Here is a 144,179-nt window from a genome sequence, read left to right on the forward strand (position 1 = left end):
TCGGCAGAAGAGCTATGCGGCTCAAAGAAGGAGAAATCTAGATTTTGCCGTTGGCGACCATGTTTTTGTGAAGGTAGCACCTATGAAAGGTGTCATGCGGTTCGGAAAGAAAGGAAAGCTCGGTCCGAGTTTCATCGGACCATTCAAAATCCTCGACAGCGTTGGAACGTTAGCTTATCGTGTTGCTCTTTCGCCGAATCTGGCCGGAGTACACAATGTGTTCCACGTCCATATGCTGAGGAAGTATATGGCAAATCCTTTGCATGTCTTGAAATTTGAGGTGTTGCAGCTTACCCCGAACCTGTCTTATGAAGAGAGACCAGTGCAGATCTTAGACAGACAGGAGAAGAAGATTCGGAACAAGCTGGTTAAGCGAGTGAAAGTCAAATGGCTTAATCATTCAGAGGAGGAAGCTGCGTTCGTTTCAAACAAATCCCAAGGCATGTCTATATTTTCTTTGCTCTTCAATCAAGCCATATAGGTATTTTAAACATCACATATACATGATTTTTACTAGAAAAAACCGAAACCATCACAACATTATTTTCGAAACATGTACAGATTTTTGTTTCGGTTTCCTCTATGCCTCACGGGTTGCTTGTTTTTGTGAGTTCAGGTGGTTGGCTCGATCCTAGGCTCCCAAGGCTGCACCTAGGCACGTACTAGGGTGTATGAGGATCATGTTGGTCCATCGGTTGCGGCCCATGCTGTTAGAGTAGGTGCCCGTTGAGCCAAGTGTTGGCCGAGTGTTCACAATGAAACTCTATGTATGAACAATCTTTATTTTAATAATATTTGAAATTATTATTTTGGCACATCTTTATCTGTATACCCATGCTAGTTGCATAGATAAAGCCCTTGAATATACAAATAGTAGAAAGAATATGAGATGCTCATATAATGAGTATCATGAAACTCATATTTGGAATACTGTATATTCTAAACAGTTCCTAGTCGATTCAGCCGCCACTAAGAAGGATATAGGCCACTCGAGTTCGAGACTAGTATCTGCGATGTGAGTACAATGTTTCATTGGTAGGGGACATTGTGATGTCCGAGCATGCAGATAGGTGCTCCTAGTAGAGTGCACTGAACAACCCTCCATAAAGGACTTTCCAAGTGGTTCTCACTTATCGAGTGGAAAAGTCCTAGTTTATGGTTGTACACCATTAGTCCTTATGACCCGGGACAACATTGAGACTCCACGTGCTAGAATTACACTTTGACTTGTTTACCGACTTTCATGGGGTCATCAGGTGGCAAGGTTGGGTGTTCTGTCGAAACATATAGGAGTCGATGCATTGTAGTTGGGGATTCACCGCTTACCTTCGGGTATGGATATCCTATGTGTTCTCATGTATGTGTAGTATGAAATCTCTGATCAGATTATGGTGGTAGTTATGAAAGGGGTTTCATAGATTACACAATCGATGCAACTACGACATGACACATAGTATCGATTCATTGACAACTCTCGATATACCAATGATTGTCGAATCGGTCGGGATATATGAGTTGAAGGGACCGTACTGTACGCTAACCATAATTGAATGGTTCTTGCAGGCACTATCATTTGATACCTAGGGAATCATGTAAGTGATGCTGCTAAGCGTTTAACATGATTGGTTGGGTACTATCAGACTTGAGTTCTGACGTTCTTATTATCAAGGAGTTGATAAGTAAGAATGGAGCAATTGGGGTATGCTCGTATAAGGACATGTTTAGTCCGAATCACTGTGGAGATGTGAACCCACGGCTAGTTGTATCAATGAACCATTGAGGGTCACACAAGTGCTAATTTTTTAGATCCCGTTGAGAAGTAAAATAGTTCAATGTGTTGAACGGCTTATAAAGGAGTTTATAAGCGTAAATAAAAATAGAAGTATGACTTCTATAAGGAGAATATAACTTTTAATTTGAGGAAGTATTCCTAAATTAAAAGTTGGCCAAACGAGTAATGTATTTGAAAATTGTGATTTTCATATACATTATTATGGACTAAATTAAATTAATTCAAGTGTTGAATTAATTAAACACTAGTGGACCTAGTAGAGTCCAAATAATTAAATTAATTCGAAGTGTTGGATTAATTAAACAACATTGAGCCTTGTAGAGCTCAATTAGAAATAATTATTAAACTAGTGGGCTTGAGTAAAATCAAGTAAGGTTTAATTGGTCTCAAATTTGTTTGAGACAATTAAATTAGTGTCCATGGGCCTTGTAATTGTTACAAGCCCAAATAGAATGTGCATGGGGAGGTGAAGAGTTGGGAGACAACTTTTTCCATGTCCAAGGCATGGCATGCTTTTGGGACAACACAACAACTTTTTCCACAACCAAGAAAACTCTCCCTTCTCTCCCTTAGACCATATGGCCGAAATTTTCATGCTAATTCTCCCAATTTTTGCTTCTTCAATTGTTGAAGACTGCACACACTTCTCAAAGAAAAATGCTCTAATTTTTCTAGTGCAAAATTAGAGTGGATCTATCTTGTTAGTGGTGGACCTAATTTTAAGAAAGGAGTCCAAAAGAAAGGTGAAGCTTGTAGATTGTCTTGTCATTCAAGAGCTAAGGTGTTTACACCTTAGTTGGAGCCAACAATCAATCTTTGAGATTGATAGGTACATTTCTAAAACACCCTATGTATGACATTTGTGTTTTTGTATTTGCTACACACTATAGTTGAGGTGTTCGGTTTTCTTGCTAAAAATTAAATTTTGAAACTTCCGTTGCGCAACCGGCACCTTAATCGATCCCCTTTCAAGTGGTATCAGAGCTATGGATACTATTTTGTGTAGCATTTACATGATATTATATTGAGGTCGATTTCTAACGGCATGAGATGATTTGTTGCAACGATTCAGGGCCGGATTTGGGGCGGCTTTTGGGCAGCAAGTTGCTGCCCATTTCGGGCAGCTTGGGCTGCCCGAGGGGCTGCCCGAAATGGGCAGCAAGGGCAGCCCCTTGGGCTGCTTGAACAGCCCCCCTATTTTAATGAAAAAAAAAATTTTGTGCAAAGTTGGCCGGAATCCGGCGACGGAGCTCCAGGCGACGGCGATGACGACTAGGGTATCCAAAAATGTTTTGGAATATCAAAGTGTCATGGGCCTTGAAGTTGTTGGGCCATAAGATGGCTAACATATTTGTGAAATTTAAATGGGCCAAAATGTTTTTGGTGAAAAATGATTTTTTGGGCTCTTAAGTTTAAATTTACAAAAGTTGCACATATTTTATCATAAAATAAATTATTGAAGTTGAACTTTAATTATTTATAGAAAATGGTGATTTACAAGAAATTCGGTTATAAATAAATTAATTAGAAAGTATACAAAGGTGTTTGTATACTTTGTTAATTTAGTTTATAATCGTGGCGGTTAGTGATTGAATCAAGATATATAATATTGGATCAATTGATTATTGTGATAATTAATTGATGGTGTATGATATGTGATATTATGCATGAAGGATGATCAAAATCCCAAGCCCAATTTGCTAGGTGTATGCTAGGATATTTTGTGTTGAATGATTGTAATAATTATCAATTTATAAAGTGGGCTTGGTTTATGGCCCGTTCCCATCCCATGAGATGTATCCCTATTTTCCATGGATATTTATTTGTAAATATTAGTATAGTGGATGATCAAGATTGGAAAATGGTGGCCTTGATGATTATGAAGATCGAAGACATGTAAATATTGGAAGCTTATGTAAATGTTGCATTTGCATCCCATGCATTTCCCTAGGATTGGACCTAGGCCCGTGTTTAGCTCACACGGGCCATTAGTGTTGGGGCGATTGATCATCCTTGTTTTGTTTACTGTTTATAATATATGCATGATATGTTATAAATAATGAGTATGGGCGTTATTATTATGATAATAACAAAGTTGCATGAATCCGAAAAACATACGATCAAACATGGCGAGCTTTTAAATAAAATTAATGATGAGACCTTTCAAAAATTAAAAACCCTCATTTTGAATAAGATTCAAAATTAATATCAAGCCCGAAAAGAGTAATTATAAATTTGTTTATAATTTCCATGTCTTCCATCGACAATGGGTGCATGATGAACGCTACCCGTGCTCGGGGCTCGGCTCATATTATTGGGGGAGCCCTGGGTGCCGGAAAGCTGTGACATCCATTGACATGGTGATGTGAACTACGTGGAACTCCCATGATTTCGGCTCATATTATTGAGGGAACTCATGGCGACCGTCCATTAAGGTTCAACATCGATGGGTAAGGCTTGACACGTAAAGATGAACGACGTCATATTATTGGGTCCTAATCAAACGTGAGACAAAAATTTACGTAGAGGGTTGCATGAGATGCAATTGGAAACTACCTTTTAGGAATTGTGATTGGCTAATATTATTCGGGATCATAATTCGCTAATTGGACCTTGCGTACCTACTGAGGAAAGGAGTTTCCCGTTTTCACTAGAGGGTAGTGAAAATGTCAAAACAGTGGGAGCGAAAATTTATAAAGTAAAAGTCCATACTTTATATCTTACTAAATATTTTAAAATAGTCATTAACATTTATCTGTTTTACTTTTCAATACTTTTTGACAATGTCTTCGATTCGCAATCCGCTATCTGTAATACTCGACAAACACGTATTAACCGGACCTAATTACCTCAATTGGCTAAAAAATTTGAAAAACGTCTTGAATTCGGAAAGGATAGCATATACACTTACTGAGTCGTCCCCTGTTGAGGCTCCGACTGACTGCACTCTTGATGAATTGCAGACTTACAAGGAATGGTGTGACCATGACTTGAAAGCCGAGTGTTATATGCAGGCTTCCATGAATGATGAGAAGTCGGTTCTTTATGTGGATTCTTCATCTGGTACGAAGATTGGTCCACATGGGAAGAGAAAGAAGCGTTCTTTCCAACGTCCCAAGAAGAACGTGCCCTTGCAGAGGCAATCTCCGAGTCCCGCTGTGGCAGCCATACCAGTGAAGGCTGACAAGACTGTTGACATATGTCATTACTGCAAGAAGCTTGGACATTGGAGGCATAACTGCAGAGAATATCTTGCCCAGAAAGGTTCTGGAAATCGTATGTTCTACATTTAAGTAAACATTTCGATTAACTCTATTTCTTGGGTATTAGATACCGGTGGTGGCTCACATCTCTGTAATGAGTTACAGGTGATGGGAAGAAGTAGAAGGATTAGTGAAGGTGAGAACTTCTTGAGAATGGGCGATGGAGCAAGAGTTGCTGCCAAGGCCATAGGAGATGTTTACTTGCTTTTGGACAATAATTTTAAGTTAATTTTAAGAGATGTTTTGTTTGTACCTGATTTGGTGAAAAATATTGTTTCCATTTCTATGCTAGATAAAGATGGATATTCTTGTTTATTTAGCCAAGGTGTTTGCAACATTTACAAGAATGAATATTTAATTGGTACTGGAGAACTTGAAAACGATCTCTATAACTTAAAATTGAAAGATATTCCACTAAACAATGTCCAAGCTATAACAACAACAAACAAGCGAAAACAAGATACTCTAAATTCGGCACAATTGTGGCATGCTCGATTAGGACAAATATTCCCTAAGAAGGATGAACAAGCTAGTGGGAGTAGGCATGTTTGATATGTCTGATATTAATGCTCTCACGACTTGTGAATCCTGTCTAAAAGAAAAGATGAATAAAATTCCCTTTAAGGGCCACGTGGAGCGAGCCAAAGGGTTATTGGATTTGATCCATACCGATGTGTGCGGTCCGCTTAGCATCACCACTAAGCATGGACATGCCTACTTCATCACCTTTACCGATGACTTTTCGAGGTACGGGTATGTGTATTTGATGAAATACAAGTCTGAAGCCTTTGAAAGGTTCAAAGAATTCAGAAGTGAAGTAGAGAAACAGTTGGGACGAAGCATCAAGACACTTCGATCGGACCGAGGTGGTGAGTACTTGAGTGCCGAGTTCCAAGAGTATCTTAGGGAGAATGGGATTCTCTCGCAATGGACTCCACCCGCTACACCACAGTTGAATGGTGTTTCGGAGCGTCGTAACCAGACTTTGATGGACATGGTTCGGTCTATGATGGGGTTCAAGGAGTTGCCGCCATATTTTTGGGGATATGCGCTTGAGACAGTGGCACTGTTGTTGAACAATGTCCATTCAAAGGCAGTTGACAAGACACCATATGAGATATGGATGGGTAAGCCACCCAAATATTCTTATCTTAGAATATGGGGGTGCCCTGCTTATGTGAAGCAGGTAGTGGGAGATAAATTGGATAGTCGATCCATTTTATATTACTTCGTGGGATATCAAAGAATTCGGTTGGATACTACTCCTATCATCCCAAAGAAACAAAGGTGTTTGTTTCTAGGAATGCAACTTTTTTGGAAAAGGAATTTCTATTGGATAGAAAAGGGGAGATGATAAAACTCGAAGAAGGTTCGAGAGACACTCACAATTATAGAACCCACACCCGAAGAGCCAAGAGAGGAGATACAAGCTCCTAGAAGATCCGAGAGAGTCTTGAGACCACCTATGAGGTATGGTCTTCTTCTTGAAGAGGGCCATGATGAGCCTATCCATGGATGTGATCCAAGGACCTTCAAGGAAGCGTTATCTGATGCCGATTCATCCAAGTGGCTTGAAGCGATGGAATCTGAGATTAATTCCATGCATTCGAACCAAGTGTGGAATCTCGTGGATCCACCTGAGGGAATTGTTCCCATAGGGTGTAAATGGATTTACAAGAGGAAACTTGGGGCGGATGAGAAGGTATTGACCTTCAAGGCGCGATTGGTGGCAAAAGGATATACTCAAAGACAAGGAGTTGAATTTGTGAAAACCTTTTCTCCAGTTGCAATGTTCAAGTCAATAAGGATATTGCTAGCCATAGCTGCATGGTATGACTAATAGATATGGCAGATGGATGTCAAGACAGCCTTTCTTAATGGGGATATTAAGGAAGAGATTTACATGTCTCAACCTGAAGGGTTTACATCTTTCGGAAGTGAGCATATGGTATGCAAACTTCAAAGATCTATTTATGGTCTAAAGGAGGCATCTAGGAGTTGGAACCTTAGATTCGACAGTACAATCAAAGAGTTTGGTTTTACTAAGAATCCTGAAGAACCCTGTGTGTATAAGAAGATCAGTGGGAGTGCTGTGACATTCCTGGTGCTTTATGTTGATGACATTCTACTCATTGGGAATGATGTAGGAATGTTGCAACCAACTAAAATATTGTTAGCGAGTAAGTTCTCGATGCAGGACTTGGGTGAAGCATCTTTTGTATTGTGAATACAGATCTATAGAGATAGATCAAAAAGATTGCTTGGTCTCACCCAGTCCACATACGTTGATACCATCGTGAAGCGGTTCTCGATGGATGAGTCCAAGAGAGGACATCTATCAATGTGTCATGGCGTGTCCCTATCCAAGTCTATGTCTCCCAAGACTGATGCAGAGATAGCGGTGATGACAAGCATTCCTTATGCATCTGCGATTGGTAGCATCATGTATGGGATGATATCTACACGTCCTGACGTGACTTTTGCACTAAGTGTAGTGAGTAGATATCAATCCAACCCTGGTCTTCCACACTGAAAAGTTGTGAAAGACATCCTCAAGTATTTGAGAAGGACCAAAAAGTTGTTCTTGGTCTATGGGGGTGGAGAACTGAAATTGGAAGGCTATACCGACTCTAGCTTCCAAAACGATATCGATGACTCAAAGTCAACGTCTGGGTTCATATTCATGCTGAATGGTGCTGCTGTCTCTTGGAAGAGTTCCAAGCAAGACAGTACTGCGGATTCCACCACTGAGGCAGAATATATTGTTGCATCAGCTGCAGCAAAGGAGGCTGTTTGGATAAGGAATTTCGTCCAAGAGTTGGGCGTCATTCCTAATGGAGTTGCTCCTATCCCAGTGTTTTGTGACAACACGGGAGCCATTGCTCAAGCAAAGGAGCCGAGGTCTCATCAGAAGTCCAAATACGTATTGAGAAAGTACCACATCCTCAGAGAGATCGTGGAAAGTGGAGATGTCACGATTGACAAAGTCGGCTCCGCAGATAATGTTGCTGATCCACTAACTAAGCCTTTACCTGGACCATTATTCGAGAAGCATCGCGAATCGATGGGTTTGAAGCATATGGGTAGTTGGCTCTAGTGCAAGTGGGAGATTGTTAGAGTAGGTGCCCGTCGAGCCAATTGTTGGCCGAGTGTTCACAATGAAACTCTATGTATGAACAGTCTTTATTTTAATAATATTTGAAATTATTATTTTGGCACATCTTTATCTGTATACCCATGCTAGTTGCATAGATAAAGTCCTTGAATGTACAAATAGTAGAAATAATATGAGATGCTCATATGATGAGTATCATGAAACTCATATTTGGAATACTGTATATTCTAAACAGTTCCTAGTCGATTCAGCCGCCACTAAGAAGGATATAGGCCGCTCGAGTTCGAGACTAGTATCTGCGATGTGAGTACCATGTTTCATTGGTAGGGGACATTGTGATGTTCGAGCATGCAGATAGGTGCTCCTAGTAGAGTGCACTGAACAACCATCCATAAAGGACTTTCCAAGTGGTTCTCACTTATCGAGTGGAAAAGTCCTAGTTTATGGTTGTACACCATTAGTCCTTATGACCCGGGACAACATTGAGACTCCAAGTGCTAGAATTACACTTTGACTTGTTTACCGACTCTCATGGGGTCATCAGGTGGCAAGGTTGGGTGTTCTGTCGAAACATATAGGAGTCGATGCATTGTAGTTGGGGATTCACCGCTTACCTTCGGGTATGGATATCCTATGTGTTCTCATGTATGTGTAGTATGAAATCTCTGATCAGATTATGGTGGTAGTTATGAAAGGGGTTTCATAGATTACACCATCGATGCAACTACGACATGACACATAGTATCGATTCATTGACAACTCTCGATATACCAATGGTTGTCGAATCGGTCGGGATATATAAGTTGAAGGGACCGTACTGTACGCTAACCATAATTGAATGGTTCTTGCAGGCACTATCATTTGATACCTAGGGAATCATGCAAGCGATGCTGCTAGGCGTTTAACATGATTGGTTGGGTACTATCAGACTTGAGTTCTGACATTCTTGTTATCAAGGAGTTGATAAGTAAGAATGGAGCAGCTGGGGTATGCTCGTATAAGAACATGTTTAGTCCGAATCACATGGAGATGTGAACCCACGGCTAGTTGTATCAATGAACCATTGAGGGCCACACAAGTACTAGCTTTCTAGATCAAGTTGAGAAGTAAAATAGTTCAATGTATTGAACGGCTTATAAATGAGTTTATAAGCGTAAAGAAAAATAGAAGTATGACTTCTATGAGGAAAATGTAATTTTTAATTTATGAATGTGTTTTTAAATTAAAAGTAGGCCAAGTAAATAATGTATTTGAAGATTGTGATTTTCGTAAACATTATTATGGACTAAATTAAATTAATTCAAGTGTTGAATTAATTAAACACTAGTGGACCTAGTAGAGTCCAAATAATTAAATTAATTCGAGTGTTGGATTAATTAAACAACATTGGGCCTTGTAGAGCCCAATTAGAAATAATTATTAAACTAGTGGGCTTGAGTAAAATCAAGTAAGGTTTAATTGGTCTAAAATTTGTTTGAGACAATTAAATTAGAGTCCATGGGCTTTGTAATTGTTACAAGCCCAAATAGAATGTGCATGGGGAGGTGAAAAGAGTTGGGAGACAACTTTTTCCATGTCCAAGGCACCCTTCTCTCCCTTAGACCATATGGCCGAAATTTTCATGCTAATTCTCCCAATTTTTGCTTCTTCAATTGTTGAAGACTGCACACACTTCTCAAAGAAAAATGCTCTAATTTTTCTAGTGCAAAATTAGAGTGGATCTATCTTGTTAGTGGTGGACCTAATTTGAAGAAAGGAGTCCAAAAGAAAGGTGAAGCTTGTAGATTGTCTTGCCATTCAAGAGCCACCTTAGTTGGAGCCAAAAATCAATCTTTGAGATTGATAGGTACATTTCTAAAACACCATATGTATGACATTTCGTGTTTTGTATTTGCTACACACTATAGTTGAGGTGTTCGGTTTTCTTGCTAAAAATTAAATTTTGAAACTTCCATTGCGCAACCGGCACCTTAATCGATCCCCTTTCACATGCACCCCACGAAACCATTTTTGACAGCAACACTCCATGCTGCGATTTTTATGTCTCGTTTTTCTTGTTTGGGTTGTCTAAGGGAGAGTTCTGATCTTGGCTGCCCTAGGGGCTGTAGCCATGGTTAGAACCTCTTCTTGGAATGTCTAGGACGTGACCAAGATGCCCTTTCATGGCTTGGTTCAAGGTCCCCTCGGTTTTAAAACAAAACAATGCAAGTGTCCCATCATGCCATGGTCAATCAAATGGTCACTGGAATGATACATTACGACAAGAACAAGCAAGATGCCCCACGCGTGCAGTTCGGTTCTCGGTTGGAAGCGTGGTGATGTTTCTAGTGTTGCTGGGATTGTGGCTGGCCTAGGGCCCTTAGCCATGGTTCAGGCCACACCTTAGGATATTTGTAAGAGGCTCTGGTCGGTGGTTCAAGCCCCAATGGCCATTAGTGCGCAAGCGCTGCTGCTGTAATTTTGGACAGCAACTTGGTGCTTCGGTTCAGAGGCTCGTTTGAGTTCTTGGTTAGCTTTTAGCCTATGGCCTTAGACTGGACAGTACCTCATCAAGTTAGGAAGGTCATGTTTTTGGCCGTTCATTATTCGATTAAGTTTAGAGGTCGTACGAGAATTTATGGTGCAATGTGCCAAAATGACTCTCGAAAGAGCGTTTTATGTTTTGGCCTCCATTTGCCAAATTTCGACTTGTACAATTTTTAGGAGCATTATTTCATCATTTTATGTGTATTTTAATCATGACTAAATGATGGTTTGATGTTGGTTCGGGTTGGTACGGAGTCATAGTTAGAATTTAAGTTTTTGGTCTAGTTGGCCCCGTTTTTGGGTTCAATTACGAAGTCATTCTCAAGTAAGATTATTTGCATTTTTCTCATGTTAGAATTAGGTCGCAGCGAGCCTGGAAACGATCCAACCCATTCGGTAAAATAATACAGGACATTTAATTATATTACGTGCATAAAAATATAAAATGTTCATTTTTGAGATATATGCGATATTGCTTGTGGCCACTTCACACTCATTGGATTGCAGCTTATCATTGGATTATTACTTCATCCGGTGGTCACTGACTGGTTCAGTTCATGTATTGGTACGGATATCCAGTCCAAGGGCTGTGATGATCTCTACCGCCCAGTATACTGTGGTTTAGTCTGATCAGACGATTCAGTTCATGTCATGGGCCACTTGCGTATAACATATTCTCAACAGAAAATTATTATATGCTATTTCATGACAGGGCTCTATCGAGTAAACATTTCACTTACGATTTTCAGTTCAGTTATGCACGTATTTATAATTACTCATGACAAGATATTTTCACGTTATGCTTTACGACATGATATTTTTATCCGGCATGAAATTTTATGATATATTTTACTCGTTATTCACGATATATGCATGCTGAGTCTTTAGAGTCACTAGACTTGATTGTTGTAGGTACTGATGAGGTCGAGAACGAGGGCGGGGACCAGTGAGACATCTTGGGTCGGCAGTAGTAGGAACTCGAGGACCTCATTTATCAGTTTATTTATTATTTTATGCAAACTCATTTTATCGCGATGAATTATTTTAAGTTGTTGTTTGAAACAGATATTTACTTCCGCTGCTATTTCGACATTTAAAACTTTTATTCCGCTGTTACATTAAACCTTAAAACTTTTATTCAGTTTATTTTATGAATGAGGCAAGTTATTTACCTTTGAAAAGAAAATTTCAAATTTTTCCGCAAATTTTCAAATGCGAATTTCGGGCCTCTACAACCAGGCTGCTGAACTGTTCATCAAACTCATTCAGAGTTTCTCCAGCTTTCATCTTAAGATTCTCAAATTTCTGCATTGCTACAGACAATTTATTCTCCTTCGTCTGCTCATTTCCTTCACAGATTTGGACAAGTTTTCCCAAATCTCTTTCGCAGTAGAACACATTTTTATTTTGCTGAAGGTATTTTTGTCGAGGGTCTTGTAAAGAATATCCTTCGCAACATTATCAAGATTGGCTTTCTTTTTATCTTCGCCAGTCCATTCACTTCTGTGTTTCTCCACCATCTGAGGTGCTCCCTCAGTGCAGTGTTAGATTTTAAGATCTTCAAAGGACCATCTGTGATGACAAACCACATGTCATAGTCTTGAGCTGCAAGATGAGCTTGCATCCGGATCTTCCAGACATCAAAGTCTTCTTTTGAAAACATAGGAACCTTGCTGAAGTGTGCCATATCTGTTGTAAATATAGAACAAGAAAAATTTGCTCTGATACCACTTGTTGGGGATCGATATAGAGTTTAAAAGGGGGTGAATAAACTCTTTCCTTTGACGGTCGTTTTTGCAAAGGGTGCTAGAATCCTGTTATAGATTATAGCTATTCTTGTTCAAGAGTAAGTCCAGCAGATCACAATAAATAGTGCGGAAACGATCCGATGGAGTACGGTGAAACACAATAAAATAGTAGGCAATAGACAATGGTTGTTTATGGAAGTTCGAAGATAAAATCTTCTACTTCTCCCCTTCTTCTATTTCCAAAAGGTATTGCTAAAAGACTTTGGTTTTTACAGTACAACGCTTGTACACACTCACTTCAGCAGGACTTACCCTTCTCCTACTGAAACTCTTAGTTTCTCAACACAATAACACGAATACAGCAAAGTTCTGGAAAAGACTCTTTTCCAGATTACAAACTCTTCTCAAATATATAGTAGCTGAATATGATTGTAGAGAGAGTAAGAAACAGTCAGCACAATATGATCTCAAAAGATCAGATAACTAATGTGAAGCGTGTGCTGCTTTTCTGTATATTGAGCTTGAAGATGATAAGTAGTTCTGAGTGCTCAAATCGACGTTCGTATATGAAAGAATGTAATCGTTGTTTCGGTATCGATAACATATAAACATCGTTGATCTTGTGTATTTATAGAAGTCTTGAATCCAACGTTTATAAACAAAACGGCTTCTTTGACTTCTGATAAAATCAGCTTTATTACCTAAAAAGGTTCCTGTAAAAAGCTTCAGAACAATCAGTCTTGTTTCATACCACATTTGGTAAAACGTATTAAATGACTTTGTTCAGCATTAATGATGCATTTAATACTCGTACTTGGTAAAGTAACGGTAACATATAATATAAGATCGTTAGGTTCTGATTCAATAAAAGTCAAGTTCTGCTTCTGTTTATCTAAGTTTCGAGTACTGCTTTGTTAAGGTGATACGAGAACTTCTGCTTTTATACTATCTTCTGGTTTTACTAACGCGATCTAATGGTTTTGACTATTATCACCACAATTAAATTAAGTCTATCACAAAGAATCTAGAACTTGATCTACGTTTTGTTCGTGAGAAGATGTTGTCAGAGTCACTTTGTGTTCGCCGTGTTCCATCTTTTGATCAAGTGGTGGACATCCTTACGAAACCATTGTTTGCAGTTTCTTTTCTCAAATTACGGTCCAAGCTAAAAGTAGTTTCTAACCCACTACTGAGCTTGAGAGATGTAGTCAAGAGATCAAGTAACGAGGCCCAATCGACAAAGTCCAAAGACTAATATTATTGAACATCATGATTGCATATTGATTATTTTGGCCCATAGAGAACAATGGAATAAATAGCACATACATACAGAGGATTATGTTCATCATGATTTAGAAATATTACAGATTAAGTGTTTGCTATATTGTTATAGTTGCTACAACAACAAAGACACATGTAATTTATTTATTAGTTGTATTTACTATAAATATTGAGATCTACAGTGTAAATTTAGCCACAATTACGATTTTTTTTTTTACTGGGATGACAAGTCATACAATAAATATTACAAATATGATTGAACATGGAAGTGTATTCAATTTTTTTTTTTTTTTTGCATATTCTTAATTGTCTATATGCAAAGCCTCTCACTCGATTATTTTATGAAACACGTCTTTCTTTGGTGTGAGTGATTTTCTTCAATCGATTTTTTTCTATGTTCTTGAACATGGAAGTGTATTCTACGAACTTGTTTGAGGGAAGAATTTTTCTCTCAAAGCTAATCTTTTTTATTTTTCATCACATCATACCTTTTTGGATTGATTTTTTTTTTTAGCTAGGCTTATGATCTATTTTTCTCATGTGTTCAACCCACTTCCAAATTTTTTTTTGTTTTCAAATGTTGTATTTATGGCTTCCAATAATGATAAAAACGTAAGATACTATAATATAATTGAAAGGTTTGTATGATATGACATACAAAATATCATATTCATGTTGTTGACCATTTTCTGGGCCTATGAAGATTTTACTCTACTGGTCGACCTTTCTAGTTCGACCTTGATTTTCGGTCAACTTAGCCGGTTTACCTTGTTGTATCGGTAGTTTATCTTTCTATTCAAACTCAGCTGTCAAGTTTTCTTGGTTATAGTTCTTGATTCATTGATTTCTGAGCAATGTAATGGACATGAAATTTGTGGCAATTTATCTTCAATTTCCATAGAATTAATAATCACTCAATTTTAACTTCTTATACGAGAGATATGCTCGAAATACGAGACTGTATATGAGCTGGAACTTTTGTTTCATTAAGTGCAGAACCCTCAACTTCGATGCGATCTATCATCATTTTAAGTTCTGAATAAGATTTATCTGCGAATATAATTTGTAGTTCATTGTCTTAGCTTCTTAACGAATATTGAATCATTCTTTTTCGATAATCGACTTGAGAGATATGACAATAATATCTTAACCTCTTTGTCATAGTAACTTGTTGTTTCAATTCGACTCATATTAATCTTGAGACTAATATTTTGCCTAGATAAAATCCAAATCAGCACGATGTTGGTAGAAGAATGATTTTTTAAAATATTGAGTTGATTGTTCAACGGATTTAGAAGTATGGCATTTGGATAACCAAGCGATGAGATATGAGTGAAACAATCATCTTTGCTAGAAACATTGCTAAGCTGGATTTTTGTTTCAACTACATTACACTTTCAAATTGACATATACCAACTAAAGACTTCAAGAAATATATTAACAATAAAATGACAAGTTTTTTTTTATCATCGGAACCAAGATTGCTTGCTTTTTCGAAACCCAACATAAGCTAGCATGTGAAATCAAAATGTAATTAGTTGTTCACTTAACATATAAACCAGGGATTTTTGGGAATAAAAATAATATATTATGAGATTTTTTTTATTAAAAATAGTGTGACTGAATTTTTAAAATAAATTATAAATTGATAGGATTTTTTGGATGCATAGGTTTTCTATAATAAATTAATTTATTATTTCTAGGCAAAATAGTAAATTTCAAATAAATCTCCAAACCCTAGTTTCATTTAAATTTTGCTCCCTTCACAATCGAAAGTTAGCTTAAGCTCCCAACATTATTTAAAATTTTTCAAAATCATCTTTGAGTCTCTTTTTCGATACGTGGCATTTTTAGACTTATTGAGCCTGCTCAAACGTATAGGGCTTCGCAAGGTTTACAGCCTAGCCCATCATACTTCCATATAATAAATTAAACATTTTCTCTCTTCGATTGGAATGCTTTCGGGTTGTATACACTGGATTTTACAAACTGCTTATCATAGTCTAACCACACAATCACAACAGATGGTTTCTGACGTAGATCCATTCAACAACATTTAGTACAATCATGTATCATTTCCTACCTCAGGTGTATCATAAAGAATTTTAATTTTGAAATAATACATGAGAAGGGCAGTAAGCCTTGGTTCTTTTATTCAAATATAGAACATATTATTACATATTAACTTGTTGTAGCGGAGCAAAAACTGGTTAGTTATTAATCGTAGTTGGAATTACATTCACATAAGCTAAAAATATTACAAATTTTATTTTGAAAGAAAATGAAGAAGTTGGATGATGTCTTCATCTTCCTTATGTCTTGATATATAAAAAGCCTTAATGGATTTGAAATCCGGACTTCGATCTTGAATTATTTCTTTGCTTGTGACCGACAACATCTTCTGGTAGGTGGTCTCATCAAAACACTAGTTAGTGGTTCGTCCTTTTGTGGTGATTCAGTGGTCCATTCTTCTTTAGTGAGTTAGTTGGATCACATGCTTTCTTTATTTTCGTTGGAGAATCTTTTGCTTTTGTATGGTCCCTGGGAAAACGTGACTTTATGGTCCTTCACCATTTGGGCTTGTTTCTGTATTATGTTTTCGATCAGATCTTGGTCAAAAATCTTTTCCGAATTCTTGATCTTTCTGGTTCAAACATTTTGGGCAGATTCCTTCTGAACATCTTCCCACATGAGTCATGTTGTAAAATTTTCGACACTTTTCTTTACTCATTAGCATATTGTTGTTCCACAGAAGAATTCTTTTCTTTTCAAATATATTTTCCGCAAAACTTATAGTTTTTCATGTCATATTATTTTTTTAAAAAAGATTTGTTTAAAGAATTTTGATAGAATTTAAATGAAAACTTGACTTTGTCCATCTCTGTGAGACAGCCACGTAATCCGCATGCACTACGAGTAGAGATGTCACTTTAGTAAATGATAAAAACATGAAGAGGAGTTTCATTCTTTGGAGGGTCCTTGATGAACTTCTGGATGTTCATGTCTGGTCTCCTAAGCTTGATGAAATGAAAGGCTCTGTGTGAATAGTTGACTTGAAAGCTCGAGATAAAGATCTAGAGCTTCACTTTTTTGCTTTTGTCAACTCGTCTAAAGATCATCTAGACTTGGCACTTTTACTAGAGGTACTTAAATCCCCGTGCTACAGGTATTGATTCATGTACTCGAAAACTCTCCATTTGGGAAACCAATGGCTTCTCAATAGCCCGGAGAAACGGATTTTGAAATACTGACCATAGCTGAGTATAAGCCTGTGAATTACATGTTATTCGATCATAGACAATACTCTTATCAGCTTGTTGTAGCCTACCTGAAACTTTTGCATTTAGGACAAACTTATTGAGCTCGGTTTGAAGCATTTCAGGATATTCCCTAAAATGTCTCTGGATTTTCATGGTGGCATCAGAATTAATATTGTGTATTTCTTGTTAAGAAATCTGCTAGAATATTTTTATGAGATTTATTAATAACAATATCAAAAATATAAAGTTGAACAAAGCAAGTCATCTCAATAATCCAGTCTTCTCAGGTTTAGATTCAATTATAATTTTGAAGAAAGCTTTTACCTATGTAGTATCAATGTTTAAGGTAAATTTCTTTGCAAATAAAAATAATGATTATTTTTCAAAAGCTTTTTGTACTGCGTAAAATTCATTTTCTTTTATATGTCATTTTACGACTTATGTGTTTAAGAATAATCCACTATAATACATATATTGTTGTTTTTCATTTAGTGTGAGCTTTGTAAGAACTGCAGCCTACCAATGATCATTGATATCTAAAGGTAATATCATATCATCTTTATCTTGAGTTATTTATAACTATTTTCAGGAGATTTTTTAATTGGCTTAATTTTTATATATTCTTCTATCTATAGAAATATTGCATTCTTCTTTAGTAATGTACTGAACACTTTCCTTTATTTTGCTAGATTTTTAATAAACATTCCAGAAAATTTAACAACTCCTAAAAGATTTTGAAGTTGTTTCTTGTCTTTGAGTTTTTATGTAAAATATGCACCTTTTCCACAATGTATTTTTTCATAATTATTCTTAACTCATCGATTTCTATTACAAGGAATTCAATTTTCTTTGTTCCAATGATTGTATTCTTTTCCGATAATAATAGTACTTCTTTTTTAAACACCTTAGAAAAAATCTTTAAATGTTTAATATGTTCATCCATATTTCTAGATGCTATTAAAATATCATTAATATAACAAACGTAAATTTAAAATTTTTAAATAGATTATTCATCTTTCTTTTAAATATTTGGGGTGAAATAGTCGATCTCATTGGTAATACTTCTCAAATATAGTAACCTTGTGGTGTGGAGAAAGCTGTGAATTTCTTGTTTTCTTCCTCCATCCGAATTTAATAGAATCCGGACTTACAATCGAATTTAGATAATATATTGGTGTTGTATATACAACTGATTAAATGTTCTCTGATGAGTATGAAATACCCTATCAAACTCCATAATCTTATTAATTTCTTGATAATTAATTACTAATCTGGGTATTTTTTTATCTCACCATGGTTTTTTACCAAAAAATCTGGATCGCAGAATGCTGATATTACTACTCTAATTAAACCGTGGTTTAAATGTTCCTTGATAATAATCTGCATATTCTTTTGTTCTACTATATTCATTGGGATATGCTTAAATTTGACGAAATCATATTCTTTACCTTCCTTAATTTGAAGGCTAGCTTGGAGTTGGTTCATGTCCTAGCATGTCAAGGGATCTTCATTATAGTTTTATTTGATCATTTTCTTGATATCTTCTACGGATACTTTTGATTCATACTCTACATCCTTCTGTATAGAGCTATTTTAAAGATTTTATTTCTTATGGTTGGAGGTTTTGTTTGGTTCTTAGTTGAACAACTATTTCTCCAAACTATCTAGAACTTTCAGTTTTGGGTTCAGAAGTTTTTCATTATCACCATGCTTGCTGTTAAATTGGATTAACACTTTTTCTATAAAATATATCTCTTAGTTTTTGGATCTATGATTTTGTGACAATTTATGTCGTGAACAATCTCCGGTCTTGTTTTCTTGTGTATATGATTTAAAATTTGCAATAAATTATTTCTTTGCAAAATGCGTAAGGCCCTGTAATTAATTATCCGGTAATTGGCATAATTAGAATAATTATTGAATTGTAAATTAAAATAATTATTTATGCCAAATAAATTCAAGAAGTGAAAAATATGTATTTTAGAATATCGGAGAATTTAACGATATAAAATACATATAGAGTTTAAATAACTACACAAGAACAAAATAATTACAGACCGGGATAAATGGGCTTGGGTTACTATTTTTGGTGATCAATTATAATTATTAAATACATACAATACACACATACCTCATTCAAAAGAGAAAAAAAATGAGAGAAGAAGGAAGAGAAAAGAAAGAAGGAAACCTCAATTCCCGTCACTTGAGGAGCAGCTGCGGTAAAGTCGCGATATCTCCTCCGTCCCAACTCGAAACTAAGAAATTCTTGAAGAGTTGTCATCCTAACATCCTAAGCTTCGATTCAAGCCATAAATCGCGAATTTTGAGCAAGGATACGAGTAGATTGAAGCTGCTGCTCCGGTGCTCTGTTTCTACGCGAATTCTTCTGGTTTTTGGGTGAGAGTTTTTGTATTGCTGCGATTTTTGTAGTTTGCCTTTGTAGAAATGACCTGAAAAAACTTTGTAGTGCTTTATGTTTGTTGTTTATAGCCACTAGAGTAATGGGTTTTTTATTAGAAACATATTTGTTATGATTTTTATACCAAAATGTGCCAAAATCGAATTCTGAAATTGTGTTGTGTAAAACACCTACTGTATTTCGTGATTAAGGCATATATGCAATCGGATTCGAAACTTATGATTCAAATAAAAGTTGTAGAGATATGTCTTGTCTTCGAAATGATATAAGAAACGTTAAATTCTAGTAAGAATTGTGCAAATTATGATGGTTTTTTAGAAACTGCTCAGTAGGAGATTTCTGTCCGAAAATTTGTTGAGTGGCAGGATGTTCTTGATAATTCTGAGATTAATCTATTGAGATTTGGAAGATGGTTTCTTCTAGAAAAGTTAGATATTTGAGTATCTTTCATTTCCAATTGGCGGATATTGATTTGAGTTAATATTGAACGAGATACGAATTTTATGCTCTTTTGTGCCAAATCGGACATCGGTATGAAATGTAGTTATCATGATCGGCTTATTGTTGTTTTGTTTAGGCTGAGAGTCTTGAAGTGAAGTTGTTATTGGATTGCCAAGTTGGCATAGATATGTTACAGCTCGGTAACATACGACGGTAAAACATAAATTATGTTTAATTGTCATTTTGTGTTGCACTGATCGTATCTATGACTGTTGTAATTTGTTAAATGCCTTCTTTGTGATATATATTTATTATTGTGACATATTATTGGCATTTAGCATAGGGCATACTGTTATGACATTCATGTTGAGCCCTATCATTCTTGTTAGCCCGTTATTGATATCCATTGTTATCTGGTATTGTTGTTTATCTCGGGATCATAGTGTGGTTGATTGACCTATACACATGAAATCGTAGATGTGTCATCTAGTTCAATCTGTTGTACCATCTTGTTATATCGTATCAGCTGTATGGAGGCCGAGTCAGAGGTATTTTTCAGCACAGCTTGGCATACCTCGCATACTTGGCAGGGCGGTTTAGCTGCATGACGATGTTGCTCTCCTGTGTTATTGCTCGAGCATTATTCCAGTTGTTATCGTACCGTTTGTTGGCTCTTGTTATCCTTATTATTCGTTGAGCCTTTCATGCATTGCACATTTCATTTTATTATATGATTATGCATGATTTATAATTATTGTTGTTATTGTTGAACTGTTTCATACCAGAATCCTAACCTCATTTGTTTTCCAGGAAGCTGCTGTGGTTGCTATTGGGCACCATGGTAGATCTTCCGAGTCGTTTTGCAGCATCAGGCCGAGGTTCCCCCAGTAGAGCTCGGGATTGAGGTTGGATTGCTTGGTTCTGTTCAGTGGAGTCTCCCAGTTAGTCTATATGTATGTATTGAGTTTGTTTCAGTCTTGTATTGCAGTTTATTTGCCGGGGAGATGCCCCGTGTATCTGTAGTGGTATTTGGTTGTTTTTGTGATTGAAATGGATCGATTTTAGGTGTTTTAATGCGCAACGGAAGTTTCAAAATTTAATTTTAGGGTAAAAACCGAACACCACATGTACTAGTATGTAGCAAATACAAAACACATTTGTCATACATAGGGTGTTAAGAAATTATACCTATCGACCTCTTGAGGTTGATGATGGCTCCAACTAAGGTGTAAACACCTTAGCTCTTGTATGGAAAGACAATCTTCAAGCTCTCCTTGCTCCAAAATTAGGCCCACCACCAACTAGGTAGAACCCCTCTTATTTTGCACTAGAAAGATAATAGGATTTTTCAAAGAGAATTGTAGGATTTCCTCAACAATTGAAGAACAAAAATTGGGAGAATTTTAGATGCAAAATTTCGGCCAAAAAGGATGGAATGTGGGGAGTGAATGACTTGTCTTGGTTGTGGGAAAAGCTAATGGAAGCATGTGCATGCCATGCCAATATTTTAATCAAAAGTAATCCCGAACTCTTCACCTCTCAAGCATGCAATGTGACTTGGGCTTGTAACTATTACAAGGCCCGTGGACTTTATTTAAATGTCTCAAACACATTTGAACCCAATTAAACTTTACTTGATTTTACTCAAGCCCACTAGTTAAATAATTATTTCCAATTTGGCTCTACAAGGCCCAATGTTATTTAATTAATTCAACACTTGAATTAATTTAATTATTTGGACTCTACCAGGCCCACTAGTGTTTAATTAATTCAACACTTGAATTAATTTAATTTAGTCCATAATAATGTTTACGAAAATCACAATCTTCAAATACATTATTTACTTGGCCTACTTTTAATTTAAAAACACATTCATAAATTAAAAATTACATTTCCCTCATAGAAGTCATACTTCTATTTTTCTTTACGCTTATAAACTCATTTATAAGCCGTTCAATACATTGAACTATTTTACTTCTCAACGTGATCTAGAAAGCTAGTACTTGTGTGGCCCTCAATGGTTCATTGATACAACTAGCCGTGGGTTCACATCTCCATGTGATTCGGACTAAACATGTTCTTATACGAGCATACCCCAACTGCTCCATTCTTACTTATCAACTCCTTGATAACAAGAATGTCAGAACTCAAGTCTGATAGTACCCAACCAATCATGTTAAACGCCTAGCAGCATCGTTTGCATGATTCCCTAGGTATCAAATGATAGTGCCTGCAAGAACCATTCAATTATGGTTAGCGTACAGTACGGTCCCTTCAACTCATATATCCCGACCGATTCGACAACCATTGGTTTATCGAGAGTTGTCAATGAATCGATACTATGTGTCATGTCGTAGTTGCATCGATGGTGTAATCTATGAAACCCCTTTCATAATTACCACCATACTCTGATCAGAGATTTCAACCTACATACACATGAGAACATATAAGATATCCATACCCGAAGGTAAGCGGTGAATCCCCGACTACAATGCATAGACTCCTATATGTTTCGACAGAACACCCAACCTTGCCACCTGATGATCCCATGAGAGTCGGTAAACAAGTCAAAGTGTAATTGTAGCACGTAGAGTCTCAATGTTGTCCCGGGTCATAAGGACTAATGGTGTACAACCATAAACTAGGACGTTTCCACTCGATAAGTGAGAACCACTTGGAAAGTCCTTTATGGAGGGTTGTTCAGTGCACTCTACTAGGAGCACCTATCTACATGCTCGGATATCACAATGTCCCCTACCAATGAAACATGGTACTCACATCGCAGATACTAGTCTCGAACTCGAGTGGCCTATATCCTTCTTAGCGGCGGCTGAATCGACTAGGAACTGTTTACAATATACAGTATTCCAAATATGAGTTTCATGATACTCATCATATGAGCATCTCATATTATTTCTACTATTTGTACATTCAAGGACTTTATCTATGCAACTAGCATTGGTATACAGATAAAGAAGTGCCAAAATGATAAATTTAAATATTATTAAAATAAAGACTGTTTATACATAGAGTTTCATTGTGAACACTCGGCCAACACTTGGCTCGACGTGCACCTACTCTAACAATCTCCCACTTGTACTAGAGCCAACTATCCATATGCTTCAAACCCATCGATTCGCGATGCTTTTCGAATAATGGTCCAGGTAAAGGCTTAGTTAGCGGATCAGCAACATTATCTGCGGAACCGACTTTGTCAATCGTGACATCTCCTCTTTCCACGATCTCTCTGAGGATGTGGTACTTTCTCAATACGTGTTTGGACTTCTGATGAGACCTCGGCTCCTTTGCTTGAGCAATGGCTCCCGTGTTGTCAAAAAACACCGGGACTGGAGCAACTCCATTAGAAATGACGCCCAACTCTTGTACGAAATTTCTTATCCAAACAGCCTCCTTTGCTGCAGCTGATGCAGCAATATATTCTGCCTCAGTGGTGGAATCCGCAGTACTGTCTTGCTTGGAACTCTTCCAAGAGACAGCAGCACCATTGAGCATGAATATGAACCCAGAGGTTGACTTCGAGTCATCGATATCGCTTTGGAAGCTAGAGTCGGTATAGCCTTCCAATTTCAGTTCTCCACCCCCATAGACCAAGAACAACTTATTGGTCCTTCTCAAATACTTGAGGATGTCTTTCACAGCTTTCCAGTGTGGAAGACCAAGGTTGGATTGATATCTACTCACTACACTTAGTGCAAAAGCCACGTCAGGACGTGTAGATATCATCTCATACATGATGCTACCAATCGCAGATGCATAAGGAATGCTTGTCATCGTCGCTATCTCTGCATCAGTTTTGGGAGACATAGACTTGGATAGGGACACGCCATGACACATTGGTAGATGTCCTCTCTTGGACTCATCCATCGAGAACCGCTTCACGATGGTATCAATGTATGTGGACTGGGAGAGACCAAGCAATCCTTTTGATCTATCTCTATAGATCTGTATTCTCAATACAAAAGATGCTTCACCCAAGTCCTGCATCGAGAACTTACTCGCTAACCATATCTTAGTTTATTGCAACATCCCTACATCATTCCCAATGAATAGAATGTCATCAACATAAAGCACAAGGAATGTCATAGCACTCCCACTGACCTTCTTATACACACAGAGTTCTTCATGATTCTTAGCAAAACCAAACTCTTTGATTGTACTATCGATTCTGAGGTTCCAACTCCTAGATTCCTGCTTTAGACCATAAATAGATCTTTGAAGTTTGCATACCATATACTCACTTCCGACAGATGTAAACCCTTCAGGTTGAGACATGTAAATCTCTTCCATAATATCCCCATTAAGAAAGGCTGTCTTGACATCCATCTGCCATATCCCATAGTCATACCATGCAGCTATGGCTAGCAATATCCTTATGGACTTGAACATTGCAACTGGAGAAAAGGTTTCCTCAAAGTCAACTCCTTGTCTTTGAGTATATCCTTTTGCCACCAATCGCGCCTTGAAGGTTAATAATTTCCCATCCGCCCCAAGTTTCCTCTTGTAAATCCATTTACACCCTATGGGAATAATTCCCTCATGTGGATCCACGAGATTCCACACCTGGTTCGAATGCATGAAATTCATCTCAGATTCCATTGATTCAAGCCACTTGGATGAATCGGCATCAGATAACGCTTCCTTGAAAGTCCTTGGATCACATCCATGGTTAGGCTCATCATGGCCCTCTTCAAGAAGCAGACCATACCTCATAGGTGGTCTCGAGACTCTCTCGGATCTTCTAGGAGCTTGTATCTCCTCTCTTGGCTCTTCGGGTGTGGGTTCTATAATGGTGGGTGTCTCTCGAACCTCTTCGAGTTCTATCATCTCCCCTTTTCTATCCAATAGAAATTCCTTTTACAAAAAGGTTGCATTCCTAGAAACAAACACCTTTGTTTCTTGGGGATGATAGAAGTAATATCCAACAGAATTCTTTGGATATCCCACAAAATAACATAAAATGGATCGACTATCCAATTTATCTCCCACTACCTGCTTCACATAAGCAGGGCACCCCAATATTCTAAGATAAGAATATTTGGGTGGCTTACCCATCCATATCTCATATGGTGTCTTGTCAACTGCCTTTGATTGGACATTGTTCAAGAACAGTGCCGCTGTCTCAAGCGCATATCCCCAAAAGGATGGCGGAAACTCCGTGAACCCCATCATAGACCGAACCATGTCCATTAAAGTCCGATTACGACGCTCCGAAACACCATTCAACTGCGGTGTAGCGGGCGGAGTCCACTGCGAGAGAATCCCATTCTCCCTATGATACTCTTGGAACTCGGCACTCAAGTACTCACCACCTCGATCCGATCGAAGTGTCTTGATGCTTCGTCCCAACTACTTCTCTACTTCACTTCTGAATTCTTTGAACCTTTCAAAGGCTTCAGACTTGTATTTCATCAAATACACATACCCATACCTCAAAAAGTCATCGGTAAAGGTGATGAAGTAGGCATGTCCATGGTTAGTGGTGATGCTAAGCGGACCGCACACATCGGTATGGATCAAATCCAATAACCCTTTGGCTCGCTCCACATGGCCCTTAAAGGGAATCTTGGTCATCTTTCCTTTTAGACAGGATTCACAAGTCGTGAGAGCATTAATATCAGACATATCAAACATGCCCACTCCCACTAACTTGTTCATCCTTCTTAGGGAAATATGTCCTAATCGAGCATGCTACAATTGTGCCGAATTTAGAGTATCTTGTTTGCGCTTGTTTGTTGTTTTTATAGCTTGGACATTGTTTAGTTGAATATCTTTCAATTTTAAGGTGTAGAGATCGTTTTCAAGTTCTCCAGTACCAATTAAACATTCATTCTTGTAAATGTTGCAAACACCTTTGCTAAATAAACAAGAAAATCCATCTTTATCAAGCATAGAAATGGAAATAATGTTTTTCACCAAGTCTGATACAAACAAAACATCTCTTAAAAAAAAATTAAAATCATTGTTCAAATGTAAGTAAGCATCTCCCACAGCCTTGGCAGCAACCCTTGCTCCATTGCCCATCCTCAAAAAGGTCTCACCTTCCCTGAGCCTTCTACTTCTTCCCATCGCCTGCAAATCATTACAGAGATGTGAGCCACATCCGGTATTCAATACCCAAGAAGTAGAGTTAATTGAAATGTTTACTTCAATATAGAACATACCGTTTCCAGAACTCTTCTGGGCCAGATATTCCCTGCAATTACGCCTCCAATGTCCTAGCTTCTTGCAGTGATGACAGATGTCAACAGTCTTGTCAGCCTTCACTGGTGTGGCTGCCACAACGGGACCCGGAGTCTGCCTCTTCAAGGGCACGTTCTTCTTGGGACGTTGGAAAGAACGCTTCTTTCCCTTCCAGGTGGACCGGTCTTCATACCAGATGAAGAGCCCACAAAAAGAACCGGCTTCTCTTCCTTGATGGTGGACTCAAAGGTCACAAGCATGTTCACCAACTCCTCAAGGGTCGGCTCCATCTTGTTCATGTTGAAGTTCACCACAAAAGGATCAAATGAGCTAGGCAGCGATAACAGCAACACGTCGGTGGTCAACTCCGAAGGCAATATCAAATCCATGCCAACGAGCTTGTCCACGAGCCCAATCATCTTTAGGCCATGCTCATGGACCGAGGCCCCATCTCGCATGCGCAAAGTGATCAGCTCCTTGACGGTAGCATGCCTAAGAGGACGTGTTTGTTCTCCAAAGAGCTCCTTGAGGTGCAAATGAATGTCAGCAGCACTCTTTGCATCCTCAAAACGCCTCTGCAGCTCATCATTCATAGAAGCCTGCATATAACACTTGGCCTTCAAATCATGGTCACACCAATCCTTGTCGGTCTGCAATTCCTCAGGAGTGCAGTCAGTCGGAGCCTTATCAGGGGGCGATTCAGTCAGTGTATATGCAATCTTTTCCGAGTTCAAGGTGATTTTCAGATTTCTTAGCCAAGTGATGTAATTAGGTCCGATTAATACGTGTTTTTCGTGTATGGCAGAAAGCGGATTGCGAATTGAAGACATTGTCAATTTTTGTACTGAAAAGTAAAACAGATAAATGTTAATAACTATTTTAAAATATTTAGTAAGATATAAAGTATGGACTTTTACTTTATAAATTTTTGTTCCCACTGTTTTGACATTTTCACTACCCTCTAGTGAAAACGGGAAACTCCTTTCCTCAGTAGGTACGTAAGGTCCAATTAGCGAATTATGATCCCGAATAATATCAGCCAATCATAATCCCTAAAAGGTAGTTTCCAATTGCATCACAATGCAACCCTCTACGTAAAATTTTGTCTCACGTTTGATTAGGACCCAATAATATGACGTCTTTCATCTTCACGTGTCAAGCCTTACCCATCGATGTTGAACCTTAATGGACGGTCGCCATGAGTTCCCCCAATAATATGAGCCGAAATCATGGGAGTTCCACGTAGTTCACATCACCATGTCAATGGATGTCACAGCTTTCCGGCACCCAGGGCCCCCCCAATAATATGAGCCGAGCCCCGAGCACAGGTAGCGTTCATCATGCACCCATTGTCGATGGAAGACATGAAAATTATAAACAAATTTATAATTCCCCTTTTCGGGCTTGATATTAATTTTGAATCTTATTCAAAATGAGGGTTTTTTAATTTTGAAAGGTCTCATCATTAATCTTATTTAAAAGCTCGCCATGTTTGATCGTATGTTTGCCGGATTCATGCAACTTTGTTATTATCATAATAATAACGCACATACTCATTATTTATAACATATCATGCATATATTATAAACAGTAAATAAACAAGGATGATCAATCGCCCCAATACTAATGGCCCGTGTGAGCTAAACACGGGCCTAGGTCCAATCTTAGGGTAATGCAAGGGATGCAAATGCAACTATTACTAATATTCGATCTTCATAATCATCATGACCACCATCTTCCAATCTTGATCATCCACTATACTAATATTTACAAATAAATATCCATGAAAATAGGAATACATCTCATGGGGTGGGAACGGGCCATAAACCAAGCCCACTTTATAAATTGATAATTATTACAATCATTCAACACAAAATATCCTAGCATACACCTAGCAAATTGGGCTTGGGCTTTTAATCATCCTTCATGCATAATATCATATATCATACACCATCAATTAATTATCACAATAATTATTTGATCCAATATTATATATCTTGATCCAATCACTAACCGCCACGATTATAAACTAAATTAACAAAGTATACAAACACCTTTGTCTACTTTCTAATTAATTTATTTATAACCGAATTTCTTGTAAATCACAATTTACTATAAATAATTAAAGTCCAACTTCAATTATTTATTTCATTAGAAAATATTTGCAACTTTTGTAAATTTAAACTTAAGGGCCCAAAAAATTCATTTTTCACCAAAAACATTTTGGCCCATTTAAATTTACAAATATGTTAGTCATCTAATGGCCCAACAACTCAAGGCCCATGACACTTTGATATTTTAAAACACCTTTTGAAAACCCTAGCCGTCATCGCCGTCGCCAGAGCTCCGTCGCCGGATTCCGGCCAACATGCAAAAAATTTTTTTTTTATTTAAAAGATAGGGGCTGTTCGGGCAGCCCCTCGGGCGGCCCAAGCTGCCTGAAATGGACAGCAACTTGCTGCCCAAAACCCGCCCCAATTCGGCCTTGAATTCGTTGCAACAAATCATCTCATGTGGTTAGAAATCGATCTCAATATAATATCATGTATATGCTACAAAAACTATTACCCTTAGCTCATGATACCACTTGAAAGGGATCGATTTTAGGTGTTCTAATGCGCAACGGAAGTTTCAAAATTTAATTTTAGGGCAAAAACCGAACACCACATGTACTAGTGTGTAGCAAATACAAAACACATTTGTCATACAAAGGGTGTTAAGAAATTATACCTATCGACCTCTTGAGGTTGATGATGGCTCCAACTAAGGTGTAAACACCTTAGCTCTTGTATGGCAAGACAATCTTCAAGCTCTCCTTGCTCCAAAATTAGGCCCACCACCAACTAGCTAGAACCCCTCTTATTTTGCACTAGAAAAATAATAGGATTTTTCAAAGAGAATTGTAGGATTTCCTCAACAATTGAAGAACAAAAATTGGGAGAATTTTAGATGCAAAATTTCGGCCAAAAAGGATGGAATGTGGGGAGTGAATGACTTGTCTTGGTTGTGGGAAAAGCTAATGGAAGCATGTGCATGCCATGCCAATATTTTAATCAAAAGTAATCCCGAACTCTTCACCTCTCAAGCATGCAATGTGACTTGGGCTTGTAACTATTACAAGGCCCATGGACTTTATTTAAATGTCTCAAACACATTTGAGCCCAATTAAACTTTACTTGATTTTACTCAAGCCCACTAGTTAAATAATTATTTCCAATTTGGCTCTACAAGGCCCAATGTTATTTAATTAATTCAACACTTGAATTAATTTAATTATTTGGACTCTACCAGGCTCACTAGTGTTTAATTAATTCAACACTTGAATTAATTTAATTTATTCCATAATAATGTTTATGAAAATCACAATTTTCAAATACATTATTTACTTGAACTACTTTTAATTTAAAAACACATTCATAAATTAAAAATTACATTTCCCTCATAGAAGTCATACTTCTATTTTTCTTTACGCTTATAAACTCATTTATAAGCCGTTCAATACATTGAACTATTTTACTTCTCAACGTGATCTAGAAAGCTAGTACTTGTGTGACCCTCAATGGTTCATTGATACAACTAGCCGTGGGTTCACATCTCCATGTGATTCGGACTAAACATGTTCTTATACGAGCATACCCCAACTGCTCCATTCTTACTTATCAACTCCTTGATAACAAGAATGTCTGAACTCAAGTCTGATAGTACCCAACCAATCATGTTAAACGCCTAGCAGCATCACTTGCATGATTCCCTAGGTATCAAATAATAGTGCCTGCAAGAACCATTCAATTATGGTTAGCGTACAGTACGGTCCCTTCAACTCATATATCCCGACCGATTCGACAACCATTGGTTTATCGAGAGTTGTCAATGAATCGATACTATGTGTCATGTCGTAGTTGCATCGATGGTGTAATCTATGAAACCCCTTTCATAATTACCAACATACTCTGATCAGAGATTTCAACCTACATACACATGAGAACACATAGGATATCCATACCTGAAGGTAAGCGGTGAATCCCAGACTACAATGCATAGACTCCTATATGTTTCGACAGAACACCCAACCTTGCCACCTGATGATCCCATGAGAGTCGGTAAACAAGTCAAAGTGTAATTCTAGCACGTAGAGTCTCAATGTTGTCCCGGGTCATAAGGAATAATGGTGTACAACCATAAACTAGGACGTTTCCACTCGATAAGTAAACACCACTTGGAAGTCCTTTATGGAGGATTGTTCAGTGCACTCTACCAGGAGCACCTATCTGCATGCTCGGACATCACAATGTCCCCTACCAATGAAACATGGTACTCACATCGCAGATACTAGTCTCGAACTCGAGCGGCCTATATCCTTCTTAGCGGCGGCTGAATCGACTAGGAACTGTTTAGAATATACAGTATTCCAAATATGAGTTTCATGATACTCATCATATGAGCATCTCATATTCTTTTTACTATTTGTACATTCAAGGACTTTATCTATGCCACTAGCATGGGTATACAGATAAAGAAGTGCCAAAATGATAAATTCAAATATTATTAAAATAAAGACTGTTTATACATAGAGTTTCATTGTGAACACTCGGCCAACAATTGGCTCGACGTGCACCTACTCTAACAGTGATGTCCTGAGTCGACTCTGTTATATTTATGATCTGGAGTATATTTGGTAAGTTTTAATTTCTGCTTAGTCCTGGTCAGTTCGGCTATAGGTGTTTAACTTCGGTTTTTGTTTTAATGACTCTAGTTGGAGTATATTTTGTTATAAACTGCTGCTTGAGTTTTTGGGATGTCCTACTTACGGGGAGGTCATGCCGAAATTTTTCTAGGCCCTTAGGTACGTTTTAAAGCATTTTAAACCTTTTTCCGCTGCAGCTTTAAATCAAACCATTATTGTTTGATCATTAATTGTCATTAGAGTAAATGGGCCTCACATCTTGGTATCAGAGCGTAAAATGGGATACGCTCGAACTAAAGTCTAGGACATTTGAGTCTTGGCACTAAAATTGTTGTTGCGCATGTATATGTGATAGGATCGGTTATGGGGATTACCGTTGAGTTACAATAGCTCGGTTCTTGAAATATTGAACACCGATTAATTAAATCGAGTTTGGTGTTCAAACCAAGTGGAAAATACTCGAAATAATCCTTCGTAGAAACCGATTGAATATTTTGTAAAGCATTTAAAATATATGCAAGTTGAATGAGTAAAAATATTTTAGTTCAAGCATTTTATCAAACACTTGGTATCCAATATTTTGATATTTAAAGAACACATAAAATGCTTCAACAATGTATCCTTAAAACAATGGAACTGATAAGTAAATGCAATAAACAAATAGACACAAATTTGTTTTTGGATGTTCGGAGACTTCAAATGCTCCTACGTCACCCCTTCTTCCCCTTGGGAAGGATTCACTAGAAGACTTTGATTTATACAATACCTTGTACAAACCCATTCAGCTAGGACTTACACCACTGCCTAAACTGAATTCCTAGCACTCAAGATTGTAGGCAGCACCTCACAATCAACAAATTGTTTAATATCTCATATGCAAAGACAACATACACAAGTTTATTGTCTTTGTGCAAGACTCACTCAACTAAACTTTTCAGCTCAAACTCTCTGTATATGTGTGAGTGATTGTGTGTGAGGAATTTATCATTTACAGTGTATATCTCAAATGTAATCTCACACAAGGGCTTGTGCTCTCAACTAGCTAATTTCTTTATGCCAAGTGCCCATGCTTTGAATCCACTTCAAAAGCTCTTGTTTGATCTTCAAGATGTTGTATTTATAAGCCCCAACAATGACATATACGTTAGACACAAGAATATGACTGTTTGGAAATTTTCTGTACTGTTTCTGGAATTGCAACAGTCAAATTCGTCTTGCTTGGCATTTTCCCAACTGGTCAACTCTGGTCAACTCAACTGGTCGTTTAGTTCAACTGGTCAGTAGCTGGTTCAGTACAGTTCAGTTCAGTTCAGTTGGTCAGCTGCTGGTTCGGTTCAGTTCAGCTGGTTCAGTTGGTCTGGTTCAGTTCAACTGGTTTGGTTCAGTTCAACTGGTCTGGTTCAGCTGGTCTGGTTCAGTTCAGTTGGTTCAGTTCAACTGATCTGGTTCAACTGGTCTTCAGTTGGTCTAATTTAGTTCAACTTGTTCGGTTCAGTTCAGTTTCAGCTGGTGTGCTGAAATCAGCCTAGCTGATTTCAGTTTGTGCAGAACCAGTAACTTCATCGTCATTTATAAGCATATTAAGCTTCGATTCAGACTTTGAATTCTGAAAATAATTTGTATATCTTTGTCTTATCTTTCCAACGCATATAAAATCACTTCATTTCGATAATCGAACTGAGAGATATGACCAAAATACCACAGCTGCTCAAACCCAACTGGTTGCTGTCTTCGTGCGATCAGTTACGATCAGTTACGATCAGTTTGACCTAGATACATTCCGATTTTACCCAACTGACGTGAAATACGACTTATTCCAAATTGAGTTTTCTAATCAATCCAGTTGAAGGATTGTCATTTGGATCATCCAGTTTAGAGATATCTTCAAAATACCAAAGCTTGCCAGAAATTCAGTTTGTGCAGATTTCAGTTTCGGCTTGCTTCTTGTTTTAATAACTTCACACTTGAGTAAATATGTTAGAAACACAATAACAAGTTTTGTTAACATCAAAATCAAGATTGCGAACTTGAAAAGTTCCAACAATTTCCACCTTTTTGATGATCACAAAACTTGGATAAACAATCAACTCAACTAACATATTTTCCCCCCTTTTTGTGTGAATCAAAAAGTCATATTTTCAAAACATTTTAAACAAAATTTTCTCCCCCTCAATATTTAAAAATAATCAACTCATTAAAATCATAATGATTTCTCCCCCTATATTTTTGAAATTTTGAAAATTATAAAAGAAGAGGGATAACTAACCAATTTTCTCCATGGCTCATTTTCCGCCGTAGAACATATGCTTTGCCTTCAATGAATAAACTGTATTACCTCGAGCATAATTAGGCTTCAAATTTTATACCACTGTAAACCTCTATGAGTCTAGTTTGCAATGCACAAAGTGGTTCGTCATTTGGACACTCGAGCAAGGAGATATGCCATTTTTCCTACGGTCGCTGCAAGCTGTGCGAAAATTCAGTTTTGCTTATATATGTGTAAAAATCTGAAATTTTCGAATTTTAAACATCAAAATCAGTTTAAATGTTCTTTCAAGAACACCCGCTCTGATACCAATGGATAGGATCGGTTAGTGGGATTACCGTTGAGCTACAATAGCTCGGTTCTTGAAATATTGAACACCGATGAATTAAATCAAGTTTGGTTTTCAAACCAAGCGGAAAATACTCGAAATAATCCTTCATAGAAACCGATTGAATATTTTGTAAAGCATTTAAAATATATGCAAGTTGAATGAGTAAAAATATTTTAGTTGAAGCATTTTATCAAACACTTGGTATCAAATATTTTGATATTTGAAGAACACATAAAATGCTTCAACAATGCATCCTTAAAAACAATGGAAATGATAAGTAAATTCAATAAATAAATAGACACAAATTTGTTTATGGATGTTCGGAGACTTCAAATGCTCCTACGTCACCCCTTCTTCCCCTTGGGAAGGATTCACTAGAAGACTTTGATTTATACAACACCTTGTACAAACCCATTCAGCTAGGACTTACACCACTACCTAAACTGAACTCCTAGCACTCAAGATTGTAGGCAGCACCTCACAATAAGCATATTGTTTAATGTCTCATATGCAAAGACAACATACACAAGTTTATTGCCTTTGTTCAAGACTCACTCAACTAAACTTTTCAGCTCAAACTCTCTGTATATGTGTGAGTGATTGTGTGTGAGGAATTTATCATTTACAGTGTACATCTCAAATGTATCCTCACACAAGGGCTTGTGCTCTCAACTAGCTGATTTCTTTATGCCAAGTGCCCATGCTTTGAATCCACTTCAAAAGCTCTTGTTTGATCTTCGAGATGTTGTATTTATAAGCCCCAACAATGATATATACGTTAGACACAAGAATATGACCATTTGGAAATTTTCTGTACTGTTTCTGGAATTGCAACGGTCAAATTCGTCTTGCTGGGTATTTTCCCGACTGGTCAACTTTGGTCAACTGGTCAACTTTGGTCAACTCAACTGGTCGTTCAGTTCAACTAGTCAGCAGCTGGTTCAGTTCAGTTCAGTTGGTCAGCTGTTGGTTCGGTTTAGTTCAGCTGGTTCAGTTGGTCTGGTTCAGTTCAACTGGTTTGGTTCAGTTCAACTGGTCTGGTTCAGCTGGTCTGGTTCAGTTTAGTTGGTTCAGTTCAACTGATCTGGTTCAACTGGTCTTCAGCTGGTATGGTTCAGTTCAACTAGTTCGGTTCAGTTCAGTTTCAGCTGGTGTGCTAAAATCAGCCTAGCTGATTTCAGTTTGTGCAGAACCAGTAACTTCATCGTCATTTATCAGCATATTAAGCTTCGATTCAGACTTTGACTTCTGAAAATTATTTGTAGATCTTCGTCTCATTTTTCCAACGCATATGGAATCGCTTCATTTCGATAAACGAGCTGAGAGATATGACCAAAATACCGCAGCTGCTCAAACCAACTGATTGCTGTCTTCGTGCGATCAGTTGCGATCAGTTTTACCTAGATACATTCCGATTTTGCCCAACTGACGTGCAATACGACTTATTCCAAAGTGAGTTTTCTAATCAATCCAGTTGGCGGATTGTCATTTGAATCATCCAGTTGAGAGATATCTTCACAATACCGAAGCTTGCCAGAAATTCAGTTTGTGCATAATTCAGTTTCGGCTTGCTTCTTGTTTTAATAACTCCACACTTGAGTAAATATGTTAGAAACACAATAACAAGTTTTGTTAACATCAAAATCAAGATTGCGAACTTGAAAAGTTCCAACAATATGCTACTTGACAACATGCTTATGTGATTATATGATTTGTTTACTTCAATTCTAATTGTTTTGGTGTTTTATCGTATAGAATGGATGGAGGTGGAGAAATTCCTGTTGATGAGATTATTTAGCTCGAGGTCGAGGTCGTGGATGTGGTAGACCCCGTGTTCATGTTGTTGATGATACTTTTGTTGAGCAAGCTGCTGATCATCTACGACCAACTTAGGATGGATGAGTTAGTTGCTCGTTTCCACTCTATGCATCCACCTCGATTCAGTGGTTCTGAAGGAGCTGAGAAAGCTGAATTATGGATTTCTGAAATTTTGGAATTGTTTGATTTGATCGAGTATCCTTCACAGGGTCGATTGAGATTAGTTGTGCATCAGTTGAAAGATCAGTGCCAAAATGTGGTGGTCTACAACATTGATGACCTTAGATGCTGAGAGGATTGTTCCATCGTGGGATATATTCAAACTGAAGTTCAAGGAGAGTTACTGTCCTCCATCATTTTACAGTTCTAAGGTTTCGGAGTTTCATAACTTAAAGTAGGGCAATATAGTCAGTTGCGGAGTATGCTGATACTTTTTATGCTATGCTGAGATATGCTTCTCATGTGGCTGCAAGCCAGGTTGCTGTTGTCGAAAGTTTCATTAAAGGATTGAACGATCATCTGCATCCTTTTGTTTCTATCGATAAGCCACTGAATTATCTTGAAGCAGTGGAAATAGAAAAAAGGGCCTCACAAAATGTCTGCTCTTCTATGATGAAAATAAATATGTGGTGTTTTCACATTTATACCAAGGTGTTTGTCCAGTACTTACAATTAATATTGTTATCTTAATTCGTTTACATAAGATTAAGATTCGCTTGGAAAAATCTCGTTCAACAATTTGAGGTAATTATTCTTCCAATTCTTTTGAAAAAACTCATCTTTTTGCTGTAAAGATTCCAGCTTCTGAAATTATATAAGCAACAAAATATTATGCCTTGTATTTTTCATATAACATCCCTACTAGGATGTATATCGAGAGTAAGCTCGTAGTCATTGGATTTTCCACATTCTATCATCTACCATTAATTTCATTCCATTATCTAGATGTTTCCAAGGTTCTCGAAAAACTCTAACCTAACAACCTAACAACCAATTGGTCTTGTTTTTTTTCTGGGACTTCTTTGATATGAACTTGCAATTCATCGATTTTCTTAATAAGTTCATATCATATGCAGTGCTAAATAGTATATCGTATTACAAGAAAATTGATTTCATTGTCTTGTAATATCATTTACTATTTTGATTTCTCTCCACTCTTCTGAACATCTAAACTTTTCTATTATCGAAAAGCTTATTATTACATGTTGGGATTTATGGACAAGTATTTTACCCACTTGTGACTAGTTATTCTATCTCTTTAAAAAATAGTCTTCTTGATTCTAGTCTATGACTTTGATTCTTTTGTAGAATCGGTATGTCTTGGATCTGAGTTGTAAGGTCCAAAATTAAGACGACGTAATCCAACTGCATGCAAATCTAGAGAAAATAGAAAATAGCTAATTAATTTATTTAAATTGCTAAATTGATTATTTTGATATGTTTATATGATTTTAAAGTAGTTTTCTACTTAAATGCAATCTGTATTTTTAAAAGTAATTCGAGTTGCGATCGAGGAACAGAGAGCGAGGGCTGAAAAATGAAAAATAATTTTATTAAATAATTGCTTTTAATTATTAAAATAATGTTGATGTTATTTATTATTTTTGCAAATAAGGAGTTTTTGAAGTGATTTTATACACCGAGACGTAAAGTTTATCGTTATTTTATTTTCATCAAAAATACGAACGTTTTGATAGCTCGGCTAATAATCTCCCGAACTTTCCTAAACAAAATAATTTCTAAAAGCACTATTGGGCTTATCGGTCCTATTATTTCATACTAATGGGTCCAAAGCTTGCACACTAATTATTTTACTAAATATTAAAGCCCAAACCTAAACCTTTTTTTTATATATTACACGCCCCCACCCCATTTCATTCACAAGACTCCTAGCAGCATACAACTCACGGCACACACAAAAACTAGCGAGTAAAAGCTTCGAATTTTCAAGGGAATTCAGCCTAGGTTTTCTCATCGCCATTCTTCGCATCGTCAATGGATTTTTGGGCGTTAAATACACAAAGGCATGTCATATTTCTTCCTTTACTCATCTTTCACATCATAATATGTATGTAAATATGATTTTTATGAAAAACAAGTTACCTCTTTATTTATTTTGTTTTTCTGCAAAAACATGGGTTTTAATATGTCTACATGAATGGGCTGTCATGATTAGGGATCTAAAGGGAAACATTTTACACGATTTAAGGAAGCTTAGGATACACATAATAAGCTGCACCCGAATTTGAATATGCTGGAACTTTAATTTGCACTTGTTTGATCAAGGCTCGGTTTTGAAGGGTTAACCATGCATGGCTTGGCTTTGGCTCGACCAGGGCTGGTCTCGGGACATGGTTGGGTCAGGAGATGAGTCATAGCCATGCTAGGACTTGAACTAGATGGCTAGGGAAGAGTCCTAGCGAGCAAGGACTCTTCCCCAAGCCACCCGAGAGGAGAAGCAGCGCGGGAAGTCTCGCGGCTGGGTCCAGGGGTCCATGCTAGTTAGGGTCCATAGAGGGTTCACGAGGAGCTGGGCTTGGGTTTGGCTTGAGGGCAAGGGTCCTAGGCGAGTTGCAAGAGTCCTAGTGCATGAGGGAGTCTCGGCCGCTGCACTTGCTGCTGGTGTAGGGGCTTCAGGCGAGTTAGGGTCGAGTCCTAAGGGTTATAAGGGTCCAGTAGGGTCCATAAAGGGTCTGGTCAGGAGTTGGATCGGGGTGGCTCGAGCATGGTTCGAAGGAATTGCATGATGGCTCGAGGGTTTGTTGTTAAGGGTTCGAACTTAGGATTAATTGCCTAAGAGTTTGAAACATGGGTCAATAGGGGTCGAATCATGGTTCACGAGGGTTAAATAAATATAAAGGGAAACATTTTACACGATTTAAGGAAGCTTAGGATACACGTAATAAGCTGCACCCGAATTTGAATATGCTGGAACTTTAATTTGCACTTGTTTGATCAAGGCTCGGTTTTGAAGGGTTAACCATGCATGGCTTGGCTTTGGCTCGACCAGGGCTGGTCTCGGGACATGGTTGGGTCAGGAGATGAGTCATAGTCATGCTAGGACTTGAACTAGATGGCTAGGGAAGAGTCCTAGCGAGCAAGGACTCTTCCCCAAGCCACCCGAGAGGAGAAGCAGCGCGGGAAGGCTCGCGGCTGGGTCCAGGGGTCCATGCTAGTTAGGGTCCATAGAGGGTTCACGAGGGGCTGGGCTTGGGTTTGGCTCGAGGGCAAGGGTCCTAGGCGAGTTGCAAGAGTCCTAGTGCATGAGGGAGTCTCGGCCGCTGCACTTGCTGCTGGTGTAGGGGCTTCGGGCGAGTTAGGGTCGAGTCCTAAGGGTTATAAGGGTCCAGTAGGGTCCATAAAGGGTCTGGTCAGGAGTTGGATCGGGGTGGCTCGAGCATGGTTCGAAGGAATTGCATGATGGCTCGAGGGTTTGTTGTTAAGGGTTCGAACTTAGGGTTAATTGCCTAAGAGTTTGAAACATGGGTCAATAGGGGTCGAATCAAGGTTGACGAGGGTTAAATAAATATAAAAAATCTATGTTTTAAATTTGAAAATGTTATATTAAAGTTCGAATTTAATTCGGGATTAATACACATTATGAATTTATAATTAAAGAATAAATAAAAAAAGCCATCGATTTAAGCCAAATAAAAATATGAGAAATTTAATGTAAGCTTAAATAATTAATTGGGATACTCTAGAGTCAACAGAAATAAGAAAAAGTCAAAATCGAGAAATTTTACGTTTAGGGGTAAACGTTAATTTTATGCCTGAAAAATAGTAAACGTCATTGCAGTGCCTTGAATGCTATAAAATATGTTAATATGATTGTTTTATATGTTTATTGAATTTTATGATGAAAGTTAACGCTAAAAGATATGTTGCATGCTTGGTTTAAAAGAAAAACGATATATGCATGTTAAATTTTATAAAGTGATGAGAATACGAAATGTTGAAGGAAGTGAAGTAATTGTGACTAATACGATGATACAATGATACGTAAGGCCAAGGCTCAGTTGACGGGTGAGAGTGTCGCTGATATCCCCGCCGCCCAGTACTGTGGTTACATGTAGATGGATCCATCGAACCCCTAATAAAAAAGTCACAATTAACGATTTGAATTCATCGAAAAATGAATACGTATATGTATATGATAAATATGAATATGTTTTTGATGATATGAAAAATGTTTATGTTTATGCATGATTTTGAAAGGTTATTTTATGTAAAATTATTTTCATTGTTGCATGTGATCTGTATACATATTATTTGTTATCAAGAATATGGTTTGCTGAGTCTTTAAACTCACTAAGTGTGATTGATGCATGTGAATATGATAATAATGATAATGGAGGTCTTGGTGGTTGATCTTGTTGGGCTGAAGGTGCACATAACCCGAGGACCAGCGCTTGTTCTTCCGCACTTATGACTTATGATTATGGGATTTAAAGTTTATGTTAAAGATATTTTTATGATTTTCATTATGCTTTTGAGTGGGTTTTTTTAGAGGTTGTTAGATTTAGCAATATTGCTAAGTTAGGAGTTGCAAACGTTTGACGATTTGATGTTTTGAACTATTTCCTTTGGATTTTTAAATATGGTTGGATGCTTTATTTTCAAAATGGTGCAAAATATTTTAAGTGTATATATTCCAATTCTGCCGATGTCATTGAGAGACTTATTAAAAAAAATAAAAAAATTCTAGTACTTTTTAAGAAAACGAGTAGTGGACGTTTCAGTTGGTATCAAAGTAATGTTTCTGCTAAGGGTTGTGCCACCATCAGTGCCGAGAAGCTCAGTCTTCAAGCCTCAAATTTGTAAGTTTATATGCTTTATATGATTTATATGGTGATACTTGAATGATTATATGAATTATGTGTTTACGTCGTCACATGTTTAATAGCTTTATGAGAATATATGTTTTATATGCTTAAAATTGCTAAAATGGGTTAGTATATGTTGCATGATTAGAAAAATTATATTTAAATGCATGTTGGTTACGTTTAGAATTAGGAAACCTTCAGATATAATGTCTCCTAGACGCGCATCTAGTAGTGATAGGCAGAAGAAGAATGTTGAGGATCGTCATGTTAATGCACCCCCACCTCCTAATGGGGATGCTGCTACGCGTGCAATAGAGGGTATGGCTTGTTTATTTGAGCAGCAGTTTCAGCAGGCTCCTAGGCCACAACACAATATCTATTATCAGTTCCCAAGGCTAGGGCCGAAGGAATTTTCTGGCACCACCGACCCATTTGCTGCTGGACTTGGATTCGAGCACTTGAGGTGCACTTTCACTACTTGAATATGGGAGATGTTGACCGCGTGAGGTGTGCTACATATATGTTTAGGATGATGCTTCTTTATGGTGGTAAAGAGCTGAGCAAGGTATTAATCTCGCTACTCTTACATAAGCTCGATTCAAGGAGATTTTCTATGAGAAATACTTCACTGCCGACGTCCGAGGACGATTGAAGAGGGAATTTATGACTCTCCGTCATGGAAATACTTTTGTGCCTGAGTTTGTGAGGTAGTTCAATAGGGGCTGTCACTTTGTGCCCCTCATTGCTAGGGATGCTGAGGAGAAATTTAGACACTTTTGGATGGTCTACGACCTACTATACGTCGTGATGTGATGATGATGTGTCCCTTGGATTATGCTGCTGCTACTACCTATGCATTTCAAGGCGAGCAATCTTTGAAAGACATTGACTTTCGAGATGCAACGCAAAAGACAGCAACACCAGCAGAATTTTCAGCCAAGTAAAAAGCCATACACGGGACCTCCTAGACCTCAAGGGCCACAAAAGCCCCAAGGTCAAGTAAAGAAGCCAGGACCACCAAATCCACCACAACTTGGAGCACCGAAACCTGCAGAGGGACCACTGTGCAAGAAGTGCAATCGCTTACATTATGGGCAATGCATGTGGGGAACTTTTAAGTGCTTTATATGCAAGGAGGAAGGGCATAAGGCTGTTGATGCCCAAAGAAGAAAGCACCTACTGTGGGAAGAGCTTATGTTATGCGTGTCGAGGAGGCTGAAGAGGAGGCAGACACGACCCTTATCACTGGTAACCTAGTCATTTAACATTTATAAATTGCCTTTATTGCATGAAATGATAAATTGGTTATTAGAATTGATTTGGGATTATAGATAACCTAGAGAAAATTAGGTTGTATGCTCTACCTTAGTTGGAATTAAAGGATGAAATTGGAAATTGTAGAAATTGGATTTGATTTTGTGCCTTAATTTATGAAAAGGATGCAATAATTCCAAATTAAAATTTTATGGCCAAAAAATTGAGAAAAATCATAACCAAGGCATGATTAGGAAGTTTCGAAACTTTTTAGGGACTATTGTGCAATTACCACAAATTTTGGGTCAAATATGAATTCTAGAAAATTCAGGGACAAAATGCAAATTTTCGAAAATATAAGGACCGAAATTCAATTAACCGAAATCTAGGGGCTTAATTGTGATTTTCGAAATTTTAAGGACCAAAATGAAATTTCAAAAAAATTCAGGGACCTAAATGTAATTTTCGATAATATAAGGACCAAAAGTGTAATTTTCGAAATTTAAGGGACCAAAATTATAAATTCCAAAAATTTTAAGGGTCAATTTGCAATTTTAGGAAAAAATGGGAAATTAATGATACAAATTCCTTAAGTTTCAACACGAATAATCTAAAAACGTTTTCGCCGCAGGGAGGATATTCATTCTAGGTGTAGCTACCTATGCACTGCTAGATTCGGGAACTACACACTCTTTCATATCCGAGACTTTCATTAAGCAACTGAATATTACACTTGAGGATATGGGATTGGATTTCAAGGTTTTTATTCCTTCCGGTGACCAAATGATCACGTATACTATTATGAAGAATCTGGAACTTCGTTTATGCAAAGATGTGGTTCGGACAGATCTTATCGTACTCGCTATGCCTGAATTTGACATCATACTTGGGATGAACTGGTTACTCAGCGAATGGAGCTTCGATAGATTTTCGTGAGAGATCAGTGTCTATTCGACTTCCTAATGGGAAATCTTTTGTCTTTGAGGCGGCGAGGAACAAGCAAATGTCGCACATTATCTCTTGTCTATGTGCGAGGAAACTTATAAGACGAGGATTCCAAGATTTTCTAGCATGTGTCACTACAGCACATGCTCCTATCAGTCAGAAGTTAGAGGATGTTGATATTGTCAGAGACTTTCCTAATGTCTTTCCTGATGACGTTTCTGGCATTCCACCTGACCGTGAGGTGGAATTTTCTATTGAATTGATGCCGAGCACTGTACCTATTTCTAAAGCACCTTATCGTCTAGCACCCGCTGAAATGAAAGAATTAAAATATCAAATCCAAGTATTGCTAGACAAGGGTTTTATTCGCCCTAGTTACTCTTCATGGGGCGCACAAGTATTATTTGTGAAGAAGAAGGATGGTAGTATGCGACTCTTTATTGATTATCGAGAGCTGATAGAGTCACTATCAAGAACAAGTATCCTCTGCCGAGAATTGAAGATTTATTTGATCAGTTGCAAGGAGTCTGATGTTCATAAGACAGCGTTTAGGACTAGATATGGGCACTATGATTTTATGGTCATGCAATTTGGGTTGACCAATGCGCTAGCGATCTTCATGGATCTCATGAATCGCGTATTTCAGTCGTATCTAGATCAGTTTGTTTTAGTCTTCATCGATGACATTTTGATCTATTCGAAGATTAAAAAGGAGCATAGTCGGCATTTAAGGACAGCACTGCAAGTACTGCAACATAGGAAGTTGTTTGCAAAATTCAGCAAGTGTGAGTTTTGGCTTGATAGAGTGTCGTTCTTAGGCCATATCATTTCTAGAGATGGAGTCGAGGTTGATCCAATTAAAGTGGAGGCAGTGAAAGAATGGCCAGTACCGAAGAGTGTAACCGAGATCCGAACTTTCTTGAGATTAGCTGGATATTATCGAAAGTTCATTCAGGGATTCTCATCTATTGCGGTACCCATGACCGCCTTGACAAAGAAAAATGCAAAGTTTGTTTGGGGATCCGAGTTCCAAGACAGTTTTGAAAAGTTGAGGCAAGCCTTGATTTCATCGCCAGTGTTATCTATGCCATCGAGGCAAGGAGCGTATGTTATTTATACCGACACTTCTAAAATTGGTTTGGGAACAGTTCTGATGCAAAATGACCGAGTTATAGCCTATGCGTCGAGACAGTAGAAAGTTCACGAGAAAAACAACCCCACTCATGATCTTGAGCTTGCAGTGATAGTATTTGTATTAAAGATTTGGAGACATTACTTATTTGGGGAAAGTACAAGATTTTCACCGATCATAAAAGTTTGAAATATTTCTTCACCCAAAAAGAATTGAATGTGAGACAGCGACGATGGCTTGAATTGGTGAAAGACTACAATTTTGAGATTAGCTATCATCCGGCAAAAGCTAATGTAGTGGCAGACGCATTGAGTCGAAAGGCAGCAGTTATTACTCAATTATCACTTCAGAGATCTTTGCAGCCCGAGATTCAGCAGTTTGAGCTTACAGTATATGCTAGGGGCGAGGCCCCTAATCTTGACACACTGACATTACAGTCGACTTTGAGAGATGAATCCGTGAGGGACAGTCTACTGATGAGCAATTACAAAAGTGGAGATTGAGAGATGAAGCTATGGGCCGAAAGTGGTATCTGAGGTGGATGGTATAGTTCGTTATCGAGATCGTTTATGGGTTCCTAGTGACGACTCTTTGAGAGAGCTCATTATGAAGGAAACTCATGACACACCATATTCTATTCATCCTGGAAGCACGAAGATATACAAAGATATGCAGCTGTTATATTGGTGGCCAGGCATGAAGAGAGATATCCCGCAATTTGTATCCGAGTGTTTGACATGTCAGCAAGTAAAAGCAGAGCATCAGAGGCCAGCGGGAAAGCTTAAGCCACTTCCTATTCCCGAGTTGAAATGGGAAAATATCACTATGAACTTTGTTGTGGGATTGCCGAGGACTATTAAAGGGTTTAATGTAAGATGGGTGATAGTTGATCGTCTTACGAAATCAGCGCATTTTCTACCTATCAAGAGGACATTCACCATGACACAGTATGCTGAGAGATAGTTCGTCTACATGGGATTCCTGTATCTATTGTTTCTGAAAGAGATCCGAGATTTACGTCATCTTTCTGGAAGATTATGCATGCATCAATGGGGACCAAATTGTTATTCAGTACAATGTTCCATCTTCAAACCGATGGTCAGTCAGAGAGATTCAAATTTTGGAAGACCTACTTCGAGCTTGTGTTATTGATTTTCAAGGAAGTTGAGAACCAAAATTACCTGTAATGGAGTTCACCTACAATAATAGCTAACAATTATCTATAGGGATGACTTCTTATGAGGCACTATATGGGAGGAAATGTAGATCACTTGTTCATTGGGACGAGGTTGGTGAAAGAGGAGAGTTTAGGTCCGGACTTGATCAAGCAAACAGCAGAGCTAGTAGTCAAAATTCGAGATAGAATGAAGACTGCACAAAACTGACAGAAAAGTTATGCCGACAAGAGAGGAAGAGACCTAGCGTTTGCAGTGTGAGACCACGTATTTGTGAAATAGCACCTATGAAGGGTGTTATGCGATTTGGCAAGAAAGACAAACTTAGTCCATGATTTATAGGCCTGTTTGAGATTTTGGAGAGGATTGGAACACTAGCATATAGGGTGGCACTGCCACCGATGCTATTTGGAGTACACAATGTGTTTCATATCTCGAAACTGCGAAAGTACATGTCAAACCATTCACAAGTTCTAAATCATGAACCTCTGCAATTGACTCCAAATATGACTTATGAAGAAAGGCCTATACAAATCTTGGGTAGGCAAGAAAGAAGACTCCGAAATAAAGTCATTCCAATAGTCAAGGTCAAGTGGCTGAATCAATCGGAGGGAGAAGCTACTTGGGAAACCGAGAGGGACTTGAGAAGTCGCTATCCGGAGCTATTTGATAAGTTCTAATTTCGAGGAAGAAATTTTATATAAGGGAGGAAGGAATTGTAAGGTCCAAAATAAAGACCACGTACTCCAACTGCATGCAAATATAGGAAAAATGAAAAATATCTAATTAAATGATTTTAATAGCTAAATTGATTATGTTTATATTTTTAGATTATTTTAAAGTAGTTTTCTACTTAAATGCATAAAACTGTATTTTTAAAGGTTATTCGAGTTGCGATCGAATAACGGAGATCGAGAGCTGCAAAATGGAAAATAATTTTATTAAATAATCGTTATTAATTATTTAAAATAAGGTTGATGCTTTTTATTATTTTTGCAAATAAGGACTTTTGAGGTGATTTTATACGCCGAAACGTAAAGTTTATCGGCATTCGATTTTCAACAAAAATACGAACGTTGTGACAATTCGGCTAATAATATCAAGAACTTTCCTAAACAAAATAATTTCTAAAAGCACTATTGGTCTTACTGGGCCTATTATGTCATACTAATGGGCCCAATCTTGTACACTAATTATTTTACCAAATATTAAAGCCAAAACCCAACCCTTTTCTTTATATATTACACGCCCCCACCCATATATCATTCACAAGACTCCTAGCAGCATACAACTCACGGCACACACAAAAACTAGCAAGCAAAAGCTTCGAGTTTTTAAGGGAATTCAGCCAAGGTTTTCTCGTCGCCGTTCATCGCATCGTCAATGGATTTTCGTGCGTTAAATATGCAAAGGCATGCCATATTTCTTCCTTTACTCATCTTTCACATCATAATATGTATGTAAATATGATATTTATGAAAAACAAGTTACCTCTTTTATTTATTTTGTTTTTCTGCAAAAACATGGGTTTTAAAGCATGATATTTGATCCAAAAACATGGTTTATGTCTACATGAAGGGGCTACCATGATTAGGGATCTAAATGGAAACGTTTTACATGATTTAAGGAGGCCTAGGATACACGTAATAAGCTGCACCCAAATTTGAATAAGCTGGAACCGAAATTTTCACGTGTTTGATCAAGGCTCAGTTTTGAAGGTGTAACCATGCATGGCTTGGCTTTGGCTCGACCAGGGCTGGGTTGGGACATGGTTGGGTCAGGAGAGGAGTCCGAGCCACGCTAGAGCTCGAACTAGATGGCTAGGGAAGGCTCCTAGCGAGCAAAGACTCTTCCCCAAGCCACCCGAGAGGAGCAGCAGGACGAGAGAGCTCGCGGCTGGGGCCAGGGGTCCAGGCTAGGTTGGTTAGGGTCTTGAGAGGGTTCACGAGGGGCTGGGCTTGGGGTTGGCTCGAGGGCAAGGGTCCTAAGCGAGTTGCAAGAGTCCTAGTGCAGGAGGGAGTCTCGGCCGCTGCACTTGCTGATGGTGTAGGGGCTTCGGGCGATTTAGGGTCAAGTCCTAATGGTTCTAAGGGTCCAGTAGTGTCCATAAAGGTTCTAGTCAGGAGTTGTCTTGGGGTGGCTCGAGCATGGCTCGAAGAAATTGCATGATGGCTCGAGGGTTTGTTGTTAAGGGTTCGAACTTAGGGTTAATTGTCTAAGGGTTTGAAACGTGGGTTAACGGGGGTCAAATCTTAGTTCACGAGGGTTAAATAAATATAAAAAGACCATGTTTTAAATTTGAAAATTTTATATTAAAGTTTGAATTTAATTCGGGATTAAAACACATTAAAAATTTATAATTAAAGAATAAATAAAAATCCATCTATTTAAGCTAAATAAAAATATGAAAAATTTAATTTAAGCTTAAATAATTAAATGAGATGGTCTAGAGTCAACGGAAATAAGAAAAAGTCAAAATCGTGAAATTTTACGTCTAGGGATAAAACGGTAATTTTACACCTGAAAAATAGTAAACGTCATGGCAGTGTCCTGAATGCTACAAAATATGTTAATATGATTATTTTAAATGTTTATGAAATTTTATGATGAAACGTCAACGCTAAAAGATATGTTGCATGCTTGGTTTAAAAGAAAACCGATATATGCATGTTAAATTTTATAAAGCGATGAGAATACGAAATGTTGAAGGAAGTGAAGTAATTGTGACTAATACGATGATACGTAAGGTCAATGCTCAGTTGACGGGTGAGAGTGTGTAGGACTGAGCGCTTGTCGCTTTACCAAAAGCTATAGCTAGTAGTAATGGTGTAACTCAAATCTTTTAAACTGCACAACAGCTCAAGCACCACGGTTCGATCGCTCTACCAAGCACGGACAATTATTGCACCCAACAATCTCCCTCCCAATAATTGAACTCCTTGCAATCAATGGAAATCGAACCCGTGACCTTGGCTCTGATACCAATTGGAGGACCGAGTGCTTACCACTTTACTAAAAGCTATAGCTAGTGATAATGGTGCAACTAAAATCTTTTAAACCGCACAGCAGCTCAAGCACCACGGTTCGATCGGTCTATCAAGCAAGGACAATTATTGCATCCAATAGAGTGTCGCTGATGTCTCCGCCGCCGAGTACTATGGTTACATGTAGATGGATCCATCGAGCCCCTAATAAGAAAGTCGCAATTAACGATCTGAATTCAACGAAAAATGAATACGTATATGTATATGATAAATATGAATATGTTTTTGATGATATGAAAAGTGTTTATGTTTATGCATGATTATGAAAATGTTATTTTATGTAAAAGTATTTTCATTGTTGCATGTGATCTGTATACGTATTATTTGTTATTAAGAATATGGTTTGCTGAGTCTTTAGACTCACTAGATGTGATTGATGCAGCTGAATATGATAATAATGATAATGAAGGTCTTGATGGTTGATCTTGGTGGGCTGAAGGTGCACATAACCCGAGGACCAGCGCTTGTTCTTCCGCACTTATGACTTGTGATTATGATTTAGGATTAAAAGTTTATGTTAAAGATATTTTTATGACTTTTATTATGCTTTTGAGTGGTTTTTGAGAGGTTGTTAGATTTAGCAATATTGCTAAGTTATGAGTTGCAAATGTTTGACGATTTGATGTTTTGAATTATTTCCTTTGGATTTTTAATTATGGTTGGATGCTTTATTTTTAAAATGGTGCAAAATATTTTAAGTTTATTTATTCCAATTCGGCCAAGGTCATTGAGAGATTTATAAAAAAAAATTCTAGTACTTTTTAAGAAAATGAGTAGTGGACGTTTCATGAGTATTTGTTTCATGTATTAAAAGAAACTCGATTCTTTCTGGATAAATTGCTTGAGCAACTTCTCCAAATATTAGGCTATTTCAATAAACTCATTTCTAATAAACACTTCTGAGTGACGTGTATTAGGTAGAGCATATGAAACTTAATAGCTAATAGAATATGGTCTATTACCATATTTCATCATCCTTTTTCTTTGAAATTTTGATGCAATGTGAAAGCTCGACTGAAATCTCAATCTACCAGATTGTAGACAATTTTTGGGTAATTACTCCTACAATTTTACATGTATATAGATTTCCTAAGATTGTTCCTAGTATTTTGAATCTTTAAGATTATTCATTCATTTATCGCATTTAGCAATATCAATGGGTGAATCTATTCCTTATTTAAAAAATAGGTTTTATCATAAGCTAGATCATTTTGATATTAATCTAGTACATGGTTCGTGCTATTTCTATCTTGAGTTTTTCAATTCATCCTTAATTTCTTCACAATGAGTTCATTGTATTTTCATCTCGTTTCCTTAAGCTCCATTGTGCCATTTCCCTTCTAGAGACCTTATAGATTAGATTATGCTTTTTGTTTCTTAGACCAAGATTTCTTCCCTCATAATATTTTGGACCATATTATGAGATATTGTTGTCTGACTAAAGAAACCAGACAAATCTTCATGTAAAAAATCTCTTTGTAACCGGTCTCATCAGCCCAGGCGAGCTCATCTTTTTATTGCTTGAGCAAGGCGGCAGCAAGGGCCCCCAAGTTTTATGAAATACCAGATGCTCTTCGTTTCAAAACACCTCATCTGCAATCAGATTCTAATTCTGATCCATCAGATTCTTCATGATTCAAGATTTTTTCTTCTTTATATATATTCTAATTTGAAGGAATCTCTTAAAAATGGTATTCTTGAACTAGATCTTGGTAGTAATCACTTCTTCAATATCTGAAGTTGGTTTGAAGCATTTTACTCCTTTTCTATCATTTTCTAGACAGTTGATCGAAATATGACATCTTGCTTCGCATGTCCAGTAATTACAATCTTTAAAATTTTCACTAGCTCGGGTTTGAGCTCTTCTGAAAGTTTTCTTTGTTGGTATTCGTCTCGTGCTTAGAGATGAATTCGATTGTTGGGATGACATCCTAATTCTTGATGATCTACTTCTTTGCCCAGAATTTTAAGATCCGGTTTTTTTCTAGACCATATTGGTCTTAATTTCCATGAACTACTTCTACTTTTGGCATAAGAATGATAGGTGAAGCTCTTCATTTTCTTCCTTTGTGGCTTAGTTCCAATGATTGTTGGAAGATTATTTTTTTTATAACATAAAGGATTATATTTATTAATATCCCTTAGTCGTTTGTAATTCTTTTGTAATGTTTTCATATGACACAATTTTGTCAATTTTACTTAAACAAAAGAGCCCTCCAGTGCCAAAATATATGGATTGTCAGGGATGTATTCCCTATTTACCATTTCTCTCATGGGACTTTCATTTTGGCGAAAAAGAGTGGCATTGTTATATTTTCTTAAACCCCTTAATTTTATCTATATTTAGTGAATAACATAATATATCCATACACTAAGCAGATGTCATATAATTCAAGACTATACAAAGCTTGAATATATTTCTTTTTCTTCTCTCCATCTTTACTGTTAAAATATCTACTCCTATAAATTGTGTTTTAAATAGGGTAGTCATTCTTATCTCACTAAGAGATTCTGCGGCTAGGACTGATTCTTTGATCTCTGTCGAATTCATGTTCCATGCGATTTTAACTGATCCCATCATATTCATTTCTAAAAGTTCAATGAATCTTTTTTGTGGTGATCAAGTGTTTATGCTGCAATTCTCATAGCAGATGTCCAGTTATCTATGAGACTTTCTCTGTTATTTATGTATAGAACATCAAGGTTAAGCATAAGAATAACACCATAAGGATGTATTGGTTATAAAATAGTATTCTCATAGGGTGTTTGGTGTAACAGAATTTGATTTCCCTTTGACCTTGTTACCGCTGAGTGTGCTTCTCTACCTACTTGAAAATTTGTTTGGAGTCCTCTCATATTGTATTAAGGGATCCCACACTTCTCATGGTGGTTCATGGGAAGATGACCAAGTTATTGAGAAATGTTCTTCTCTATTATGTTCATCTTCAGATATACGACCTTAAGATTTGAAAAAGACTATGTAAGGTCTTGAAGATCTTCTAGACTAATCATCTCTATATTTATCAAATTAATTTTTTTTTTAAGACATTTTTAGTTAGATAGATCATTTTTCTTCATCGATTAAAGATTTTGGTATTACCTTGGTCGTCTCTCTTTGGTGTAGTAAGGATTCAATACTAAATGATAGTGGTAACCTTCTTCCGATATCTTTTTACTAAAACTTGGTTGATATTCTAGAGTTTGGATTCTTGTTTGAATATCATTTAATATTCAAAGAAATTTCTTCTTGTTTTTCAAGGATTTCTTCAATTTTACGTGGTAGATAGTATAGTTAATTGTAATAATTTTGTACCATCTTTTGGATCTCTCTAAGATTTTCGGAAAGTTTTGAGGAATCCAAGACTATTTCTAAGAACATATTACTTTGAATCATAAGTTTACCTTATGATTCTGATATTTTCTTTTTGATCCTGATGTATAACATTGTTTACATCTTGTAAATATTCAAATGTATTGGAATAAGTCATTAAAATAATTAATCTAGAACATATGTTTGGATCAGTAATTTTTTTAGAAAAATCTACTTCTCGAGCATTTAATTACATAATTTTATATGTTTGAAATAATTTTATGTCATCTCTGAAACCATCTATGGACTAGTTATAAAATCAATGATAATTTTTATCTGTAAGGCCCGAGAATTTAATTACCGTAATCTGAAATGATTTGGGTATATTTACCGTAATTTGAGATTAATCTGGGATGATTTCTTGATTAATTGAGATGATTATAAACAGAACGGATTAGACCGGAAAAATAAGGGAGAAAAGATGTAAATACATGTGCAAGGAGGTGTGCTTGCGCACATGCACGATAAGATGCGCGAGTCATGCGCGAAGTGGGCAGAAGACCCCGCGCATATGCACGGCGTGAGGACGCGCATATGCGCGAGGTGTCCAGTAGCCTAGTGGAGTGCTCGGCGCATATGCGCGACATGAACGGCGCATATGCGCGAGAAGGGCAGAAAGGTTCGCACACATGCGCGGCAGAAGGCGCGCATATGCGCGAGTAAGGGGAGGAACGAGACAATAGGTCTCGCGCATATGCGCGACTTATGTGCGCGCATATGCGCGAGTAGTCCAGTAGCTGGATAAGGCTTCCGGCGCATATGCACGGACTTTGAGCGCGCATATGCGCGAGTCATGCAGAACGGAAAGATGCCACTTGCCCTGATGCATGCGCGAGATATATATATATATGTATATACATTCAAATGTGAATTATCAGAATTGAAAAAGGAAAACCGAGGGAAGCTTCGGGTGAAATTTAAGTTGCGAGCAATCCGTCCGTCTGAATTGTAATACGACTTCAGTACTGTGTTCCTATCAACGCAGGCTACAACTGGACGTAAGTTTTGTTACGTTGTGACATATTCTGAAATTATGACGTTGTCAGAATTGAATGAAATTCATATATGATGTTCTTGACATGTTAGACATCATAGAATCGAAGTCAGATTAAGAAACGGACTGATTATGGAATTATTATGATTTCCGGAGTCGATTTGATTAAGATTCGATATCAGATTGGTGTTGTTAGTGAAATTATGAATTGCACCGATATTGATTATGAGTTCTGGTATTATATCTGTAGTGTTGGAATGGACGGGGTTATTGAGACTGTATTTTTATGCCGTCAAAACATCAGTAAATTGATATTGATCAGATTCGGTATTGATTGAGATGGTATTGTGATACCATATGTCGATTGGCATTGATCAGATTATGTTTTGATTTGAGTATTGATCAGAACAGGTGTTGAATTGAGTTATATACTGATATTGTGTCTGTTCGGTATTGTTATTACCAGATTGAGAATGGACAGAATTGAATGCAGGACTTCGTCTTCGTCAGAGCGAGAAGAGAAAGGTAAAAATTAATGTTGAGTTGGGATTGCACAACTCGAGTGAGGTTTGGCTCGAGTTTCCCTAAATCACATACTTTACCTTATTGTATTGATTTGATTGATGTACTTGTTCTCTTGATTTATAGACAGCAGGTATTAGACGAGTAATCTTGTGACAGAAGTGCCCGATAGTGGTGGGATCGCCACGGGCACATTGCACGATGTCACAAGATAGTGTATTGGCGATAGTGCCAAAGTCTGTCACCGGATGTTTGGCTATCGATGTGGATAGAATTATAACTTCTTCTATTACTGATGATCGATATTATATCGATGTGGATAGAATTGGACCTTCTTCTTCTATTACTGGTGATCGGTACCGTATCGATGTGGATAGAATCATAACTTCTTCTATTACTGGTGATCGATATTATATCGATGTGGATAGAATCGGAGTTCTTTCTATTACTGGTGATCGATACTATACCGATGTGGATAGAATACGAGCTTCTTCTATTACTGGTGATCGATACCATATCGATGTGGATAGAATTGGTATTTCTTCTATTACTGGTGATCGATACCCTATCGACGTGGATAGAACTGGAGTCTTTTCTATTACTGTTGGTCGATATGGGAATGCTAACTTCTGGAAACAGGGATCCCTAGACTGGGATTGAGTCTAGTCTTAAATGTGACGTCATGAGTCTAATTGATAGTGTATATTGAGTTATGTTGATTATGTTCCTGAATATGGTACATGATGAGTATGTTCCTAATGATGGTACATGTTTAGAATAGGATTTATTCTTGATATGGATTTATATTCTGAGTTGAATACACGTTAGACATATCTGTTATATGCTTTTATATAGTTTTTATGATTGCATGTATACATGATTTATACTGAGAATGTAATTCTCACCGGAGTTATCCGGCTGTTGTCTTGTTTGTATGTGTGCATGGCAACAGGTGAGATAGGATCAGGGTCAAGAAGAGAAAGAGGCTGGAGTAGATAGCGTGGAGATCCGGGCTTCGAAGCAACTTAGGATTCAGCACTGAGATATAGTTGAACCTAGTTGAATTCTTGTAGATAATACAAGATTGGTATATTTATGTTTAATATGTAATTTGAATTGAATTACATTATGTTTCCGCTTTGTATTTTAAAAAAAAATTAGACCCTGTTTATTATAATTGTTTGAATTATTCCTAAAGACGATTAAGGAATGAATTAGCGTCCGGGTCCCCACATTATCACGTTGTCAAAATTGGAGAATTCAAATTAAATTTTTATATTATACAGAATAAATCTTAAATTGAAATTTCAATGGGTGATTTTATCTGATTTTGAGGCCGATAAAGTATTCCTTTTTCCCAACAAAACATAAGCCCTAGCCTTATGAGCCCCAAAATCGAGCGGCCCTCCTTCCTATACCATACCAAGCCTATTTCCTCTCACCTAGGGCCACAAGACCACCCTTCTAGGACTCCTGGACGTGTCCCCAACAGCAACTGGTGGCCGCGCCCTCCTAGGAAGCCAAACACAAACCCTAGGACTTTAGAATCCCAAATTTTCGTTCATCCTCTTGTCCTCTCCTTTCCAGCCTTTAAACATGCTCCTAAGGACCCTTAAACATGTTGAAAAACATCCCTCCAAGTACCCCTACCATGGCAGCCCCTTTGTGCATCATTAGGAAGAGTTTTAGAAAATGAAAACACTAGTTTTGTGCACGTATAGCTATAAAAACGAAAATAAAAGAAGTGTATCATGATTTTCATGCAATCTTGTATCAAAACATATAATATGGTGTAAAAAATGAGGGAAGGGAGATTAAGACAGGCCTTTGCATTTATTACGCACAAAAAACGACTTGTCCTGATAGGAACGTTGGCGGAGGGACGAGGGAAGAAGCTTACTGAGTTTTCTTCAAAACTTGCATGGCTTACCTCTCCAAATTTCTTGTGGAGTGTGGTGGTGTTGCTGAAGAAGAGTCCTTGCACTATAGGGTGGGGGGCATGGGTTTATGGTGGGTTGTGGGGAGGGTTTTTGGCTTAATATTTTAATTAAAACTCATGGTGCAGCTTGAGCCCATTAACCTAATATGATAGGCACAATAAGCCCACTAGATAATATTTAAAATATTTTTTCTAGGAAAAGTTGTGAAAATATTAGTCGAGTTCTCGAAAAATTCATATTTTCGTCAAAAATTGAATATCGTTTAAAAATACGACTCGGCATATAAAAATTCCTCGAAAAACCCCATTTTCGAAAATACCATTTAAAATACACCCACATTAAAAAATTAAAAATAATCATTTAATAAAAATATTTTTCCTTATATGGTCTCGGGTCTTCGTTCCTCGATCGCGTCTCGAATAATCTGAAAAACACAGTTTTATGCATTCTAACGAAAAAACCCTATTTTAAACATGTAGCCATGCACCTCATATTAAATTTATGCAATTAAAACTATTTAATTAGTCGTTTTCCATTTTCCCTAAATTTCCATACAGTTGGATTACGTTATCATATTTTATACCTTACAATTCCTTCCTCCCTTGAATGAAATTTCGTCCTCGAAATTAGAACTTATCGAATAACTCTGGGTACCGACTCCTCATGTCCGTCTTGGTTTTCGAAGTAGCTTCTTCCTCCGAGTGGTTAGGCCACTTGACTTTGACCATTTGGATAACTTTGTTTCGGAGTCTCAATTCTTGTCTACTTAGTATTTGTATAGGTCTTTCCTCGTATGCCATATTTGGAGTCAATTGCAGAGGCTCATAATTTAGTACAACTGAAGGGTTCGATATGTACTTTTGCTGCATCGAGATATAGAATACATTGTGTTGGGTGCAATAATTGTTCATGCTTGGTAGAGCGATCGAACCATGATTCTTGAGCTGCTATGCGGTTTAAAAGATTTGAGTTGCACCATTATCACTAGCTATAGCTTTTGGTAAAGCGGTAAGCACTCGGTCCTACAATTGATATCAGAGCAGGTTATTCTAAGAAGAACACTTGAAGAAAACAGTGTTTTAAAATTTGTTACTTTAAAATAATGTTCAAAGCTATTTAAAAGTATTTCATACAATTTTCAAAACTATTGAAAATATTTATATATCGCTCTTTAGCAAAGAGTTAAGAGGATTGATTCTGCCACTAACGTTGTAGCCACTTCTCTAGATTCTTAGCTTCATGGTTTTAATCATCATGCAGCGGACTGAGAATAATCTGCAAAGATGCACAGCTAAATTGCTCGCTGAACAAGATTTCTGTTGGAACACTTCATGTTCGCAGTCTTTATTTTGATGTTAACAAAACTTGTTTATTTATTTCTAATGAGTTTATCTAAGTGCACAGAAACTGTAACTGACCAGGCATCGAACTGATCAGTTACCAAGCTTAAACTGAAGCTATCGAGACGCAAATTGAAAGTGCCAACTGATCGATCGAACTGAACCAGGACAACTGAAGTATCAAGAGCAGTTCAACTGACTATCCAGTTGATAGGTGGTTCAGCATAAGACCTTTCAGAAGCATGGCCAGCTGATGAACTGTTCAACTGATGAAGAGCCCAACTGATAAGTTCAACTGAATCAGTGAAATCAGTTCAGCTGACGCGTCAATTGATTTCACCTCACCATTTCAAAACCAGTTAAACTGACCAGTTCAGAAAATCAGTTAGAAGCGAACCAGTTTGCAGATACGACAAGCTTAATCCAGCTGTGCACAAAGGTACAAAAGCTATTGTATGATCAAGGTACAATAAGAGACGTTGCAGCAGCGCTTAAAGCCAAATGTTCCAGATATCTATTTGGGGGAACAAATTCAAACTGCAACGGATTCATTCAATGAGTCTCACTGTACGTTCAACCAAACTCCTATAAATAGAAGCCGAAGCTCAGTGAAGACGACGATGAGAGTTGACGAGTGAAAAGATAAAATACAGAGAGGGCACGCATATCGCGTATCAGCTTACAAAGAAGCAACCGTCCAGTTGAGGGAACACTCCAAAGTTACATCAACTTAGTTTAGAAGCTTATTTCCCTCAGTGTGTGAGAACACTTCGTATTATTCTCAAAGATCAGTTCTCACACACGCACGCACCACCACTCAAATACAGTCTTGCACAAAGACGTTAAACTTGTGTATGTAGTCTTTCTCACATAGACGTTAAAGAAGTGTTGGCTGGAAGGTGTTGCCTTTAATCTAGTCTAGGAGTTCAGTTAAGCAGTAGTGTAAGTCCTAAGCTAAGTGGGTTTGTACAAAAAGTTGTATAAATCAAATTCTTCTAGTGAATCCTACCCGAGGGGGTAGAAGGGTGACGTAGAAGCAGTTGAAGTCTTCGAACATCCATAAACATATCTTGCATACTTTAACTGTTTACCCTTTTCTTTAAACTGACTTGATCAGTTCGAGTAGCTATCAGTTCAGTTCTCACCATAACTGAACTGATACATGCTAGAACTTATCTCCCCTATATTCAGTTAATCAGTTACACGAGATTAAAAACTCTAACTGATCAGCTTTCTTAACGAAGGATTACTTCGAGTGTTTTCTGCTTGGTTTCAGATCAAACTCGATCTAATTCATCGATGTCGTCATCCTTAGAACACGAGCTATTGCAGCTCATTGATTTATTGTGTTGAAAGCACCTCAAAGGTGTCGAGCACACGATCCATCAATTGGTATCAGAGTGAGCTGTTCTAAGAAGGACATTTGAAAACTGATATTTCTTTAAAATATGTTTTAAAATGCATTTCAAAACCCTCTTATAATGTTATATGTGTTTTTCGTGATGTTGTTGTTGTTTAAGCTGTGTGCAGGATTTTTGAGTTCAACTGACAGCAAGATAGCTAAACAGTACAACTGCCAGCAGAAACTGATGAGTTAAGTGGAGCTTAATCATCATAAGTTCCGCCGCTTCATTTCCATATCAGATCCTAGTAGTTGATCAATGCGGTTCAGCATCAATTGAGTCCAGTTTGCATCAGTTAGACCAGTTAACCAGCACAGATATAAAGTCCAAGGCAATTAGCTGTTCTTATGGAAAAAGAAACTCAAAATCGATGCTGCATTCCAAGCATTCTAGGCAATCAATTGTTGGTACACTCAGTTCTATTTTATATAAACTGACTGATACCTGATGTTATTTGATATTTGCTAGGTGTAGTAGCAATTCCCTTGAATAAGATGGTGTGCTTTATATTAATACAAGGGACGCGTAATGGATTAAGATAACATCATGTGTATCCAGTTATTTTGCATGTAACTAAACTGATTTTTCCAGTTTATATGTTGCCTTAACTGCTTGAGTGTTTATTGCTAAACTTTTTTTTAAAATCGCGCAACGATTATATTTTTGAGGGGGAGTTTTTGATCCAGTTCTTGAGTGGGATCTATTCTTTAAAACTGATTTTAAATTTGCTATCCCTCGAACTGACAAATTGTTTTCAAATCGTTCTATTCAGTTGTTGAGGGGGAGCTTTTCTTTCTGATATCCCTCAAACTGAAAGTTCTTTTATTCGCTTTAATGTTTTTAAGCGTTTTTTATCTCACAAAAGGGGAGAATTATTTACTGTTTAAATTTATTTTAAATCGCTTTAACTGTTCAAGTTTTGTGATCATCAAAAAGGGGGAGATTGTTGTAACATTTCATGTTCGCAATCTTTATTTTGATGTTAACAAAACTTGTTTATTTATTTCTAATGAGTTTACCTAAGTGCGCAGAAACTGAAACTGACCAAGCATCGAACTGATCAGTTACCAAGCTTAAACTGAAGCTATCGAGACGCAAACTGAAAGTGTCATCCGATCGATCGAACTGAACCAGGAAAACTGAAGTATCAAGAGCAATTCAACTGACTATCCAGTTGATAGGTGGTTCAGCAGAAGACCTTCAAAAGCCCGGCCAGCTGATGAACTGTTCAACAGATGAAGAGCTCAACTGATAAGTTCAATTGAATCAGTAAAAATCAGTTCAGATGACGAGTCAACTGATTTCACCTCACCATTTCAAGACCAGTTCAACTGACTAGTTTAGAACATTAGTTAGGAGCGAACCAGTTTGCAGATACGACAAGCTTAATCCAGCTGTGCACAAAGGTACAAAAGCTATTGTACGATCAAGGTACAATAAGAGACGTTGCAGCAGCGCTTAAAGCCAAATGTTCCAGATATCTATTTGGGAACAAATTCAAACTGCAACGGATTCATTCACTGAGTCTCACTGTACGTTCAGCAAAACTCCTATAAATAGAAGCCGAAGCTCAGTGAAGACGACGATGAGAGTTGATGAGTGAGAAGACAAAATACAGAGAGGGCACGCATATCGCGTATCAGCTTACAAGAAGCAACCGCCCAGTTGAGGGAACACTCCAAAGTTAGATCAGCTTAGTTTAGAAACTTATTTCCCTCAGTGTGTGAGAACACTTCGTATTATTCTCAGAGATCAGTTCTCACACACGCACGCACCACCACTCAAATAAAGTCTTGCACAAAGACGTTGAACTTGTGTATGTAGTATTTCTCACATAGACGTTAAAGAAGTGTTGGCTGGACGGTGTTGCCTTCAGTCTAGTCTAGAAGTTCAGTTAGGCAATAGAGTAAGTCTTAAGCTGAGTGGGTTTGTACAAAGAGTTGTATAAATCAAAGTCTTCTAGTGAATCCTATCCGAGGGTAGAAGGGGTGATGTAGGAGCAGTTGAAGTCTCCGAACATCCACAAACATATCTTGTATAGTTTAACTTTTAACCCCTTTCTTTAAACTAATTTGATCAGTTCGAGTAGCTATCAGTTCAGTTATCACCATAACTGAACTGAAACATGCTAAAACTGATCTCTCCTATCTTCAGTTAATCAGTTACACAAGATTAAAAACTCTAACTGATCAGCTTTCTTAACGAAGGATTACTTCGAGTGTTTTTCGCTTGGTTTCAAACCAAACTCGATCTAATTCATTAGTAAATGAGCTACTGCAGCTCATTGATTTATTGTGTTGAAAGAACCTCAAAGGTGTTGAGCACACGATCCAACAATTTCAGTTTCAAGCCTACCAGGTCAGCTGTTCTTCAGACGAAACTCATTCATGTTGGGATGTTGGTCGATTTAATCACCAACTAAATTCCACGTGAGCATAGTCAGAGTCTGCTCGACCAGTTGAGTAAGCACAGAGGTCAAGTTCAAATCAGTTTAACTCGTTTCTCTAGCAAATTGAACTCACAACCGATGCAGCATTTCAAGCATTCAAGACAACCAGTTGATGGTATATCCAGTTCTGTCACATAAACCGACTGATATCTGATGTTGTTTAAAATATGCTATTGTTGTAGAAAGTTTCCTTTATGAACTCATATGTAAATACAAGAAAATTTATTTAAATAAACATCATGTTTATTCAGATGTGTTTCGTTGTGACTGAATGGATATTTACAGATTTCTTGTCTACGATGCTTGAATGATTATAAACTCTGAATGAATGATTAAATAAGTATTTTTCAAATAGGGGTTTTTATTCAGTCTCTGAGGGGGAGTTTTTCTTTTACCCTCAAAACAAAAACCAAAAAAAAAAATCGTTTTTAATCAGTTTTAAAATTCAGTTGTTAAGAAGAATTTCTTTCTTTTCGTCAACTCAAAAGTGTTTTCTTTAATTTTTTTTTTAAATCAGTTTTGGAGGGGGAGTTTTTTTTCTCTATCTCTAAATGGTTTTCAAAACTTCTTTAATACAATTCTTGAGGGGGAGCTTTTAACAATGTTCGAATGTACTAACCCTTGAACTGAATATATCGTGCTTAACTGCTCAAGTTTTGTGATCATCAAAAAAGGGGAGATTGTTGGAACTTTTCAAGTTCGCAATCTTGATTTTGATGTAAACAAAACTTGTTATTTTTTGTTACTAATAATCTATCTTAGTGTGCAGAAGCTAAGATCAGTCATGAGCTGTTTACATCGCAAACTGAAGACTCAACTGATCGCACAAACTGAATCGGTCTAACTATTACGTCAATTGAGCAGTTCAGCTGATTGTCCAGTTGATAGGTGGTTCAGCAGGAGAACCTCAGAAACCTGGTCAGCCGAAGGAATGTTGAACTGATGAAGAAACCCAGCTGATCACTTCAACTGAACGAGAGTGAAATCAGTTCAACTGACGAGTCAACTGATTTCACTAGCCCAACTGAAGATCAGTTCAGCTGACTAGTTCAAAGCATCAGTCAAAATCTTTCAGTTGAATATTAAGACAAGCTCTTTCTAGTGGTTCCAGCTATACAAGAAGGTACAAAGTAATTTTTCAGTCAAAAGACAATAATGGACGTTGCATCAGAGCATTAAAGATAAAACGTTTCTGAAGGACAGTCGGAAAGTCGAGACAAAAAGTCCAAGAAACTGAATTCAAGATGCAACGGATACAATAATTGAGTCTCACTGTACGATCAATTTTCCCGCCTTTATAAAGAGAAGATCAGTGAAGACTCAATAGAGAGACACAAGAAGCTTCAACGCAAATACGAGAGAAAACAAAGGGCACGCACATTACACATCAGCTTTCAGAAGCAATCAGCCCAGAGAGAACTCTTCAAAATCATATCAGCTTAGTTTAGAAGCTTATTTCCCTCAGTGTGTGAGAACATATTTGTTCAATTCTCACACACACAAACACTCTCACCACCACTCAAATACAATCTTGCACAAAGACGTTAAACTTGTGTATGTAGTCTTTGACACATAGACGTTAAAGAAGTGTTGGCTTAAAGGTGCTTCCTTCAGTCGTAGCTAGGATTTTAGTTTAGGCAGTACAGTAGTGTAAGTCCTAGCTGAGTGGGTTTGTACAAATGGTTGTATAAATCAAAGTCTTCTACTGGAACCTGCCCGTGGAGGTAGAAGGGGTGACGTAGGAGCAGTTGAAGTCTCCGAACATCCATAAGCACATCTTGTGTATTTAACTCATTAAATGCTGTTTTCAAATAGTTTGGATCAGTTAGAGTATCCGTTAGTTCAGTTGTCACCATAACTGAACTGATGAATGCAAAAACTAATCTACTATTTTTCAGTTATTCAGTTTACATGAGTTAAAATATTTTCTAATATAACAGTCTTCTTCACGAAGGATTACTTCGAGTTTCTTCCGCTTGGTTTTAAACCAAACTCGATTTTATTCATCGGTGTTAACATTCTTAGAACACGAGCTATTGCAGCTCATGGAGAATATAATTTTCGAAATGCCTTCAAAGGCACTAGCACATTCGTTCCTTCAATTGGTATCAGAGCCGAGTTCATGAGTTCGATTCCCATTGATTGCAATGAGTGCGATTATTGGGAGGGAGATTGTTGGGTGTAATAATTGTCCCTGCTTGGTAGAGCGATCGAACCATGGTGCATGAGCTTCTTTGCGGTTTAAAAGATTTGAGTTGCAACATTACCACTAGCTATAGCTTTTAGTAAAGCGGTAAGCACTCGGTCCTACACATTGTGTACTCCGGCTAGCATTGGTGGAAATGTCACTATATAGGCTAGTGCTCCAATCCTCTCCAAAATCTCAAATAGTCCTATGAACCTTGGACAGAGCTTGCCTTTCTTACCAAATGTCATAGTGCCCATCATAGTTGCTTTTTTCACAAATACGTGGTCGCCTACGGCAAACTCTAGCTCTCTTCGTCGCTTGTCGGCGTAGCTCTTGACTTAGTGCAGTCTTCATCCTATCTCAGATTTTGACTACTTGCTCCGTTGTTTGCCTGATCAAGTCCAGACCAAATTCTCCTTTTTCACCAACCTCATCCCAATATATGGGTGATCTACACTTCCTTCCATATAGTGCCTCATAAGGAGACATTCCTATAGATGATTGATAGCTATTGTTATAGGTGAACTCCACTAGAGGTAATTTCGGTTCCCAACTTCCTTGAAAATCAATCACACAAGCTCGAAGTAGATCCTCAAGATTTGAATCACCTTTACAGACTGACCATCGGTTTGAGGATGGAATTTTGTACTGAATAACAACTTCGTCCCCATCGCTGCGTGTAGACTCTTCCAGAAAGTTGATGTGAACCTCGGATCTCGGTCAGAAACGATACACCGGAATCCCATGCAGTCGAACTATCTCTCGAATATACATCTATGCATACTGCGTCATGGTGAATGTCATCTTGATAGGTAGAAAATGAACTAATTTTGTAAGACGATCGACTATCACCCATATGGCATTGTATCCCTTGATAGTCATCAGTAGTCCCACAACAAAATCTATAGTAATATTTTCTCATCTTCACTCGGGAATAGGAAGTGACTTAAACTTCCCGGCTGGCCTCTGATGCTCAGCCTTAACTTGCTGTTATGTCAAACACTCGGACACAAAACGTAAAATGTCTCACTTCATGCCCGACCACCAATACAACAACTGCAGATCCTTGTACATCTTGGTACTTCTAGGATGAATGGAGTACGGCGTATTGTGAGCTTCCATCATAACTACCTCTCGTAGTGAATCGCCACTAGGAACCCTTATTCGATCTCGATATCGAACTATGTCATCCTTCTCAAAATACAGCTTCCGACCCTTAGCTTCATCTCTCAACTCCATTTTTGTAATTGATCATCAGAATATTGACCTTCTCGAATTCTATCCCTCAGAGTCGACTGAACTGTAACAGTAGCAAGATTGGGGGCCTCAGCCCTAGCATAAACTGCGAGCTCGAATTGCTGAATCTTGGACTTCAGTGGCCTCTGAAGTGATAATTGAGTAATAATTGTTGTCTTTGTGCTCAATGCATCCGCCACTACATTGGCTTTGCTCGGATGGTAGCTAATAACGCAATCGTAGTCCTTTACCAACTCTAGCCATCTTTGTTGCCTCATGTTCAACTCTTTTTGGATGAAGAAGTACTTCAAGCTTTTATGGTCGGTGAAAATCTTGCACTTCTCCCCATATAATTATTGTCTCCAAATCTTCAATGCAAATACTACCGCTGCAAGCTCGAGGTCATGAGTCGGTTAATTATTCTCATGAACCTTCAACTGTCTAGACACATAGGCTATAACTCGGTCATTTTGCATCAACACTGCACCAAAACCAAGTTTCTAAGTGTCCATATAAAGAACATACTCTCCATGCCCCGATGGCATCGACAGAATTGGCGCTGAAGTCAAAGCTCGCTTCAACTTCTCAAAACTCTATTGGCATTCGGATCCCCAAATAAATTTTGAATTATTCTTCGTCAAAGAGGTCAAGGGTACCGCAATAGATGAGAATCCTTGAGTCAATTTTCGGTAGTAGCCAGCTAGACCCAAGAAACTACGGATCTCGGTTACGCTCTTTGGTACTGGCTACTCTTTAACTGAATCGAATGTGCTTGGATCAACCTCAAATCCTTCTCTAGAAATGATGTGGCCTAAGAACGCCAATATCTCGAGCCAAAACTCTCACTTTCTGAACTTAGCGAATAACTTTCGATCTTGCAACATTTTGTAGAGTCGTTCTCAAGTGCTGACTATGCTCCTCTCGGCTCTTCGAATAAATCAGAATTTCATCAATTAAGACTATGATAAATTGATCCAGATATGACTGAAATACGCGATTCATGAGATCCATGAAGATCGTTGGCGCATTGGTCAACCCAAATGGAATGACCATAAACTCGTAGTGCCCATATCGAGTCCTAAAAGCCGTCTTATGAACATCAGACTCTTTCACATTCAGCTGATGGTATCCCGAATGAAGATCTATCTTCGAGAATATCGACGCTCCTTGCAATTGATCAAATAAGTCTTCAATTCAAGGTAAGGGATACTTATTCTTAATGGTGACTCTATTCAGCTCTCGATAATCAATACAGATTCGCATACTGCCATCCTTTTTCTAAAGAAATAATATCGATGTGCTCCACGGAGAACAACTAGGGCGAATAAAATCCTTGTCCAACAATTCTTGAATTTGATCCTTTAGCTCTTTCATTTCAGCGGGTGTTAGATGATAGGTTGCCTTAGAAATTGGCACAGTGTCCGGCATCAACTCGATAGCAAATTCCATTTCTAGGTCCTATGGAATGCCAGAAACGTCTTCAGGAAAGACACTAGGAAAGTCTCTGACGACCTCAACATCATCTAGCTTTTAACTGAAACGAACATGTGCTGTAGTAACACATGCTAGAAAAGCTTGACAGCCTCTCTTAGTAAGTTTCCTCGTACTGATGCAGGAGATGATGTGCGGTATTTGCTTGTTTCTCGTTGCCTCAAAGATAAAAGATTTCCCGCTCGGTGGTCGAGTAGACACTGACTTCTGCCAAAAATCTTTCAAAACTCCATTCAATGATAGCCAATCCGTACCAAGTATGATGTCGAATTTAGGCATTAGGAGTACGATAAAATCTGCCCGAACAACATCTTTTTGCAAAAGAAGCTCCATATTCTTCACAATGCTCGAAGCGACCATTTGATCACAAGAAGTATTAGAAACTTTGAAGCCCAATCCCATATCCTGGGGTATAATATTTAGTCGTTTGACGATGTCTCGGATATGAATGAGTGTGTAGCTCCCGTATCCAGCAATGCGTAAGTAGCTACACCTTGAATCAATATACTTCATGCGACGAATACACCGTCAAATCTATTCGTGTTGAAGCTTAACGAATTTTTATCATTATTTTCCCAAATTTTTGAAAATTAAATGCTTGGACTGAAACGTCTGCTTATTCGTTTGGCTTAAAATTTGCTAGAAATTCTTTTTTCCTCTTACATATATATAAATACTTTGAAAATACCTTGTACCATTTTAAAATAAACAATCAACTAACATTTCAAAATCAAAGGATAACATTTCAAAATCAAAGGATAATATTTTAGAAGGAAAAGAACGGAAGAGCTCCAGATAATTGGTCAAGTTCTTTGAATCATAGATTTGCAATTTCTGCAAAATCCAGCCGTCAGATTTTCAATCCGACTTCAGTACCGTGTTTATCTCGACAAGAGCTACAACTGGACGTAATTTTTACTGCGTTTTGTTATAATTCGAAAATATGATATTGAAGGAATCAGACATGATTCATATATGGTGTTCTTGTGATATTAGACATCGTATAATCGAAACCGAATTGAAGAACAGATACTGTATGGAATTATTATGATTTTCAGAATGAAATTGATTGAGATGTAATATCAGATTTGTATTATTATCGATTATGAGTTGTAGGGAATTGATGTATGTTGATTTGTATTGCTGGGTATAGTGGAATTGTGCAGTTATGCCGTTGAAACAGAATTAGATTGAGTTTTGATTATATCCAGTATTGATTTCAGTAGTGTATTGATATTGTACTCCTCGATATTGTCATTACCAGATTGAGTATGGACAGATTTGAATTTGAAACTTCGACTTCGTCAGACCGAGAAGAGAAAGTTATAAATCAATGTTGATCCGGGATTGCACAACTCGAGCTTGATTTAACTTGAGTTTCCCAAAATCACATACTTAATTGTCATTGCCTCGATATGTTGCAATGTTTGAGATTGATATGCTTATTCTATTGATTTATAGTTAAGTAGGGATGTAATCGAGTCGAGCCGAGCCGAACTCTTGAATGTTTGATCTTGGCTCGTTTGTAATCGAGCCGAGCTCAAACTTTATTTAACGAATATATGTATGGCTGATAAGCTTATTCAAGCCTTTATCGAGCCTAAACAAGCTTAATAAATATGAATTATACATTTAAATTTTCATTAAATTAATTAAAAATAAAATATATATTTAAAGAAAAATATATTATTCTTATTAAAATTTCTAAATTTATTATAATAAATAAATTTAATAGATTTTTCTATATATTTCATAAATAATATGCAAAATCAATAAATCAAATATCAAAACTATTATTTTTTCATCTAAAAGATTACTCATGAATTTACCAACGAACATATTCACGAGCTAACGAGCCGAATAGTGTAAAACTTGAGTTTGATTTGTTTATCTTAACGAGCCTCATTAAACGAGCTCAAACGAGCTTTTATCGAAGCGAGCTTTGAATAGATCACAAATGGTTTGGTTCATTTACATCCCTATAGTTAAGCATATGTTATGTGAGGAGTCATAGGCGGATGTGCATAGTCTTTGGGCTGATGTGCCTGATTTTGGCGGAGATGCCAAGTCTTTGGCAGAGGTGCCAAGACACCGGACGTTTGGTCATATCGAGGTTGCCTAGAAGTGGAGTGACTTCTATCGCGGAGATTCAATATAGAGAGGACCAAAGTCCGTAAATAAGAACGTACCGTCACCACGATCGGGAGAGTAGGTGGGAGATTGTTTCGTTCTTATTCATATCAGGATCCTTAGATTAGGAAAGAGTCGAGTCAGAGATTATGAGTCAGAGTTTGATTTACAGTTTTATATCGATTCAGGTCTTTAAGATTTGATACCTGTTATTGATATTTGTTTTATGCTTTTATATCTGTTTATATGATTGCATGTATACATGATTTATAATTGGAATGTATGTCTCACCGGAGTTATCCGGCTGTTGTTGTGTTTGTATGTGTGCATGACAACAGGTGGGACAGGATCAGGGTCAAGACGAGGATGAGAGATTATACTTTAGCGTGGAGATTCTGACCCAGAAGTAGAATAGGTTTCAGCACTTGATATTTAGTGGTTGAACCATAGTTTGATTTTAATGTAATGGTACCAGACTTGTACTTTTATTTCGATGTTTATATTAGATGGATTATCATGTGTTGCTCATTTAATTAATACATGTTCCGCATTTTAAGAAAAAAATTTAGACCCAATTTATTTAATTGATCCAATTATTTCCAAAGATGATTAAGAAATGAATTAGCGTCCGGGTCCCCACAACAGGTGGTATCAGAGCATTAGGTTCCTTAGATTGAGATAGAAGCTAGTGAGCGAGGTAGATTGAGTTTTCTTTCTTGCTTCTATGTGCTAGCATGATTTACTGCTTTAATACATGTTTACCTGATTATCTGATTTCATTGGAAATATGTATTATTTCAGAATGAATCAGAACCGATTCTTGATCAGCAGTAAGATGATCAGAAGAGGAGTGAAACAGGTTTGTTGTATTTGGTTACTAATCCTTTTGGTAATCAGATATACCTCTTCGAAGAATCCCAGAACCGAGTAGTATCTTGACTAATCCAATGGATATGTCCGCAACTCCGATGGAAACAATGTTGAAGAGGTTTCAATCATGTCAACCGTCGATTTTGAAGGGTACCGAGACGTGTGTTGATTGTGAGAGTTGGCTAGATGATATAGAGATGTTGTTTGATTCACTTGATTACCCAGATGAACGCAGAGTTAAACTGATTGGGCACCAGTTACACGAGGTCGCGAAGAGTTGGTGGCTCGCAACCAAGGAGGCCTTAGAACAGCGTGGTACAGTGATTACGTGGAAAATCTTCAAAGCTGAATTCTATCAAAGGTTTTTCCCAGTATCGTACCGAAAGGACAAAAGTATGGAGTTTGCCAACTTGAAACAGGGCTAGCTGAATATTGAAGAATATGTAGCAAAATTCTCTACCTTGCTACGTTTTACTCCTCACATGGCTGGGAATGATGAAGCTGTAGCTGATCAGTTCATCAATGGATTGAATCCTGAGATATTTACATTGGTAAATGTGGAGCGACCCCATAATTTTACTGATGCCTTGAATAGAGCAAAGGGAGCTGAGGCAAGTTTGATCCAACAGCGAGGAATGTCGTATGTTGCTCAACCACAGAAACAGCAACAACCTCCAGCTCAATTCTTGCAATCACCGTCTAGATTTGATAGCGGCAGTAGTAGTGGTGGAAAGAAAGATTTTCTGAAAGCTCGAAGGAAACAGTTTAAGAAGTTAGGGAGTAGTTCATCTAGCTCCAGTGGTTCTAGCCAGAGTTATACATGGGTTTATTGCAGAACTTGTGGAGGAAGACATCCCACCGAGCAATGCCAAGGTGTGTTTGGTAGTTGCCGCATCTGCAAACAGTCAGGACACTTTGCAAGATTTTGTCCACAGAGAGGTTCCCAGGGATCCCAGGGAGTAGAATCATCTGGATCTGTGGCACAGCCTGATAGACAATCATCTGTTGTTCACTCTTTTCAGCCACCCTCTACTCAGTCACAGCAAAGGCTAGGAGGAAGGCAGACAGTTAGCCAACCTCCTAGACAGTAGGCCAGAGTGTTGTCCTTGACCGAGGTTCAGGCCCAGGACGCACCTGACGATGTAATTACAGGTAATTGTTTCCGATGTGGTTATCCTGCATATGTATTGATAGATACTAATGCATTCCATACGATTATTTATGAACTAATTGCATTGATATATGCTTTGCCTGTTGAATCCTTATCTGCTGTAGTATTTATCTCTTCACCTTTGAGGAGAGGTTTTGTATCAATGACGTCTGTTAGATATTGTATGCTACAGTATGACGGGCATGAGATTGAGTTATATTGTATTGTACTTGGGTTATCTGATTTTGATTGTATTATCGGTATTGATATGCTGACCAAGTACAGAGCTACCGTTAATCGTTTTCATAAGATCGTGAAATTCAGACCTGAGATGGGTGAAGAATGAAAATTTTACAGTAAGGATTCTAGATTTAGAATTCCTTTGATATCTGCTATGTCTATGACTCGATTATTACAGAAAGGAACAGAGGGATTCCTTATGTATTCAGTTGACATACTGAAAATCGAGCCCATCATTGGCTGATTTGCGAATGGTCTGTGAGTTTGCTGATGTCTTCCCAGATGAGATTCCGGTTTTACCTCCGATTCAAGAAATAGACTTCAGCATTGAATGCGTACCAGGTACAGTTCCTAACTTTAAAATACTGGGCAGGATGGTACTGATTGAATTGAAAGAGTTGAAAGAGCAGTCTGAATATTTACCGGCCAAGGGTTACATTAGACCAAGTGTTTTTCCTTGGGGTACTTCAGTTATGTTTAGATGTTAATGAAGCGTGTATTTTAGAAGTACTTTGATGATTTTATGATTATTCTATCGATGACATTCTGATATATTTGAAAAGTATGACTGATTATGCCGAACATTCGAGAATTGTGTTGAGTACTTCGAGAACAGAGAAATTGCATGAAAAACTGTCAAAATGTGAGTTTTGGCTGAGACAGAGTGTACGTTTGGGGCGCAGTATATCCGAAGATGGTATAGCGGTTGATCTGAATAAGTTGAAGACGTGATCAGTTAGCCAAGACCGACATTAGTGTCAGAATTCACAGTTTTATGAGTTTAGCAGATCAGTATCGATGATTAATGTTTCGAATCTGATTGAATATTGTTGTTGTTCTGAATTCGTGTTTGAAACAGATAGTAGACCGTGGAGAATTTATATTGTGCATGCCGAACCAGAGCTGATTTTGAGAATTAAAGCGGCTCAGAAAGTTGATCAGAACGTTCAGAACTCGATATCGATAGTCAGAATAGGGCATTGATCCGAGTATCAGGTTTGTGACTGTGTTTTATGTGAATAATCGTCGTGTTGTGCCAGATGTTCAGATTTAAAACTACAGATATTGTCAGAAGCGCATAGCAGTCGATTTAGTATTCGTCCTGATAACAGGAAAATGTACAATGATTTGAAAAGACAGTTTTGGTGGAAACAGATGAAAGCTGATATTGCTGAATTTGTATCCAAGTGTCTGAATTGCCAACAGGTAAAAGCAGAAAGAAAGAAACCAGGAAGGACTGTTATAGAGTTTATCCATTCCTGAATGGAAATGGGATCACATTTTCATGGAATTTGTAACAAAGCTACCGAGATCCTCCCGAGTTTGTGATGCGATTTGAAGTCGGGATTGACAGATTGACCAAATCCGCATGTTTTATTTCGTACAAGATGACGTACAGACATGACCAGATGGCAGAAATTTATGTTATGGAGTCGCTTGTTTCAGACCATGATCCTCGGTTTACTTCGCACTTTTGGGAGAGTTTACAGCAGGCTCTAGGTACGAAGTTACATCTGAGTACCGCATATCATCCACAGACCGACGGACAGTCAGAGCAGACTATCCAGACACAGGAGGATATGCTTAGAGCTGTAGTGCTAGATTTTGGCACTAATTGGCAAGATTCATCGCCGCTTTGTGAGTTTTCGTACAACAACAGCTATCAAACGAGTATAGAAATAGTACCATTTGAAGCGTTGTACGGTAAAAAGTGCAGATCCCCTCTTTATTGAGATGATACCTCTGAGGTACCTGAGATTGGACCTGAAATGATTAGAGATATGACAGAGAAAGTGAAGCTGATTCAGAAGAGAATGAAGACGGCTCAAGATAGACAGGCCAAATATGCCAATGTTCTTCGTAGACCGTTGATATTTGAGGCAGGAGATAGAGTATTCTTGAGGATTCCTTCGTTCAGAGGCGTTGTCAAATTTGGCAAGAAAGGGAAGTATATTTCCGATGCTTCACATATTCTTCAGCCAGATGAGGCAGGACTAGATGAGACTTTGAGTTAATTCGAGAAACCGATCCAGATTCTCGATCGTAAGGAAAAACAACTCAAAACGAAGACTATTATGCTTGTGAGAGTTCAGTGGAGTCGTCATGGCATCAAAGAAGCTACCTGGAAGACTGAATCAGATATGAGACAGAAATTCCCAGAGTTATTTCACTGATGTGATTTTTTTGTTTAGCTTTTGTTATACATTTCTTTCTGATATGATTTGATTGCCTGTGATCTCGAGGACGAAATCGGATCTTAGGGGGGAGAAATGTAATGCTCGAGAATTTTGTTATTATAATATGAAATTATTTGTTGATAATTGATGTGACTATAGATGGAAAATGATCGGACCGGGGAAGACCAGAGAAGGAATGTTATGTGCGAGGACTGAGCACCTCGCGCATATGCGCGACCCAGCCTGGCGCATATGCGCGAGGTAGGCAGAGAACCTTGCGCATATGCGCGACAAGGACCGGCGCATATGCGTGAGTATGGCAGAGAATTGCAAAGAACCCCGCGCATATGCGACAAGCGAGGGCGCGCATATGCGACAAGCGAGGGCGCGCATATGCGCGAGCTGCCATGATGTTACGCGTCGAGACAGAATGTCTCGCGCATATGCACCGAGGAGGGTCGCGCATATGCACCGAGGAGGGTCGCGCATATGCGCGAGACGTGCTGCACATAGAAAGAGCCACCTAGCCTACACATGCATGATATATATATATATATTTATATATATATATATATAACAAACTTCATTCCTTAGAATTCAGAAGGAAAAGAACGGAAGAGCTCTAGAGAATTGGTCAAGTTCTTTGAATCATAGATTTGCAATTTCTGCAAAATCCAGCCGTCTGATTTTCAATCTGACTTCAGTACCGTGTTTATCTTGACAAGAGCTACAACTGGATGTAATTTTTACTACGTTTTGTTATAATTCGAAAATATGATATTGAAGGAATCATACATGATTCATATATGGTGTTCTTGTGATATTAGACATCGTATGATCGAAACCGAATTGAAGAAATGGATACTGTATGGAATTATTATGATTTTCAGAATGAAATTGATTGAGATGTAATATCATATTTGTATTATTATCGATTATGAGTTGTGGGAATTGATGTATGTTGATTTGTATTGCTGAGTATATTGGGATTGTGCAGTTATGCCGTTGAAACAGAATTAGATTGAGTTCTGATTATATCCAGTATTGATTTGTGTAGTGTATTGATATTATACTCCTCGATATTGTCATTACCAGATTGAGTATGGACATATTTGAATTCGAGACTTCGACTTCGTCAGACTGAGAAGAGAAAGGTATAAATCAATGTTGATTCGAGATTGCACAACTCGAGTTTGATTTAACTTGAGTTTCCGAAAATCACATACTTAATTGTCATTGCCTCGATATGTTGCAATGTTTGAGATTGATATGCTTATTCTATTGATTTATAGTTAAGCATATGTTATGTGAGGAGTCATGGGCGGATGTGCCTAGTCTTTGGGCTGATGTGCCTGATATTTGGCGGAGCTGTCAAGTCTTTGGCAGAGGTGCCAAGACACCGGACGTTTGGTCATATCGAGGTTGCCTAGAAGTTGAGTGACTTCTATCGCGGAGATTCGATATAGAGATGACCAAAGTCCGTAATTAAGAACGTACTACCACCATGATCGGAATGTATTTCTCACCGGAGTTATCCGGCTGTTGTTGTGTTTGTATGTGTGCATGAAAACAGGTGGGACAGGATCAGGGTCAAGACGAGAATGAGAGATTATACTTTAGCGTGGAGATTCGGATCCAGAAGTAGAATAGGTTTCAGCACTTGATATTTAGCAGTTGAACCCTAGTTTGATTTTAATGTAATGGTACCAGACTTGTACTTTTATTTCGATGTTTATATTAGATGGATTATCATGTGTTGCTCATTTAATTAATACATGTTCCGCATTTAAAAAAAAAAATTTAGACCCAATTTATTTAATTGATCCAATTATTTCCAAAGATGATTAAGAAATGAATTAGCGTCCGGGTCCCCACATGAAACGTCCACTACTCGTTTTTCTTTTAAATGTACTAGAATTTTTTTTTCTTTTCTATATTCGGCCGAAAAACCCCATACATATATATATTTTTCTAAAGTACTTTTGCACCATTTAAAATAAATCAATCAACTATTATTTAAAAATTCAAAAGAAAGTAATTCAAATCATGAAATCGTAAACGTCAACCAACTTAAACTAACATTATTTCAAAAATAAACTTAACTTTATCATCCTCTCAAAAGCATCATAAGTAATAAAAATCTTCAAGTAATCATAAATCATTAACTTAGTTTTATTTGCGGAAAACTAGCGACGGTCCTCGGGTTGTGTTCACCTTCAGTTCAGCAAGATCAACCATCAAGACCTCCATTAACGTCAATCTCATGCTCACCTTTATCGATCACACCTAGTGAGTCTATTGATTCAACAAACTTTAATCATGATAACAAGTAATACATATACATTCACAAGCAATAGTGAAAATACTTTTACTTAAAATAGCTTTTCATGAACATAAACTTTAACATTTTCCTTTCAACATATCATATCTTATTTCTTTTTATCATATATGTATGCGTTTCTCTTTTTATTGAATCCATATCCTCAATTGTGACTTTCGTATTAGCTGAAGATCGAAGGATCCATCTACGTATTACCACGGTGCCGGGCGGCGGGGACATCAGCGACACTCTCACCCGTCATCTGAGTCTTGACTTTACATATCATCGTATCATCATATCATCTTATTAGTCACAACCAATTCACCTCCTTCAAATTTTCATATTTATATCACTTATAAAAATTCATGCACATATAAATCAATTTTCTTTTAAACAAAGCATGCAAACTGTCTTTTAGCATTAACATTTTATCATAAAATTACATAACATATTTGAAATAAGCGTTTTAACATTTATTACAGCATTCAGGGCACTGCCAAGACGTCTAACATTTTTCAGGTGTAAAATGACCAGTTTGCCCTTGAACTCTAACTTTCCCAATTTATCCTTATACCTTAAAACGTCGACCCAAATCATTCCAAACTTAAACATATTACCTTAAAATACACCTATGAATATTTTATTAGACGTAACTTAAGCTTCTCGACTAATTTCTCAATTTATTTTTAAACCTAGACGTACGTCCCAATTTTGACTTGTATTAACTCAAAACTTAAACGAACTTTACCAAACTTGAACCAAGGCTTAATAACACCTAATCATACCCTAGGCAACACAAATCATGCCATTCAGAACCCTTAAAGATTCCTAGACAGTTGCTACACTTCCCTAGCCCTAGGTTCGAAACCCTAACTTGACCCAAACATTAATCCCTTTGTTCCTAGTCCCTGGCCAACCCCACCAGACCTGCCTAAACCAGCCCTGGTGAGCCATACACGAGGACGTGCATGGATGTCCCTACAATCTGCGGCCACAGCTAGGTTGTGTCCTAACCGTGCGCCTTCCTATCCCCTCCAGCCTTACGTGGACCACCATGGCTCGATGCTAGGACCCTCATGAGCCATGCACCTCATATATTACATTTATGCAATTAAAATCATTTAATTAGTCATTTTCTATTTTTAATAGATTTGCACGCAGTTGGATTACGTTATCAAATTTTGGACCTTACAAATCAGGTTTCCCCGGAGGAAAACAGAGGAAGTCACAAGAACTACGTACTTGAATCCAATGGACACATTCATTGTGTTTCTTTGTATTTACAAGTTAAGAAGAAGTTCATGTTGGTATTTGAGTTGTCAGAGGAAAATTCTTGTTGGGTTCAGACATTTCGCGCTGATCTGAGCCCGATTTCAGCTGTTTCTCCAGAGATGAATGGTGCAGAAGTTAATGTTTTTGGCATTGTTAGAGGAGAAAAAGAAGAAGATTTCGTAGTCTTGCTTCATTTTCATCATAATATTTTGTTGTATAGGATCTAGGACGGTGAATTTGGGCTTGTGTTCGACTTGAAAATGCAAGGATTCGGTAGAGATTGTAGGCTTCAATTTGATTGGAACCATGTGTTTCAGCTGGTTGAGACTTTGGCTCTCGTTCGATGTCCACGGAGACTCAAATTTTTTTTTATTTTAAATGTTTTAAATCTTAAGGCATGTTGGACTTGGAGGGGATTCAATATCCTTCGATTTGATACCCATATCCCTATACATTTTATTTCACACCAAGATTTCTTTAGTCTAACTAGTTAGAAAATACACCTAAAACCAATTATTATTTTAATTTTGTCCTTCCTTGAATAATTATTTTTATTTTTATTACAAGCTCTAAAGTATTTATAACTAAAAAATATAATAATTTCACAATTGATCTCGTAATTAAGTATTGGACTATTGGTATTTAACGTTAGTTTGTCGTACAATTTAATAATTGGAATTTAATAATTGGAGATTATTATATTTCTACATTGTAAGAAAATATGGCAACTTTTTTTATTTTTCTTTCTGAAGAAAACTCTAAACCTTAAATCAACCAAAGATATATCATATTTTTAATATATATTTTTCATAAATAAATATATTTTATTATATTCCTCAATATAATACTTGTTTTTAATTCAATTTTTATAGTTACCCAAAAATTATTCTACTAATATATTATCTTTTAAATTAATGCACTATATTATATCTTATGTATCATCAAAATAACAAGATATTGTGATTTTTTCTGATTTAAGCTAAAATATACTTTGAGGCCGATACTATATTAATAGGGTTAATAGGAAATAGTTTTGTACTTGGCTATCTGGCTTGCTGATTATAAAAGTATTCGTGCTTTCAGAGGGGATGATTATTTTTAATTTAAAATATTACTTTCTAAGTTAATCAATTTCATAGTTAAAGTCGATTTGGATTTGGATTTTCTAAATCTACGGATTTGGAATTTACTTTTGTATTTGATAAAAATTTAAATTAGTTCGAAATAAAGTTATTTTGATAAAATAAGCTTTTAGAAAAATAATTTAAATATTTTAAAAAATATAAAAATAGTTTTAATTGACTATGAATTAAATTTCTCAAAGTATTAAACAAAGTACCTAGGTATGTATTAATATTTGAAAACCCGTTGTAAAATTTGGAAACTAGACTAAAAATTTAATTTAAGCAATAAATATTTAATTTTTTTGTAAAATTTGAAAAATAAACTAAAAATTAAAATTAGGTTATACAAATTTAATTTGGGAAATTCCTTAAGTTTTGAGGAGATTAATTAAATCAAATCCATCAAAATTCAAAAAAATAATAATTGTACGAATAACATCTTATAGTACAAATCCAAAAAAAAATTATCCTTTTTTCTAAAACTCTTATGTTTTAAAAAATTAGATATAAAATCCTCAACAAATAGCACAGATTTTCTTTTAAAAAAAAACTCAAGTTTGCCTATTTCTAAAAGCACTAGATTATAAAAGAAAATCAATTTTAGTTTTTTTGGTCATAATTTCAATTTGCCCCGTTGCTTTTTCAAAAAAGATTTGTCTCTTTAACATTATATATAACACGCGCATTTCAACTACTTTAGGTTTCATGGATGCCAAAAGGCCCTCGTCGTTGTCTGATTCGGCGGAGATAGTCGACAGGATCGACGATTTACTAACATTAATTTTCCTGTTCCTCCTAGCAAGACCCTTGATCAGATTCCAATTGGTGAGCAAACATTGGAAATCTCTCATCTCCGACGAGCGATTCTCTTATCTCCACACCCTCTGCTTTCGTGCCCATAGGCAGCCTTCGTTCATCCTTCGGGCGAACTTACCGGCGTTTTTTTACTTAAATCACATGGATAAAACCTTTCGCCACTTCCGTATTGGGTTTTCCTATCCCAGGATATTGCAATCTTGTAATGGGTTGTTATTGCAGGAGGCTGAAATTCTCCCTTCGGATGGAAGAAGTACTACGTCTGCAATCCCACAAGTAAAAATATTAGAAAATTGGTTTTCGAGAACAAGAAGAAAGAACTGATTTCAGGACTCTGTCTGGCTTTCGATCCTCTGAAATCACCAAATTATAAGGCTGTTTGAGTGAAAGTTAAGGAAGATTCACTCTTGGAATACATCATCGAAGTTTATGATTCCAAAGATCATGCATGGTCCAGCTTGGGCCCCCCATTTTCATATTTACCCAACACTGAATTCTGCAATGGGATATACTTGAACAACGAGATTTACTGGATCAAGCCTCATGCAAGATCTCTTTTCTTGGATCTTTAAAAAGGATCTGTAGCAGACCTTTCAACAATCAGGTTTCCCCGAAGGAAAACGTGGGAAATTCACAAGAACTACGTACTTGAATCCAATGGACACATTCATTGTGTTTCTTTGTATTTACAAGTTAAGACAAAATCCGTCTTGGTATGTGAGTTGTTAGAGGATAATTCTTGTTGGGTTCAGACATTTCGCGCAGATCTGAGTCCGATTTCAGTTGTTTTTCCGGAGATGAATGGTGCAGAAGTTAATGCTTTGGGTATTGTTAGAAGAGAAAAGGAATAAGATTAAGTTGTCTTGCTTCATTTTCAGCATAAGATTGTGTTGTATAGGCTCTGGGACGGTGAATTTGTGCTCGTATTCGACTTGAAAATGCAAGGATTTGGTAGATATTGTAGGCTTCAGTTTGGTCGGAATCATGTGTTCCAGCTGGTTGAGACTTTGGCTGAAACGACCTCGACTTTTTTTAAAAAAGAAAACCATATACTCGAAAATACTACATATAAAATAACTTAACATTTTCATAAATCATAATAATTTAACATTTGAATCTCAAATGTATAAAAATATCCCTAAAACATCAACTATCCAAAAACTCTACGTCGATCTTTAAAAAGATCAACTAACATAAAATTAAAGCATAAAAATCTCTAATAAAATCATTAACAATAATATTTTAAATCTCTTTTCCATCAAGCTAATGCGGAAAATAAGTATACATCGAGAGTGTACTGTCGCACTCGATCCACTCAAGCGTCGGCGCCTCCTCAAATCATCAAATCATGCATCATTCTAACCTAGTGAGTTTAATGACTCAGCACGTTTTAAACACGAATAACAAATAATACATATACAATCACATGCGTTAAAAATCATACTTTTATTTAAAATAGCTTTTAAACATAATTAAATCATTTAAAATCATTTTCAGCATAAAAGCATCAAATATAATAACTTTTCAAAAATAGCATTTTAACGGTAAAAATTGAACAGCTTTACCGTAAATCATAAAATATCATATTTTCATCAAAATCATCATTTAAAATAATTTAACATGCGTTATGATCTTTCGGGACGCTGCCAAGCTTTTACATACTTCCCTAGTGTAAATGACTGTTTTGCCCCTAGACATAAAATTTCTCGATTTTAACTTTTTCTTACTTTAAATGATATGGACTTATCTCAAATAATTATTTAAGCTTAAATCTAATTTTCCATAATTTTATTCAGCTTATTTTGAGGTTTTTCATTTAATTTTTTAATCAACAATTCGTGAGGCGTTTAAATCCCGAATAAATTCAAAAATTAATATTTTGATCCCAAATTTTAATCATAGAATTCTTATTACCTAAACTACCCTTGTGAGCCATGAACCACCCCCGTGGACCCATAGTTCAAGACTTTGTTATTTAATTCTCGTTTTTGACCCATTATCAAGACTACCGAGCCATCTCTCGATTCCATCGAGCCACGGTCGAGCCAGACCCTAGCCAACCCACCTAGGCACCCTACTGACCAGCCTTGACCCATAGAACTAGCCCTTAACTCGCGCAAATCATTCTGGACCTAGACCCTTGGCTGCGCTCATGAAGCATCCTCACGCCTAGGACTCCTAGTGACTCTAGGACTCTCCTACTCGAGCCACCACCGAGCCCACCTGACCCTCACCGACCCTGGACTAAGCCCAGATCCAACCAAGCCCAGCCCAAGCCCCTGAACCCAAGCACGAATCCCTGCAATCAGAACAAGCTGCGCGCACAGGCCCATCAGCGCATAAGAGTTTCCTACTTCGCCTAGGACTCTATGCTCGAGCCACCCTCAAGTCCGAACCTTCCTAACCTTCCCTGGAACAATTTTACGTACTTCCCTAGTGTAAAATGATCGTTTAACTTTTTCTTACTTTTAATGATATGGGCTTATCCCAAATAATTATTTAAGCTTAAATCTAATTTTCCATAATTTTATTCAGCTTAATTCGAGGCTTTTCGTTTAATTCTTTAATTAATTATTCGTGAGGCGTTTAAATCCCGAATAAATTCAAAACTTAATATTTTGATCCCAAAGTTTAAACATTGACTTTTTATTACCTAAACTACCCTTGTGAGCCATGAACCAGCCCGTGGACCCATGGTTCAAGACTTTGTTCTTTAATTCTCGTTTTTGACCCATTATCAAGACCACCGAGCCATCTCTCGATTCCACCGAGCCACGATCAAGCCACCCCCAGCCAAACTCTAGCCAACCTACCTAGGCACCTTACGGACCAGCCCTGACCCATAGATCTAGCCCCTAACTCGCGCAAATCATCCTGGACCTAGACCCTTGGCTGCGCTCTTGAAGCATCCTCATGCCTAGGACTCTTAGTGACTCTAGGACTCTCCTACGCAAGCCACCACCGAGCCCACCTGACCCTCACAGACCCTGGACCACGCCCAGACCCAATCAAGCCCCTGAAACAAAGAACGAAGCCATACAATCAGAACAAGCTGCGCGCACAGCCCCATCAGCGCATAAGAAATTCCTACTTCGACTAGGACTCTATGCTCGAGCCACCCTCGAGTCCGAACCTTCCTAACCCTCCCTAGAACACCCTGAGCCACCTCCTAGATGACCTAGATCAGCCCTCACAAAGCAGTGAGCACTTGCCCGTAGCTTCGCTTGTGCTTGCATGGGGGGAGTCCTAGTCCATGAGGACTCTTCCCCAGCCACTGGGCTAGGACTCTTCCCAACCCATGGCCACGACCAGCACGACCACCCAACCCAACCCCAGCCGAGCCACGAGCCACACCAGCCCAAGCTGAGCCACTTTCCCAAAGGTATTGCTAGGAAACCCTAGGTGCTTTGTCCCTTACCAAGATCAATTCCAGCATGTGTTTTCCTTTAATTATTGATGTTCCAATCATATTTCATCCTAAGTTTGGCAGCGTACTCGTTGGAAATCATAATACGATTATATATACGTAAAAACGTTGAAACTTTTGGAAATATTTGACAAAACGTTTAAACCATCATACGTAAATATTTTTCATGCAAAAACAATTAAATCATGCATAATATGATTTGAATGATGCTTCAAAAAGTTTAGAAAACGTTCTTTGGCATTTAAAACGCTCGAATACTCAATCGTTGGCGAGGGTGCGAAGATGGACGACCGGATGACGAAGAATCCTAGGTTTTCTTCCTTCTCCTTTTTTCAAAAATATGGTGAGTGTTGTGTGTTTTTTCAGTTGCAAGGCTGAATTATGGTGTTTTGAAACACCTAGGAGTCCTTTTTATAAATTTAAATGGCATGCTAATGGGCTTTGGTTTTGGGCCTCCAAGTATATGAGCAATTGAGCCTCCTCAATTTAGTTAAATTGAGCTCAATAACTCTTATTTAATTAAATAATAAAAGTTTATAAAAACCACTTCTCAAAAATAATGCATTTGATATTTTAAAAATCCATTGTTTGCCCAAAACCGGCTTCCCTGGTAAAATCGAGTTCATCTCGTAAAACAATTCGAACTTCAACATTTTTAGAAAAATTAAATCATTTTTAATCATATTTAGAAGCCTTGAAAATATTTAGTGAAAAATATTTATTATAGTCTTGGTCGTCTCCGATCTCTTTCCCCTGCCTATATCGAATATTCGGATAAAATCCTTCAATTTCATGAAATCATGTCATATAATAATTTAATCATGCAATCATACATTTAATCATTTAATAAATATCATGCAAGCATTTAAAATCAATTAAATAAAACAATTCAAATAATTTGCATGCATTTGGTTTACGTGGGTTTACTTTTTTGACGTTACATTGGCTCCCCTTTGATGTCCACCGAGACTCAAATCTTTATTTTATTTTAAATGTTTTTAATCTTGTTTGGATGGACTTGGAGGGGATTCAATATCCTTCGATTTGATACTCCTATACATTTTATTTCACACCAAGAATTCTTTAGTCTAAGGAGTTGGAGAATACACCTAAAACCAATTATTATCTTAATTTTATCCTTCCATAAAAAAATTATTTTTATTTTTATTACAAGCTCTAAAGTATTTATAACTAAAAAGCTCTAAAGTATTTATAACTAAAAAACATAATAATTTCACAATTGATCCCGTAATTAAGTATTAGACTATTGGTATACCACGTTAGTTTGTCGTCCAATTTCAATAATTAATGGAGATTATTATATTTCTACATTGTAAGAAAATATGGCAACTTTTTTTATTTTTCTTCGTAAAGAAAACTCTAAACATTAAATCAACCAAACATTTATCAGATTTTTAATAAATATTTTTCATGGGTTCAAAAAAAATATATTTTTCATAAATAAAAATATTTTATTATATTCCTCACTACAGTCTTCTTTTTTAATTCAAATATTATACAAAAATTATTCGACTAATATATTATCTTTTAATTAATGCACTATATTATATTTTATGTATCATCAAAATAACTAATTACCGTGATTTTTTCTGATTTAAGCTAAAATATACTTTGAGGCCGATACTAAATTAATAGGATTAATGGAAGTTAGTTTGGTACTTGGTTGGCTAACTTGCTGATTATAGAAGTGTTAGTGCTTTCAGAAGGGATGCTTATTTTTATTTTAAAATTTACTTCCTAAGTTAATCAATTTCACAGTTAAAGTCGATTTGGATTTGGATTTTCTAAATCTATGGATTCTGAATTTACTTTTGTATTTGATAAAAGTTAAAATTAGTTTGAAATAAAGTTACTAAATTTTGATAAAATTAGCTTTTAGAAAAACTATTTATATATTTTTAAAAATATAAAAATAGTTTTAATTGACTATGAACTAAATTTCCTGAAGTATTAAAGAAAGTACGGACGTATGTATTAATATTTTGAAACTCGTTGTAAAAGTTGGAAATTAAACTAAAAATTTAATTTAAGCAATAAAAATTTAATGTTTTTGTAATATTTGAAAAATAAACAAAAAATTAAAATTAGGTTATACAAATTTAATTTGGGAAATTCCTTAAGTTTTGTGGAGATTAATTAAATCAAATCCATCAAAATCCTAAAAAATAATAATTGTACGAATAACATCTTATAATACATATCCAAAAAAAAATGTTTGTTCTAAAACTCTATGTCTTAAAAATTAGATATAAAATCCTCAACAAATAGTACAAATTTTCTTTTAAAAAAAAAAAACTCAAGTTTGCCTATTTCTAAAAGCACTAAATTATTAAAGAAAATCAATTTTAGGTTAAAAAAAAAGTTTTTTTTGTCATAATTTCAATTTGCTCCGTTTCTTTTTCAAAAAAGATTTTTCCATTTACCATTATATATAACACACGCATTTCAACTATTTTAGGTTTCATGGATGCCAAAAGGTCCTCGTCGTCGTCTGATTCGGCGGAAATAATCGGCAAGATCGACGATTTACTGACATTAATTTTATTGTTCCTCCCAGCAAGACCCTTGATCATATTCCAATTGGTGAGCAAACACTGGAGATCTCTCATCTCCGACGAGCGGTTCTCTTATCTCCAAACCCTCCGCTTCTGAAACGTCTGCCCATTTTATTTTCTTTAAAAGTACTAAAAAAAAAAATTTCTATAAGCGCTCAATTTTCGGCCATACACATAAACCTCATGAAAAAAAAATATCCCCTTTAAAATAAAACATCATCCAACTAGCATTTTAAAAATCAAGTGAAATAGTCATAAAAATGAAATCGTTGCATGTTTTACCTAACCTAAAAAACCAATAAATTTGAAAAGTGTAGCCCATACTAAACCTCTCAAAAATCTCTCAAAGCATAAATAAATAGTCTTAAAATCTTTAGCATAAATCATAAGTCATAATCGTACATGCGGAAAAATAGAAGCGCTGGTCCTCGGATTATGTGCACCTTCAGTCCAGTCAAATCACCTGTCAATACCTCCCTCAAACTTACCTGCATCCATCACACCTAGTGAGTCTAAAGACTCAACACACCATCATCTTTATAGCAAGCAATACGTAATATAGTCAACATATAACAGTGAAAGCATAAATATTTTCATGACATGCATCACATAAACCTTAACATTTTCCTTTTTTTTCCCTCAACATGACATGACATAAAACATTTTTCATGATCATAAACATTTTTCCTCTTCCTTTTTGTTGAATTCAGATCATTAATTGTGACTTTTCTGACATGACATGAACATGAAAAATCGATGGATCCATCTACATGAAACCACAGTACTGGGCGGCGGGGACATCAGCAACACTCTCACCGGTCAACTGAGCCTTGGCCTATCATGATTCGAATAGAAATACGATTGTCGGGGCTCCCTCTTGGGCCTTCTCCCATAAATGGGCTCCCTCTGGGGCCTTCTCCCCTCACGATATTCACATTCTTACCTCAAACCTCATAACCTCATATTCGTAATAATGGAAACACGATCGTCGGGCTCCCACTGGAACCGTCACCCTCACGACATCTCCAACATTAACGAATTAGTCACAATTACTTCACTTCCTTAAACATTTAACATTCTCATCACTTTATAAAAATCATGCATAATATAACATTTTGTTTTTGAAACAAAACATGCAACATGTCTTTTAAATGTCTTCCTTAAATCATAAAAATCCCATGGACACTTAAAAATCATAATTTAATCATGAACATTTCATAAACATTTTAAATGACATTTTAACCTCAAAATATTTAAAATAACATTTTGACATATTAAATCACAAACATATAAAATTCCCTAAACATTTAAAATATCATTTTAACATATAAAATCTCATAAACATTTAAAATATCATTTTAACATAAAAAATTCCATAAACATCCATAACTATAGAAAATAATCATATTAGCACATAAAACAGCATTCAGAACACTGCCATGACGTTTACTAATTTTTAGGTGTAAAAAGACTGTTTTACCCCTGGACGTAAAATTCTTTGTTTTTGACTTTTTCTTGAATTCATTGACTCTAACATGTCCCAAATAATTATTTAAGCTTACATGAATTTTTCCATATTTTTATTTGGCTTAAATCGAGAGCTTTTAAATTAATCTTTAAATAAGACGTATTACCGCGTTTTAATCACGAATTAAACCAAACCTTAATATAAAATTTTCAAATTAAAAACTTAGACTTCTAATAATTATTTAAGCTTAACCCTAATTTTTCATAATTTTATAAAGCATAAAACTAGACGTTTTAATTAACTCGTTAATTAGCGTTCCGTGCGTCGATTAAATCCCAATTAAATCCAAAACTCGTTATTTTGACCCCAAATTTTAAACGTAGCATTTTTAATATTTATTCTACCCTTCCAAGTCATGAGCCACTCCATGGACCCATAATTTCATTTTTAGCCTTTTAATTTTTGTTTTGACACCCTACCGAACGCACCGAGCCATCTCTTAGTTTACTCGAGCCACGCCCGAGCCACCTTGAGCCAACACCTAGCCAACTCACCTAGGGACCTTATTTACCAAGCCCAGCCCGAAAAACAACCCCTGGCCCGCTCAAAACCTTCCTGAAACTTGACTTAAAATCTGTACATGTGTGTGTGAGTTTCATAGTTGCTCTAGGACTCCTAGTTATCCTAGGACTCTACCAGCTGAGCCACTACCGAGCCCAGCACACCCTAACCCTCCCTGGACCACGTCCAGACCAACCCAGCCCCTGGACCCTTCGCACGAACCACCTGAACAGCCAGCAGCCTCGCGCGTTTTGTTGCCTCCCTCACGATTTCCCTCCTTTCTTCGAGCCACCAGCGAGACCATCACAAAAGCCCCTAGCCCGACCCCTTCCCATCATTCTAGGACCCTGATGAACCACCTAACTGACCCAAGCCCCAGCAGCGAGCCACCCCTTGGCTGCTGTCATCCCTACTGCCGCGCGAGTCCCTGCTGCATGGGACTCCTCCAAGGCTGCGCTCCAGGGGTCCTAGCCATGCTAGGACCCTTCCTGACCCTGACCCACGTCCAACACGAGCCCCCCTCGAGACCTGGTCGAACCCCAAACCCCCATGCATAATGATCGAGCCTCATGAATTTGCACAAGTCCTACAGCCTATGGTTTTCCTTTTCTTATTCCCTACGGTTTCCGGTTTTCCTCTACTCTTGTTTACAGCGTTTTAGGGGGATTAAGGACTCAATAAAACATGTAAAAACATCTCTCCACCTATCCTAATCATGGCAGCCCCTAATCAACATAATATTCACGTTTTTGGAACAACAATTCACAAGTTTACCTCATTTACATGCAATATTTCGAAAATATTCATAAAAACCTCATGCTTTTCATTCAAATATAATTTAAACAATAATATGATGTGATAGACGAGAAAAGGATATGTATGGCGTGCCTTTGCGTAATATACGCTCGAATAAACGTTGACGACGAAGAACGGGACGCAAACCTTGGCTTGAATTTTCTTGACAAGTTTTGAAGCTTTCCTTGTTATAATTTTGTGTGTGCCGTGAGTTTGAGTAAAAGGAGAGTTGGAGAGAATTACAGAATAATGGGAGAGGGAGGCGTGAGTTTTTCTTTCAAAGTGTAGGGTTTTTGTTTACTTAATACTTTAAATACTAATTAATTAACATCAAGGCTTTTAGGCCTATTAAACCACTAAATTAAGCTCAATAGTTTTAATTAGTATTTAATAAAATATCAACAAGGTTTTTGTTTAATTAAATATGTGAATTTATTTCCGGGTTGCCAAAAAGCTCATAATTTAGTTGAAAAACTAACACCGATAAAATTTATGTCCCGGCGTATAAATTCACCTCATAACTCCTTATTTTCAAAAATACTAAAAATCAACAACCATATTTTAAATAATTAAAAATAATTATTTAATAAAAACATTTTACATTTTCAGCCCTCGGTCCCCGTCCCTCGATCACAACTCGAATATCCTTAAAAATTACATTTTAATGCAACAATGTAGAAAAATATATTTTAAACATGCAATTATGCACAACATAATTAATTAATACAATTAAAACATTTAATCAAAATACAAGAGAATTTAATAATTGCATGCATGAGGTTTACGTGGACCTTAAAATTTTCGGGCCGTTACAGCTTCCGTGCTCATATGCAGCCTTCGTTCATCCTTCGGGCGAACTTACCGGCGTTTTTTTACCTCAATCACATGGATAAAACCTTCCGCCACTTCCGTATCGGGTTTTCCTATCCGAGGATATTGCAATCTTGTAATGGGTTGTTATTGCTGGAGTGCAGAAATTCTCCCTTAGGATGGAAGAAGTACTACGTCTGCAATCCCACAAGTAAAAATATTAGAAAATTGGTTTTCGAGAACAAGAAGAAAGAACTCATTTCAGGACTCTGTCTGGATTTCGATCCTCTAAAATCATCAAATTATAAGGTTGTTTGTGTGAAAGTTAAGAAAGATTCACTCTTGCAATACATCATCGAAGTTTATGATTCCAAAGATCATGCATGGTCCAGCTTGGGCCCCCCATTCTCAGATTTACCCAACACTCAATTATGTAATGGGATATACTTGAACAATAAGATTTACTGCATCAAGCCTCGCGCAAGATCTCATTTCTAGGATCTTGAAAAGAGATCTGTAGCAGACCTTCCAACAATCAGGTTTCCCCGAAGAAAAACGGGGGAAAGTCACAAGAACTACGTACTTGAATCCAATGGACACATTCATTGTGTTTCTTTGTATTTACAAGTTTAGACAAAATCCGTCTTGGTATTTGAGTTGTCGGAGGATAATTCTTATTGGGTTCAGACATTTCGCGCTAATCTGAGTCCGATTTCAGCTGTTTTTCCGGAGATGAATGGTACAGAAGTTAATGTTTTGGGTATTGTTAGAGGAGAAAATGAAGAAGATTCAATTGTCTTGCTTCATTTTCATCATAAGATTGTGTTATATAGGCTCTGTGATGGTGAATTTGGGCTCGTACTCGACTTGAAAATGCAAGGATTTGGTAGGTATTGTAGGCTTCAGTTTGATCGGAACCATGTGTTCCAGCTGGTTGAGACTTTGGCTCCCCTTTGATGTACACCGATACTCAAATTTTTATTTTATTTTAAATGTTTTAAATCTTAAGGAATGTTTGGATGGACTTGTTGGGGATTCAATATCCTTCGATTTGATACTCCGATCCCTATAGATTTTATTTCACACCAAGAATTCTTTAGTCTAAGGAGTTGGTAAATACACCTAAAACCAATTATTATCTTAATTTTATCCTTCCATAAAAAATTATTTTTATTTTTATTACAAGCTTTAAAGTAATTATAACTAAAAAAAACATAATAATTTCACAATTGATCCCGTAATTAAGTATTGGACTATCGGTATATCACATTAGTTTGTCGTCTAATTTCAATAATTGGAGATTATTATATTTCTATATTGTAAGAAAATATGGCAACTTTTTTTTATTTTTCTTCGTAAAGAAAACTCTAAACATTAAATCAACCAAACATATATCGTATTTTTAATAAATAATAAATATTTTTCATAAATAAAAATATTTTATTATATTCCTCACTACACTACTCGTTTTTAATTCAAATTTTATACCCAAAAATTATTCGACTAATATATTATATTTTAATTAATGCGCTATATTATATCTTTTGTATCATCAAAAAAACTAAATACCGTGATTTTATCTTATTTACGCTAAAATATACTTTGAGGCCGATACTATACTAATAGGGTTAATAGGAGTTAGTTTGGTACTTGGTTGGCTGACTTGCTGATTATAGAAGTGTTCGTGCTTTCAGAAGGGATGCTTATTTTTATTTTAAAATTTACTTCCTAAGTTAATCAATTTCACAGTTAAAGTCGATTTGGATTTGGATTTTCTAAATCTATGGATTCTGAATTTACTTTTGTATTTGATAAAAGTTAAAATTAGTTTGAAATAAAGTTACTAAATTTTGATAAAATTAGCTTTTAGAAAAACTATTCATATATTTTTAAAAATATAAAAATAGTTTTAATTGACTATGAACTAAATTTCCTGAAGTATTAAAGAAAGTACCGGCGTATGTATTAATATTTTGAAACCCGTTGTAAAAGTTGGAAATTAAACTAAAAATTTAATTTAAGCAATAAAAATTTAATGTTTTTGTAAGATTTGAAAAATAAACAAAAAATTAAAATTAGGTTATACAAATTTAATTTGGGAAATTCCTTAAGTTTTGTGGAGATTAATTAAATCAAATCCATCAAAATCCTAAAAAATAATAATTGTACGAATAACATCTTATAGTACATATCCAAAAAAAAAAATATTTGTTCTAAAACTCTTATGTCTTAAAAATTAGATATAAAATCCTCAACAAATAGTACAAATTTTCTTTTTTAAAAAAAAAAACTCAAGTTTGCCTATTTCTAAAAGCACTAAATTATAAAAGAAAATCAATTTTAGGTTTAAAAAAAGTTTTTTTGGTCATAATTTCAATTTGCTCCGTTTCTTTTTCAGAAAAGATTTGTACATTTACCATTATATATAACACACGCATCTCAACTACTTTAGGTTTCATCGATGCCAAAAGGTCCTCGTCGTCGTCTGATTCGGCGGAAATAATCGGCAAGATCGACGATTTACTGACATTAATTTTATTGTTTCTCCCAGCAAGACCCTTGATAAGATTCCAATTGGTGAGCAAACACAGGAGATCTCTCATCTCCAACGAGCGGTTCTCTTATCTCCACACCCTCCGCTTCCATGCCCATAAGCAGCCTTCGTTCATCCTTCGGGCGAACTTACCGACGTTTTTTTACTTGAATCACATGGATAAAACCTTTCGCCACTTCCGTATTGGGTTTTCCTATCCCAGGATATTGCAATCTTGTAATGGGTTGTTATTGCTGGAGTGCATAAATTCTCCCTTCGGATGTAAGAAGTACTACGTCTGCAATCCCACAAGTAAAAATATTAGAAAATTGGTTTTCGAGAACAAGAAGAAAGAACTGATTTCAGGACTCTGTCTGGCTTTCGATCCTCTAAAATCACCAAATTATAAGGTTGTTTGTGTGAAAGTTAAGGAAGATTCACTCTTGAAATACATCATCGAAGTTTATGATTCCAAAGATCATGCATGGTCCAGCTTGGGCCCCCTATTCTCAGATTTACCCAACACTCAATTCTGTAATGGGATATACTTGAACAATAAGATTTACTCGATCAAGCCTCGCACAAGATCTCGTTTCTTGAATCTTGAAAAGGGATCTGTAGCAGACCTTCCAACAATCAGGTTTCCCTGAAGGAAAACGGGGGAAAGTCACAAGAACTACGTACTTGAATCCAATGGACACATTCATTGTGTTTCTTTGAATTTACAAGTTAAGACAAAATCTGTAAGGCCCGAGATTATATCATTTTAATTCGAGATTATTTAATTTACGAATTTTGGAATGATGAATTAAATTCCACGATTTTTGTAATTAATTAGGATTGAAATGGAATTAAAAAGAGTTTTGAGGACCAAATTGCAAATAGTGAAGAATTCAGGGGCTAAAGTGCAATTTTGGGACTTGAGTGGGACACTTGTCATGCAACTTGATATATAAAGTTCAATTCTCCTCCATTCTTCAGCCAAGGGAAACGAGAAAGAATACAGAGAATTCATAAATTTTCATTTTGCTTTGAATTGTGATTTTTAAAGAACCGTCTATCAGAATTTGAATCCGGACACAGTACTGTACTACTCTCGTCGACAGCAACAACCGGCGTAAGTTTTATTGAGTTCTGTTATCATTTGAAAATATGATGTTGTAGGAATTTGATATGATTCATCTATGGTGTTCTGGATATGTTAAACATCGTAGAATCGAAGTCAGATTGAAAAACAGACTGATTATGGAATTTTTATGATTTTCTGATTATATTGATTTGAAATCGGACAGATTTGTATTATGGATTGATTACAGATTGTATTGGATATGGGTTATAGATTGTAATTGATATATGTTGACGTGGTATTGACGGGGATGTCGAGATCGTTCCGTTATGCCGTTGATTTTGAGTTGAATCCAGATTGATCAGATTGGTATTGATTTGAGCAGTATATTGATATGATATTATTGATATTGTCATGGCCAGATTGAGGGATTGACAGACTTTGAATTCCAGACTTGAACGTCGTCAGAACTTCAACGAAAGAAAGGTATAAGTCAATGTGGTACTGGGAGATCGACTCAAGTAGGATATACTTGAGTTTCCCTAAATCACATACTTCTTATTATTATGTTCATTGCCTTGACTTGATATGCTTGTTCTATGGATGTATAGAAAGCAGGTATTAGTCGAGTGATCTTGTGACAGAAGTGCCTGATAGTGGTGGGATCGCCACGGGCACATTGCACGATGTCACAAGATAGTGTATGGGCGATAGTGCCACAGTCTGTGACGGATAGGTCAAGACACTGGATGTTTGGTTATATCGACGTGGATAGAATCGGAGTTTCTTCTATAACTGTTGGTCGATATAGGAATACCAACGTCTGGAAATCGGGATCCCTAGACTAGGATTGAGTCTAGTCTGAGCCGTAGAGTCACGAGCATTGTCGACAGTTTTGTATTGATTATGTTTCAGATTTTGATACATATTGCTGTTATCTGTCCATGCTTTCATGTTTATCATATGATTGCATGTTCGTTGATTTATACTGGGATTATATTCTCACCGGAATTATCCGGCTGTTGTCGTGTTTGTATGTGTGCATGACAACAGGTGGGACAGGATCAGGGTCGAGGTGATGACGAGAGATCATGATTAGAGTAGAGACCACGGACTTTGATGTTGCTGTAGATAGGGTTTGAACACTTGATAGCTAGTTGGTGAACCTTCGTTCGTATCGAATGTATGCTGTACAGGACTTGTACCTTATGTTATACTGATATGTATACTAGTATGATTTCCATTACGTTCCGCATTTAAAAAAAAAATTTAGATCCTGTTTATTATAATTAATTAAATTGTCCCAATGACGATTATGAACTTAATTAGCGTCCGGGTCCCCCACAACAGGTGGTATCAGAGCTGATAGATCCTTCAGATTGAGATAGAAGCTAGTGAGCGGGGTAGATTGAGTTTTCTTTTCTGCTTTTGATTGCTAGCATGATTTACTGTTTTAATACATGTTACTTGATTTATCTGATTTGATATGGTAATATGTTTTATTGAGAATGAATCAGCACCAATTCTAGATCAGCAGTAAGATGATTAAAAAGGGACTGAGACAGATTTTTCAATTGTGATTGCTAACCCTTTTGATAATCAGATATGCCTCCCCGAAGAGTACCGGAACAGGGTAGCACTTCGAATCCTCCAATGGATGTGACAGCAACACCGATGGAGACATTTCTGAAGAGATTTCAGTCGTTTCATCCACCTACACTGAAGGGTACTGAGACAGCAGTGGATTGTGAGAGTTGGCTGGATGACATTGAGATGCTGTTTGAGTCCTTGGATTACACTGATGAGCGGAGAGTGAAACTGATAGGGCACCAGTTGAATGATGTGGCAAAGAACTGGTGGATTACAACAAAGCGGGCATTGGAGCATCGAGATACGACTATTACCTGGAATGTGTTTAGAACTGAATTTTATCAGAGATTTTTCCCTGTGTCATACAGAAAGGATAAAGGTGCTGAGTTTGCGAATCTGAGACAAGGGCAGTTGAACATTGAGGAATATGTGTCTAAATTCTCTACACTACTGAGATTTGCTCCACATGTGGCCGAGAATGAAGAAGCGGTGGCTGATCAGTTCATCAATGGCTTGAATCCGGAGATATTTACATTGGCGAACACCGGGCGACCAAACAACTTTGCTGACGCCCTGAACAGAGCAAAGGGAGCAGAAGCTGGTCTGATGAGACAGAGAGAAGCTTCATATGTTGCCCCAGCACCGATACCACATCAACCCCCTCCCAGATTCGAGAGTGGTAGCAGCAGTGGTGGAAAGAAGGACTATTTGAAAGCCAGAGGAAGACAATTTAAGAAGTCTGGCAGCAGTTCTTCCAGTTCCAGTGGCTCGAGACAGACTGATCAGAGCCAAAGTTATACAGGACCATATTGCAGCACTTGTGGAGGGAAGCATTCCACAGAGCAGTGCCGAGGAGTGTTTGGCTCTTGTCGTATATGTCGACAGCAGGGACATTTTGCCCGAGTATGTCCCCAGAGAGGTGCACAGGGATCCCAGGCAACAGAGTCATCTGGATTAGTGGCTCAGACCGGGAGACGACCATCTGCTATCCATTCTTTCCAGCCAGCACCGTCTACCCAGTCACAGCAGAGGCCAGGAGGAAGCCAGACAGTGAGCCAGCCTCCGAGACAGCAGGCCAGAGTTTTTGCTTTGACTGAGGACCAGGCACAGGATGCACCTGATGATGTCGTTGCAGGTAATTGTTCTATTTCTGGTTACCCTGCTTATGTATTGATTGATACTGGTGCATCACATACATTTATTTCTGAGAGATTTGCATTAATGCATGCATTACCTGTTGAGTCCCTATCTATTGTAGTATCTGTCTCTTCTCGTTTGGGGACAGGTTTGATATCAGTGAAGTCTGTTAGATCGTGTATACTACGATATGACGGGCATGAGATTGAGTTAGAATGTATTGTGCTTAGGTTTTCTGATTTTGACTGTATTATCGGAATTGATATGTTGACCAAGTACAGAGCTACAGTTGATTGTTTCCACAAGATTGTGAGATTCAGACCTGAGATGGCTGAGGAGTAGAAATTTTACGGTAAGGGTTCTCGAGCCAGAATTCCTTTGATATCCGTATTATCTATGACTCGATTATTGCAGAAAGGAGCGGAAGGATTCCTTGTCTATTCAGTTGATTTACTGAAGTCGAGTCCATCATTGGCGGACTGGCCAGTGGTGTGTGAGTTTGCTGATGTCTTCCCAGACGAGATTCCTGGATTGCCTCCGATTCGAGAGATAGACTTCAGCATGGAGTTGATGCCAGGTACAGTTCCGATTTCTAGAGCTCCGTACAGAATGACACCGATTGAACTGAAAGAGTTGAAGGATCAGTTGGAGGATTTATTGGCCAAGGGATACATCCGACCGAGTGTATCTCCTTGGGGTGCTCCCGTGTTGTTTGTGAGGAAGAAAGACGGTTCAATGAGACTCTGCATTGATTACCGGCAACTGAACAAAGCAACGGTAAAGAATAAATATCCATTGCCTCGTATAGATGATTTGTTTGACCAGTTGCAGGGTTCTTCTATTTATTCCAAGATCGATATGAGATCTGGATATCATCAGCTGAGAGTCAGGGATTCTGATATCTCGAAGACAGCGTTCAGGACCAGGTATGGACACTATGAGTTTATTGTCATGCCGTTTGGTTTGACCAATGCTCCAGCAGTGTTTATGGGTCTGATGAACCGTGTATTTCAGAAGTATCTCGATGATTTCGTGATCATTTTTATTGATGATATATTGATTTATTCGAAGAATATGATTGAGCATGCAGAGCATTTAAGAACTATGTTGCGAATTTTGAGGACTGAGAAATTGTATGTTAAACTGTCAAAATGTGAGTTCTGGTTGTTACAGGCAGTATTTCTGGGTCATATCATATCCGGAGATGGTATATCAGTTGATCCCAGCAAGGTTGAGGCTGTGATTTCTTGGCCGAGACCGACATCACTGCCAGAGATTCGCAGTTTTATGGGTTTGGAAGGATATTACCATCGGTTTATTAAAGATTTCTCGAGCATTGCCAAACCGATTACTCAGTTAACTCAGAAGAATGCTCCGTTTGTGTGGTCAGAAGACTGTGAGTCCAGTTTTCTGAAATTGAAGAAAAGATTGACCAGTGCACCGATACTGACTATCCCCTCAGGTATTGGTGGATTTGTTGTTTATTGTGACGTTTCTCACAGAGGTTTGGGTTGTGTGTTGATGCAGCGAGGGCATGTGATTGCTTATGCCTCGAGAAAGCTGAAGCCACACGAGACTCGCTACCCAATTCATGATCTTGAATTGACAGCCATTGTATTTGCTTTGAAGATATGGCGACACTACCTCTACGGTGAGAAATTTGAAATTTATTCTGATCACAAAAGTTTGAAATATCTGCTTTCACAATCAGAACTGAATATGAGACAGCGAAGATGGCTAGATTTACTGAAAGACTTTGATTGTGAAATCAAATACTATCCGGGGAAGTCCAATGCAGCAGCGGATGCATTGAGTCGAAAGATATGTGCTTTATCCTTATCGACAATAGGTGTTTCAAATTTGATTGAAGACTGCTGTTTGTCTGGATTGGTATTTGAGACATATTGTAGACCGTTGATATTATATGTTATTAAAGCTGAACCAGAGCTGATTTTGAAGATTAAAGCGGCTCAGAAAGTTGATCAAAAAGTTCAGAAATCGATTGAGATGGTCAGATCAGGTCATCAATCAGAGTTTCAGGTACGTGAGGATGTACTGTATGTGAATAATCGTCTTGTTGTGCTGAATGTTTCAGAGTTGAAACAGCAGATATTAACAGAAGCGCACAACAGTCGTTTTAGCATTCATCCTAGTGGAAGAAAAATGTATAACGATCTGAAAGGACAGTTTTGGTGGAAACAAATGAAGACTGACATTGCAGAATTTGTTTCCAGATGTCTGAATTGCCAACAGGTGAAGGCTGAAAGAAAGAAATCAGGAGGATTGTTACAGAGTTTGTCGATTCCTGAATGGAAATGGGATCACATTTCCATGGATTTTGTGACACAGTTATCACGTTCCTCCAAAGGTTGTGATGCGATTTAGGTTGTGATTGACAGATTGACCAAATCTGCATGTTTCATTCCATACAAGATGACGTACCGATATGATCAGATGATCCGATATTTATGTCAGAGAAGTTGTTAGATTGCACGGAGTGCCGAAGTCGATTGTTTCAGACCGTGATCCTCGGTTTACTTCGCACTTCTGGCAGAGTTTGCAGCAGGCTCTCGGTACGAAGTTACATTTGAGTACCGCATATCATTCACAGACTGACGGACAGTCAGAGCGGACGATTCAGACATTGGAAGATATGCTGAGAGCTGTAGTGCTTGATTTTAGCACTGGATGGCAAGATGCATTGCCACTTTGTGAATTTTCGTACAACAACAGCTATCAGACAAGTATTGAGATGGCTCCATTTGAAGCATTGTACGGAAATAAGTGCAGATCCCCTCTGTATTGGGATGATATCTCTGAGGTTCCTGAGATTTGACATGATATGATCAGAGAGATGACAGAAAAGGTAAAGCTGATTCAGAAGAGAATGAAGACAGCTCAGGACAGACAGGCCAATTATGCCAATATCCGACGAAGACCGTTGGTATTTGAGGTTGGAGACCGAGTATTTCTAAAGATTTCACCTTTCAGAGGAGTTGTCAGATTTGGCAAGAAAGGGAAGCTGTCTCCACGTTTTATTGAGCCGTATGAGATTCTCGATAAGATAGGAGATCGTGCCTATCGACTTGCATTACCGCCTTCTCTATCTGGAATACATGATGTCTTTCATGTATCTATGTTACGGAAATATCTCCCCGATGATTCTCATATTATCCAGCCAGACGAGGCTAAGCTTGATGAGTCTCTGAGTTATATTGAGAAACCGGTTCAGATTATTGATCGTAAAGAAAAGCAACTCAGAACGAAGACCATCCCACTTGTGAAAGTCCAGTGGACTCGTCATGGCTATTGAAGAAGCTACTTGGGAGACTGAATCAGATATGAGACAGGAATTCCCAGAAGTTATTCCACTGATGTGAGTTTACTATTTTAGTTTCTGTTATTTCTGATTTGATTACCTGTGATATGATTGCTTGAGATTTCGAGAACGAAATCATGTCGCAGAGGGGGAGAATTGTAAGGCCCGAGATTATATCATTTTAATCCGAGATTATTTAATTTACGAATTTTGGAATGATGAATTAAATTCCACGATTTTTGTAATTAATTAGGATTGAAATGGAATTAAAAAGAGTTTTGAGGACCAAATTGCAAATAGTGAAGAATTCAGGGGCTAAAATGCAATTTTGGGACTTGAGTGGGACACTTGTCATGCAACTTGATATATAAAGTTCAATTCTCCTCCATTCTTCAGCCAAGGGAAACGAGAAAGAATACAGAGAATTCATAAATTTTCATTTTGCTTTCAATTGTGATTTTTAAAGAGCCGTCTATCAGAATTTGAATCCGGACACAGTACTGTACTCCTCTCGTCGACAGCTACAACCGGATGTAAGTTTTATTGAGTTCTGTTATCATTTGAAAATATGATGTTGTAGGAATTTGATATGATTCATATATGGTGTTTCTGGATATGTTAAACATCGTAGAATCGAAGTCAGATTGAAAAACAGACTGATTATGGAATTGTTATGATTTTCTGATTATATTGATTTGAAATCGGACAGATTTGTATTATGGATTGATTACAGATTGTATTGGATATGGGTTATAGATTGTAATTGATATATGTTGACGTGGTATTGACTGGGATGTCGAGATCGTTCCGTTATGCCGTTGATTTTGAGTTGAATCCAGATTGATCAGATTGGTATTGATTTGAGCAGTATATTGATATGATATTATTGATATTGTCATGGCCAGATTGAGGGATTGACAAACTTTGAATTCAGACTTGAACGTCGTCAGAACTTCAACGAAAGAAAGGTATAAGTCAATGTGGTACTGGGAGATCGACTCAAGTAGGATATACTTGAGTTTCCCTAAATCACATACTTCTTATTATTATGTTCATTGCTTTGACTTGATATGCTTGTTCTATGGATGTATAGAAAGCAGGTATTAGTCGAGTGATCTTGTGACAGAAGTGTCTGATAGTGGTGGGATCGCCACAGGCACATTGCACGATGTCACAAGATAGTGTATGGGCGATAGTGCCATAGTCTGTGACGGATAGGTCAAGACACTGGATGTTTGGTTATATCGACGTGGATAGAATCAGAGTTTCTTCTATTACTGTTGGTCGATATAGGAATACCAACGTCTGGAAACCAGGATCCCTAGACTAGGATTGAGTCTAGTCTGAGCCGTGGAGTCACGAGCATTGTCGACAGTTTTGTATTGATTATGTTTCAGATTTTGATACATATTGCTGTTATCTGTCCATGCTTTTATGTTTATCATATGATCGCATGTTCGTTGATTTATACTGGGATTATATTCTCACCGGAATTATCCGGCTGTTGTCGTGTTTGTATGTGTGCATGACAACAGGTGGGACAGGATCAGGGTCGAGGAGATGACGAGAGATCATGATTAGAGGGGAGACCACGGACTTTGATGTTGCTGTAGATAGGGTTTGAACACTTGATAGCTAGTTGATGAACCTTCGTTTGTATCGAATGTATGTTGTACAGGACTTGTACCTTATGTTATACTGATATGTATACTAGTAGGATTTTCATTACGTTCCGCATTTTAAAAAAAAAATTAGACCCTATTTATTATAATTAATTAAATTGTCCCAATGACGATTATGAACTTGATTAGCGTCCGGGTCCCCACAAAATCCGTCTTGGTATTTGAGTTGTCAGAAGATAATTCTTGTTGGGTTCAGACATTTCGCGCTGATCTGAGTCCGATTTCAGCTGTTTTCCCGGAGATGAATGATGCAGAAGTTAATGTTTTGGGTATTGTTAGAGGAAAAAGGAAGAAGATTCAGTTTTCTTGCTACATTTTCATCATAAGATTGTGTTGTATAGGCTCTGTGACGGTAAATTTGGGCTCGTATTCGACTTGAAAATGCAAGGATTTGATAGGTATTGTAGGCTTCAGTTTGATCGGAACTATGTGTTCCAGCTAGTTGAAACTTTGGCTCCCGTTTGATGTCCACCAAGACTCAATTTTTATTTTTATTTTTTTATGTTTTTAATCTTAAGGCGTGTTTGGATGGTCTTGGAGGTTTTTCAATATCCTTCAATTTGATACCCCTATCTCTATACATTTTATTTCACATGAAGTTTCCTTTAGTATAAGGAGTTGGAAAATATACTAAACCAATTATTATCTTGATTTTGTTCTTCCATAATTTATTCTTTTTATTACAAGCTCTAAAGTATTTATAACTTAAAAAACATAATAATTTCACAATTGTTCCAGTAATTATGTCTTAAACTATTGGTATACCACGTTAGTTTGTCGTCCAGTTTCAATAATTGGAGATTTATTATATTTCTACATTGTAAGAAAAAATGACAATTTTCTTTATTTTCTTTCAAAAGAAAACTCTGAACCTTAAATCAACCAAACACATATCATATTTTTAATATATATTTTTCATAAATAAATATATTTTATTCTATTCCTCACTACAATACTTGTTTTTAATTCAATTTTTATAATTACCCAAAAATTATTCGACTAATATATTATCTTTTAATTAGTGCACTATATTATATATTATGCATCGTCAAAATAAATAAATACCGTGAAATCACTAATAAAATTAATGACTAAACATGAATTCAATTCTATTTTTTTAAGAAAATAAATTATAAATATCTCTTTTTTAATACGAAAAAAGAGATTGTTATTATTAAATATCGAATTCGATCTCTAATTCCAAATATGTACCACCAAAGTTGTTTAAAGTATTCAAAAAGACTATTAAAAAACATATAGATTATAAATATATCTGTTTTTTAATACAAAAAAAGTGATTGTTACCGTTGAATCTCGAATTCGATCACTATTTCTAAATATGTACATCAAAGTTGTCTAAAGTATTCAAAAAAACTGTTAAAAAAAAAACATGCATGCATTTTTCAAAGAGAAATTTTAAAAAATAATGCTCTGCTCCTTTAAGTTAAATGGTATGCAGTAAAAAGTGAAAGGGGCATCCACCGTAGTGGATAAAGTGGCCAAGAAACTGCCAATACGCGGCATTCGCTTCCCTCTCCGATGTGACAACTGATAGAAAATTCCGATTCCAATTCCGATTCCTACCAAGTACCCCAAGTACCCTATCCTCAATCATTCCTCTGTTGCCCCATGAACACTGAATACATCCACCGCTGGTTGTTTTTTTTATCAGATCTGTCTTGTTTCTTGCTATAGATTGAGCATATTGATTTTTTTTTTTTTCACTTTTGGGTTTTGAAGGTTTGATTTGGCCTGTTGGTGGTGAATTTGGCTGTGTTATTTTTTGAGAGATTTTAGTGCGAGCGGAGGAATGCAGAGCCAGATTGTATGCAGCGGGTGTAGGAGTCTGCTGATGTACCCGACCGGGGCAACCAATGTGTGCTGCGCTGTGTGTAATGCCATCACTAATGTGCCCCCTCCAGGTAAATTTTAAAGTTTGCACGATAATTTGTACCCTTCAGCCGAAATTTGGATGGGAACAGATAAGTTTCCTGTTATTTCTCGATGTGCTTCTGCGAGAAAAAATATAGTGCTGTTTTTTATGACTTTGTGCTGTTAGTGAAGTTTATGATATGATTTATTCTTTCTAGTTAATTCAATCGCTCGATAGGGTGAATCTTTTAGAAGAAATATCGTTACGTTGCAATGCTTCTCCTCTTATGCTCCAAAAATGTTTCAACTGGCAAAATATTGCTGTATTTTGTTTTACCAAGTCTTGGGGGAGTTTGATGTAGCTCACGTGTATGTATATTCATATTTCCGAAAATGTATGGCACACAAATTATTAGAAGAATTTGTTCTTCTTGCAACTGCATTTTTATGATAAAGGGGCTGCTGTTTGAATATATATCTGTAGTCATCTATTATGCATCAAGCTCCAAAGTTTGAATCTTGATTCGAGTAAATTCATCTTTTCTTTAGGCTGTCGCCCTTTGCGGAAAATAAAATAAAATTGAAGCTTTTAAGCCTGATTTTTCCTGAAATTCAAGTTTTCCCCTACCCGAATCAATTGATTCAACCCCTCTTCTTTAATTAGGGTCCACCCCTACTTCCGAGATGAGCACTCTTCTTTCAGTTTTGAGATTTTGAATACTATAGTCACATAATATCATTATTCACAGGTTTAAGAGAAGGAAGGCAAGCATATGTATATGTTATTTCTCATCCATAAGGGACTTAACAATCAACAATCATCTTGTTTATCATTTTGAGGGGCACCATCTGATTGTTTTATCTTGGTTGATTGGAATTTTCTTTTGCATCATGACTATTGCTTCTTTCAGTGTTATACATGGACCACTTTGAATTTAGTGATGGAATATGCATTTTTATTTTTGGGTTTGAGTTTTAGAATCAAGGAATTGCTTTGTTGGGTTCTTGATACAACTCGAGAACCCAACTGTCAGAGGTCTTTTGATTTTTTCCCTAATTTTCACTTCATTCATTATTTTACTTGTTAAATCAACTGTTAAAACCTTAATAGTTACTCAATAATCTTTATACTTTCTACTATTTCCCACCAGTCATTATACTTTTTCATACTTTCATATAATATATCTCGTCAACTTTAAAAAAAAGTTAACCAAACAATATCAAAGAATTATATTCCTAAGAATTACACAACTCTATTAAAAATCATTAGTTGAGTAAAGTATAAAGCCTAACTAAGCACCAGTAAAACCTTTCTTTTTGTGCTGTGAGCTGTACATGTGTGTTTGTATTTTAGATTGATCTTTATGTTTGTCAATATTTATGTACTAGAACAAAGAATGAGGTCATTTCTGAATCATGCTCTCAGATGTCTATATGTGCATGTACCCCACAGCTATGAGACCGCTTTGTCGAAAACGTAGCTTAGGGCAGAGCAATTCTCTATTATTTCCTAGTTTTAGGCTTCAATTTCATGATTTTTATGCAATTTAACACTGTCCCTCCTCAGGAATGGAAATGGCCCAACTGATATGTGGGGGTTGCCGTACCTTGTTGATGTATACTCGTGGAGCTACAAGTGTGAGATGCTCCTGTTGTCACACGGTGAACCTGGCACCAGGTGATAATCATTGTTTATTGTAGATACTGTTTTAGAGACCACTGTTAAGGGATCATGTCTTCTATCTAGAGTATTTTTTCTTGTATATAAATATCATAAATGTCAGATCTTGGTATCTTTGCTTATCCATGAAAAATTTAGGTGTATTTTCGTTATTGGTGCAATGAAATGTGCATGGCACATGCAATGATCTTCTATCAAGTTATATTAGTGGAAAGATTGGATTATGCATTCCCTGCCGCTTTATCACTCTACTTGTTAAAATTGTTTCGTTAATTCAATATGTGATTTATTCACTTCTCCCCATTGAAAGAGATATTAATGTTTCAAGACAAAAGTTATATCATGATAATTTAGTTGAGCCTTGAGCGTACTACTAATATATTTTTGGTGGATAGATTGTATAAAAATTTTCTCTTGTAATGGTTGTTAGTTCAGAAAGGAACATATAAGGCAAATAATCGGTAAAATGTTAAATGAATTATATACTGTAAGTAAGGGCACTCCAGTAGTTGATATTTGATGCCCAGATAAAGCCTTCTTGGTTGTTGCTTCTCCTCCAAGAGTGAAGAGATTTGTGTTTCTTTTGCCCAAGCCACATTTTATGGCCAATCCATTAACAATTACAGGATAATAGGCTCATAGATGTGTTTTTATGCTTCCAGATCTGTATTAGAGTTATTGTATGCTTGATTGTGTAATTGATAGCATAAAAACAATGTACGCTTGATTGTGTAGAGGGAAGAATTATTACTTAATATTTACTTTCATTATTTATCGCTGGTGATTGCATTTTCATTCTTACAGCCTGATTATATCAGTCAAAACCCTCATAATGATAAGATACTGTCGAACACACCATGTAAATCCAAAAGATATGCGGAAGCAACAACAATAGCTTATTTTCTCCATTGCCTGTCAAGCATCTTAATGTCAAGTCTATTCCGAATTTCCTTCGTGTTTATTTTGGAGTTTGGTTCTTTTTTAGCATCTAATGTCGCTCATGTCAACTGTGGAAATTGCCGGACAACACTTATGTATCCATATGGGGCTCCTTCTGTCAAATGTGCTGTATGTCAATTCGTCACTCACGTCAATGTAAGCATCCCAATATATTTCTCATTTATTTTTTAGATTTCGAAACACAGTTAAGATCACTGTCAGTTTTCTCCTTCTTAACTAAATTCAACAAATGCTCGATTCCCATGTAGTATTTAAACTTTCATTTGAGGTCATAAGAAAAAGACGCACATTGTTCCTCTTCTGTGCTGGTACTATATATATTTGTTTTGTGTTGCAGATGAGAAATGTTAGGGTGCCTATTCCCATGCATAGGCCAAACGGAACTCCCTCTTCGGCATCGCCACCTTCAAGTTCAGCCGTAAGTTCCTGATGTTTTTAGCTACTAAGTCAGAGCTGCATATGTGGATTAAAAATACCATTCACTGAAAAATCTTCTTTCTGAATGTTTTATTGTTGTCATTTTCTATTTTTTTTACACAGGCATTATCCAATTCTCAGAACCAAACCGTGGTTGTGGAAAATCCCATGTCCGTTGACAAGAGTGGGAAACTGGTAGATCTGCTGTTTGTGACATATGTCTCATAATCGCTCATTACTCCCTTTCTATATTACCGATTTTTAGACAATATCTCAAATTTCAGGTTAGCAACGTTGTTGTTGGGGTCACTACGGATAAGAAGTGATCCGGACAGATACTTTGTTGGATCACTGCAACCATCACCAAGCCAAGAAATGCATTCACCATTTTGCTTTTTGGGTATATGAGGTATGTATATTTGGCGGGAATATATCTTAGTGATGTTGCTGCTTTGTGGTGTGGCACCTATGTTATTGAAAACAGAAGTGTTTGTGTGATTATGTATATTGAATATATGTATAAATATAATGTGATGAGAGCTCTACCTTCTTCATCATTTGTAAGGAAACTGTTTTAAGTGGGGGAGGAGGGAAAACTAAGATCGTTGTCGAAATGTCTAGATTTGTTAGGCTGAACTTGCTGTGCGAAGTGTGATGATGAAGATGAAGATAACAGCTTCTTGTAATATCATCTTTAGCTCTTATGCTACCAATGATCTTGATTTGTACTGGGAAGTATATCTGCAGCTGCGTAGCAACCTTGCCATGTACTGCGTTACACATATGACGTATACAGGGGCGGAGGTACAGCCTCTAGTACCCGGGCTGGTCCAAATTTTTTTTAAAAAATTTATATGTAAATTTTTGTTTAATTTTGAATAAATTTGATATTAGAAAAATTTATATGTAAATTTTTGTTTAATTTTGAATAAATTTGATATTAGCCCGGGTAAATCAATTTAAAATATTAAAGGATGTTATTGTTTAAAATTTTAGCCCGGATAACCCCATATTCCTGGCTCCGTCACTGGACGTGTATCTATGATCTATATACACACACATTGGGCTTTAGAAGGGCTTCAATATCTTAGCTCTACAATAATCAATTCCTGAAAAAAAAATTAAATGGACTAACTCGTTATTTTTTTTATATAAGTGGTAACTGACTAATTATAAATTAAAATTAGAATCAATTATAAATTTTTCTGTTTTGTGAGAAATAAAAATAAGATTATTTATTTATTCTAATAAAATTATATATTATCTAGTGAATTAATTCAATAATTTGATGTTATATAAAATAACTGGTATGTCATTAAATCAAGAAAATGAACAAACATTCATATAATTATTTGAACAATGAATCAATTTTTTTATTTCTCATAACACAGAGTTGCATTAACGTAAGTTAAATTTTTAACAATTAACCAATCTACGCAACAAAATATCATGAATAGGATAACTTTTCAAGTAATTTGAGAAAGTAAATATTTATTCACCCGATCAAATTTTCGAATATTTTTTTAAAAAATAAAATTTAGATATTAAAAGATAATCTAATATAATGGTGAGATGTGGTGATACGATGCGGATTCGCATATATGATTCTTTTAAATCAAGTTGATATGCAGACATGACAATTGGAGAAAATAACCAAAAACTGGCCACACATTCCAAAAACGTGTCCGATTTTCTTAAATATCGATACGATGCCCGGGCCATGCCAAAAACAATGGACGAGGACTTGAAGAGTAGGAAGAACAATTTAGAAAATGGTAGGATCACTTTGTGTGAAATAATTGTAATGTTCAAAATGCGATAACGTAGTCCAACTACGTGCAAATCTAAAAAAATGAAAAATATTTAATTAAATTATATTAATTGCATTAATTAAATGTAGTAGGCATGTTTAAATGTTAAAAATATGAATTTCTATTAGAATGCATAAAACAGTGTTTTACCGGGCTATTTGAGATGTGAAGAATGAGGAACGGAGACGGGGACTGTTAAGGAAAAATATTTTTTATCGAATAATTATTTTTAATTATTTAATATATGGTATAATTAATGAGTAAATTTTGAAAATGATGTCTTTTGAGATTCTTTTACTGCTCCAGTCATGTTTAAAACTGATAATCGATTTTTGACTAAAGTAAAAACTTTTTGGAGACTCGGGGTTAATATTTTCGAAAACTTTCCTAAAAAAGATATTTTTCTACATTCTAATGTGCCTAATGGGCCTATTATACTAAGGTTATTGGGCCTAGTTGTCTACCCAAGTATTTGTATCCTAAACCTTGACTTCCAAGCCCTAAATCTCCTACAAACTCACGCCTAAAAACACAAAGAAACCTAGGGTGTTCTCCCCCTAGAAGCAGCGCACACATCACACGCCCCCAAGCCTCACACGTAATTTTGAAGGCCAAAAACGCAGCAAGGTCTTCCCCATCACTCCGGCAACATTCTTTCGTGTCAAGACTCGAATATTCGTGCGTGAATCATGCAAAGACACGCCTTATTTCTTCTTTTATAATCATTCATGCCATAATACGTGTGAATTTATATGTTTGCATGAAAAAACTGATATCCTTTTTAATATTTTCGTTTTTATGATGTATACATGGAAAAACTTGGATTTCTTGCCATGAAACTCATGATATTGATGCTGCACAAGGGGCTGCCTGGTTAGTGATGATAAGGGTATGATTTAGGGGCTGTCTAGGAGTCCTAGATGGGGCTGTACATGGCTGGAAAGGAAGGGCAAAGGGGCTGAACGAAATTGGGTTTCAAGGGAGCTATTTTTTTTGGTTCATGAGGGGTGCAGGCGTGTGCGAGGGTTGGGCTACGTCTAGATGACCAAGGAGAGCTGTCTAGTGGTCCTAGATGGGTTGAGGGGTGGCTGGTGCAGGGGAAAAGGCTGGAGCCATGAGGCTTGACTGCGCGGCCATGTTGTGTACGGGTTAGGGGACTTCGCGTGCATGGCACATTAGGACAGGTCTAGCATTGTGCTAAGCGTTCGGCCATGGTCCTAGTATGATTGGTTAGGGTCTGGTCTCGTTGGTTTGGGGCTAGGGTCGAAGAACTTCTGGTTGTTCTAGGGCTAGAGTTTGATCGATGCGTGGAAAAAATTTCAGTAGGGTTCCAAATGGCTTGGATTGGGTTGAAAAGGGGCTGGTTGGATGTTATTAAGCTATGGTTAAAGTTTGGGAAAGTTTGGTTAAGATTCGAGATGATTCAGGGTAAAACTGGGACTTCGGTCCAATTTTTAAAACGAATTACGAAATTTAGTCAAGGGACTTAAATTTACGTCTAAGAAATGTTCATGAGTGTGTTTTAAGGTGTTATGGTAAGTTTGGATAGATACGGGTCGAAGTTTTAAGGTCCAGTGGTAAAATGAAAAAGTTAGGGTTTCATGGACAAAACAGTCATTCCGTACATGAAAAATGTTAGGAGTCTTGACAGTGTCCCAATAACTATAATGAATGTTAAAAATATTCATTTTGAAAGGTTATGGAATTTTATGATGAAAATTGTAAAAAGCTAAAAGACGTGTTTTGTGGGGACCCGGATGCTAATTCATTTCTTAATCATCTTTGGGAATAATTGAATCAATTAAGATAAACAAGGTCTAATTTTTTTTTTAAAATACAAGAGTGCGCAACATATGAAATAAATCTTATTTCATTTACAAGATCAATATCCAGATCTAAGTACAAAAGTAAATGATATCAAACTATTGTTCATTCATTACATGTCAGGTGATGAAACAGATCTACTTCTAAGCCCGGATCTCCACGCTAATCTTGAATCTCTCATCCTCTTCTTGACCCTGATCATGTCCCACCTGTTGTCATGCACACATACAAACACAACAACAGCCGGATAACTCCGGTGAGAATATAATCCCAGTATAAACAACGTATATATGCAATCATATAAACAGATATAAAAGCATGCAACATATATCAATAACATGTATCAAATCTGAAAGACATGAATCGATATAACACTGTAAATAAACTCTGGACTCGTCATCTCAGACTCGACTCATTTCTAATCTAGGGATCCCGGTTCCTGTATATTACCATATACCGAATCTCTGCAATAGAAGACGATCCGCTCCTACGCAACATCGATATAAATCAAACATCCAGTGTCTTGGCATGTCCGCCAAAGACTTGGCATATCCGCCAATAACTAGGCATCTCCGCCCATGACTCAATACACGCTTTGCTATAACTCAATAGACTAAGCATATCAATCTCATAAATTGCAAATATCAATGCAATAAATAAAGTATGTGGTTTTTGGGAAACTCAAGTCCAATCTGACTCAAGTCAATCTCCCGGTTAACATTGATTTATACCTTTCTTTCTGTTGATCTGACGAAGTCGATGTCTCGAATTCGAATCTGTCAATTACTCAATCTGGTAATGACAATATCGAGGAGTACAATATCAATATACCATTCAAATCAATACTGGATATAATCAGAACTCAATCTAATTCTGTTTCAACGGCATAACCGCACAATCTCAATATACCCTGCAATACAAATCAACAGATATCAATTCCCACAACTCATAATCAATAACAATCTGCTATCAAATCTCAATCAAATCCATTCTGAAAATCATAACAATTTCGTACGGTATCTGTTCATCAATTTGGTTTCGATTATACGATGTTTACTATGTCAAGAACACCATATATGAATCATATCCGATTCCTTCAATATCATATTTTCAAATCATATCAGAACATAATAAAACTTACGTCCAGTTGAAGCTCTTGACAAGAGAAGTACAGAACTGAAGTCGGATTGAAATTTGGACGGGCGGATTTTTCGTAAACTTCAAATTCCTAAAATAAAAGGCGTTAAGATTTTCAGCACTTTCTCTGAAGCTTTCTCAGGAATTTGTCTCGTTCCACTTGATTCCGAGGAAAAGAATTCGTTTATGATATATATATCATGCATGTAAGGGACGTGTGGCTCATTCTTGGTTCAGCACGTCTCGCGCATATGCGCGACTTCCGCCGGCACATATGCGCGAGACACTATGTCTCGGCGAGTATCTTCACGGCATCTCGCGCATATGCACGCCCTCGCCCGGCGCATATGCGCGAGGTTCTCTGCCATACTCGCGCATATGCGCGACAATATGCGCGGGTCCTGTCGCGCATATGCGCGAGGTTCTCTGCCTACCTCGCGCATATGTGCCCGGCTGGGTCACGCATATGCGCGAAGGCTCATCCTCGCACATATTTCCAATCTTCTTTCCAGCTTTCTCGGTCTGATCCGTTCCGTCTATAATCACATCAATCATCAATAAATCATTTCAGATTACAATAACAAAATTCTCGGGCATTACATGTTTGCATGCTTGGTTTTAAAAAAATGATGTTTATGTATTTATTTTCATAAAGTGATGGAATGATCAAAATGTTTTGAATGAAGTGATTTGATTGTGACGATAAGAAAATGGGGATTCGTGAGCCACAAAGCCCCAGTGGAACCAGTTTATGGGACAAAGTCCCATGGAAACCCAACACCAAATTTCCATAGGCCAATGTCCAATAACGGAAAGTGGTTGCTGATGTTCCCGCCAACTATAATCCAAGGCACATAACGGAAAAGTGGTTACTGTTGCCCGCCGCCTAGTACTAGGTTACAGCTGAGATTGATCAATCAATTGAAAGATGAAAAGATGGTCACAATTAATGAACTGATTTTCACTATTTAAGTTTGTTCATATCAAATCTATCTTATTAAAAGTATTTTTTATTGTTGCATGTAAATAGATACGTATTACTTGTTACTATGGTTAATGCATGTTGAGTCATTAGACTCACTATGTGTGAATGATGTAGGTGAGGATATTTCTGTTTAGACAGGAAGACTTGATGACTGAACTGGCTGGACTGATGGTTCACTGAACCCAAGGACCTTGCTACTTTTCCGCACAGTTAATGTTTTTATAGTATTTTAAATATTTTCATGACTTTTAGGCGTAGGAATGGTTTTGAGGGGATTTATGACATTCATGCTAATTTTGAAAAATATTAGTTTTAGGTTTGATTTATTTTATGACTTTTACTATAGTTACTGAGTTTTAAGTAAAATAGATGATGACTTTATTTTAATGGTGCAAATAGTAAAAGTGCATATATATGGTATAGGCCGAAGCCTATTGTTTTTTTTTTAAAAATCTTGTATATTTAAAGAAAATGAGCAAGGGACGTTTCAACTTTGTGTGGAATATTTGTTGGAACTTTTTTCAGCTTAGTAAATTGAAATTAAACAAAGAACACAAAGAAAATTCGAACGAAACAAAAAAATAAGAAAAGAACTCACGTCTAAAAGTTTCCTGGGAAGCTAAGCCGCAGTGGCACTCCAATTCTTAGGCAGCTTTTAGGCATGAGGGCGCCCAAAAAGAGGCGCCCCTAATCCCTATGCTCCTCCCGCAAATAGCAGGGAGGGCAGGGGGTCTCTAATCCTGTTTCATGAATATGTGTGAATTTTCAGCGGATTTTCTAAATCTTTTTCATTCCAGTTATGTCCTTTTATAATTTTCATCAAACTTTTATACCAAAAGACTCATCCCCATATGTTGAAACAATGTGCCATTGTAGACAAACAACACAAATAGGAGAATCAAACATCATTTTGAAATACTTTCAAATTATCTAAATTGTCATTCTCATATTCATATTGAAGTTATTCTTCTTCCTTAAAAAACAAAGAGAGTTTATATAACTTTCTGGATATTGAATTTGTGATTTATGTGTTGTTATCGCAAATGAAGTTGTTGTATTTTGAGAGAAGATTTACGACTAATGAATTATCAAGAGTGGGGCAAAATCTTCTCAAAGAATTAATGTCTAACACAACTTATTCTTGTTCATTGTCATCTTCGAGATTCTCACCAACAAGCTTAAGAAGATTTTCTGAAAGTTTGAAGAAGGCTTCCTCATCCACAACGATGATTAATACTCCATGGTCACAAAGAAAAAAGTCCAGAAAAGTTCAACGTCGCCGATTTCAAAAGATGACAACATTAAAAAAAAATTTCTCTTACAACTCTGAGTCTTGCAAGATCTGAAAGAAGATCTTCCCACCGTACCCAAAGATAAAGTTGATCCTTTGCAGAAGGCCTTCAATGGATGCATGAAATCAAGATGATAATTTTATGCAAGAACTACATTTTGAATGGACTTGTCAATTCATTATATAATGTGTATTGTCAAGTGAAAACCGTAAAATAGTAGTGAGAAATGTTGGAAAAGAAGTACAAGGCAGAAAATGTAGACCTTAAATAGTTTATAGCGGGACGCTACTTGTATTTCAAGATGATAGACTCCATATCTGTAGTAAGTAAAGTGTAAGAAATACAATTTTGGACGAGATTTCTACAAAGGTAATGAGTCTAAGCGAGTCATTTAAAATTGCTGTATTGATTAAGAAACTCTCTTCTTTGTGGAAGAATTTCAAAAACTAACTGAACCACAAGAAAAAGGAAATAAGACTTGAAAATTTGATTGTGAGGTTGGGGATGAAGAAAGGAACCGTGATATGGAAAACAAAACCAATACTATGGTTGTAAAATTTAACATGGTGGAATTTAGAAACAAAGGAAAAAACATAATTTCATGGATGGGAAAAACAAACTAAGAGTCTGGAAAGTTTCGAAGGAAACTGCTACACCTGCGGGAGCCTGAACCGCATGGAAAAGGACGACACACACCCAAAAAAAAGGGAAGTAAAAAGCAAACGTAATTCAAGAAAGGTTGGAATCATTTGATTTTTCTGAATTTGATTTAACTGTAGTTTTATTTGAAATAAATCTAGTGAACAACCCAAATAAATGGTGGGTTGATACCCGTCACATATGCTACGATAAATATATGTTCTCCACATACACTTCAATTTCTAGGAGAAAGCTTTTCATAGGAATTTGGCTACATCGGACATAGTCTAACTTGGAAATGTGGTGTTGATGATATCGGGGATGGAAGTGACGCTTATTGATGTGCTTCATGTTCCTGAAATAAGGAAGAACCTTGTATTGGGTTCATCGTTTGTCAAACATGGATTTAGGCTTGTATTGGAGTCTAATAAATTTGTATTGTCTAAGAATTGCCATTTTGTAGGAAAGGTCTTGATGACAACTTCTTCAAGTTGAATTTTATAACTACGCCGCGAGTTTGATGTAAATAAAATTAAAAATTCTATTTACTTTCTTGATTGTTTTGATTCATAGCATATTTTTTTAGGATATGTAAATTTTATGGTTATATGACGTTAATGAATTTGAATTTATTGCCTAAGTTTAATGTTGATCCAACACAAATGCAAAGTACATGTCGAAGAAGAAATGACTAAAGTGCATTTCTATTTTGTTGAAAGATGTACAATTCCTCTACAACTGATTACAACCGGAACTCCAAGAGTGGAGCAAAATCTTCTGAAGAAAATAATATACAACACTAGCCTCAACTTACTGTTATTCATTGTCATCTTCAAGATTCTCACCAAAAATATTTGTGGGTTGGCCTCAAAGATTGGTTTGGATTGATAAATTTTTATCATTCAATGATTATTAAAATACTCGATATGTTCATGATGGATCGTGTGCTTGGGCACCTTGAGGTGCCTTGAACACAATAAATCAATGAGCTGCAATAGCTCGTGTTCTAAGAATATATATATCGATGAATTAACTTGAGTTTGGTTACAAACCAAACGAAAAACACTCGAAGTAATCATTCGTTAAGAAACACTGATATGTTTTATATCCTGTGTAACTGAATAACTGAAAATATCGAGAATTAATTGTGACATATATCATTTCAGTTATGGTGAAAAATAAACTGACGGATATTCTAACTGATCAAATCAGTTTGAAAACAGTAGTTAAAAAACTAAATAACACAAGATATATTTATGGATGTTCGGAGACTTCAACTGCTCATACGTCACCCCTTCTACCACCTCGGGTAGGATCCACTAAAAGATTTTGATTAATTACAACAAGTGTAATAATCCACCCAGCTTAGGACTTACTCACTGCCTAACTGAACTCCTAGTCTAGACTGAAGGCAGCACCTCCCAGTCAACACTTGTTTAACGTCTTTGTGTCAAATACTACACACACAAGTTTATTATCTTTGTGCAACACTGTATTTGAGTGGTGGTGGTTTGTGTGTGTGTGTGAAATGAATAATAAACACTATAAGAAAGTGTTCTCACATACTGAGGGAATTGTTCTTCTAAACTAAGCTTGATAACACGATGAAGTGTTCCCTCTAGGCAAATTGCTTCTAGTAAGCTGATATGCAATATGCGTGCCCTTTCTATTGATTGATGTATATGTTGGTCTTCATTGATCCAGTATTTATAGGCGGGAAACTGATCGTACAGTGAGACTCAACAATTGTATCCGCTGCAGCTTGAACGTGTTCCTTGAGATTCGTGTCTCGACTTTCCCGAAATCTATGCCGGAACATTTTGTCTTTAAAATTTGCTGCAACGTCCATTATTGTACCTTTGTTCGTACAGATGCTTTTGTACCCTTATGCCTAGCTGGAATCCACTTAGATAAGCTTGTCTTGAATTACAACTGATTGAATCCTAACTGATGCACCTAACTAGTCATCTGAACTGATCTTCAGTTGGATTGGTGAAATCAGTTGACTCGTCAGTTGAACTGATTTCACTCTTTCAGTTTAACTGATCAACTGGGCTCTTCATCAATTGAACTCTTCATCAGCTGGCCGGGATTCTGAAGGTCTTCTACTGAACTGCCTATCAGCTGGACAATCAGTTGAACTGTTCTTTGATATATCATTTGAGTTGATTCAGTTTGGTCAATCAGTTGATGTTTTCAGTTGGCTTCTCAATAACTTCAGTTTTGGCTCGATAACTGATCAGTTTGAAGCCTGATCAGTTCCAGCTTCCTGCGCACTTAGGTAAATCATTAGAAAACAAAATAATAAGTTTTGTTAACATCAAAATCAAGATTGCGAACATAAAATGTTCCAACATTTCACATTGATTAAAATTGAACATATGATGGAATTGTCATTCACAACTTAACTAAGTTCATAATTCTACTAAAAGGATGGATAGTGTGGGCCATTAACTTCTAATAATTATTGAAATGCAATTTTATTATAGTTAATTAATTACAATAGAAAATGAGCTAAAATTTTCTATATAATAAGCTCAAATGTGACATCTGTGATTATAATACTCAAAATAATATATAATAACGTCAACACACGCAATATCAAACATGCACACACATGATTGGAACCAAATAGAAAAGCAAACAACTCATATCCTCGGACATGCAATGATATATAGATACATATATACATTAGGATATACAACTCAACCATTAACTCATATGTGGCTCCCTCCAAAAGTACTATATCTAGTCTCCTGATGACATGTGATACATGTCATTGTCCACACACAAAGATTATAACAACCCAATTGGGGAAGAGATAACGCGTCGTATGCAGACTTGATCATGGTTCAGGTTTGACTTGGAGCCAAATCAGACCATGGGTCGGTTAATGGGGTCAACGTGTTTGATACAGAACCGTGACTGTGACCAGTCCATATGCAGGGTGGTTATGGTTTTTGGGTCTAAAATCCGTCGACTCGACGGGTCCGGCCCAATGGTTCGACTGTAAATAAATAAAATGGATCAATGTCTAATTCTGTATCGGTAGTTGAGATTTAGGAATTTAAATTGATAAAGCATGTGTAAAAAAATTAAAAAAAAATACATGCACTAACAATATTGTTTTGTCATAATCAAAGAAGATCGACAAGAAAGACTAGGGACAGTCAAAATGTAATATTGGACTTTAAGACTAGGGACATCAAAATGTAATATTGGACTTTTTACAAGTTATATATATAATTGTTTCTAATACTAGGACATAATAATTAAGAGTGTTTTCACTTGTCTTTTACATATCTTATATATATATATATATGGAAAAATGAAATTGGTTTGAACCAGACTCGCGTGGCCTGTAACCATCATAGATGGTTACGGTTAAGGTTCGGGATTTTCCCTACCCTAATATGTCATGTCCAACCCAGACCGGTCTGTGGCCAGGCCTAATTGTATGAAAAAAACCATAATAAATACATGAATTTATAAAATAATATATTTTATGCAATGCATGCATTTTGTGGATGTATCAGGTCAATTGCATATCCACTGAATATGTATCAGAATTAATTGAATCACTACCAAATTATCAAAGATCGAGCTGACACACTGGTATCAATCAAGTATAAGGGAATATTCATATGATAACATCGACAGAATACCATCAAATCTCAAATCTCAACCAATCAATCATCGGAGGTCACAAATAGCTATATATTTATGTGTCACATAATGTGAAACAAATTATCGTTCAAAAACCAGGAATCAATCTCAAATCCAATTATATCAATATTGTCACGCTTCGAGACCAGATTTAGTCGACATCGACGTTGTTTTACAACCGCACAATTGAAAACAACAAACCTCGTAGTACATTATAAACCAAAAATCAGTTTATTACACATAATCAATCATAAAATTATATTTAAAACGTAGATTTTTAAAATGATAAAAATATACGGAACCGTTTATAAGGGAAATAAAATTCTTAAATAAGCAAAACATAAAATAAACTTTTTGATTCATCTTATTATCAGCCCCAAAACTAGTCTTGTTGATCTTCCTCGATTTCCTCTTCTGGCTTATCTAGGAAGGGTAGAATAAGAGATGAGTGATATGGTCATCTCTCAGTAAGTGGGTGTCGTTCGAGCACCAACGTAACAAATACATATGATTTTCGAAAATCACATATCATATCATGCATAACATATTCGCATACATGTCATAAACATAAGCATATTTTTGGCTTAGATACTGAGATTCATCTACTTTCAATGGTTTACTTATATCATTCCCTAATTTTTACTCCTCTAAAGGGTGGAGGTTGTATAACAGTTACAATCCCACCATATAAGGGCCATAAAAATATCTCATATTGGGATTCCAGCTCATATCCAGTTGAATCATCACAGTGGCAAAACATAAAACATATGATAATCGTATCAAGAAGGGGTAGAAACAGAATAACGGTGCTCGATCCATACTTTCAAAAATTAAATAATTCATACACAACATATATTAAAACAAATTCACTTACCTTAGTATTGCTTGAAGAATTCGACAATAGAGGAAGAATCATGCGAACGGCAGTTCCAAAACGTAGCAGCACTCAGATCGGAAAATCAGTCGTCTTGCATAATTATTTGCGACTTATTGCACCATTGGATCGGGTTCAAACTTTCATACTACGTTCAAATTTACGTCAATTAAATTATGAACGGTGAAGATCTGTCTGATAGAATCTTGACCTGAATCTGTCACTCGGAAAATGCACATAACTTCATGTTGCAAAATCTTCGAAAATACCGCTTCGAAATATAGATTAAATTTAAAGTGTGATTTTTGAGAATGAGGTGAGGGTTTTTATAGGGATGAGGTGAAAATTTCGATATGCTTCCTTTTTGAGAAAGATTATTTTGTATGTAATATTTTCTTCTAAATAGATGAATATCTCAGCCTTAATTTCCGAAATTAATACATGTCTTGTACTGGATTTTGAATTTCATGTATTTATTATTTGAAAATTTTTAATATCATATAATACTTAATATTTTTGAATTTATTATTTTTACAATAATACTATATATCGAAAATATATTCTTATACATGTCTATATTTAAATAAATAATTAAATGTCCAAAAATTTGGGTTCTCACAAATATATCCAAAGATCATAACTTAACATAAATTTTAAGGATTGATGCAATATTCACACCTTCATTCAACAATCCATTCCAGAGGATTTCATTCCTAATCCAGAATAATTTTATAAATATTTAATTTCTAAAACCTATTACTAAAACAAATCATTTCATCAATACTACACTTGCTCTACTATATAATTACCATGATAGACTTTTCTCATGTTCGAAACATTCAAGCAGCATCAATTAGATGCACCGTTGCAAATTTTTTGTTTATTAGCACACTTTTACCATCATTTACTTATTTATATTTATTTAGGTCATATGAAATTTTAAAAATTAAAATAATATTTTAATTTTTAATAGACTGTTTTGCACAAAAGTTTCTCAAAATACTGGTTAGGTTAACAAAAATCCAGTAGGTACATATTTCTGTGAGTACTTGAGATTTTTTATTTTTATTTTTATTTTTATTTTTTGAGTTGACAACTCGAGATCTCGTTCAAATTTGAGATTTGGGTATAGTTTGATACACTGGATAAGAGAAAGATTGATAAATAATCCTCCTTATCCCACGTTTAGTAACTTTTTAGAAAGCTCGTGATAATATCATGGACCTGTGATAAATAATTTTATTTTAAATTTAACTCACAATTTCATAGATTATAGAAAATAAGTCATGAAAACAATACTTTTACTTTTTCCTTGCTACAAAATCTAACATCCTATCAATTACACTTTATCACAGTGTAATTGATAGGATGTTTAAACTTAGTTTGGGTACAGTATGTTCAGCAGTGGCTCCCTAGCGAAATCAAATTTTTATCACAGTGCTTGTTTAAAGGAATATTTGTACTCAGCGAAAAAAATTTATATTTCACTTTCGACTTAAAAACTTAGTTTTTGGTGTTTTTTAATTCAAGGTTTTGGTTCTTCTTATGTTCAATTTTTATTAAAATATCAAAGCTAGTCTCGTGTTGATTTTATTTTTCAGAAGTGATTTTGTTATTTTGGTAATAAATGAAAATTATTGTGGACACTCTTATCTCAATATGTCTAATCTAAAATTACTCTTTGCATTCATTCAAATAAATTAAGGGGATATGTTTTCTAGTAAGGGTATTTTTGTTATTTTTAAAAATTAGGATGAGAATGACTTATTTATCAAACAATTTACCTTAAATAAAATTAAACTTCTCTTTTTAATTTTCAAACACTACCACTTTTTATTATTACCTGATAGGATTAAATGCGTTCCACTGAGTCAAAAATTATAGATGTTAGCCAAGACACGACTTAATTTTCTTATACTCGTGACAGCATAGAGTTCTTTTACAGTTTACCTATCCAACCAGATCAAGCAGCGCGACATCAGCAACTTGGATGCACGAGAACTTCTCAAGAGATCACATATGTAACGTACCATACTTTTAAATTACTTTAAAATTTACAGGAAAATAAAAATTTTCTTAATTAAATAGAAACCTTCAAATTGCGATAACAATAAACTGATCATTCAAATATTTGCAACGAAAAAGATCACAAATAAAGTTTGCTAAAAAAATAATTGTTTAAATATCGTAAACAATAACGTGAAATCAGAGTATTTGAAACATTACATAATTTTTTAAAAACATGGGCAGTCCTCAGGTTTAGCCTCCTGCTCAGTCCAAGTCATCTCATTGGTCCCCACCCCTCGTCTCCTCAAATTCATCGTCACCTGCATCAATCAAGTCTAGTGAGTCTAAAGACTCAACACGTATAAACTGGATATAACAAGTAATACATAATAAAACCACATGAATCTTTAAAGTAGAGCATATATACTTGAAACTTGAGCGTAATAGCATAAACATACTTGAAACTTGAACGTAATAGAATAAACATAGACGTGCTATCATCATAAAACTTTTCATAAACATGCTTGCTTCATACATACTTGAACATACATAAAATTCATCATTTTGCGTAGAGATATGTTTCAAAGCAAGTGACTCATACATAAATGTGCCTGATCAGACTAAACCACAGTACTAGGCTGACAGGAAAAATCCACTGCCACATACATGAGATCCCCGGTCATGCTTTACCGGGTGGATTGGTCCCTGGTCATGCTTTACCGCTTTCCAATCCTGATCTAAACCCGGTCATGCTTTACCGGGGTGGAGAGGTTCTCGGTCACGTTCACCAACTTCCAAACCCGTTCATAATTTGGTCACAAGACATTTAGCATACCTCAAAAACTTAAAATATTTTCTTTTGCACATCCAACATACTTACGTGGCGTTGAGGGATTCGTTGGATCTCGCTTGGGGCCAATGCTGAACATACTAACATGAGTTCGAATACCTGTCTTGCGTAACTTAGACGTATAGTCATGCTCACACCCAAAAATGACAAAACATTCTAAATCTCTCGGGACTTGACCTCGTTTAATCATTGTACTAAATCATAACATCAAACCCCAAAACAATCCCTAAAAAAAATTAAAATTTTTTTTAGAAAAAGGACACGGACCCTGTGTAAGGGTCCGTGTAGGTGCTGGAAATTTGCATTTTGAAGGAAAAAGTGCACGGACCTCGTGCCAGGGTCCGGCTACGGGTCCGTGTGCCTACTGGAATTGCGAACCAACGGAAATTCACTACACTTATGGCTTATTTCTCCTAACTCGATCATACGGACCGTGAAACAATGCCTCGAGACCCATCCTAGGATGCTATGACACATATACAAACTCAAACAAATGCCCCAAAACAACTACGCATCACAAACAACGCAACCCAATCCGTGAACTCGACATTTGACACCAAAACGCATCCTACGAATTCTAATGCAAACAAGTGCCTATCGATGCGATCCGAAACACCAAAAACCATCCCAACATTATACTAGACATACTTAAACGTAGCAGCGATCACCCGTTGATCCCCAACGAAGTCTGCAACAATAAAACTTGAAGAACACATCAAGAACGCATTTTCAGAAAGACGTAGTTTTAGCACTCCCACTGAAAACGATCATAACTCACTCATTTCTTATCCAAATATTTTGAATTTACTTTCAAATCAAAGATATCAAAAAGTTATGCGTTTTATATGTTGAAAGTTTTTCCATAAAATCGATCAAAAAGTCGCAATATTAAAAATGAAAGCAAATTTTGAGTTTTCAAATCCAAAATCGTTTCAAAACAGATCCAACAAATTTTTGCTCAAACTTTTGACAACATACATGTATTTTTACGCTTAATAAACATAAGAACATATAATATAACAAGATCGATGAAGAAACAAAAGATTATACATGCCTTCTGATAATTAAAATACCAAAACGACGATACCAAAGCGGGGATGAGTGCGAGGTTGATCAGGGACGAACGTGGCACGATTTTCTTTGAAGAAAAGAGACGAAAACTTGCTGAAATATATAGAGGAGAGGGGCGGCTGCTGAGAGAACTCAAGGAACCCTAGGTTTTCTTGTTGAAAAAAAAGATGGAGTGAAATTAGGGGATAAATTGTGCTTAATTAATAATTAGGGGATAAATTGTGCTTAATTAATAATTAGGGGATAAATTGTGTGTGTGTAAAAACATGTATGTGTGTGTGTCTCGGTGTGTGTGTGAGTTTTTTTATAATTAGGGGATAAATTGTGCTTAATTAATAATTAGCAAACAATTAAAAATGCTAACCCACTTTTAACTTAATAAAATCCCTTAATTTAAAAATGAAATGCACACGTGCTAAACTTTAAAGGTTTTAAAATCCTAAAATTACTAACTAAATAAATCAGGCTTTAAAATGCTAAAAACTTAATAAATCATTTAAAATACCCCAATCCTAACTTAAAATAAAATACCACATTTTAAAATTGCTAAAAATCGTCGTCGGTCTCTTTTCCTCGATCCCGCATCGAATAATCGCCTGAAACACAAAACTCAAAAAAATATTTTAATGTGCATCACAGAAACATAAATAATTTAAAATAATGTTAATTCCACAAATTATGCATCACTAGATTCATTTTAAACTTAATTAGATAATTTAACAATTAAATAAATGCATGAATTTTACGTGTACTGAATTTGGGCTCTACAGTTCCTCCTCCACTTAAATAAATTTCGTCCTCGAAATTAAGTCTTACCAAACAGTTCCGGGTAAAGATTCTCCATCTCTGCCTCGGTCTCCCAAGTGGCTTCCTCCATTGATTGATTCAGCCACTGGACTTTGACCAACTTGGTTACTTTGTTCCGAAGTCTCCGCTCTTGTCTTTCTAGGATTTGAACAGGTCTTTCCTCATACGACAGATCTGGAGCAAGCTGCAATGGTTAATAACTCAAAACATGCGAAGGATTTTCTAGATACTTCCTCAGCATCGAAACGTGGAACACATTGTGTACACCGGCCAGATTCGGCGGTAGGGCTACACGATAAGCTAGTGTCCCAACTCTGTCAAGAATCTCGAATGGTCCAACTAAATCTCGGACTAAGCTTGCCTCTCTTCCCAAATCTCATAACACCCTTCATAGGTGCTATCTTTACAAAAACATGATCACCTACCGCAAAATCAAGATCTCTTCTTCTCTTGTCAGCATAACTCTTTTGGCGACTCTGGGCGGTCTTCATCCTGTCTCGGATTTTCACCACCACATCTGCAGTCTGCTGAACAATCTCTGGACCAAATTCTGATCTCTCACCGACTTCATCCCAATGAACCGGCGATCTGCACTTCCTTCCATACAATGCCTCATAGGGATCCATACCTATAGATGATTGGAAGCTGTTGTTGTATGCAAACTCCACAAGAGGTAGCTTCGATTCCCATTTCCCAAGGAAATCAATCACACAAGCTCTCAACAAATCCTCCAAAATCTGAATCACTCGCTCAGACTGGCCATCTGTCAGAGGGTGGAAAGCTTGTACTGAATAGCAACTTCGTCCCCATGGCTGCATGCAAACTCTTCTAAAAGGACGATGTAAATCTCGGATCCCTGTCGGACACAATAGAAATTGGGATTCCATGCAATCGGACTATCTCCCTGATATAGAGCTCCGCATACTGCGTCATGGAGAAAGTCGTCTTCACTGGCAAGAAGTGCGCTGACTTAGTGAGTCGATCCACTATAACCCAAATGGCATTGGATCCTCTGACTGACCTCGGAAAACCAACAACGAAGTCCATGCTGATATACTCCCACTTTCACTCGGGGATAGGGAGTGGCTTAAGCATTCCTGCTGGCCTCTGATGCTCTGCCTTCACTTGTTGACAAGTGAGGCATTCAGACACAAATCGGCGGATATCTCGCTTCATACCTGGCCACCAATACAAAATCTGCAAATCTTTGTACATCCTGGTACCTCCTGGATGAATGGAATACGGAGATGCATGTGCCTCTGTCAGAATATCCTCTCTGATCGAATCAACACTAGGCACTCACATCCTTCCTCTGTACCTCACAATACCATCGGACACTGTGTAGAATACACTTCCCTTGGTCTCATCCTTCAGTCTCCATTTCTGCAACTTTTCATCTGAAGGATGACCTCTACGGATTCGGTCAAACAAAGAGGACTGGACTGTCAGATTAGACAGTTTAGGAGCTCTGCCCTTGGGATAAACCTCTAAACCAAATCTCTGAATCTCTGACTGAAAAGATCTCTGTACTGACAACTGTGCTACGACATCAAATTTTCTGCTCAAGGCATCTGCCACAACATTACCTTTTCCTGGATGATAGCTAATTTCACAATCGTAGTCTTTCACTAACTCTAACCACCGTATTTGTCTAATATTCAGCTCTTTCTGCGTGAAGAATTACTTGAGACTCTTGTGATTAGTGAATATCTGGCATTTCTCGCCTTACAAATAGTGTCTCCATATCTTCAACGCAAAGACAACGGCAGCTAACTCGAGATCATGAGTCGGGTAGTTCTTCTCATGCACCTTCAACTGTCTGGAGACATAAGCTATAACCCGACCATGCTGCATCAACACTGCGCCTAACCCGAGCTTAGAAGCATCGGTGTATAATACAAAATTGCCTTGATCTGCTGGCATGGGTAACACTGGCGCTGTGATAAAAGCTTCCTTCAAAGTATCAAAGCTCTTCTGGCACTCGTCACTCCAAATGAATTTAGCATTCTTCTTAGTCAATGAAGTGAGTGGCACTGCTATCGAAAAAAATCCCTGAATAAATTTCCTGTAGTAGCCTGCTAAGCCTAGGAAACTACGGATCTCTGACGCATTCTTCGGCTCAACCAATTCCTTAACCGCTCTACCTTAGCTGGATCCACCTAAATGCCACTGCTAGAAATTACATGCCCCAAAAACGCTACCTTCTCCAACCAGAATTTACACTTACTGAATTTTTCAAACAACTTGCGACTCTGCAAGGCCTGCAAAATTGTACCCAAATGCTGACGGTGCTCCTCACGGCTCTTCGAGTAAATGAGAATGTCTTCGATGAACACTATTACGAACTGATCTAGGTACGGCTGGAATACTCGATTCATGAGGTCCGTAAATATAGCTGGAGCATTAGTCAGTCCGAATGACATCACTAAGAACTTGTAGTGCCCATATCTGGTTCTGAAGGCTGTCTTATGAACATCTACATCTTTTACCTTCAGCTGATGATACCCCTATCGAAGATCTATCTTAGAGAACAATGTAGCTCCCTGCAGCTGATCAAACAAGTCCTCAATCCGTGGTGGTGGGTATTTATTCTTGATCGTTACCTTGTTTAGTTCTCGGTAATCGATACACAACCTCATGCTTCCATCTTTCTTCTTTACGAAGAGTACTGGTGCGTCGCATGGTGAGAAACTAGGGCGGATGAATTCTTTAACCAAGAGCTCCTGAATCTGCTGCTTGAGTTCTAACATCTCAGCTGGAGCTAATCGGTACGGTGCCTTAGAAATTGGCACAGTGTCTGGCACAAGATCAATAGCGAACTCCACCTCTCTCTCTGGTGGAAGGCCTATGACGTCATCTGGAAAAACATCAGGAAAATCTCAGACCACTGGCACATTAGATATTGACGGAGTGGGTACGTCAGGTGCAGAAATAATATTGGCCAAGAAAGCCTGACACCCCTTGTGAATAAGTCTTTGTGCCTGCATGCAAGAGATCATGCGAGGGAAACTTCTCCATCTAACTGGCTCAAAGAGAAAATGCTCCATGCCCAAAGGTCTTACCAACACTGAATTTTTGTGGAAATCAATAAGAACTATGTTCTTCGTCAGCCAGTCCATTCCCAAGATAATATCAAATTCTGGCATCGGCAACACGATTAGATCGGCATACACTAGGTGGCCTTGTAGCTCGAGATCGATGTCTCTGACAACGCTAGTAGCTGATAATTCTTCCCCTTATGGGATGGTCACTGAATAGCTCACGTCGAGTCCAATAGACTTGACGTCCAGATGATTAGCGAACGTCTCCGAAATAAAAGAGTGAGTGGGCCCTAAATCTATCAAGGCCTTCGTGGCTGCTCTCTTTTTTAAAATATTCCCTGAGAGACGTTGGTACAACACAAAAACTTCCCAAAAATTCTAATCTTAACCTCAAGTACAGTAGAAAAATCTCTACTCAAGTCACCAAAAATACTACTAGCACATTAATAATCCCAAATAAAATTCGAAACATGCATAACAAAAATAATGCGGTGCTGAATTAAATAAGTTACCAGTCAGCAGGGTCGTGACTGGGTTCGCCTCCTCTGCCTGCATGGCGAACACTCTACCCTGGGTCGGCTGCCTCTACTACGGACAGTCTTCAGCATATGATCGCTGGCTCCGCATTTGAAGCATTTGCCTGATCCAAATAAACAATGTCCCGGATGCTGGCGGTTGCACTTCAGGAACAATGGGTACTCACCGGGTTTCTGAGGAGCCTTCTGTTGAGGAATAGGACCCCTGCCTTTTGGTGGTCCCTGAAATGGTCTCTTCCCCTGCTGTCCTGGGAAAGGCCTCTTAAACTGAGGTCGCTGCTGCTGTTGTTGTTGAGGCGTCTGAGAGGGCCTCTTGCCCTGCCTATCGACCTCAATGTCCCTCTGTTCCTGCTCTGCCACCAAAGCTCTCGACACGGCAACTGCATAAGTCGTAGGACCAGCAACGCGAACATCAGGGCGCAAGATCGACCGCAACCCATCCATAAAATGCATCAGCTTTTCCCGGGCATAATTTGCAATCAGGGGAACAAAGTGACACCCCCTCTCAAACATCCTGACGAAGTCTGTCACGCTGCTGTCTCCCTGTCGCAGTGACATGAACTCCCTGGTCAGGCGGGAGCGTACTTCTTCAGTGAAGTACTTGGTGTAGAAAACCTCCTTGAACCCATTCCACGTCAGTGTTTGTAAGTTCACTGACACTGACGCACTTTCCCACCAAAGCCTAGCGTCTCCAGTCAACAAGAAGGTGGCACATCTAACTCTGTCTGCGTCCTGCAGCTCCATAAACGCAAAGATTACCTCGATGGACTTAATCCATCCTTCCGCTATCATCGGGTCAGTAGTCCCCGAGAACTCCTTCGGATCCATCTTCTTAAACCTCTCATAGACTGTCTCCGATCTGGGCCTCGCCCCTGTGTCTACTGCAGTCTGGTTCTCCGCAAACTGTGCGAAGAACTGGGTCATCCCTGCAAGCATCTAAGCCTGCATATCTGGGGGTGGACGAGGAGGAGTGACCCTCTCCTCATCCTGAGCTTCCCTATTCTCATCCCTTGCTCCACGGTTAACCAAACGTCTGGGAGGCATACTGTTCCAAAATTTCCCCAACACGTAAACCCAATATGCATGAACATCATATCAATATCATAAGATGCACGTAATTTGAACTTAAACATGCACATAACGAAATCATGACTGGATACATATTACATGAATGAATTTAAAACTTTAAAACTTACAGACTTGAGGTGTGACTTCGTGAGCTTCTCGCAACTGGCAGTATGCATAACCTTTTACAAGAACACGGCTCTGATACCAATTGTAACGTACCGTACTTTTAAACTACTTTAAAATTTGTGGAAAAATAAAAATTTCTTAATTAAATAGAAACCTTCAAATTGCGATAACAATAAACTGATCATTCAAAATATTTGCAACGTTTTAAAAGATCACAAATAAAGTTTGATAAAAAATACTTGTTTAAATAACGTTGTTTATCACGAAAATTGCGGGCGTGCCAGGCACGTGCTCGTGCCAAAACTATGAAATAATCTGACTTCGTTTACCAAACATTGTAGGTTTCGATTCGGTTGTAAGTTCTAACTCCTTCGAAATGGCTTCAAAGCTAAATTTGTAAACTAAGGAAAATGAAGAAATTACAGACGAATCCATAGACAACATCAAACTTAAATATGCTGTTATGAATTTTGATCCACATTCTACAATAAAGTTGAAGGAATGATTAAAACAGACTGTTTGGAACGGGAAAAATAAGCGAACAATTTATGACAGAATTATGCAGAAGTTTGCTGTTGATTTTTTGTAAATTGATTTGTCGGTCCCTCTTTCTGATTCCCTTCATTCACTTTTGTCACATTCTGCACATCAGTTTCTCATCTCCATGATCATCCCACGATCTTCCACCATCTTCAACTTCGGGCAATGGCCGTAACTGGCAGCAACTTTCTTCTGCTGGGCCGGCTGCAACTACATTGGGCTTCCTCTGTTGGGCTTCTTCTGGTTTTTTAGGCATAATAATTGCCCCCCTTTAGCCAATTTGGATAAATTGGTTATGCGTGGGAAGCCCATCTCTTCTAAGGCTTTCAAATGAGCCCAAACCAACTTAGTTACTGAAAGGAAATCCTATCACGGTGAGCTGACATCCGAAACATGTCTTTTCAAAAAATAAAATTCCCTCGCACGCTTCCTGAGCATATCGATTCTTTTGGTGTTCCTTAACATGAGATCCATAAATATAATTCCTTTGCAATCAAATATTCTAGTTTATCTTCATTTCCCTCAATAATCTCATTCTCCACCCTTAACCCATCGATTTCCGCACCAAGACCTCAAAATCACATACATTACCTTCCTTCATCCTTTCCATTTCCCCTTAATTTACTACCTAGCCACTACCCCACGCCGAACAATAGAAGCTTCGCCGTCCCTCTACGTCCTTCATTCCTCGATTTTGCCAATCGCCCGAACGATTTCATCCGATTGCGAATCGTGGCCTGTGGCTCCTCTTGCGCATCATCGCAGCCCACCTCTTCTTCGAGTGGCTTGTCCTCGCCGCAACGCCATTTGGGATATTATGGCCTCCGCTCGTGTCTCGATGGGTTCGGCTCTACAAGTAACGTGGGCTTCCCTTTGTTAGTTTGCGATTCTTCCACTCGCCATTCACTAGCCGTGCCACCCCAGGGAATAGGTAGACTATCTGATTTTCTCCTTTAATTAAGATGGTAGACTCAATCGGCTGATGCTTTATGTGTTTATTCGAGATTTTTGTTGACATGTTTGGATAGTCTTCGTACTGTTTATATACTCTTGCGCATCCTTTGGTGACAGTCCTTATGCACTGGTGGTTCTTTGTAATCGGTTACCTGTGAAAGTCTCCATCCCTAGGGATTTTTCTTGTTTGAAGTGTGAGGAAGCTTGCGTGTTTTGACTTGTAGGGATATCCAGTGACTTTTCGTTCGTGGACACACGCTTTCCTAACTGTCGAACCCGACTTTCTCTCTCGACTTCTAGGATGTCTGCCCTTAGGTACTCTTAATTCCACCAAGTCCTAGTTCGTTAAGTCCCATTTGTCTTACTCTGAATTGTGTATCACTTGCAGGCCTTCGACAATCATCTGCGACGATTCCACCTCGGTGGAAGTGTTCAATCCTCTTATTGACTCTTCTTACTGTCACATCCTTCTCTCGGCTGAGACTGCCAACGTGCTGTTCTCTTTATCTACGCTGGAGTCCAGCGCCTTGTTGTTAGATCGCGAGGTGGCGCCACCTTTTGAGTACGCCAAGTTTAAATCTTTACCATGAGGTGATGCAAATTGGAACATCTGGGTAGATCGATTAAAAAAGTTTGACGATAGTACTTGGCGGAAACAAGGTCTTTACCAACTCATCCAGATGTCGACTGTTGACACCACTTTCAATATAGACCTTCTTGAGGGTGCTATCAGACTGTGGGCTCCTCCTTGTAATTCTTTCATACTTCCTTGTGGTCCCATGTCTATTACTTTGCAGGATATTCTTTGTCTCACGGGTCTTCCACTTCTAGGGAATGAATTTCCTAGTTTAGTGAATACTCAAGATTTGCCCTTGCTTTCTGAGCAATACATGAATCCTTCCTCTTACTCCCAAGTTATCTGGTCTTGGTGTGCTCTTAGAAGAACTTCTCCCACCAGTGAGGAGCGCATATCTTTCATGTGGGTACTGATATGCAAATACCTCTTATGTCCCTCTTCTGGCAAGCCCACCATGGAATATTTAGCCCTTGCTAGATCTTTAAGTGTCGGGCACGTACATGGTCTTGGTGTGATGTTCTTAAGGATCACTCTACCGATGGTTGAATGTTGATGTAAATGACACGCCCCTTTCTAAACTCAACGAAGCCATGTGGATTCTTCAAGTATGGTTGTTTTCCTACTTCCCTGAACTGGCATATCCTCCTGGCTCTCTTACTGAACAGTTGTCATGGAAAGACCTTCTGTCCTGTCAAAGCAATTTCACCGTTGCGGATACTTTTTCTTTCCTTCAGTCCTTACCATTTGATAGGCCAGCTCGTCGCCCACTTTGTTTCACCATTAAGGTCGAAGATTACCTGTGGATTGAACACATGGCCAATGTGAGGGAGACTACTTCACAATCCATCGTTGATGCTGTCCGAGTGACCATTCTTCATCTGAGATTTTTAGTGTGTGATGGGACCTCTCCTCGTGAGCAAAGCACTCATTCCTTTGAGTTTTATAATCCAGCATTGTATCCTTCCTAGTTCGGTTTGTTCCCGAGTCTCCCCTCTAGAACATTGCATCTGCCGCATTCTATCAACGACATGATGACAACAGAACTTTCCCAGAAAAGGTTCGCTTCATTGTCTCTCATTGATTTGTCTGAGCAAGCAAAATTCTTCAAGACTCATGTGATTGAAAGTCCTATTACCGTATCAGACGGCTATTTCGATTGGTGGTATGTGAGGTACACTTCTATTGTTCCTACGGCGTTAAAGCTTTCGGGTACGCGCCTTCACCCTTATACTCTTGTTGTAATTTGTTATAGTCATTGGCTAAGATGTGTTATGTTTCTTTTTGCAGGTACCCAAGAAGTTCGGAAAGAGCTGGATCTGTCAGTCGCCCCGAACAACAAAAAGAGTACAGAACCAAAAGTCATACCTGCCAAATTGCATACCCCTAAACGAGGAAAAAAGGAGTCTGTGGCTCAACCCTTGAGTAGACGAACTCGATCCACCACCCAGTTTCCTCATGCAATTCCCCCACTCACTTCCACTCCTGTGGTTGGTACTATTATAGTGGAAAGTGATAAATCCTCCTCGACCTCTGGCTCTTCCGCTGATCAAGAAACCAAGTCAGATGATTATGTCCAATTGGCTACTCCTTTGGCCACACTTAAACGTAGGAAAGTTCTCCCAGAAACTCATTCTGATGACGTGACAGACAAACCTCTGACGACCAGCTCTCCCTCTCAGGTAATAACCATTTCATTATTCCTTTTGGTATCATTTGGATCTCACTTCCTCCTTGTCACTGTAGGATTTATCAACGCGGCGGGCAATGGTCTCTTCTGTCGAAGAGGTTTTGGACTTTGACTTCAGCTTCCTAGACTCAGGACCATCCCATGTGGTCTCCTCTTCGAATGTCCCCTCTGGCTTGGAGCTAGCCATTGCAAAAGCTTCACTGCGGCATTTTCTGAATATGAACCTCAATGCCTTAGGGGACTTGGAAAAAACCACCATTTTGTCTGTTGTGTCTATTCTGAAAAGCAGCCCTGATTTCCCCATATCCCCGCTACACGACGTGCTGAATGCTTTGCCAACCACATTCTTGGCTTTTCAGGACTCAATCTCTACGTGTTCGGAAATGTTAATTCAGGTGCAGAACTTCAAGGAGCAAAAGAAGAAATTGGACGGCATGCTCACTGAAAGAAAAATTGCTATGTCCACTTTACTTCAAAAAAATGCGGAGTTTGACGCCAAGGAAGAATTAGTGAAGAAGTTAGAAATGGAACTCGCCCAACACAAAGCTGACATGGTAACCCTCCTACATGACAGTGAGGTTTTGAAGGCTTCCACTGATAAACTCAAGGTTGATATCCAGAGCCTGGGCGAAGATTTAATAAGCCAAAAACATGCATATCAACAGTGGGAAGACGCCCTGAAAACCGCGGAACATACTCGGGCAGAGTGCCTATCTAAGTGTGAGGAATTGCGGCATCTTGAACTTTCTTAAGCACTAGCTTTCACCTTTACCACGATCTTGGTTTATGTTTGGCACTTTTATGTAATGTTTGGACCAAAGCGTGGTACATTCCTGATATACCGTACTTGTTTGCCATGATTTGGCTTATTTTGTTTTTGTTTTGTGAACGTTGGAAAGTGGCTAGAAAGCCCAACTCTGCTGTTATAATGTCTTGTCGTCTTGGTATCTGTTGCTTGGGATTTGTTTGCAGGTGTTTATATTTTTGGCATATTATATTTACAAGGGAAACTCTGCCAAAATTTTCTAAAAAGTGAAAATTTAATAACGACGCAAACAAACGCAAATCAACATACATTTCCAATGAACGGCCAAACCATAAAGCTCATCGAAATTTCAAGACATGCACTAAATGAACTTCTCTCTGTCACCAATTTGGCCAACTAACACAACGAGCACTTTACCCAAATTAACTACAGCGAACTCCACGAGCCAATATTTTTATTTATTTACAAATACTTCATCATTATTTACAAACAAGTTCAACAAATAATGGCTTAAAAGCCTATTCCTCTTATATTTACAGGAAACTTCTTACAAGTTAATATGACAGACTCCAACAAAGTGGCCATCTAGCCTACTCTGTACCAAACTCCTTCGCATCCAGCTTCATGAACCCTTGGTGTCTGATATCCCCACCCAACTACTGGGGTAGTAATGCTTTAAGTACTTCCCATTTATGCACCTCCTGTGTAGTTCACCATCTAGCTCGCTAACCAGTATGCATTTCCATCCAGTACTCTATGAACTTTAAATGGTCCCTCCCAATTGGGCGACCATTTGCCGAATTCCCTGTCTTTGGACCCGAGGGGTAGAATTACCTTCCAAACCACGTCTCCCACCTCAAATATTTTCTTATTCACGCGTTTATTGTAACTTTTAGCCACCTTGGATTTCTGAAGCATCAAAGCATTATACGTTTGCATTCTCAGCTCATCCAAATCCTCAAGCTCCATAATCATAGCTTCCGTGTAGAGCTCTGGCTCCAATTCATTTTGCTTCATCACTCTCAAAGAAGGGATCAGCCACTTCCATCGACAATATTGCATCATGTCCATAAGTCAAGGTGAAAGGACTTAGACCAGTAGCACTTCCCTTTGATGTTCGATAAGCCCACAAAGTTTCTGATAGCAGCCGGTGCCACTCACGGGGGTTATCTTCCATCATCTTTTTCAACATCTTGATTAATACCTGGTTTGAAGCTTCAGCTTGACCGTTGGATTGAGGGTAATGAGGTGAAGAATTAATCAACTGGATCCCATATTCCTCAGCAAATTCCTTCATTCCTGACCCCACAAACATAGTTCCCTAGTCAGTTGTGATCGATTGCGGGATCCCAAATCTGTGAATAATATGCTCTTTCACAAATGTAATAACGTCTCTCTACTATACCTTCTTCATGGGGAGGGCTTCAACCCACTTAGTAAAGAAATCAGTAGCCACAATTATAAAGAAATGCCCTTTAGATGAAGGGGGATAAATTTTTCCTATCAAATCCATGGCCCACCCCTGAAATGGCCATGGCTTTATGATGGCGATAATTTCATCAGCTGGTATTCTCTGGATATTCCCATGTCTTTGGCAATTTTGACACCCTCTCGAATACCTTATACAATCCTTTAGCATCGATGGCCAGTAATGGCCATGTCTGCGGATTAGCCACCTCATTTTGATCCCTGACTGGTGTGCCCCACATATTCCTTCATGGACTTGCTGCATTATTCTCATGGCCTCTGGAAAACCCAAACACCGCAACAATAAACCATCATCCCCTTTCCTATACAGCTCATCTTCCATCAAAACATAATGTAGAATTCTCATCTTCAAACCGTAATGCAGCTTTTGCTCCGGATTCCTCAATGCATCATTTATCTCTTCTCTCCAATCTCCGGCGATTTCAACATCAATATCAAAGGTATCCACTTGTATCCCTCGCTGGTAAATAGAATGATGATTTCTTTTTTGTACCAACAAAAGTTTGTGGCTGAGCTCGGGCGACATCCTTAAACCGAAAGCAATCTGAGCCAATTCATCAGCTTCCCAGTTGTCTTGCCTTGGCACATGTTGGAATGTCACATCTTCAAAATCATCAAGGAGCTGTGAAGTAGCAGTAAAGTAAGGGGCTAACGCCAGACTTGAACATTTATATTCCCCAGACATTTGCTTCAGAACCAATTGGGAATCTCCAATAATCAACACATCTCTAGCGCCCAAATCTCGTAGAATTTCCAAACCAATCACTAGCGCTTCATATTCAGCTTGATTATTGGTGCATGAAAAGTCCAAATTAAATGACAAAGCTGTCTTAATTCCCGTTGGGGAGGTTATCACGACTCCAACCCCTGACGCCTTCTTCGTACTGGAACCATCAAATTTCAAAGTCCATGATTGACTCACACAAAACACAGGGATATCTACTGGTGTACTGCCTGCGACATCGACCATAGGGTGGTCTGCCAGAAAATCAGCAACAAGCTTGGCCTTTCATCGATTTTTGGGGGCAATAAATCAAGGAGAATTCGGCCAATGCCAGCGACCATTTGTCAATCCTTCCAGTCAAGATAGGCCTATGAAGCATGTATTTGACAAGATCCGTCTGTGAAATCACATAAACTCTTGAATAAATCAGATAATGTCTCAATTTAGTACATGAATAATATTATGCCAAACACAATTTTTCTATGACTGAGTATCTAATCTCCACCTCAGTAAATGATCGACTCAAATAATAAATGGTCTGCTCATGATTCTCTTGGTTGTTTTGTGCCAAAAGACATTCCGATAGAATCTTGAGCGGCTGATATATATAGTTTGAGAGGAAAACCACGCCTTGGGGGCATCAAAACAGGAGGTTTAGACAAATATTCTTTTATTTTATCAAAAGCTTCTTGGTGACACTTTTTCCCACTTAAATTCTTCAGAATCTTTCAACTTTAATAATAAAGAAAACTCTCGAGTTTTACCTGCCAGGTTTGAAATGAATCTTCTTAAATAATTTACCTGACCAAGGAATCTTTGCAGCTCCTTCTTCGTCTTCGGTGGCATTGCTGCCATGATAGCTTTAGCCTTATTTTTGTCCACCTCTACTCCCCGCTGGTGAACCAAAAAACCAAGAAAATTCCCACCCTGTACACCGAAAGCTCATTTCAAAAGATTCAACTTCAAGTTGTGTTGTCTCATCCTTATAAAACTCTTCCTGAGATGGCCAAGGTGATCTGATGCTTTTTTTGATTTCACAACAATGTCATCGATATATACCTCCAAACACTGGCCGATCATGTCATGGAAAATGGTATTCATGGCCCTTTGGTAAGTCGCTCCCGCGTTTTTTAATCCAAATGGCATGACAAGCCATTCGAATGTGCCGATCGCCCCAGGGTATCTAAAAGCTGTCTTGGATACATCTTCCTCTACTATTTTTATTTGGTTGTATCCTGAAAATCCGTCCATGAATGACATCAACTCGTTTTTTGCCACTACATCAACTAACATATCAGCTACTGGCATAACATAAACATATTTCGGGGTGGCAGAATTTAAATCCCTGAAATCTATGCAAACTCGAAGCTTCCCATTCTTTTCATAATAGGGACTATGTTTGCCAGCCATTCCGTGTATCTTACTGGACGGATGAATTTCGCTTTGAGCAATTTTTCAATTTCTTCTTTTACTCTTGCTTCAATTTCCTTGGACATCCTCCTAGCTAGCTGTTGGTATGGTTTGAAATCCATCTTTAATTGGTAGCCGATGTTCCACCAATTTACAGTCTAAATCTGGCATATCTCATACTCCCACGCGAAACAATCTTTGAATTCTATTAGGAGTTTTACAATTTCTCCCTTCTTCTCTTCTTCTAACAAGTCACTGATATATGTTGGCTTAGGGCATTCCACAGTCCCCAGATTCACCTCTTTCAAAGGATCTTGAGTCTCTGGCTGCCAATCCTTCATCTGAGCCGGAGCTAATACTATATCTTCCAATTGTAATTCTGTCTCCTCACTGTTATCCCATTCATCTTCGAATATTATTTCAGTTCCGTCAATGTCCCACAATTCCTGAAATTGTACTTCATTCACCAGATGCTGCAATGTGGCTTTCCATTCGGAAGTTGCAGCCACTTCCATCTCTTCTTTAGTGAACTTAATCATCGACTTCCTCGATAATAGGTCGGACCATGGGTCTAGGAGAGACCATGGCGGTGGGTTTGAGAATTTTTTCAACTGCTTCTCTTACTTTTTTAGTATCCATGTAGACAGCTCCTTGCTGTCCATTCACTTCGTAATCCCGAATCTTAATAGGACCGAATGCTCCATCATAATACCTGGCCTCTACTGCGTTGGAACTAGATTGATACGGCTGCGAATCAGCCTGTACCACTTCCACCTCATCCCCTTTCCACATCAACAGTAGCTGGTGCATGGATGATGGTACACAATGATTGGTGTGAATCCAATCCCTCCCTAACAAAGTATGGAAGCTAGCACTAGAATTGACTACGAAAAAGACTGACAGCGAGGATCGAGATCCTATAGTAACATTCACTGGCAACACTCCCAAAGTTTTTGCAGATTCCCCGATAAAAGCCGCCACAGAGACTTCGGTAGGAATCAAGTCCTCCACATTCTTTCCCAACTTTTGAAGAATTCTGTAGGGTAGAATATTCACAGCTGACCCATTATCTATCAGTACCCTAGACAATGGCTTCCCATTACATGTGCTATAATATAGAGTGGTTTGATATGTTTAGTCATCTCACTGGTAGGTCGCTTCATCGCCACTCTTTTCTCTACATCCACAAGAACACCAATGCTTTCATTCAAAGTATCAGTCTGAATGGATTCTGTGCCACTTTGATTTCCAGTGAATACATCGGATTCAAACACCCTTTTGCGTTTGAATTCTTCTGGCAACATTAAAGAGCCGGTGGCACACTCAAACGAAACCAGAATCTGCCCCACTTTGAAAGTAGCCCTCTTGACTTGTTCACTGTCTTCCTCTGATAACAAATCATCATCTTCTTCCTCATTATTTTCAGTGGCCTTCCTCCCAAATTTTTTCTTCTCTTTGAATGACTCCTCCATCCCAGACCTGCGTTCAGCAGCGTTTTCTCTCAACAAACGTCGTTTTTGGGTCCTAGAAAGAGGTTTTGGGAACTTTGGATGTTCTACCCGCTTCCATACACCATCAGGGATTGCTCTGGGAGGAACAAAAAAAACGAGGTTTCCTTTCATATTTTCTATTAGCGCCTAGAGGTGTTGGCCTCTGGATTATCTTCTGGACCAACTGTGGGTCGTTTCTTCTCTCGCCATTCACCGACCAAGAATGTGAGCTCCTTCAGAGGTATTGGTTCTCCGGCCTTTTGGCCATGGATTCCCTGTTACACCTCATATTCCTCCCAGTATAATGCAGGCCGTGCCCACTGTAATAGCTGTCTCTTCCATGAGAAGTTCCTGTTTTCTTCTTTTCAACCTCAAACATCATTTTCCGAGGCACCCAACACTTCTTTATAGTAATTCCTAACCTAATGGACATGTCCCTGTTTCCACTCCTCCTCTCATTGATCAAGAAGCGCAGGTCAGTACTGCTCATGTTCACATTGGCTACCGGGAGAAAAGAATCTTCATCCACTATCATTGCTTCCTTTTTCTCATGAAATTTTAGGATCCCCTTGTTGATTCTTTCCTGCCAAGACATTCTTGAAAGACCAACAAACATTAGTATTATGGTTGAAGGAATTGTGATACTTACAGTAATCTCTTCCTTTCAACTTCTCCCTAATGGGTAGCTTGTGATCTGAAGGGGAATGTTATAAAATTTCCTTCACAAGGTGATCGAAAATTTCCTCCGTCTTTGATGCATCAAAAGTATAGGGAGTTTGCACTGGAGGGATGTTTTTCTTGGAAAGTTCTTCACTTTTGCGTTTCAAGAAAGGGACAATACGTGATCCGGAATTTGCTACTTATGCCAATGCAACTTCCTCCATTTCCTGGAAATAAGAGCCCACTGTAGACTTTCTTTTATGATTCTCCTCTCGTAACAATTCCTCGTACTCTGATACTTTGGTAGCAAGTTCATAAAAATCGCGGAATTACATCCCTTTGAATTTCTTTCTAAGCTCAAAATCGAGCCCTCGTTGTGCCATCTTCACATATTCTGACTCGGGGAGGAAAACTCGGCATGCTTCTCACCTTCTTGAATTTACAAATGAAATCATTAGCAGATTCCCCGGGATTTTTGGACCACCCTTGACAATTCCGCTATACTGATCTCCGGCATTGTTCTGGAGTATTGTGTATGGAACTGACGTTCCATATCATGTCAAGTCATAATAGAGTTCCGAGGTAGCGTTGCATACCACGTGAAAGCAGTGCTGGTCAAGGAATTGGGGAACAAACGTAACTTGTAATTAGAAATGTTCTCCAAATTTTCTAATTCCCCACACTGAATTGTAAATCTGGCCACATGTTCCACGCTAGATTGACCATCTTCCCCGGAGTATAACGTGATGTCTGGAATGCGGTATCCTCTTGGGTAAGGGTTGTCACGATCCACAATATCAGGATACGATTTATGAAATTCTGGTCGGTTGATTGGCCTCATTCTTGGGCCATACAACTCTTGAATAACATCACGTACCGTCTCAAAATCTAACACTGGAGTTTGTCGTAACTGGTGAGGAGAATAGAATGCCCCCCGAGTGTTATTCCCCGAACCTGGCACTGAATATCCACGCATTCCCCCATCACCATACATCCCTGGATTTAAGTTAGGAGACGTCACAGAGAACATATTACCAGCCATTTGTTTACTGTTACCGCAATTTTGGAATTTTAATCCCAACTTCTCATCCCTTTCGTGCGGAGGAGTATATCTTTCTTCCCTGGCAGATTCAGGAATCAGTGTTTCCCCCAGGCGGCGATTTTCACCTGCTTGAGAAACCCCTGATCCTTGGCCTTGATCTTTCAGCAATTTAACGTCAGTTTCTTGGAGTTTATCATTTTCTGGTGTAACAGCCTCCTTCTTTGCAGACTTCCTCCATTCTTTTACTTCTGCCACAAATTCCATCATAACAGTAGCGAAAGTTTGGGTCATTTCTCTGAGATCATTGCGGATGTTTTTCTCCATGGCCAACATAAAGTTCAGTGAAGGTCCATCACCACCAGAAACGACAACTCCTTCCTTCATAGTCTCCTCTTCGAACTGGTGAACAAGTCTTTCAACAGTTCTTCCATCTGCATCATTTTCTTCTTCCTGTGAGCGATGACCATTTCCCTGTGATGGAGGAATTCCTTCATTCTTCTTAGTACGCTTTGGAGGCATCTCGTCCCACCGGGCGTGCCAATTTGTTTATCACGAAAATTGCGGGCGTGCCAGGCACGTGTTCGTGCCAAAACTGTGAAATAATCTGACTTCGTTTATCAAATGTTGTAGGTTTCGATTCGGTTGTAAGTTCTAACTCCTTCGAAATGGCATCAAAGCTAAATTTGTAAACTAAGGAAAATGAAGAAATTACAGACGAAATCCATAGACAACATCAAACTTAAATATGTTGTTATGAATTTAGATCCACATTCTACAATAAAGTTGAAGGAATGATTAAAACAGACTGTTTTGAACGGGAAAATAAGCGAACAATTTATGACAGAATTATGCAGAAGTTTGCTGTTGATTTTTTGTGAATTGATTTGTCGGTCCCTCTTTCTGATTCCCTTCCTTCCCTTTTGTCACATTCTGCACATCAGTTTCTCATTTCACGATCATCCCACGATCTTCCACCATCTTCCACTTCGGGAAATGGCCGTAACTGGCAGCAACTTTCTTCCGCTGGGCCGGCTGCAACTACATTGGGCTTTCTCTGTTGGGCTTTTCTTTTATGGGCTTCTTCTGGTTTTCTAGGCATAACAAACGTAAACAATAACGTGAAATCAGATTATTTGAAACATTCCATAATTTCTTAAAACATGGATGGTCATCAGGTTTAGCCTCCTGCTCAGTCCAAGTCAGCTCATTGGTCCCTACCCCTCGTCTCCTCAAATTCATCGTCACCTGCATCGATCAAGTCTAGTGAGTCTAAAGACTCAACACGTATAAACTGGATATAACAAGTAATACGTAATAAAACCACATGCATCTTTAAGGTAGAGCGTACATACTTGAAACTTGAGCGTGATAGCATAAACATACTTGAAACTTGAACGTAATAGTATAAACATAGATGTGCCATCATCATAAAACTTTTCATAAACATGCTTGCTTCATACATAATTGAACATACATAAACTTCATCATTTTGCGTAGAGATATGTTTCAAAGCAAGTGACTAATACATAAATGTGCCTGATCAGATTAAACCACAGTACTAGGCTGACAGGAAAAATCCACTGCCACATACATGAGATCCCCGGTCATGCTTTACCGGGTGGATTGGTCCCTGGTCATGCTTTACCGCATTCCAATCCTGATCTAAACCCAGTCATGCTTTACCGGGGTGGAGAGGTCCTCGGCCACGTTCACCGACTTCCTAAACACGTTCATAATTTGGTCACAAGACATTTAACATACCTCAAAAACTTAAAATATTTTCTTTTGCACGTCGAACATACTTACGTGGCATTGAGGGATTCGTTGGATCTCGCTTGGGGCCACTGTTGAACATACTAACATGAGTTCGAATACCTATCTTGCATAACTTAGACGTATAGTCAAGCTCACACCCAAAAATGACAAAACATTCTAAATCTCTCAGGAACTTGACCTCGTTTAATCATTGTACTAAATCATAACATCAAACCCCAAAAAAATCCCTAAAAAATATATAATTTTAAAAAAAAAATTAAAAAAGACACGGATCCCGTGTAAGGGTCCGTGTCGGGGTCTGTGTAGGTGCTGGAAATTCGCATTTTGAAGGAAAAAGTGCACGGACCCCGTGCCAGGGTCCGGCTACGGGTCCGTGTACCTACTGGAATCGCGAACTAACGGAAATTCACTACACTTATGGCTTATTACTCATAACTCGATCATACGGATAGTGAACCAATGCCTCGAGACCCATCCTAGTATGCTATGACACTTATTCAAACTCAAACAAACGCCCCAAAACAACTACGCATCACAAACAACGCAACCCAATCCGTGAACTCCGACACACCAAAAACCATCCCAACATCATACTCGACATACTTAAACGCAGCAGCAATCACCCATTGATCCCCAACGAAGCCTGCAACGATAAAACTTGAAGAACACATCAAGAACGCATTTTCAGAAAGACGTAGTTTGAGCAGTTCCACGAAAACGATCATAACTCACTCATTTCTTATCCAAATATTTCGAATTTACTTTCAAATCAAAGATATCAAAAAGTTCTACGTTTTATATGTTGAAAGTTTTTCCAAAAAATCGACCTAAAAGTCTCATTATTAAAAATGACAGCAAATTTCGAGTTTTCAGATCCAAAATCGTTTCAAAATCGATTACAACAAATTTTTGTTCAAACTTTTTACAACATACATGGATTTTTACGCATAATAAACATAAGAACATATAATATAACAAGATCGATGCAAAAACAAAAGATTATACATACCTTTTGATAATTAAAATACCGAAACGACGATACCGAAGCGGGGATGAGTGTGAGGTTGATCCGGGACGAACGTGGCACGATTTTCTTAGAAGAAAAGAGACGAAAACTTGCTGGAAAATACAGAGGAGAGGGGCGGCTACTGAGAGAACTCAAGGAACCCTAGGCTTTCTTGTTGAAAAAAGATGGAGTGAAATGAAATGTGTGTGTGTAAAAACGTGTATGTGTGTGTGTGTGAGTTTTTTTTATAATTAGGGGATAAATTGTGCTTAATTTATAATTAGCAAACAATTAAAAATGCTAACCCACTTTTAACTTAATAAAATCCCTTAATTTAAAAATAAAATACACACTTGCTAAACTTTAAAGGTTTTAAAATCCTAAAATTACTAATTAAATAAATCAGGCTTTAAAATACTAAAACTTAATAAATCATTTAAAATGCCCCAATCATAACTTAAAATAAAATACCACATTTTAAAATTGTCAAAAATCGTCGCCGATCTTTTTTCCTCAATCCCGCATCGAATAATCGCCTGAAACATGAAACTCAAGAAAATATTTTAACGTGCATCACAGAAATATAAATAATTTAAAATAATGCTAATTCCACAAATTATGTATCACTAGATTCATTTTAAACTTAATTAGATAATTTAACAATTAAATAAATGCATAAGTTTTACGTGTACTGAATTTGAGCTCTACAACATATCCTAGTACTACTCTCACTCATTCACACTTGAATCAACGTTATATTTTTTAATAATTTATAAATTTAATCACTTCCACAAAAATATAATCGTTTATAAAGAATTCCTAATTGTGTGAATAATCCAGATATATGATATCGAAAGTACAAAATTTTGAGGAATTAAAAGGTATATGTATGTATATAGTAAAACTAATTTATATATATAATATTTGGTATGATGAAGTAAATATGTGAATGTTCGTGTATGTAAAGAATGAGAAATCCATAGAGGATCTGTTGCGTATAAATAATATTGAATAGCCGCCAGTGGTTCTAGATTTTTCTTCATTTGCTACATAATTGTCACTTCCATATTTATTTGACATTATCATTAATCAAGAAATAGGGAAAAAAGACTGTGTGTCAATAAAACCACAAAATTATTACGAATTAGACTAGGGACAAAATTATCTTTATAAATAGCAGGTATATGTGTGTGTGTGTGTATATATATAATATATATATATAATATGATCATATTATATATATATATTATATATATACACACACACACACACATATACCTGCTATTTATAAAGATAATTTTGTTTCAATTTAATTTGGATTTTTTTCCCTTTCAAATTAACTTTTCTTAGTGTAAATGATTACACATATTTATTTATATGGTGTTCGACTCAACTCAAGTTATATAAATAAATTATTAAAATTGTGCATAATTTTGTTATTTATATATATCGATTTATAATTATTTTATTATACATAATTAACACAGACCAAACAGTATAAATTAAAAATTTTAAAATTAAAAAATAGATATATCAAAATCTTATTTTTTTAAAAAAATATTTCTTTGTTACCGCCATCATTATTGACGAAGAAAGATAGGTTATTCGATATAGTCTATGTTATATTAGAGTAAATAATCACCGCATTTTACATCATATGTATTATATAATATTATTATTCAGATATATTTTTCTCATAACCAAAGTACCAAACTGATTTTATACTTAATCAATGTTTTTTCGTGCGTGTCTAGGGAAGTTGCATGTTCATTAAATCGCAATAATTGCCCATCTTGACCGGTGCACTAAACTGAAATTTGAAGTGAAATTGAGGATAGATGGGAGCGAATTGTAATTAGACCACTTACAAATTGGTTTTAGATTAAAAATAAAAAAGGAAAAAACATGTGATATTATACTGTAAATGAAACAATCTCGCAAACGAAATGCGTCAATAAGATATGATAAAAATTTGTGTGAGACGATCTCACGGATCGTATTTCGTGAAACAGATCTCTTATTTTGGTTATCCATGAAAAAGTATTACTTTTTATGCTAAGAGTATTACTTTTTATTGTGAATATCGGTAGGGTTGACCCGTCTCAGAAATAAAGATTCATGAGACCGTCTCGCAAGAGACACTCATAATATATTTAGTGATATGATCGAGATAATAATTAGAAGGTCGTGAATAAACAATCAACCCAAAATCTGCTAAAATTCAGTTGGGTTAAACTCTTTGAATGTTATCCAAACTGGTTTAGCTCAACAAGCCAGCAAAGTGTAAATATGCAGAAAGAGGCTCGTTGTACTGTTTGGTACATAGGAGCAAAAGTTTAGCTAGCTTAAGTAAATGAAAATAAATTATAGAATGCACAATCAATTGTTTATGGAAGTTTGAAGGTGGTATAATTCTTCTATGTCTCATTTTTTTGTTGCTGAAATGATATCACTAAAGATTTTGGTAGTTACAAGCAATTTTGCAAAAATCAACTTCAGAAGTGCTTATCTCTGGCCTACTGAAACTCCTAGCTAACACTCAACTTAAAAATCTGACAAGAAAGACACTTTTTATCAGTTTTCAAGTAGTTCTTATAGATATATGTCTAATACAAATAGATTCTCACAATGATCGAATAAAACTTTAAGTTTGTACTTCAAGAGTTCTTGATCTGTAGGGCTTTCACAGACTCGATAATTATATAGCTTGTTTCAAGTAAGAATGTAGAGTCTGATAAGTTCAAAAACTTGCCCTTTTATAGAAGAAAATCACTTTCAAATCTATACAACTCTTTTTGAATCAAATTTATCAATTCCGAAAAATAGAATATTGCAGTCACGTACGTGTCTTCGTCCTTTCTAGAAATAGTATCGACTGGTAGCACATATGGATTCTAACACTTACGGTTACAAAAGCTGTTATACACGAAGAATATTGATCTGATTTAATCAGATTGATTGAAGAATGTAAATATGCATTTTTTTTAAGAATAATCTCGAATGAATGTTATGCATTTAATGAGGTTTAAAATATATGATTGATTTTTTCTTAGATATGTTGTCTTGAGAGATCAGTTTTCTTCGACAATTCAGTTCGATTGTGCTTATTTTTAATAGTCGGTTAGCCTTAACTCGGTTAACCTTCGATTATTTTGTAAATCAACAAAACTTTAATTGTCAAACATTTAGGAAAAAATATTTTTTTGGTAATTTAACTTGTATGTTTTTTTATTTTGGTTATGTTGTCGATAAATTTACGATATTAATTTTGCTAATACATTTTTTTCAATTTTATTCATTTTTTATCATATAGCTTACATAACACAAGAAAATAATCACAGGACAACGTAAAATGATAGTGTGTCACCAAAATTGTTTATGTGTTGTTGGATGTTACTAACATATCAGCACTATGGTGAAAATGACTAAAATTGAAAAAAAAATGCAAATTAGTATATTAAAACCGTAAATTGTTTAACAACAATAAATAAAAACTGAAAAATATGTAAGTTATAGACCAAAATGTTATTTTCCATATATATTTTTTATAAGATATGAAGTTTTAATTGAATGGGACTGTACATTTTATATATTAATAGCTAGTGCCCTTAGGTGTATAGTAATGCATGAATACTAATACCAACTACAACTCAGACAAAATACCAAAGACAGACTCCTATTAATATATACCAACTCGGTTTCCTCCTTAGAGTGATTCCATCCTACATGTAAAGGGCACTACCTTCATGATAGAATCAAGGGCCCAAATTTAGCCACACATACATAGAATCCACTAATTTTTTTAAAATCACATATGTGATATGAATCTTGTCCATCCAAACCATGTGAGAGCAGTGCCCCCACATGTAGCATCGAAGCTACCCGTAATCCTAACGCGTGCATGCCATTATTATTGCCCTCTTTTCTTTGCCATTAATAATTTCTCTACATAATAAATACATAATTAAAATTTAATTTTACTTATAGCCTTAATTGCATCACAATAAAGTACTATAAAATCGATCTCTGGTTAATATTTATACCATCAGGTTCTCATCGAAAAAATCCCCTCTCTTATATATTATTTTTTCATTTTCCATGGAGGAAACCGATGCATTTTCGGATGTGCAGCTCGGGCTCGATTTGGGACTCGGTTTAACAAAATACGAGCCCAAAATAGATAATTCAAAGAAAAATAAGAAGTTGTTTTTCCTTGATCTTTCAATCCCACTCCATGGAAGTGATCTTGATCGTGATGGGTATTCGAGCTCGAGTAGCATCGGATTCATGCAAGAAGATAGAAAACAAACGAGGAAGAATGGAATTTTCAGTGGTTGCAAGGAGGGTGATCATGACATGAACTATTCCAATGATTGTAGCAGAAAAAAACTCAGGCTCAGTAAAGAACAAATTACCTTTCTTGAAGATAGTTTCGGACAACATTCTACTCTCACTATGGTAATTATATGTTTTCAATTAGTCTATTAAATTATTCGTGATATATAAACACATAATATTTTTTAAAATTTGTTATCGAGGGTTTATTCAATTTTTTAAATGATAATTTGACAATTTTGAAATTAAGGCCAGTTTGCTGTGATTTTTTTTTTTTTTTTTTTTGGAGTTAGAGGAGTATTTGTCAAACTCAAGAAAAATTTGAAGATCTTTATGTTACATGAGCCATAAACCATGGGCATCAACTCCTATGTTGATTTGCCCTTGTTTATGTTTGTGTTGGTAAGAATTTCTTAGCACTAAAAGATTAATTTTCTTGACATATCAATTATGATAATGAGTTTTGTTCTGTTTTGTTTTTTTTTAAGAACTCTAACTCCAGAAATAGCTCAAGTGAATTGTCCAAGTCCATATATGCAACTCTAAAAAACTTTAGCCAACCTATGTGAGACATCTAATTAACACGCCCTCTCACGCCCAGGAATGAACAACTGGAGCGTGGAGACATTAAAAAGTTGTCCAACTGTGGACAGTCCAACACATCACGATAAATTTGAGCTCTGATATAATGTTAAAATTAGAACTTTAACCATTGGGACTTGAACTTAACTTAACCCCAAAAACTAATTCAAATGAAGAAAATTTTTAAATCCATAGATTCAACTTTCAAGAAGTCATATTTTAACATGTTTCTCCACACACACACACTAATATATTACAAGGACAGTTATAAATAATATTTGGTGGCAGGCTCAGAAACAAGCACTTGCAGAGAAGTTAAACCTAAAATCTAGGCAGGTAGAAGTTTGGTTTCAAAACCGAAGAGCAAGGTAATGATTTCTTCTGTTTTTTGAGAATATCTGTTACATATTTAATGCAGATTTTATCTATTTTAATCTTCTTCAATTTAACGTGGGATTTTAATAAAATCTCGAACTATTAAACAAATAATATTTTTACGATATCTTTTGAACGTAGAACCAAACTGAAACAAATTGAGAGAGATTGCGAATTTTTAAAGAAGAAATTCGAAAGATTAAGCGACGAAAATCGACGTTTGCATAATCAGTTGTTAGAATTTAGCTCAGCGGCAAAGATGGAAAAAATACCTCCGCCACCGATGCCGGTCATACACACATCGGTAACAGCAACAGCTCCGTCACTGCCGAAGTTTTTCCATCAAGTGCCAAAAGAGTCGGCCATTTGCAGAACTTGCCCTACGTGCGAGAAAATTTTGAAAAGTGGCGGAGACAACAGTGGCGGAAGAAAGAAGGAAGCGGCGGCCGTAGACGTCGGTTACATAAGTTATCAATGAAGATTAAGCAAGTTAATCATTAAACGGCCATTTACGGAACTTGCTTTTTTGTTTTTATTTAGATTTATTTTAATATGTATTTTATCTATATATATATATATATATATA

The 144,179-nt window shown here is 37.2% G+C and overlaps 3 protein-coding genes across 4 annotated transcripts; all 3 read left to right on the forward strand.

Annotated features, from left to right (window-relative positions):
* Window positions 1-40,177: 40,177 nt before the first annotated feature.
* On the forward strand, window positions 40,178-89,459 carry LOC142537511 (uncharacterized). The gene is made up of 4 exons (XM_075643022.1): window positions 40,178-40,434; window positions 86,355-86,499; window positions 86,824-87,076; window positions 88,643-89,459. Exons 1-4 carry the CDS (start codon window positions 40,178-40,180, stop codon window positions 89,371-89,373), a joined length of 1,386 nt encoding a protein of 461 aa, XP_075499137.1. The 3' UTR covers window positions 89,374-89,459.
* Window positions 89,460-98,977: 9,518 nt separating this feature from the next.
* On the forward strand, window positions 98,978-103,131 carry LOC142530391 (protein LSD1-like). 2 transcript variants are annotated; one of them, XM_075636228.1, is made up of 7 exons: window positions 98,978-99,172; window positions 99,258-99,439; window positions 100,957-101,067; window positions 102,056-102,165; window positions 102,368-102,448; window positions 102,571-102,642; window positions 102,732-103,131. In XM_075636228.1, the coding sequence occupies exons 2-7, from the start codon at window positions 99,328-99,330 to the stop codon at window positions 102,771-102,773; spliced, it is 528 nt and encodes a 175-aa protein (XP_075492343.1). In that variant the 5' UTR covers window positions 98,978-99,172; window positions 99,258-99,327; the 3' UTR covers window positions 102,774-103,131. The 2 variants fall into 2 exon arrangements, with proteins under 2 accessions (XP_075492343.1, XP_075492333.1); XM_075636218.1 differs by having other exon boundaries at window positions 98,978-99,439.
* A 39,188-nt stretch (window positions 103,132-142,319) lies between these two features.
* On the forward strand, window positions 142,320-144,071 carry LOC142537393 (homeobox-leucine zipper protein HOX19-like). Its single transcript, XM_075642926.1, has 3 exons — window positions 142,320-142,759; window positions 143,507-143,586; window positions 143,735-144,071. Exons 1-3 carry the CDS (start codon window positions 142,400-142,402, stop codon window positions 144,069-144,071), a joined length of 777 nt encoding a protein of 258 aa, XP_075499041.1. The 5' UTR covers window positions 142,320-142,399.
* The last annotated feature ends 108 nt before the right edge of the window (window positions 144,072-144,179 follow it).

Source organism: Primulina tabacum, chromosome 2, assembly GCF_025594145.1.
Source record: "Primulina tabacum isolate GXHZ01 chromosome 2, ASM2559414v2, whole genome shotgun sequence".
Lineage (NCBI taxonomy): Eukaryota > Viridiplantae > Streptophyta > Magnoliopsida > Lamiales > Gesneriaceae > Primulina > Primulina tabacum.

Coding starts and splice junctions, on each gene's coding strand:
- LOC142537511 (XM_075643022.1), top strand. CDS start 40,178: ATGTCTCCTAGACGCGCATCTAGTAGTGATAGGCAGAAGAAGAATGTT. Junction 86,500..86,823: donor TAAAATCATCAAATTATAAG/GTTGTTTGTGTG, acceptor TTACAAGTTTAG/ACAAAATCCGTCTTGGTATT. Junction 87,077..88,642: donor CTTGAAAATGCAAGGATTTG/GTAGGTATTGTA, acceptor CAACTACTTTAG/GTTTCATCGATGCCAAAAGG.
- LOC142537393 (XM_075642926.1), top strand. CDS start 142,400: ATGGAGGAAACCGATGCATTTTCGGATGTGCAGCTCGGGCTCGATTTG. Junction 142,760..143,506: donor AACATTCTACTCTCACTATG/GTAATTATATGT, acceptor ATTTGGTGGCAG/GCTCAGAAACAAGCACTTGC. Junction 143,587..143,734: donor TTTCAAAACCGAAGAGCAAG/GTAATGATTTCT, acceptor TTTTGAACGTAG/AACCAAACTGAAACAAATTG.
- LOC142530391 (XM_075636218.1), top strand. CDS start 99,328: ATGCAGAGCCAGATTGTATGCAGCGGGTGTAGGAGTCTGCTGATGTAC. Junction 101,068..102,055: donor CACGGTGAACCTGGCACCAG/GTGATAATCATT, acceptor GTTCTTTTTTAG/CATCTAATGTCGCTCATGTC. Junction 102,643..102,731: donor TTGACAAGAGTGGGAAACTG/GTAGATCTGCTG, acceptor CTCAAATTTCAG/GTTAGCAACGTTGTTGTTGG.